Here is a 144,179-nt window from a genome sequence, read left to right as displayed (position 1 = left end):
GTCCTCCATGATCTCAGCCACAAACCAGAGTGCATCATGGACTCTACAAACTTATACCTGTGCTGCTGATTTGATGCAGCTGATCCAATTATGCATACGGCCCCTGCCGGCTAAGCATATGCTTAATCAGCTTCTTACCTTAAGGAATCAGCTGTATGCCGATTCCTAATCCCCGCCGCGGCCCCTGCCGCCCGGCTCAGACTTCAGATCACGCGGGACGCCAGCGCGTGACTACCTCCGGTTCAACCGGACGTGAACTCTCTCCAATGCACGCACATGCGCGCATAAAGTTGCTGCCTCCGATGGAGAAGCCTCCTCCACGCTGCAGGGCTCCGACTGTTCACTGAACAGTGCTGCTTGGAGCCCTGGAAACCGCTGCCCCTGCCGCCTGACATGGATGGCACTCCTGGAGACCTCTCTCATGCATCCCGTCCGGGACAGGAAAAGAAACTGAGGTACTGTGGCAGGTGTAGTATCTTATATGTGGCTGCCTATTGCTTATGCAAACTCTTCTTTTAACAGTTTCCTGTCCACAGTGGGGAGGGAGACAAGTCTCATCCAGGGGTGCTGTCCGAAATGACGTTCTGGGAAAAGAATGCTAGTTGTAACCAGTCTTATATGATCAGTTACAACCATTGTTTACTACTACCCACATGGGGAACCCAACACACCGCTTGGGCAGTGTATATACTTGCGTAGTAAGTCTAACTTTTCAGCATAAAAAATGTATTGAAAAGTTACCCCCTTATATGCGAGTCAGTGGAGCAAAACAGATGGTGGCGCATGCTTTGTTACTGGCAAAGGAGCATAAAGGATTGTGCACTAGTAATCCTGCCCTTACCAGCTTCCGCCATGCTGTGTCCGTGCCCCCCTCCTCCTGCAACATGGTGTGCAGTGTGTAGCTCAAGACTACCTGTGTCCCCTGGCTTGTGGAGCGCAGCGTGCAAACAACGTGTCAGCTATACAATTATAGGGGACTCTTCCTGTGTGGCAATCGCTGTGTCTCATACCCATAATGCCATGTGTTGGCATCTTGAGACACAGCTGTATGATCCAGGGGCACATCTGGGCATGGGGAGGGGGGTTGACTTGTACTGGGGGCACAACTGGCTACTGTGGAGGGGGCTATATTGGGGAGGGGGCTTATACGTAAGTCAATCACTTTTTCCTGGTTTCTGTGGGAAAAGTGAATACCTTGGTTTAAAAAAGTCATTTTTTTGACAAAATTCATGTCTTTTTTGATGAATATAATAAAAACTAAAACTCGCAGCAGCAATCAAATAGCACCAAAAGAAAGCTGTATTAGTGACAAGAAAAGGAGGTAAAATTCATTTAGGCTGTAGGTTGTATAACCGAGCAATAAACCGTGAAAGCTGCAGTGGTCTGAATGGAGAAAAAGGCTCAAAAGGCGAAAAGACTGTGGTCCTCAAGTGGTTACAGTGCAAATAGTAAATTATGGTAATAAAATATCAGTATATATTAATATTTTACTACAACTTAACCTAGCCCTACTCTCACGCAGAACCCTCCCCCCTCCGATGCCTAAGCCTGAAACCTCCCTTCCTGATGCCTGACCCTAAAACCCCTTTCCTGACGCATGAGCCTAAAATCCTCCTTCTTGACACCTAACCCCCTTCCTGACGCCTAAATCTAACCCTAAAACCCCTCTTCCTGACGCCGGACCATAAAACCCCCTTCCTGACGCCAATCCCTAAAGCCCCCCTTCCTGATGCCTGACCCTAAAACCCCCAATCCTGACGCCTAACCTTAAAACCCCCCTTCCTGACACCCCGACCCTAAAACCCCCCTTCCTGACACCTAACCCTAAAACTCCTTTCCTGACGCCAACCATAAAACCCCCCTTCCTAATCTTATAAATGTTCAAAATGGTACATTTTAAAACAATAAATTTTCAAAAATGAATAACTTGTAAATACAAAAAATTAAAAATGTCAAAAACTTTCTAATTCTCAAAACGATTAAAAAAAACAAAAAAAAAACTATAACGTTCTTATTTTCAAGATGATAATTATTGCACACCTAAATTCCTGCTTTGGGCGCCTTATAGGCAATATTTGCATTAGTGCCTATGGGGCGCCCAAATCGTCCATTAGCTGCAGGCGCACAAAATTTCCTCCTTACGACTAGAGTGACTGGAGGATAGCTAGATTCTATGGAGCCTGCACAGAGGCACAGATCATGGAGTCTGGGGAAACTCCATCTCAGAGTTACATATAAAGTTACAAAGTTTGGTTGAAAAAAAAAAAACATGTCCATCGGGTTCAACCAGAAAATATGGTACAACACTCGTAGTTTCGAAAAAGAAAAGGAGGCGTCCTTGTAGTATGTTCGGTTTAAACTTATGCAAGGAGACTTTGCTCAGTGTAGAATTAGATAATTTTATTAATAAAAGCACTTTGGACAACGCGTTTCACGGATCAACCCGCTTCCTCAGGTCAAGTAGAGGTGCTTGTGTTTCGGAACGAGTGCTGGGGCGCCAAACTCCCTCACATATCTCAGATCATGATCCAGAGGAAGGCAAAACCCCCTAAGGCTGGGTTCACACATAGCAAAAAACGCTAGCGTTGCGTAATACGCTGCGTTTTTGCCGCTAATGGAAGTCTATGGTCTGCAGGAAAAAAAAACCGTATATAAAAAACGCATTTGCATTTTCTAAGCGTTTTACAGTATGCGTTTCCCAAAACGCTGGTTCTGCTGCCTATTACGCAGGATGGCTACCAAAACGCGCATAATGAAAGTCAATGGGAACGCAATGGTATGCGTTTTTCATGCGTTTTCCAAGTTTTTTTTATGCCTTTCACGCTATGTCATATGTGAACCCAGCCTTACAAAGTTTGCACCAATTAACCTTAAACTGGAAAAAAAAAAAAATACATTCCCGGCTCCAGATGGCAGTCAGGTAAAAATCACATTTCTAATTGAGGTCTCCGAGTTCAGTTAATCCCATCACCCAAGACATGGTCAGAATCTCAACATTGTTGTGCAACAAATACCCAGTTTCCTTCACCAATGCCCTCCACCCGGCAGGGATTTACCTCACAGGAGCCTATAGGCACAGATGTCCTGGCACCTTAGACTCCGCCCTCCATGAACCTACAAACCCCTGCCGAACCACACCACAAGTGTTCTGGCTGGCCCATCTGTCACTTCTCCCTTACTTCCCATGCTCGTCATAGGTAGCTACTGGTGCCTCCAGTATTAGGTAGCTAGAAGAACATCAGTATTAAGTAGTTAGCGGTGCCCACAACTGAAGGGAGATCTCGTCAGTGGAATGCCAAGAGCTGGGTGAGTAACCTCTTATTTACACTCTGCTCAGGGAAGGAAGGAAGGAAGGAAGGAAGGAGGTAGGCATAAGGGGAGGGGAGTGAGCTGCCTTTCCATCATCAGGCACCTGTAGGCACGTGCCTACCGTGCCTTATGGTAAATCCGGCCCTGCCCTCCACCCTACTGTTGCTGGCTTGCTGGCCAAGGGATCCAGTAGGGATGCTCATTTGGCTTCCGCGGAAATGAAAATTTCTGCATTTCCGATCGGAAATCGCCATTTCCGATCAAAAATTGGATTTCTGCCAAAGTACCGCATTACTGCAACTCGGCAGTTTTAGCCCAATCACAGAACTCTGAAGCATTGGACCCATCAGAGGATGCAAAAAAATGACCAAAAAAAAGACTCATCAGAAATTGTAAGACGGAAATCCACGGAATCGGTTATTGGCATTTCTGACCATCCCTAGGATCCTGGACAATGTTTGGCCTTTGTAACCACCTCATGTATTTTTTAGAAATATTGCAGGTATTGTAGAGTCCAGGCCTGACCACAAGGGGGAGCTGTACTATATTATCAGCTGATAGTGTATTATAGATATATAGTCAGATGCCACAGGAAACCTTCACAGGTATTGTGGAGTCCAGGCCTGACCACAAGGGGGAGCTGCACTATATTATCGGCTGATAGTGTATTATATGTATTATAGATATATAGGCAGATACCACAGGACACCTTCACAGGTATTGTGGAGTCCAGGCCTGACCACCAAGGGGATCTGCACTATATTGTAGGCTGATAGTGTATTATATGTATTATAGATATATAATCAGATACCACAGGACCCCTTCACAGGTCTCCAGGAGTCCAGGCCTGACCACAAGGGGGAGCTGCATTATATTATCGGCTGATAGTGTATTATATGTATCATAGATATATAGGCAGATACCACAGGACACCTTCACAGGTCTCTAGGAGTCCAGGCCTGAACAGCAGGGGGATCTGCACTATATTGTAGGCTGATAGTTTATTATATTTATTATAGATATATAATCAGATACCACAGGACCCCTTCACAGGTCTCCAGGAGTCCAGGCCTGACCACAAGGGGGAGTTGTACTATATGATTTGCGGATAGTGTATTATATGTGTTATAGATATATAGTCAGCTCCCACAGGGCCCCTCCACGGATCTCCAGGAGTCTAAACTATGTTGGCTTCCGGCTGATTTGGCAACACAAGGAGTATTAGGCTGGTGGTGGATATTTTGGCTGATCGGGTCAGGGCAGGTTCTCTCATGAAGCAAAGTGAAACACTTGCATCAGGCGCAGAGATTACAGGGGCAGCATGTTTGTACTGTGTGTTTACACTTACAGAGTGCAGTCAGAGTAGGAGGAGAAGTGAGAGGAGAGAGAGGTGAAAAAGGAGGAGTCTGACAGTGAGTGAGGAGGGGGGATGCAGGAGAGCAGCAGTGCTTCATTTGACTTGCACAGCAGAAGGGAGGAGGTGGAACTGCTGTCCTAACCGAGGAGAAGTAGAGTGGCTGAGAGTGGGCAGTTTGTTTGTCACAGACCCACATCCAGCCAGTGTGCTATTGTGTTCAGGGCCGGATTTCAACTCTCTACCACCCTAGGCCACTGTCACCAGCCGCCCCTCTTCAGTAGGTAGCGAGATGACCCCTCCCCCTTCCCTCTAGTATAGGTAGCCTGATGACCCCCCCAGTATAGGTAGCCAGATGACTCCCCCCCCCCTTTCCCTCCAGTATAGGTAGCCAGATGACCCCTCCCCCTTCCCTCTAGTATATGTAGCCAGCCAGATGACCCCTCCCCCTTCCCTCTAGTATATGTAGCCAGCCAGGTGACTCCTCTCCCTTGCCCTCCAGTATAGGTAGCCAGATGACTCCCTTAATCCCTCTATTCCCTATCCCCCCCCCCCCCCACACACACCCTTTCAGTATAGGTAGCCAACTCATCTTCACACCACAGCAGCCATCAGTGTCACTGATTTCTCCGCTCGTCTCCAGTGCAGAAGCTTCCTCTTCCTTTTCGTCTCCAATGCTGCCCAAGTCCGTAGCCGCCGGCCACAATGCAAACGTGCACAGAGAGCAAGGTGGCTGCTGCACAGGCAGCTAGCAGCAGAGAATCAGGGTCAGGTGCTCGCCTGATCTCCCTGCATTGCAGAATTTGCAAGCTTGCAAATGCTGCACCAGTGTAGCCTGCTGCTTTAGCGCCCTCCCTCCTGTGGTGCCCTAGACCATGGCCTAGGTGGCCTAGGCCTAAATCTAGCCCTGATTGTGTTGAGCTGCAGCATGTCATATGGAAACATTAAAGTAATCAGAGTAAATTGTCTGCTGCTGGCTGTGGGTTCATTCCAAATGGGGGGGGGGGGGGGCATCCTCACAAATTTGCCTCAGGAAGCAAAAAAGTCTAGAACCAGCCCTAGTCGGCATATATAAGAAGCCAGCAATGTGCGCGTTAGCGTATTCGGCGTTCTTCAGAGCTCGGCAGCAAGGAACGGGTGGAAGGAGTGATGGGCTGGTAGTGGTGACAGCTGAAGTTACTATCAGGCTGCCAGGACTCCTGATTTACCGCTCTCACATCACTGAGTGTTGAATGCAACATAATGACACTTTAATAGAGCGAGCATGATCAAATACCGGCAGCGAGCATTGTGGGTAATGACCCAGACCAAACGAGCTTAGTAATGACTTTTCCTTATCTATTTACCTGTGCCCACACCAGCACAAACACAACAACGCACTGTGGGATGAGGTCGTTTGGGATCCGGCAGGATGCTTAAATCACCCGGACACCTTCATTACATGCGTGTCAGGTGGCAAAGGGGGCCGAAGAGTTATAGCGCCTCAGTATTATCTTAAATACGGAAAAAAACACCCACAACATCATTTCACTCACCAAACAAAATACGACCTCCGCCTGAGAACGTGAGGACAAAGCAGAGTACCCAAAAAAGCCGCATCAGATGACGAAGGCGTTATCGTCACCCCCAAAAAAATCATCGATTAGTTGTGCTGGCGAGTGGCGGAATACCAATAGCCGCGTGGTGGCCGGAGCGCCAAAGATTTACGCCCTGCGGAGGAAAATGTCTCTATTTATGCCGGGGACGCCCAGTCGCACAATCCCACTGTCATTTTTCTGCTTCTGATTTAACTGAACAGAATTATAGGCATGGTTTCTACACTACAAGTAAGACTTCCGCAACGCGTACGTTAAAAAGGGGCGATGGGAAAAAAGGGCGCGGGGTTTTAAACGATAAGCATGGATAACGTTTAAAAATGTATTGTACTGTATTTCGTTTAAAATTAATGTTTTATAAAGATATAAATCATTAAATAGTGTGCATTAAATCGGCAATTGTAAAAACGTTAATCTTCCGTTTAAATAGTAAAACGTATAATAACGTTTAAAAAAAGAAATTACTAAGTAACCCTCCCTGTACCTACCCCTAACCCCTAGACCCCCCTGTTGATGCCTAATCCTAAGACCCCCCCTGTTGGTGCCTAAGTAACCCTCCCTGTACCTACCCCTAACCCCTAGACCCCCCTGTTAGTGCCTAAACCTAAGACCCCCCTGTTGGTGCCTAAACCTAAGACCCCCCTGTTGGTGCCTAAACCTAAGACCCCCCTGTTGGTGCCTAAACCTAAGACCCCCCTGTTGGTGCCTAAACCTAAGACCACCCTGTTGGTGCCTAAACCTAAGACCACCCTGTTGGTGCCTAAACCTAAGACCCTCCTTAGTGCTCACTGTATTGTGTGTAGAATAATGTTTTAAAAACAGTAAGGGATAAAATATATTACAATTTACATTACGTACTGATCGCTTTGTTTTGTGAATAATAATGTTTTACAAACAGTAAGGGATAACATTTAAAATAATGTTTTATTGAAATAAGAAACGTAAATCATCACAAGCAGTTATAAAACATGAAAAATCTTCGGGCGCCGTTGGAAAACGTTATTATTCTCGGGCACCCTTTTTTCCTGTTCGGCGCCCATTAAACGATAATTATTATAGGAGTGAATGGCGGCGCCCGATTTGTCCACTAGCCTCCTGCGCCCTTTTTTACTGTTACCTTCCGCAACCGCAAGAGTAAGCCATTCGCAACAAACCAGTATAGGTAGCCAGGTATATGTGCCCCCAGTATAGGTAGCCAGGTTTAGGTGCGCCCAGTATAGGTAACCAGGTATAGGTTACCCCAGTATAGGCAGTCAGGTATAGGAGCTTCCAGTATAGGTAGCCAGGTATAGGTGCCCCCAGTATAGGTAGCCAGGTATAGGTTACCCCAGTATAGGTAGCCAGGTATAGGTTACCCCAGTATAGGTAGCCAGGTATAGGTTACCCCAGTATAGGTAGCCAGGTATAGGTGCCCCCAGTATAGGTAACCAGGTATAGGTTACCCCAGTATAGGTAGCCAGGTATAGGTTACCCCAGTATAGGTTACCCCAGTATAGGTAGCCAGGTATAGGTGCCCCCAGTATAGGTAGCCAGATATAGGTGCCCCCAGTATAGGTAGCCAGATATAGGTGCCCCCAGTATAGGTAGCCAGGTATAGGTGCCCCCAGTATAGGTAGCCAGGTATAGGTGTCCCCAGTATAGGTAGCCAGGTATAGGTGCCCCCAGTATAGGTAGCCAGGTATAGGTTACCCCAGTATAGGTAGCCAGGTATAGGTTACCCCAGTATAGGTAGCCAGGTATAAGTGCCCAGAGTGTAGGTAGCCAGGTATAGGTGCCCCCAGTATAGGTAGCCAGGTATAGGTTACCCCAGTATAGGTGGCAAGGTATAGTTGCCCCCAGTAGGTTAGCCAGGTATAGGTGCCCCCAGTATAGGTAGCCAGGTATAAGTGCCCCCAGTATAGGTAGCCAGGTATAGGTTACCCCAGTATAGGTAGCCAGGTATAGGTTACCCCAGTATAGGTAGCCAGGTATAGGTTACCCCAGTATAGGTAGCCAGGTATAGGTGCCCCCAGTATAGGTAGCCAGGTATAGGTGCCCAGGTATAGGTGTCCCCAGTATAGGTAGCCAGGTATAGGTGCCCCCAGTATAGGTAGCCAGGTATAGGTTACCCCAGTATAGGTAGCCAGGTATAGGTTACCCCAGTATAGGTAGCCAGGTATAAGTGCCCCCAGTGTAGGTAGCCAGGTATAGGTGCCCCCAGTATAGGTAGCCAGGTATAGGTTACCCCAGTATAGGTGGCAAGGTATAGTTGCCCCCAGTAGGTTAGCCAGGTATAGGTGCCCCCAGTATAGGTAGCCAGGTATAAGTGCCCCCAGTATAGGTAGCCAGGTATAGGTTACCCCAGTATAGGTAGCCAGGTATAGGTTAACCCAGTATAGGTAGCCAGGTATAAGTGCCCCGGAGTTCAGAAGAGGTCAGATATCAGTGTGACCTGCGCCTGCTGCTGCACTGAAGCTCTGCATTAGGAGGAGGAGCATAGAAGGGGGGCCCGAGGTGAGGGAGAAAGGAATCAGCACGTGTACCGACTAAATAACCTACCCGTCAAACCAGCCTACATTCACTATCAAACATATAGCAGGAGGGTTAGGGTTAGGGTACAGGATAGTAAAGTCTATGGGATGTAGGTTATTTCGACGGTGTAGGTTAAATTGTTGGAGCAACCCCCTCCCTGTGGCTCTGTAACAATGTGCCCGCTGCTTCCCCCTCTAGTACTCCGCCCCCTCCTGCACTGCGCCAGGGGTGGACACCCCCCTAGCTAGCCCCCAGAAACAGGGCTGTTGGTGATAGACACACAAAAACACCATACACGTGTACAATGAACGGGGGTTTAGGCCAGTTGACCTCTGGACAGTACCTGGTGACTTTACTTAGTCCCTCTAAAGAAAATATACGCAATATATACTGATGAGACAAAACACAAGGACTATTGAATAGAAATGTGTACAGCGCTCACATCCTCACTTAATAAACCAGACAGTTGCAACAAACAAATGCAGATTTTGATTGGGAACAGCAAGTCCACAATGGCCGACTTCAACAAGAGTCTCTATAACAGTCTATTAGAACCAATCCTCCCCACATATAGGTTATGGCTCCTAGATCATAATAGTAAATTATACTCTCACCAATGTTGAATGGCTGATTGTGTTAGGAATCAGCAGAAAGCGTTCAGCACCATATGATTTATCCCAAGGCTTGTGCTTCTTCCTATTTGCAGCTCAGACATAGGAAACAAGAGGATATACATAGCTTAATCTGGTATATATAACTCCAAGCGATCTCCTTCACCAACTGTATTTACCAGCGTGATCCACCTTAACACACAGTGTTAATACACCAACAATAGTGCGGATATAGATTACGCTCACCAAAAGACCAGGGTGACCCAGTACAGGCCAGCTAAAGCGTTTGTTGTAATCAAAATCTGCATTTGTTTGTTGCAACTGTCTGCTTTATTAAGTGAGGGTGTGAGCGCTGTACACATTTCTGTTCATCAGATACAGGGAGGTGATCCCCCCCCCCCCAAGGTGTAAAGCGATCCACTAGCCTTTTGAAATAGGGGATAAAATAATCTGTGGAGGAGCGCCCACGCCACTTTCTGTATTAAAAACTATATAGGACTTTGCAGCTCCCTCTGGTGGTCAGAACTGAACTCCTCAAGACCGGTGAAGGTGTTCTGTGGTATCTATCTACTGCAGGGGTCTCAAACTCATTTTACCTGGGGGGCCACAGGAGGCAAAGTCAGGATGAGGCTGGGCCGCATAAGGAATTTCACAATCGCGGCGCATCGCCGCCTCTGCCCGCCCCTCTCACTCTTCCTTCACAGAGAGGTGCGGGGAGAGGCGGCGATTGACGTCAGGAGGGGCAGAGCTGAAGCTGGAAGCTCTGCCCCTTCCAGGAAATGCCGGCGGATTGCCCCCCGGGCGATTTGGTGGCTCTGCAGCCCTCGTTTAGCGGCAGGGATGAAGTGCATTACTTGGGAGCACTGAAGCGAACTATAAGGAAGCTTTTGCAGGCGAGGGCCACAAAATATTGTATCGAGGGCCGCGAGTTTGAGACCCCTGATCTACTGTATAAAACATATAATACACTATCGGCCTGTACTATAGCGCAGCTCCCCCTGGTGGTCAGGCCTGGACCCCGCAAGACCTCGAGACAGTGTCCTGTGGTATCTATAATTAGTGATAGACCTCCTCCCCATCCAATGCATTCATAATGACGACTACCGACATTCGTGAACTATTTTTGGCGAACATTTGCCTTCCAACGTTCAACATGACCTTTTTAATTAAGCTTACTTAGGGAGGTAATAAGGATAGTATGTATGTCAAGATACCACAACAATATTTTGCAATTCAAAAAGCAGTTGAAATCTTTAATTGCACAGAAAATACAAAAAAAGCGTTTTTCTTTGAAGGGAAGGTGCGAGCATGAAAAAAAGTCATATCTGCTTACCTGGGGCTTCCTCCAGCCCCTGGCAGCCTATCTGTCCCCTGTCGCAGCTCCGGTGTCCCGGGATCCCCACCGTTGAATCTTCTGCGCCTGCGTGTGCCTACGCTGGTAACGGTCACACACACGTGGCTTGGAGCATTCTGCGCAGGCGCAGAAGTACATAGCAGTATATATCAGTAATATTTACCGTTATTTTACTATGGCTAAACCTAACCCTACCCTGGTGGTCCCTATCCCTAAGACTCCCCCTGGTGGTGCCTAAACCCAACACCCCTATCCCCCCCCCCCCCCCCGTGTCGCCTAACCTCAAATTCCACCGCTTAAAGCTAACCCCCACCCCCCCTTCTTTAAAGCCCGCGATACACAGCTATAAAGGTACATTTTGGCGCCCAGAGATGCCTGATTAGCAGCAAGAGGGGGTAATTTCTGCAGACAGGCTTGTGGAAAAAAAATTAAAAGTTATCCTCAAGCCAATTTCTTTTCTGCAAACCTGTCTGCAGAAATTGCACCCTCTTGCCGCTAATCGGGCATCTTAAATTTACCTTCATAGCCGCATATCGTGTCAAAGTAAGTAAAATTTGCCCGCTAGCGGTCGCCACAATGCGCCCAAATTTTCCGCTCATGCCGCAAAATGCGTCTTTTATTACAGGTGCCTATGCCTGCTCCGACAGGGAAATGCCAACAAAAATATAGAAGGATTGTGAGCGGCCCAAAGCAACTTTTTGCCTGTGTGTCCCTTTGCGTCCGATGCAAAACAGTGGCGACTTCAGCAAGCGTAAAGCCGGCCTGAGAGCGCGAGACGTGATCTGGATGTGTGTGGCGGACTCACGCAGGCCGGGAGATGCGTCTGCAGATAGACGAGTTATCAGAGGAGATCACAGACAAGTCTGCAGCTGTGTACGGAGCGAGTTGTGCTGTACTGCTGCAGATAAACAGATTGCACAGGAATTCACATCTCCGGCCTGCAAGTCAGGACAGTTCTATTGAACAGGGAACCAACATTTCCAAGTAATGAAGTATGGAAAATAACGATTTATCTTCCCTTCTGCCCCCACAAGCTCTAAACCTGTCCACATTATGAATCTGCGCACCTAGTCCTAATGACAACCTCCAGCAGCTTAAACCGTTCCAGACCTCGTCTGCACAGGAAGCCCCAGAGGAGGCAATATGTTGTGTTGGCTCGCAGTCACATTCTGGACTCTCCAGCAGACTTGTCCCACCAGCAAGATTAATAAACCGTCGAGGCATCCTGAGACTTGTAGTGCAGCGGCCTCACAAGATTACCCGTGCTTTAACGAAGCGATTTCTAACGGCCATCCCCGGACTTTGCTAAGTGAGCGTGTCTTCCAACCCCTGAACAGACTGCAGGCGAGATAATCGCAGAGTCTCCCTCCCACCGCTGCTAATGGATCCAGCTGTGCCGCTGCCTGGAGGGGGAACAATATGGCGGCTCCGAAACTCAGCTTTAAGTGATTACAGCTACTGAGCTGCGATATGCTGATAAATTCTAAAGGCACGTACGCACTACGCAATTTCTGCGACAATTTTTCCGTCAACCGGTGTTTTTTATTTTTTGAGCGACGAGCAATAGTTTCCATGATCTTGCGACATGGGTACAGGCATACAATTATGCAAATGAGGTCTAGCAACGTGCAACAATCATGATCGTCACGGTGGATCGGATCTTGAAGATAAACTCTGACCAAGAATTGAACTTCATCCCAATCAGTAGCTGATATCCCCTTTCCCATGAGAAATCTTTACCTTTTCACAAACAAATCATCAGGGGGCTCTGTATGGCTGATATTGTGGAGAAACCCCTCCCACAGTGTGATGTCAGGACAGGTTCCTGTCTGTAAACCTCATTGCATTGTGGGAAATAACAGCTGTTTACAGCTGGTTCCAACTGCCAAAAAACAAGCAGCATCTCCTTCCAGTGACATCACCTGCCAGCAGTAAAAATGTCACCATGTGGTAAATGTCAGAATGTAAATCAGGGAGAGGAAATATTTTACAATGTGAAAACACTGACTAAATCATTTATATATATAATTATTGTGAAAATGAAGCACTTTTTATTACATTATTTTCACTAGAGTTCTGGTTTAAAGATCCCCGACGACTCAGCACAAAGTACTCCGATCGCTTGACGTCCCCTTTGCGCCTGTTGTGTGCCGTCGCGTGTACACCCGCCGATTGATAAGGAAACGCTCGTCGTTGGGGTACATCGCTGGGATCCATCTGCCTGTGTTATCAGGTGAGTATTCAACCTGAGAAAACTTGAACTGAATATTAAAAGTCAAAATAAACACATAAACAGGTCATACTTACCTCCTGTGTAGTCTACTCCTCAATCCTTCTCCTCTCCTGCCTCTTGTTTGTCCACTGTGATCAATAGAATTCTCCGTCCTCCATTTTAAAAATATCCCTTATCCCATAACACCTTCCTGGTCAGCACACTGTTAAACTGTAATATCACCCACGTGAGCTGTAGGGAAACATGGACATTACCTTGCTCATCAGTTGTAACTGACAGCAGCCGATATATAACTGACAGCAACTGGTATATTTCAGTTCTGACAAAGTCTTGTTAGAACTGGAAGGGATCACTGTAAGAAGAAAGTAGTGAGCTTCTGAGAGGAACTGACGGTGAGGTAAGTATGTAATATTCATTTGTAGCTACATCGTGTTTATTTCAAAGTAATTTTACGCGGTTCAGGTTCCCTTTAAGGGCTGGTTCTTACTGGAGCGATATTCCCTGTTTCCTCGGCAATCAGCAAAACCCTGTAACAATGTATCGCTATGGGACCATCCTCACTGCAGCGTTGGAATTTGTATAAATCGCTAAAGGTGCAGCATAACGCATGCATTATGAGTGTGAACTGCTATAAAGGCTGGACATAGACTTTATTACAAAGCCTGCATGCAGCAAGTTAGAATAATGCGATCAGTTACAACGCAGTACTATGAACAGCCTCATAGCATTATATAAGCAGTGAGTTGACATGCAGAATTATTCTACAACACAAGTGAGCACTGTGAACTAGCCCTTAATATTTAAATCCATCCATGCATAGGGGCCTCCAGTATGGGTAACCTTTTATAGGTGCCCCCTGTATAGGTAGCCAGCAGTATAGGTGCCCCCAGTATAGGAAGCCAGGTATAGGTGCCACCAGCATAGGTAGCCTGGTATAGGTGCCCCCAGTATAGGTAGCCAAGTATTGGTGCCCCCAGTATAGGTAGCCAAGTATTGGTGCCCCCTGTATAGGTAGCCAGCTATAGGTGCCCCAGTATAGGTAGCCAGGTATAGGTGCCTCCAGTATAGGTAACCTGTTATAGGTGCCCCCTGTATAGGTAGCCAGCAGTATAGGTGCCACCAGTATAGGTAGCCAGGTATAACCAGGATCTCCTGTGACCCCTCCCACCCTGGCAGCCGCTTCTTTGAGCACCTCCCATCTGGCCGGCGCTTCCGAGCTATCCGATCCAAAACCACCAGGTGCAGGAATTCTTTCTTCACCCAGGCAATTTTATTGCTTAACAACCCCTGACTCCTGACTGTGGCGCTCACTGCCTTTTTGCTCTGCGCCTCACACACTACCGGATGCCATTGCACTGTTAATGTTGCTAGTATGTGTAACTATAGCTGTAAATGTACTTTAACCTCCCTGGCGGTAAGCCCGAGCTGAGCTCGGGCTATGCCGCGCAGGAGGATTTCTCAGGGTCTGCTGGGGCGATTCGCCCCATTCAAAGTGCTGTGCGCGCAGCCAGCACTTTGCTAGCCGCGCGCACAGCTCGATCGCCGCCGCTCTGCGGCGATCGCCCGCACGCAGCGGCGGAAGAGGGCCCCCCCCCCCCCCCCCCCCCCGCCAGAGCCCTGCGCTGCCCGGATCAATGAGTTCTGGGCAGCGCTATGGGCTGGATCGAGTGCGCATGACGTCCATGACCTCATGCCGATCATCGCCATGGCGACAGGAGAAGCCAAACAGGGGAACGCATTATATACGCGCTTCCCTGTTTGCTATTGATGCCGGCGACGATCGCACTAGAGGGCCACATGCGCCCTCTAGTGGTGTTTCATGTAGCTACCACTCTGGTAGCTTTACATGAAACAAAAAAAAAAAAATCAAAAACAAAAAAAAGGATTTTTGCCCATTTTTAAAAATAAATTAACCGCCAGGGAGGTTAAATGTATTGTATTGTTAATGTTGCCAGCATGTGTAATTTGTAGCTGTTTATGTAATACTGTTGTACTGTTGTTGTGTACTTTGCCTAAAGCCATGTGTACCACAAGGAATTCCGAGTAAGGCACCACCGTACTTGGCGAATAATTCCATCTTGAATCTTGAGCCAGGTAATGGTGCCTCCAGTATAGGTAGTCAGTTATAGGTGCTCCCAGTATCCTGGTATAAGTGCCCCCAGTATAGGTAGCCAGCTATAGGTGCCCCAGTATCCAGGTATAAGTGCCCCTAGTATAGGTATAGTATAGGTATCCAGCTATAGTTGCCCCAGTATCCAGGTATAGGGGCCTCCAGTATAGGTAGTCAGGTATAGGTGCCCCCCCCCAAAAAAAAGACTTTGGCAACTGGAATACAGTGCAGGAGGGGAAGCAGTGGGCACAGTGACATCCGTGAGGAGGGCGCCGCCCCCCCCCCCCCCTTCCCTCAAAATTGGATCTAACACTTTATCACTTTATTTTTTAGGCTAGGTTTACAGTGGTGCGTTGCGATGCAGCATAATAGCCCCTTTGCAACCTGGCTTGCCACACTGCACAACACCCCCTATAGTGTGTGCTTAACAGTGAAGCATAGTTTTCATTGACTGCATGCTTCACTGCATGTGACAACACGTGGATAATGTGCGGCCCCCCATTAAAAATATAATGCAAGTTGATGGGAGCGTGCTTTTAAAAATACAAACACAGTGCTGATGGATCCAAAAGCACTGCAGTGTGACTCAGCCCTAGTGAGATTGATAGGAAATGATATTCATCAAGCAGTGATCTCCATCCTACAGACAGAAGCAGCAGAGAGAGGAGGAACCGCCCGACACATCTACCTGCCAGTTACTGAATTACCGCGCTGTTCTCAGCCTGTTATCTTCCTGTTACCGCCAACTTATCTCCACAGGAAGTCATTCCAGAACACATCTGAGTTGCTTTCTATTCATCGCTGCAATTCTCTGTGCCGCTCATTGTGGGGTTATAAATAGTGTAATAAATACACGGAGCATTGCAGCCATATCCCTGAGAATTACAACTCTAAAGCCCCATCTACAGGATACAATTTTTTGTGCAATTCGATTGGATCAAATTGGATTGATCGATTAAATCCAACATTTTCCGATCGGGATTCGATTGGTAGTGTGATCGATTTGCCATTGTTTTGCAATGACATTCGTCCACACTATTGAATCGAACCCCGATCGGACATGTCGGATTTAATCGATCAATCGAATTTGATCAGATCGAATCGCACAAGAAATTGTATCGTGTAGATGGGGCTTAAAGCCTAGTACGCATGTTCAATTATGACTGGCCAATCACTGACCAATTTTACCACCTCAAAGTAGTATGACGGTCAACAGATATCAAATACTAGGAGCAGATTGTGTAGGTACTACACGGAGGTGGTAAAAATGGTCAGTGATTGGCTAATCAAAATTGAAAGTGTGTGCCAGGCTTTGGATTCCCCGGAATTCCCATATCTTTATCCTATAACAACCCCCATACTCACATGCAATTTTTATCAATATAGTTTATAGTTTAAGCGCACATCCTACAATATTCAATCACAATACAATACAATTTAGTATTCAATTGAATCTCGGCAAACGTATATACACAAAGGATATTATAAGGCAGTCTCTGCATATATAAAACAGTCCAGCCTGGTGCGAGGGGAATTGAAGTAAGACTATGGAGGCTGCCATATTTATTTCCTTTTAAACAATACCAGTTGCCTGGCAGACGGGCGTAGCAATAGGGGGTGCAGAGGTTGCGACCGCATCGGGGCCCTCCCTCAACTTCAATATTAGCTCTCTATTGGTCCTGCGCTCATAATAATCACTTCTATAGATACTTTGGATAGTGGTAATTATTAATAAAGTGCTCCACATCCCCTTCTTGCACCTCTGATACTGTAGTTGCAATTGGCCGGTTTCGGAGTGCAGTGTTAATGGTTATGTATAGAGTGCCTGGGGTCCCCACTGTAAAACTTGCATCGGGGCCCACAGCTCCTTAGCTACGCCACTGCTGGCAACCCTGCTGATCTATTTGGCTGCAGTAGTGACTGAATCACACCAGAAACAAGCATGCAGCTAATCATGTCAGAAACACCTGATCTGCTGCATGCTTGTTCAGGGGCTATGGCTAAATGTATTAGAGGCAGAGGATCAGCAGGACAGCCAAGCAATGTGCATTGTTAAAAAGGAAATAAATATGTCAGCCTCCATATCCCTCTTGGTTCAGTTGCCCTTTAATCATCAGTTCCATAAACACTTGGTTAGAATCTGGGGGTAGCGGTACCACCACTGTGGACACCAGTCAGGAAACACACCAGTCAGGAAACACACTCACCCAGCAATATTACTGACCACTGATGCCTGGTGCCTCAGCGACCTCAGTGTCTTTCCTTGTGATCATATGACTAGCGTGCACTGCAGCCGGAAGACAGGAGTCAGTACAGCACCCTCTGCTGGCTGGAGGAGATGCGACAGTTATAGCATTTTTATCCTGGTAAACAATTTCGCTTGGAATCTGTAGAGTTCAGCTGGTATGTCGCATCTCCTCCAGCCAGCAGGGGGTGCTGTGCTGACTCCTGTCTCCCGGCTGCACGCTAGTCATATGATCACAAGGAAAGACAGACACAGAGGTCGCTGAGGCACCAGGCATTCTTGTTTGGCCAGTCTGACAGTGGTGCTGGGTGAGTGTGTTTCCTGACTGGTGTCCATGGTGGTGGTTTTTCTCCCCACCAACCAAGTTTCGTGGAATTGATGATTAATGTCATCTAGCACCAGGCTGGACTGTTTTATGTATGCAGAGATTGCCTTATAATACCCTCTGTGTATATACACTAAATTGGATTGAATTGTCTATATTGAGATAGAATATTGCTGGATGTGTGTTTAACCACTTTGGTACCAGCAGCCTCTGCCCCCGTAAGGACCAGAGGCTGCTGGTACGCTAAAACGCCGCATACCGACGAATCGCCGCAATAATTCGTCACTCCCGCCGGTCACGCCGCTCTGTCCCCGCCGCAGGCTGCTCTCTCTGTGCGCCGGTCAGGAGCTGCTTTCATTGGCTCCTGACCCTGTCACTCAATGTAAGCCAATGGGAGGGCCAGGAGCCAATGAAAACGTCTCCTGCCCGGCTCACAGTGCTCTGCCGTCATAGAGGCGGCAGGGCAGCACATTGCGGCGGTGAATGGGACGTAGAGTTTACGTCCGGTCAGAACCGCAGCGGCACTCGCCCGCCGTAGATTTAAACTGCGTCGGTCCGCAGGTAGTTACAGTAAACCTAAGACGGGATATGAAAATTGTATACATACCTGGGGATTCATCCGGCCTTCACACTCCCTCACAGCTGTCCTTTGCTGCTTGCAGCCTTTGCCTCCAGTCTGGGGCACACTGCACATGTGCAGACATGTAGTGGGTGTGCCCCAGTCGCGCTCCCGTGTCTGGGAGTGTTCTGAGCACAGTAGTAGGCAATAGTACTGCGCAGGCACAGATCGCTCCAGGCAACGGGGGAGCACGCACAGCTGGACTCCGCTGACTGGATGGCGGGCCAGTTGCAGAGGCTGCAGGCAGTGGAGGACGGCGACGATGGTGCGATCAGGCTGGAGGGGGCTGAAGAAAGCCCAAGGTATATATACATTTTTTTTATATCCCCCATAAACAATTGTAACTATCCTCCTCCTAAAAATGACTTTTTTAAGATATTTCACGGTTTTATTTTATACTTAAATCTAGTTTTTACAGTTTCATTGTCTTTGCTCAATGACACCTTCATTGCTGTATGCCAGAGCTTAAATCTATGAACTATCAACCTTCTTTATCTCTTTCCTGCTCCCATTTACTGACAGGAAAGTGTTTTATGGCTGTAATTACTTATCAGTGAGGATTATGCTATAGTCTGACCCAGTCCTAACCCGGACAAGTCACTTGCATACTTGATGTTTAAGGGCTCATGTCCACTAGAGCGAATCTGCATGCGTTTCCTGCATGCAGATTCACATAGACAATACAAGTGAATTAGACTGTTTCCACTTGTCAGGATTTCTGAACGTTTTTCTGTGCAGAAAAAATCTGCATGGCAGAGCCATCAGAATGTGCATACCGCTATGCGATTCGCATACAATGTATTTAATAGGAAATTTGCATGCGGTTTTGATATGCGAATTTTCATACGATTTCGCACAGAAATAATGGAAAAGCACACAGGCACTCTCCATGGTTAAATTCGCATACATAGTCATCCATGCAAAATCGTATGCGAATTTGCATGAACATTTGCATACAACCGCATGCGAAATTCGCATCTGCATGCAAATTTTTTACGCGGCGATTCCCACCGCACAAGTGGAAACGGGCCCTCACTCTTTCAGGCAGAGAAAGAAAAAATGGGAACACAGCATAGTTATTTGTGTGCTTGTGACTGTACATACACATGTCTATCTCTTCATGTCACATGTCACCTCGGTTGTCCTTAAGGATTGCCAAATCGAGTGATAGCACACCCACTTCTTAGTTTGTTGTGAAGGAAAAAATACTGTAGCACTTTTTCCTAAAAAATATGCACATCCAATTTTGATTGGCCAATGTTACCACTTCCAGTTTGTAGGAAAGCCAACAGATTTTGAATACTATGAACAGACTGTCTAGGTAAGCTCTCATACAAGATGGAGGTGGTAACATTGGCCAATCATTGCCTGATCGAAATTGCATGCATGTATGCACCCTTTATTAGGGGCAGCAGATGTGTGCTTTCTTATTCGTGCAATCCTCTAGTCAACCAATCAGGTGGCAGCCATGCAATGCATGATGTGAGTGACATGTTCATATCTTAGCCAGGACCCTATATGCATGGAGTTTGTATGTTCTCCCTGTATATGTGTAGGTTTTTGACCACATCTCAAACACACAATTTTGGTTGGCTAATCTCTGGCTAATTTTCCGTAAACTCATTTTCCGTAAAAAAAAAAAAAAAAAAACCTGTCTGCTCTCTGTTCTGTTGTTCTAATGACTGTATGTGCACACCAAACAGATAAGGAATTATACAAAATTTGTACACTGTCCCTGCTCCGGTTCATTAAAAAAAAAAAATCTGTCTCAGTCTGCAGCAATGTTCTAATGACTTCATGTTCTAAGTTACAGGCAAATCAGTCATAGGTTGAAAAAAACTGTAGACTGCCCCTATTCAGCCAGCCCTCAGAAGACAATCCTTAAGCTACGTACACACATACGACAACGATCGTTCGTTGTGAACGACGAACAAACTTTTAATTGAGGAAAGAACAACCTAGGTAAAGTTAGCTTTTAAAGGTGTGTAACGATCTGATCGTTAGAACGAACGTTCCATCACGTAAAGCAACTATTGCGCTTGCGCATAAAAATGAAAAGTTCCATGGAGAAATAGCGAAATGCGCATGTCAAGCTTAGTACGAACGACCGTTTTCCAACAATGTACTTCTTTTGCAAACCATCGTCATTGGAAAAAATCCGCCAAGCTATATCGTTCGTTTTTAACGATCTAGCTCGTCCGTCGTTAGACTTAATGGTTGTTGGCTGCTTTTTTTTAAACGATAGTCGTTTGAAATGATCGGGGAACGATCGTTTAAAAGGACGATAGTCGAATGTGTGTACGCACCTTTAGATTCACACACAGGCCAGTGACCTTTTGGTGTCTGATTACGGACACAGTGGAGAGGGCAAGAGCTACCTGTATTACTTGTCTGAAGATCAGTGATCGGATCTGCCTAAAATCGACAGGAAATATTGACAAATGTATGGGCAGCGTCATAAATATAAACACCAGGAACTATCAGAAATTGTGTATTTGATTTATGGAAGTATACTAAAATAAAACCAAATCGTAAAGGGAACCTGAACTGTTTGAATTAAAATGAGATTCACTTACAGTGGGTTGCAAAAGTATTCGGCCCCCTTGAAGTTTTCCACATTTTGTCATATTACTGCCACAAACATGAATCAATTTTATTGGAATTCCACATGAAAGACCAACACAAGTGCTGTACACATGAGAAGTGGATGAAAATCATACATGATTCCAAACATTTTTTACAAATAAATAACTGCAAAGTGGTGTGTGCATAATTATTCGGCCCCCTTTTGATCTGAGTGCAGTCAGTTGCCTATAGACATTGCCTGATGAGTGCTAATGACTAAATAGAGTGCACCTGTGTGTAATCTAATGTCAGTACAAATACAGCTGCTCTGTGAGGGCCTCAGAGGTTGTCTAAGAGAATATTGGGAGCAACAACACCGTGAAGTCCAAAGAACACAGAAGACAGGTCAGGGATCAAGTTATTGAAAAATTTAAAGCAGGCTTAGGCTACAAAAAGATTTCCAAAGCCTTGAACATCCCACGGAGCACTGTTCAAGCGATCATTCAGAAATGTAAGGAGTATGGCACAACTGTACACCTACCAAGACAAGGCCATCCACCTAAACTCACAGGCCGAACAAGGAGAGCGCTGATCAGAAATGCAGTCAAGAGGCCCATGGTGACTCTGGACGAGCTGCAGAGATCTACAGCTCAGGTGGGAGACTTGGCCTTTATGGAAGAGTGGCAAAAAGAAAGGCATTGTTAACAGAAAGCATAAGAAGTCCCGTTTGCCGTTTGCCACAAGCCATGTGGGGGACACAGCAACCATGTGGAAGAAGGTGTTCTGGTCAGATGAGACCAAAATGGAACTTTTTGGCCAAAATGCTAAACGCTATGTGTGGCAGAAAACAAGCACTGCACATCACTCAGAACACACCATCCCCACTGTCAAATATGGTGGTGGCAGCATCATGCTCGGGGGGTGCTTCTCTTCAGCAGGGAGAGGGAAGCTGGTCAGAGATGATGGGAAGATGGATGGAGCCAAATACAGGGCAAACTTGGAAGAAAACCTCTTGGAGACTGCAAAAGACTTGAGACTGGGGCAGAGGTTCACCTTCCAGCAGGACAACGACCCTAAACATAAAGCCAGGGCAACAATGGAATGGTTTAAAACAAAACATATCTATGGCCTCGATTCATAAAAGTGCTGTCGGTAAGGTAAAGTCGAGCGGGGAAACACCGCTGTCGGTATTTCCGCCTTCAGGGTGGTAATTCATAAAAATTTTGCTACTTGTGACAGGCGTGCGGAGATATTCCGCTGTAGGCAGGCGTTAGGCTGTCGGGAGACATGCGGAAACAGGAGAAGCAGGCGGAATCCCTCCGTGCGGTGTTCTCTCTGCAGCTGCTTGGGAGGTCTGTCCCATTCACTGCACTGTATTCCGCATGCTTCTCGCCACATCAGAGGTAGCGGTAATACCCGTCCGCATACCGCTACCTCTAATCTTTATGAATTGACATTTGTTACTTTTGCTATGATAATCACCGCGCAAGGCGGTGATTGATCACTCTGCTCGCGAATGTCGGCTTTTCATGCGGAAAAAGCCTTTATGAATACATATTTTGCTGTGTGGTCGGTAAAGTGAGCGGTTTTCTGCATTTCCGAATGCGGGAATGCTTTATGAATCGAGGCCTATGTGTTAGAATGGCCCAGTCAAATTCCAGATCTAAATCCAATCGAGAATCTGTGGCAAGATCTGAAAACTGCTGTTCACACACGCTGTCCATCTAATCTGACTGAGCTGGAGCTGTTTTGCAAAGAAGAATGGGCAAGGATTTCAGTCTCTAGATGTGCAAAGCTGGTAGAGACATACCCTAAAAGACTGGCAGCTGTAATTGCAGCAAAAGGTGGTTCTACAAAGTATTGACTCAGGGGGCCGAATAATTACGCACACCCCACTTTGCAGTTATTTATTTGTAAAAAATGTTTGGAATGATGTATGATTTTCGATCCACTTCTCACATGTACACCACTTTGTATTGGTCTTTCACGTACAATTCCAATAAAATTGATTCATGTTTGTGGCAGTAATATGACAAAATGTGGAAAACGTCAAGGGGGCCGAACACTTTTGCAACCCACTGTACCTGTGGCTTCTCAAAACCCCCTGCAGCCGTCCTTTCCCGTGCCAGACCTTAACGATCTTCCGTTCCCCTCGGAAGTGTCAGCGGACCACTGCGCCTGCGCAGCCCTGGCCACGCATATTCTTCTTCGCGTTCCCCTCCGCAATAGAAGGGGAACACGAAGAAGGATACATGTAGCCAGCGCGGGACAGGACAGGTACAGCGGACTGGGAGAAGCCCCTGGTAAGTGAATCTCATTTTAATGGTTTAGGTACACTTTAAAAACAAGTACAGGGCAGGGGGATAGAGATCAGTGCTGATTAAGGGCTGATTCAGACGGACGTTCGGAGGAATCGCGTTCATTGATGTCGCGGCGGCGATGCGTTCGGGCTTTCAGCAGCGTTCGCGTTGTGTTCGGATGCGGTCGCGTTCTTTCTTCCCCTAGGGGGACATTACCCGTCGCGGTTACCTGCCCCTGGAAGCTACATGTAGCTTTCATGGGCTCCTTGAACGCCAGAGAAAATCGTGAAAGCTTGGTACAAACGCTCCCATTCACTTGAATGGGAGCGTTTTAACGCCAAGCCCCGAACGCTGGCGGTAAACGCTCCGCAAGCATCCATCTGAACCAGCCCTAATAGTCAGATACATGTAGAGGTATTGCATGCTCAGTCCGTTCTCAATCTAATTGAACTTCTTGCTTTCTCATACTAATTGATTTTGTTAGAAGCTTTGGTTACTAAACAGCTGTGTATGTGTAAACATCCTGGGATATCCTCTGGTTTTTAAACAGGGATCTGCATGAAGTTTGCATGGTGTTGAAACTGTCACTGTTTCTGACATTCGGTAACTTTGATTCACTCCTCCATCCCCCCCACACACTGAGCAGGAATGATAAAGAACAGGCACACTTTCCCACTGAACACCAATGATGGTCAGGTGCGTTGACTGCACTTTGCTTGGGGGGATGATATGCAGCACAAAGGGGTATTTTTGTATCTATAATGCCCAGTGACACCAGTGAAGATACATGGGTGAAATTGTTGCAATTCATATGTGGGTTGATTGCTGAGTGTCATATGTGGGGTAATTATAGCATTTCAAATGTGTGGGGGGAGGGCATCCTCGCAATGTTTGCTTCAGGCAGCAAAAAGTCTAGAACGGCCCTACTGGCACCCAATGCACATGATTCGCCCAATAGTGCTATGTCAGACTGAAGTCTTTCTATTAGACTGTAAGCTCTTCTGAGAGACATGAACACACACGGTGTAAACTAGCCCTTCCATCAAACACCTCCTTCCTAGGTTACCTTGTGGATGATTCCGCTTTGCGGTGACCCCTGCAGGGTGCAGGATGGACCATCCATGCTGTCTGTGTACAGCTAGAGGTGCTATCAGGGCCGGAATTACCAGAAGGCACTGTAGGCACATGCCTACAGGCGCCTGATGATGGAAAGGGGGCTCTCTCCCCTCATTAAGTGCCTCACTACCTCCTTACTGTCCCAAGTGGAGCATAAATGAGAGGTTAGCCTCAGCATTCCACTGACAAGATCTCCCTTCAGTTTGGGGGTACCTCAAGCGAACTAATACCTAGGGGCACTTCTAGATACTTAGTATTAGGTTGCCAGAGGTACACTCGGTATTGGGGACACCTGTGGCTACCTACCCCAGGCAGGGGAAGTAAGTGAGAGGGCCAGCCAGCACATTTTGTGCAGTTTGGTGGTTGTTTGTGGAGGGAAAAGTGTAGGGTGCCAGAACATCTGTGCCTATAGGCTCCTGTGATTTTAATCCGGGCCTAGGTGCTAGCAGTGACTAGGCACTGGGCAACTTGACAACTTGGATGGTGAGGACCTGTCTTCTTTCTCTCTCTCTCTCCCCACCCCCCCCCCACCCCCACCCCCACTATTGGGGACAATAGTGGCTGCTGGGACAGTCATGATGATGGAATGTCCTCCAATGACTCAGGACTTCCTCCATGTAATGCCCAGACTGTGTGGTGCAGCCGGCTATCCTGTGGGGCATCGTGTGGCCTCCACAGTAACACGTCCATGGCTGAAACTATCATGGCGCACATACCTATAAATAATGTCTCTGTGGACCCCTTTCTAGAAGTTTCTGGGAACTGGCCTCCACCCCCAACTTCACTATCTGTTGGGACAAACGATGGTCAATGAGATGCTCGTAATACCGGCCTGCACACAAATGTAATTGCAAATTATATGTAACTTGACCAATGAAATGCACCTCCTCCTGACTAGGGATAGTCAATGAGATGTAAATTACTTAGAGTTGATGCTGTATGCAAATGTATGCAGCTTGAAAATGGACCAATCAAATGTTACCTCGGCAGGATTTGGTTCATTTTCAAGCTGCATAATTTGCATACAAAAAATGTGCGTGATGCTGCATCAACTCAAAATTATTTGCATGTCATTGAGCATCCCTACTCCTGACAATTTTGAATGGCCAGATTCCAAACTGCATAGAATTGACACTAAATTAACATGCAAGGTGGACTCATTGGCATCTCATCTCCACTATTGAACCCTTTGCTTGTGTCTGAACTGTGCCAGATTTTCCGTCGGGTTTCTGCTTCGGCCCCGTGTTCTTGTTGGGTGAATAGCCTCTCGTTTGCCGGTGTTGTTGGCTGGGATGGAGGCCTGGATCCGTCTTCGTGGTGGAGTCTGGTATGGATTGCGTAACTCACATCTGGATTCCAGCTCTCGTTTTGCCCCAAGATGTTGCGCAGATTGCCATAAACTTCTTTATAGCAGCAATTAAGTTTGGCTTTCCTTGTAGCGAGTAATTAAAAGATGAAGCGGTACGTTTGTACCTCTGCCAGCTGATGAAATCGCTGAAATGTCCCGAAGGTAGAGCAAGCGGGTGTAAATTATTCCAGCCTACAGGTCCCTGTGTCATTTAATTAAGGGTGTAAATGAGCGGAGCCCCTCCTAACCAGCAGGAAATGACCAGAGGCCCCCTTGTCCAGCCTCGAAGCCGGACTTCCTGCCTGGTGCCTCAGCTCCTCCAGCTGCTCTGCCTCTGGACTTCCTGTGCAGGAGACACCACAAGACCCAGCATGCCCAGAAAGCCTGAGGCTCGTTCCGCACAGATATATGATGAATAGGTTCTCACTTCCTGTTTTCTCTTATTTCTGCATGTTTTCTAACACTGCGCGGTCCTGATCTTCAACGTGATAGAAGACTGGAAGTAAATACTGCTAACTCGTATTTATTCAGTTTATATAAGCCAAACAAAGTTATTTTATTAATCTGGATAATTGGCTACACCATAATTAGTAGTTATAATTGTACCTTGCAGTGTACAACATCGCATTCCAAATTATTATGCAAATTGTATTTACATGTCAAAGATTAAATACCGTATTTTCCGCTGAGGAAGACGCACTTTTTCTACCCCAAAAATGGGGAGAAGAGGTCCCTGTGTCTTATACCGCAGGGAGTCCTGACTTACGAACGCCAGCCGATACAAACCCGCCGACATGCCGCAATGTCGGGTCTCCCTGCATTCCCCCCCACGTGTGTCTCTATCTCCCCTGTGTCTCCAGCTCACCCCGTGTGTTATGGCTCCCCTCATGGGCGTAACAATAGGGGATGCAGCCCATGCACCCGTGGGGGGGGGCCCGCTCGTGGCTGTTTTTTGGGGGCTGGAGGGGTCGCACCATGAGGGGAAAGCTATGGCCACAGTCGGTGGGGAGGGGGGAAGGTCCCCCCCCCCCTCCCTCACCTCTGCCTTTCCCCTTTGTGCTCCCCTCCAGCTTCAATCGCTATACAAGTGCAGAGGACTGAGCGGAGCGGCGGGCAGCGGCAGGTAAACATACCTTCCGTGCGTTCCAGCACGGACACTTCTCGCTCTAGTGACTGACGCGACTTCCTGTATAAAACAGGAAGTCGCGTCAGTCACTAGAGCGAGAAGCGTCCGGACGCACGGAAGGTATGTTTGCCTGCCGCTGCCCGCCGCTCCGCTCAGTCCTCTGCACTTGTATAGCGATTGAAGCTGGAGGGGAGCACAGAGGGGAAAGCCCGAGGTGAGGGGGGACCTTCCCCCTCCCCGCCGACTGTGGCTATAGCTTTCCCCTCATGGTGCGACCCCTCCAGCCCCCAAAACAGCCACGAGTGGGCCCCGGGGGGAGGGGGGCCCGCTTACAATTTATGCAGGGGGGCCCGGGGGCTCTTAGTTACACCCCTGGCTCCCCTGTGTTTCCTGCTCCCCTGTGTATAATTAGCAGCGTATCTCACCTAATCCATGACCCTCTCGGGGATCGCAGACCTCTTCCCTTCCGCACTGCTCCTCTAGTGTTGGCCTTTGCTGATCGCATCATCATCAGAAGCCGACACTAGAGGGAGCCGTGCAGGACAGGAGAGGTCTGAAATACCAGCGGGAGCCATTATTTAAAGAGACACTGAAGCGGAAAAAAATGATGATATTATGATTTGTATGTGTAGTACAGCTAAGAAATAAAACATTAAGATCAGATACATCAGTCTAATTGTTTCCAGTACAGGAAGAGTTAAGAAACTCCAGTTGTTATCTCTATGCAAAAAAAGCAATTAAGCTCTGCGACTTTCAAAGTCATGGAGAGGGCTGTGATCTGACTTTTATTATCTCAAGTGTTATTGAAGTATTTACTTTTTCTCTGCCAGAGGAGAGGTCATTAGTTCACAGACTGCTCTGAAATAATCGTTTTGAATGCTGAGTGTTGTGTAATCTGCACATATTAGAGAATGATGCAATGTTAGAAAAAACACTATATACCTGAAAATAAAAATATGAGAATATTTTCTTTGCTGCTAAACTTCTAGTAATTATTCATAGTACACAACCAATTCATTATATCATTTTTTTTCCCGCTTCAGTGTCTCTTTAAGGCCCAGTGCACACCAAAACCGCTAGCAGATCCACAAAACGCTAGCGGTTTTTGGAGCTGATTTTCAGAGCGATTCTAGGTATGTTTAGAGACGTTTTCTAAACACACCTAGCGGTTTTGGGTATTGTTACAGTAAAAGCTGTTACTGAACAGCTTCTGTAACAAAAACGCCTGGAAAACCGCTCTGAAGTAGCGTTTTTCAGAGCGGTTTGCGTTTTTCCTATACTTTACATTGAGGACGAAACGCTTCCGAAAACCGCAAATGTGCAGCAGGAGGCGCATTTGCGGCTTGGCAAAAACCTCAAACCGCCGGTGTGCACTATCCCATTGCAATACATTAGCCAAGCGTTTTTACAGGCGGATGCGGCCGGCGGATCGCTCCAAAAACCGCTCGGTGTGCACTAGGCCTAAAGGGATCTCAGCAGCTACTAGTTTCAAGTAGCTGAAAGGGCTGCTATATTTGAGAAGTTAAAGTGAACTAAGCAGCTCCTGGCTTCAAATAGCTGCAAGGGCTGCCATTGTTCAGAAGCTCAACCCCTGGTGTTTTACAACTAGCATTGTCCAGGCTAGATGTGAAATTCTTCAACTGTAACTGATGTTTTCTGTTTGAAGTACAATGGGGGTTTGTTTGTGGTCAATTAAGTCTAATGAGGTGATTTCTTATCTGTGTGCCACAATCTCCTGCTCAGCGACCGCAGGTCCTTTGCAGGGACGGACAAAGTGGCTATTTTAACCACCCTGGCGTTCTATTAAGATCGCCAGGGTGGCTGCAGGAGGGTTTTTTTTAAATAAAAAAAAAACTATTTCATGCAGCCAACTGAAAGTTGGCTGCATGAAAGCCCACTAGAGGGCGCTCCGGAGGCGTTCTTCTGATCTCCTCCGGTGGCCAAAAGTGACACGGAAGGCCGCAATGAGCGGCCTTGCGTGTTTTGTTTACTTCGTCGCCATGGCGACGAGCGGAGTGACGTCATGGACGTCAGCCGACGTCCTGACGTCAGCCGCCTCCGATCCAGCCCTTAGCGCTGGCCAGAACTATTTGTTCCGGCTGCGCAGGGCTCAGGCGGCTGGGGGGACCCTCTTTCGCCGCTGCTCGCGGCGGATCGCCGCAGAGCGGCAGCGATCAGGCAGCACACGCGGCTGGCAAAGTGCCAGCTGCGTGTGCTGCTTTTTATTTGAGCCAAATCGGCCCAGCAGGGCCTGAGCGGCAGGCTCCGGCGGTACTGGACGAGCTGAGCTCGTCCATACCGCCCGGCTGGTTAACCCTTAGATGTAAAAAAATTGAAAGATTTTTTTAAATAATAAACCACATTTTTAGAATGCATTTTTAATTTGCTATAGAGCTGCCCTGGGTGTTAAAAATGATGCTCGGTTCACTTTAAACCCCTTTGCTCCCTTTTCACTGCCATTATCCAGGCTAGGTGTGAAAATCATCAGGTGTGACTAATGTTATCTGATTGAAGCATAGCAGGGAAGACTCCTCCTTCTCCCTAATGCTTAATGAGTTCTTATCTGCCTTCCATCTTCTGTTGCTTGCTACTGGTTGACCAGTGAACCATGAACAGCCAGAGGAAGGACAGGAAGTTGAATGATTCTGCCTGTAATTAACCCTTAAATGTAAAAAAAAAAGAGTCAAATGCTGTATATTGCGGCATATAAGACGACCCCCAACTTTTCCAGTTAAAATATAGAGTTTGGGATATACTCATCATATAAGACTACCTCTCTTCCAACGCCCCAAAAATAAAAAAAAATCATATACTGGTGTTATGTATGAACAGATACTGGTGCTGTACTGTCAGGGGCGTAGCGATAGGGGTTGCAGAGGTTGCAACCGCATTGGGGCCCTTGGGCCAGAGGGGCCCCGAAGGGCCCTCCCACAACTGCAGTATTAGCTCTCCATTGGTCCTGTGCTCATAATAATCACTTCTATAGATATTTTGATTAGTAGTAGTCATTAACAAACTGTTCCCCCTCCCCTTCTTACACCTCTGACACTGTAGTTGTTGTTGTTGGCAGGTTTTGGTACACCGTATCAATTGTTATGTATATGTGTATATGAGTGCTTGGGGGGGGGTCCAGTGTAAAACTTGCATAGGGGCCCACAGCTCCTTAGCTACGCCACTGTGTACTGTATGTGGTACCCCGTATATAACAGTACAGTGTTTTCCCCAGAATTTCTTTCCAGCTGGGTGGCATGAAATAGCAGCTGGGTGGGGCGAGATGAAAATGCAGGGCAACTCTGCTTACAGCATAGGAGGAGGTGAGAAGGTGAGCCGATGACAGCCCGGTGGTCACCAAATCTAGCCGGGTGGAGCACCCAGCTAAAAGAGCCTGGGGAGAACACTGACAGTATATAAGCGATTGACTGGTTGGATTGGTCAACTCTGCTTCTCCCTAAATGGACTGGTCAGTTCTCCCCGTCACCCTGTTTATCAGAGCGGTATGGAAGAATAAATTGTGCTGTGCCCATAAAACACGCCTCTTTCACCCTTCTGGCACACCCTTGTATCCTATTTAGCTACTCTTCCGTCTCTCAGATCTCGCACGTGTGCGCCTGCGCCTCTTCACTACAGTCCTCAGCAGCGAGATCTGAGAGTCGGTAACAGGATAGGGCGTATCACCCGGCATCAATGACACCCAGCGAATAAGACGACCCCTGAGTTTCCAGAAGATTTTCAAGGGTTAAAAAGTAGTCTTATACGCCAGAACGTACAGTAATTAATCACATTTTTAGCATGCATTTTTAATTATATATTGAGCTGCCCTGGGAGGTAAAAATGATGCTCGATTCCCTTTAAGTGTGGCACATTCCCTACACTGCTTATTATACACAGGGAATCCAATATTTGTTTTTCTATGACACTCATGGATGGTATTGTGTCTCAGGGCTTTTTTGATAACTGAAATCCATCTCGGATAACCGTGATAATCAGTTTGCCAGGTGAGCCCAACTAAAGGAAAACTACATTAGGAAGACCACTATTTTCAAGCAATATGGGGGAAACAAGGATCTCTCTGCTGCCAAAAAGCATGAAATAGTTGAATGCCTTGGACATGTTATAAAAATCTTAGGGATTTCCTGAAAACGTAAGCGTGATCATCATACTCTTAAATGATTTGGGGCTGACTCAGAGCACACAAGGGTTTGTGCTGATAAAGGCAAAATGAGGAAGGCTTCTGCTAGACAAATACATCCGATTAAGAGAGCAGCTGCTAAAATGCCATTACAAAGCAGCACACAGGTATTGGAAGCTGCTGGTGCCTCTGGAGTCCTGTGAACATCAAGGTTCAGGATGCTCCAGAGGATTTCAGTAATGCATGAACCTTCTATGCGGCCACCCCTAACCAATACTCACAAGCAAATATGGCTGCAGTGGGCCCAGAACTACAAGAAGAATAATTCTCAAACAGTCTTGTTTACTGATGAGTGCTGTGCAACCCTGGATGGTCCAGATGGATGAAGCGGTGGATGGTTGGTGGACGGTCACCATGTCACAGCAAGGCTGCAACGTCAGCAAGGAGGTGGCAGAGGCATATTGTGATCGTCCCCTTTAGGGTCCCTGACGGTCTGAAAAGTATGTAAACTTTCTGACTGACAACTTTCTTCCATGGGGCAAAAAGAAGAACCTTGCTTTCCAAGACAGAATCATCGTCATACATGACAATGCACCATCATATGCTGCAAGGAATACCTCTGCATCATTGTCTGCAATGGGCAAACAATCCTATTGAGAACCTCAAGCAAAATATCTGAGGGTGGGAGGCAGTTTACATCCAAACAGCAGCTCTGGGAGGCTATTCTGACATCCTGCAACCAGAGCCGGGTGTAGACTTTTTGCTGCCTGAAGCAAACTTGTGAGGATGTGCCCCCACCCCCCTCGATTAGGAATAATCGCACAGCACCCGACAATATGCACCCTGGGTTATAGCTACATTGCGACTAGAAAAAAAACCCTCAGAATAGGTGGCCCCAGTATAGGAAGTCAGGTATAGATGGCCCCAGTATTACTAGCCAGGTATATTTGGCCCCAGTATAGGAAACCAGGTATAGGTACTCCCAGTATAGCTAGCCAGGTACAGTTGCCCTCAGAATAGCTAGCCAGGCATAGGTTCCCCCAGTATAGGTAGCCAGGTATAGGTTCCCCCAGTATAGGAATCCAGGTATAGATGCTCCAGTATAGGTAGCCAGATAGGTGCCCCCAGTATAGGAAGCCAGGTGTAGGTGCCCCCAGTATAGGAAGCCAGGTATAGGTTCCCCCAGTATAGTTAGCCAGGTATAGATGCCCCAGTATAGGTAGCCAGATATAGGTGCTTCCAGTATAAGTAGACAAGTATAGGTGCCCCCAGTATAGGAAGCCAGATATGGATGCCTCCAGTATAGGTAGCCAGGTGTAGGTGCCCCCAGTATAGGTAGCCAGATATAGGTGCCCCCAGTATAGGAAGCCAGGTATAGGTTCCCCCAGTATAGTTAGCCAGGTATAGGTTCCCCAGTATAGGAAGCCAGGTATAGATGCCTCCAGTATAGGTAGCCAGGTGTAGGCGCCCCACCACACTGGATACACTCCTCTTGCTCCTCAGATGCTGCGCCTCCCTCAGTCCCACCAATGGTTGCTCTCCTCATCACTGGCTGCTCCTCTATCTCTCCACTCAGTGGCGTAGCTAAGGAGCTATGGGCCCCGGTGCAAGATTTGCGTTGGGGGCCCCCCCAAGCATGCTATACATGACAATTGATACGGTTCATCAAAACCAATAGAGGAGAACCACAGTGTCAGAGGTGCAAGAAGGGGATGGGAAACAGTTTGTTAATGATTACAACTATTCAAAGCATCTATAAAAGTGATTATTATCAGCACAAGACCAATAAAGAGCTAATACTGTGATTGAGGGTGGGCCCCGATGCGGTCGCTACCTCTGCACCCGCTATTGTTACGCCACTGTCTCCACTGGCTGCCCCTCTTCCTCCTCAGATGCTGCACTATCGTACTTCACCAAGAAAGACTGCCATGAGTTAGTGTAAAGAGTTTGGGCTTGATTCACAAGAGTGATAACTCAGTTATCATGCCTAAAAGCTTTTCATGTGCTAACTAGGGTGCTATGTAGTTAGCATGTGCAAACTACTTAGCACCGTAGTTAGCACGTGCAAACTACTTAGCACCGTAGTTAGCACGTGCAAACTACTTAGCACCGTAGTTGGCACGTGTAATCTACTTAGCACCGTAGTTGGCACGTGTAATCTACTTAGCACCGTAGTTGGCACGTGTAATCTACTTAGCACCGTAGTTGGCACGTGTAATCTACTTAGCACCGTAGTTGGCACGTGTAATCTACTTTGCACCGTAGTTAGCACGTGCAAAGCATGTTAGCATGTGCTAAGTGGCTTTTCACTTGCGTGCTAACACTTAGCACGCTTTTGTGAATAAAGCCCTATGTGAGCTCATTTTAAATGCTGGGTAAACGCTGCTCAAAAGATCTTGTTCAAACCCTCAAGCCCTACAAAAATAAACGCTTGTGTGCACACGGGAATATATGCGGATGGTAATGCTGCTCTGACAGTACACGCCGCATGCACATTGAGCGTATATAAATTGCATATACTGTATAAAAACACATGTATTTTCTGCTGAAGATGGATTATGTATTGGAATCTGGGAGACTATAGTCAGAGGTGGAGGAAATTCAGAAACATTTCTTAACGTAACGTTCCCCCGACAAGGAACGCGCTGAAGCGTGAAGTCAGAGGAGTTCCGGATAGCAGATGTCACATCGGATAGAAGATCTGGAATTCTCACATCTCATTAATGAGATTTCATTATCCTGTAATATGTACATAATGTAATCACTGTGTTATCGTGTTATTTGTATTCAGTGTCTGATCAGAATCCGTATATCGGATGTACGCTGTCACGTTTCATCTGAGAATATGACAGAATATGGCACCAGTCTCTGAAAGCTCGCCTTATGAAAATGTTTACTTTGCTATTTAAGAGTTTACCTTTTTTATTTGTTTGTTTTGTTATTTAACTACTTAAGTATCTCTGGCCCCTTAAAGTGTACCTGAGATAACCTGAAAGAAAGAATTCATACCTGGGGCTTTCTCCAGCTCCCTTCCGCCTGATCACTCCCTCAGTGCCGTCTTCCGCCTCCTGGGTCCTCCGTAAGGGCTCCTGGTAACTTTGGCCAGTCGGCGCATGCGCAGTGATGCTGTACACGCTCCCACGGTTGGGAGCAATCTGCGCAGGCTCAGAATGCTCCCAGTAAAGGGAGCGCGGCTGGGCCGTGCTTGTTCAGTAAGCCCCGACTCCCAAAGTTGCTGGGACCAGTAGCGGAGGATCCAGAAGGCGGGGAGGGACGGATCAGGCTGGATGGAACTGGTATGTATCATTGCTTGCTTTAAAGAGAGTCTGAAGCGAGAATAAATCTCGCTTCAGACCTCATAGATAGCAGGGGCATGTGTGCCCCTGCTAAACCGCCGCTATCCCGCGGCTTAACGGGGGTCCCTTCACCCTCGGTGCAGCGAGGGAGTGCTTCCTGGTTGGGGCAGGGCTAGCCGCCGCAGCCCTGCCCCACGCGCGTCTGTCAGCGCGTATCTCCGCCTCTCCCCCGCCCCTCTCAGTCTTCCTTCACTGAGAGGGGCGGGGGAGAGGCGTCGATGCGCCGCTGATAGACGCGACTGGAGGCAGGGCTGCAGCCGTTAGCCCTGCCTCCAGGAGCGACCAAGTCCACGACCCAAGTGTTGCGGGGGTGGGTTTGGGGGTGAAGGGACCACCGTTTAGCAGCGCAATAGCGGCGGTTTAGCAGGGGCACGCGTGCCCCTGCTAACTATGAGCTCTGAAGCGAGATTTATTCTCGCTTCAGAGTCTCTTTAAGTCATCTCATGTTCACTTTAAGGACTAGAGAATGCTGATACAAAAAACGGGACTCACTGACGTCACGGGACTCACTGACGACCCGTCACTCCCGCCGTTCATGCTCTCCCTTCACTGATGACCTCTAGCTCTGCCGTCGCTATGACAGCAGAGTTCCGTGAGTCGGTATGGAGCCAATTTCATTGGCTTGTGATTGGCTTACAGTGATCACAGGGTCCGGGTTCAAGGAGCTCTGCTGTCATACGGACAGCAGAGCGAGTGGGCTGCAGAGTCGGGAGAGCGGCGTGATCGGAGGGAGTGTGCGGCACAGCAATTGAAATCTATGCCCTGGCAGGGACGTCAGGTCCTAAACAGGGAGTAGATTTCAATTACGGTAGCTACTTGTGGGGAAAAGGTTAAAAGTGTAAGGACCTGTTTCCACTATATCCAAATACGCAGCATTTCCCCACATGCAACATGGATGGGTAAGCGTTACCTATTCATACACCAGCACGCCGTCCAAATCGCTTGCCGGTGCTATTCTGGGTGGCATACTGCAGTTTTCTGTAGCACACATCCAAATCTTTTTAGCTCTACACACCTCAAGAGCCGATAGGCACAAAACAGCTGACACTTTCAACCCCACCTTTTAGCAGCTCAGGGGACTGACCTCAAACCAATTTGGGACCAATTGAGCACAATGGCAAGGGCCCACAACAGGCATCTTTTCCTATTTTACTGTGATACCAAAGGCACTCTTCATGGTCTCCTGCTGCTAAAGCCCGTCCTTTGCAAAGTCTCTCTTGTTGTGCATTGGGATATGCTTTGTGATGCACCTGCATTGAATTCAGCTGTAATTTGTCGTGCTGTTGCCCTTCTGTTGCTGCAGACTATGCATGCTACCTGCCTTTTACCTCTCTCGTTCACCAGCCTTTTTACAACCAGAATAGTCCTAATTTCCTGAAGTTTTTATTCTCAACTTCAACTCTCTAAACATCTGAGATCCTGTTGGGTGAGAAAAATCTGAAAGAGAGTCATCATTTCAGAGATGCCAGCGCCAGCTCTTCTGGCACCAGCGATCATCCCTCATTCAAAGTAATTTAAATCTTTCGCCTTACCCATTTTAATATTAACTTCTGTGATAACTATGTCCTTCAAAGCTGTGTGTTCCTTATACGTATAGCATCTTTTGCTGCTGCTGGATGGATACTGTATATTTAGGAGAAAGCTGTCTGTAGCTCTCGTGCTGCTGGATGGACACTGTATATACAGGAGAAAGCTGTCTGTAGCTCTCTTGCTGCTGGATGGACACTGTATACAGGAGAAAGCTGTCTGTAGCTCTTTTGCTGCTGGATGGACACTGTGTATACAGGAGAAAGCTGTCTGTAGCTCTTTTGCTGCTGGATGGACACTGTGTATACAGGAGAAAGCTGTCTGTAGCTCTTTTGCTGCTGGATGGACACTGTGTATACAGGAGAAAGCTGTCTGTAGCTCTCTTGCTGCTGGATGGACACTGTGTATACAGGAGAAAGCTGTCTGTAGCTCTCTTGCTGCTGGATGGACACTGTGTATACAGGAGAAAGCTGTCTGTAGCTCTTTTGCTGCTGGATGGACACTGTATACAGGAGAAAGCTGTCTGTAGCTCTTTTGCTGCTGGATGGACACTGTATACAGGAGAAAGCTGTCTGTAGCTCTCTTGCTGCTGGATGGACACTGTGTATACAGGAGAAAGCTGTCTGTAGCTCTCTTGCTGCTGGATGGACACTGTGTATACAGGAGAAAGCTGTCTGTAGCTCTTTTGCTGCTAGATGCAGGATTGTGGATTTGGTACCAAAATCATCTCCAGCTCCTCAGTTTATGAAACCTCCGACTCCAGGTGCCCAAAATTGCTCTGACTCCTTAGTATAATATATGGATTAATACCGTGGCGCCCCAATTTATCGAAAGTAGGTTGCTGCTGTGTAGGGAGGAATCCTCACATCCATATAGTCAGTGTAATAGTAGTATTTCACTTCTTCATGGTGTATCTCTCCACTTCACCACTAGTGATGGGCGAACAGTGTTCGCCACTTTTCGGGTTCGCCCGGATTTTGGCCTGTTCGGGTTCGGTTCGGCACCCCCCGAACACCTCATGGTGTTCAGGAGGGTGCTCGGGCACGCTGCCCGAACCCGATCAGGCCTTCTGTGTTCGACCGAACACAGCCGTGTCCGGCCGAACAAAGCCCCCTATAGAGTCCCAGCATAAAGGGAGAGCATGCCCCGAGCGTGTGGGGGGGGGTCGGAAATGCCCCCCACCCCTCCCCGCTAAGCTCTCCCTTCTGCCGGACCCTATAAAATGAAATAGAAGTCCCCCAAAGTACCTGTAGCAGGCTGGCAGGAAGAGGACAGGAAGCGGGCAGCCGGCGATCACAGGCGCTAGTACTATCTGGTACTTCCGCCCTCTCTCTGACGCACTTCCTGTTTACACTTGTAAGTCGCGTCAAGAGAGAACAGAAGTACCGCGATGATGCGTACGAGGGTACGTGTCATCATGTAGATGACGCGTACCCTCGTACGCGTCATCACGGTACTTCTGCTCTCTCTTGACGCGACTTACAAATGTAAACAGGAAGTGCATCAGAGAGAGGGCGGAAGTACCAGATGGTACTAGCGCCTGTGATCGCCGGCTGCCCGCTTCCTGTCCTCTTCCTGCCAGCCTGCTACAGGTACTTTGGGGGACTTCTATTTAATTTTATAGGGTCCAGCAGAAGGGAGAGCTTAGCGGGGAGGGGTGGGGGAATTTCCGACACCCCCCCCCCCCCCGCGCGCGCTCGGGGCATGCTCTCCCTTTATGCTGGGACCCTATAGGGGCCCCAAAGGGACATGTTCGGGTTGGGTTCGGCCCGAACATACCGAATATCGGGGGCATGTTTGGCCGAACCCCCCCCCCCCCCCCCGAACATCTGGATGTTCGCCCATCACTATTCACCACCTGTGTGCACTCAAAGTGCAAACAAAGTAAACAGGGATGCTTTCAGTGGATTAAATGGATTTGTTTTTATTTCTGGATAAAAGGCAGTACAGGCTATACGAGGTGGTCATTTACTTCTAGAGGGTCCTAATCCACTTAGGACCCTTCCCTGGCTTGTTGCACTTCCCACTGTATGTGGTACTAAGACCTCACCACTCGATCCTGTCTCCGTGCTGCCCGCTCTTGTCCCGACTAGTTTCGGCGTTTGCCGTCATCAGGATTGTGGATTTGGTACATTAATCATCTCCATCCAGGTGCCCAAAATTGCTCTGACTCCTTAGTATAATACTTACTAGGGCAGTGGATTTTGTACAAAAATCATTCGACGACTCAGTTTATGAAACCATCGACTCCAACTCCAGGTACCCAAAATGACTCCTCGATTCCGACTCCACAGCCCTGGCTAGATGGACACTGTATATACAGGAGAAAGCTGTCTATACCTCTTTGCTGCTGGATGGATACTGTGTATACAGGGATACTGTTAGCTGATGAATTTAAGATTTGCCCAAAGTTTGGCTCTTGAGGAAAACCTGTCACCAAACCTCCTGTCCCCTGACTCCCCATGGAGATGGTTTTTATGCTGTTTTCTGCATCTTGATTGGCTGACACTTTGTCACATGACTGCTTCCATTGGCCTGTGACCTGCTAATGCCCTATTCTTTAGGTGACTGTAGATTTTGGCCGGTTTTGGCAGCCGGTGATCCTCAGTCTGGGCACACAGAAGTATCTGGATTTTGCCAGTATTCGCCTTACCATGATCTGATAAAGTACATGCCGATTGTTGTTCGCACGGATTATGCCCACGATAGACACCCCTATCTATGCGCAACTTGGCGATGCGTAAAACCTCTCACACAATGCTCTGCGGGCGGACCCTCGTTACTCCGCAGCCTTCCGAAGAATTGGTGCTTTTGTCTCCTTGTGTTGCTTTTGTCTCTTGGTGGTCTAATCCCCTCTTCCACTGGCCCGCTCATTACTACTTGAATGTTGTTAATTAGGTGAATCAAAACGATATGCAGCTAATCAATCCTGGGCCTCCTCTGATGAGGGAGGCGGGGGGATGCTTTTCAGAGCGGTGGTCTTATCGCTAGCTGGGGTGTCTTTTAAGAGTAATTTAGTCCTTTAATTGCCTTGCCACATGCAACGTGCTGAGCTATTGTTGCGCTAAATCTACAGACAGAGGGCCGCGAAGGCTTCGTCTTAGTATAGCGCAGGCCTCAGAGGGCCGAGACTGAATTTAATGAGCGTTTCTGGCTGGGCAGGCTTGTTAACATGTGACAGAGAAATGTCTCGGATTTGGGAAGCTCTGTTCGGCCTTTGAAGTTTCCAGTTAAACGACCATTGTGCGCCAGTATTATTGTGAGCCGCCAACATGTTGCAGAACAGCCAAACCAATCAGGGGAACCTCTGCTGAGGAATCACAGGAGGACATTTATCAAGGGTGTCTGAGACGAAATATTACCGGTAGTAGGTTTTTAGAAATCCGCGCAGAACATCCTAAGAAATCACTAAATAGTGCAGATTCCTTCTTACGGCTGGTTCACACTGGGGCGATTCTTCAGCGCTTTGCTGATCGCCGGCGATCAGCAAAGCGCTGCTACAATGTATCCCTATTGAAACATTCACACTGCATCTGTTGTGATTTCGATCAATCGCAAACGTGCTGCATGCAGTGTTTTGAGGGCGATTGCTCTGTGATTCCCGTTCTATTGAACGTGAATCACAAGAGCAAATCGCGCTGAATCGCGAGATTTTGCCCACAAATTGCTAAACCAAATGCGATCATGGGCAAAGCGCCGAGTGTAAACCGGCCCTTAAACTATTAGGAATAGGAGGAATTAGGAAGGTCTCTCAGGCAGTGCAGTGTGTGAGGGGAATTACTGTTGCTTAGGTAACCAATGCATCTGCTGTCAGCAGGCTCTGAGTGAGGGGGGAGGAGCCCTTCACAAATCACATCTAGCCTGCACTGCTACACTATCTGGAGAACTGCTATGAAGCACTTCTTAATCTGCAGTAGTTTAGGGATGGATTTGCACTTTTCTTAACTGTAGTGCAGCTCTAGAAATCCACACTACACTGCTGCTATTAAATAGGATTTGAGAAGTTTGTTACTATCATGCAGAACAGTTCATCTGCTGGTTAGAACACTTTTTTAGAAGAAAAAAACTGTTGGTAATGCTTTAATAAATCTGGCCCACAGAGCCTGGAGAAAGCCTTCAGCTGGGTCTATAGACAGAGGGGAACTTACCGCACACTTCATTTTACTTTGTACTTCAGGTAGAATCCCCGCCAGGTTTTTATGGCTGTCTGTTGTAAATGGTAAATGTAAAGGTGCCCATTAAAACAGACCTGAACTCAGAACTTCCTCTCTGCTCTGAAAAATAAGCAACAGCAAACAGCATAACATGATAACCTTCCTGCAATAAATCTGCAGTGTGTCTACTTCCTGCTTTCATGTAAGCAGACATAAGCTTAACATCCCGTGTTAACAAGAGACACCCTCTCGCAGACACACCTATTGTCTCCACCCCCACCCTTTAGATTGTAAGCCTCTGGCAGGGCCATCTCCCTTAGTGTTTCCAGCTTGATTATGCAATCTTACTGACAATCACCCCTCTTGTCAGAGCCGGGACAAGGTCCTCCAGCACCCAAGGCTGAGACACCAAAGTGCGCCCCTCCATCCCTGCCACCCCAGCTGTCACACACTGATTGCTATTAGACTAAGAGGGCCACAGGGCCCACAACCTCCCCAACACCTTAATATCTAGTTATCTGGCTTGCAGTCACTGCCATGTAGCCCCTTTTCTTATTTCTTTCTGCTTCATACACAATTAGGAATGACAGCTGAATGAATTGTGCGCCCCCTCCTACACTGCGCCCTGAGGCTGGAGCCTCTCCAGCCTATGCCTCGGCCCGGCCCTGCCTCTTGTGGACTAGAGCAGTCTCTATTTTGACCTTTGACACTATTATCAAATAATTTGCATGATCTTGTTTTGTTGTGAGTTTCCTGTATGTCCTACCTTGTATGTTAACCCTTTTATCTATTGTGCAGCGCTGCGTAATATGTTGGCGCTATATAAATACAATAAATAATAATAATAATAATAACAACAAATGAGATGCTCTACCGAGGTACTCAGCTGACATGGTTGAGAAATCAAATTACAGTTGTGATTAGTCACAGATGGCGGGGGGGGGGGGGGCTAGGCTAAACTCTCTAAAATACATACAGAGTGCATTTCTCTGTTTTCCTTCTGTCCTGTCCAAGAGTTCAGGTCCACTTTAACAATACATTGTTTTCATCAGATGTTTATGATGGAATTGTGCAGAAGAGCACTACAGCCTCATCTACACGGTAATATTCTCCGTCAGGTCAGATCCATTAGATGGATCTATTAGACAATTTTTTTCGCTCTTTTTTTTTTTTTAAGCCAGCGACAAAGGGGAAATATTATTTTTCGCTGTTCATTTTTCTTCATCTTTTGCATCTTTAGGAGGAGTCTTAGAGTTAGGCACCACCAGGGAGGATTAGGGTTAGGCACCGCCAAGGGAGGTTTAAGGGTTAGGCACCACCAGAGAGGGTCTTAGGGTCAGGCACCACCACGGGGGAACTTAGGGTTAGGCACCATCAGGTGGAGTCTTAGGTTTAGGCACCTCCAGGGGGTTTTGGGGTTAGGCACCACCAGGTGGGTCTACGGTTTAGGCACCTCCCGGAGCCAGGGGTTAGGATTACATAGTGGAGGGTTCTGTGTGAAAGTAGGGTTAGGTTTAGCTATAATAAAATATCAGTTACAGTCTTCCTGCATAGCCTCAGGCTGACATGGCAAGTTTTTACAGACCCTATCATGTTCAGCGCGGGGGGGGGGGGGGGGGTCACAGTGATTTCTAGTGGGGGCCAGAGCCCCAGTGTACAGCCGCCACTGTTCTTCATCCATCATTAAGTATCTCTGGTTGTCCAATGAAATGAATGATTGCACATGTACAGCAAGTGTAGGATGCCCACTCCATCCATGATTGGTAGTGCTTCCCTCCTGCTTGTCTGGGTGTTCCTGCCAGGGGTGGACTCCCTCCTACCGAGGGGCTCTGACCCCTGCTGGACAGTAAACTAGTGCTTTACATATTCTGTAGCAATAACCTCTGTCTGAGAGTTTTCCCAAAGAGGAACTGTCGCGAAAATCTTAACATTTAAAACACATACAAATAAGAAGTACATTTCTCCCAGAGTAAAATGAGCCATACATTACTTTTCTCCTATGTTGCTGTTACAGTAGGTAGTAAATATCTGACATTACTGACAGGTTCAGGGTTAGTCCATCCCTTCATAGGGGATTCTCAGCATGGCCTTTATTCTTTATAAAGACATTCCATGAAAAAGATTTAGACAATGATGCTGGCCAGCCGCCCTGCTTGCTGCACACTTTTTTGGCAGTTGGACGGAGCAGCTGCCATTCACTAAGTGCTTTTAAAAATAAAGAAAACCATAAGAACCCCCCCATGAGGAGATGGGCTAGTCCAACATCTGTCGGTTATATCAGATTTCTGCTTCTTACTGAAAGTGACAGCAACATAGGAGAAAAGTAATTTATATCTCATTTAACTCCGGAAGAAAAGTACTTCTTATTTATATATGTTAACATGTATTTTACATTTTAAGATTTTTACGACAGAGATGCTTTAAAGGCCACCTGAAGTGAGAGGCATATGGATGCTGCTAGTGCAGTTCAGTGTAAAAATTTGCCCACTCTCCATCCCAACCAGTTTTCAGCCTTTTGATGATGCACAGCCGAAACTGGTCGGTTGGCGAGAAAAGCTGTGTTCTGAATGCGTTTTATTCTGAAGATCCACCTGTGTGGTTCAGAATACCTGTATTATTTAGCTATAATAGTTTATATTTTCTGTTTTTTCTCAGACTTGTCTTACTTCCTTGGGGAATTAACATACAATTGGCCTGTTAATAATATCCCTATTTATTTACACGTCTGTTGGATTTCCATATTTGGGCTATCCTGTAGGAGAGGAGGAATATCCTTATGGAACTGCTTATGCTTTCACTATGTACCTCCTGAGAATGAGTATGCCAGCTCTCCCTGAAGAAGTGGAATTTGTCCCACGAGACATAAAAGTACTGTGCCGAATGTACAGTAGACTTGCCTCTCTCCTGGCTAATGTTGCTTTAGAGCAGGGGTAGGGAACCTATGGCTCGGGAGCCAGATGTGTCTCTTTTGATAGCTGCATCTGGCTCAGACAAATCAGCAGGGGTTGATTCACTAAGCTACACTACTCAAGCAGCGCAGCTTAGTGTGGCAGCGCAAGTAACATTTTCACAGTAGGCAAACTACTGCTGTAGCATGCACTACTAACTTACTCGCGCTTCCCCCAAATGAACAGTTGCTCCAATTGTCCCACTCTTGGCCCTGTCAGGTCCAGTGACTTTGTAGGACAAGATCCCCGCACTTTGATTGGCCCAACAGGCTGCCTGTCACTTGACAGGCAACCTATTGGGCCAAAGTGCGGAGATCTCGTCCTACAAGGGAAATCAACCCCCAAGTCAGCTAGCTGTTAGTCAGTACAAGCTGTTAGGCCCAGTGCACACTAAAACCGCTAGCAGATCCACAAAACGCTAGCGGTTTTGGGTGCGGAGTACGAGATAAAGGCGCAGTGCACACCGAGCGGATTTGGATGCGATCCACCGGCCGCATCCGCCTGTTAATCCGCGTGGCTATTGTATTTCAATGGCCTGGTGCACACCGGCGGTTTGAGGTTTTTTGCAAACCGCAAACGTGCAGCAGGAGGCACGTTTGCGTTTTGCTCAAAACCTCAAACCGCCGCTGTGCACCAGCCAATTCAATTACATTAGCCAAGCGTTTTTACAGGCGGATGCGGCCGGCGGATCGCACCAAAAACCGCTCGGTGTGCACTGCGCCTCAGTCAGTATTTCTCCTGTCTGGCTCTCGGGGAAATTGCTGATGATGCTGAAACCCAAGAGAAGCTGAAGACGTGTCCGACGCTGCCACTGCCTGGCGGATCAACTGCATACACATCACCATGGCAACAGGGACATGAGCCCTACTGTCCCAGTTTGAAACATATTGTATGGCTCTCACGGAATTACATTTTAAAATATGTGGCATTTATGGCTCTCAGCCAAAAAGGTTCCTGACCCCTTCATTAGATGGTCAATGAGATGCGGAGTATTCATATTTTATGCAGCATGAAATTGAGCCGATCAAAATCACACAGCAAGTTTATTTGATTGGTCCAATTTTAAAGCCGCCTACAGTGTGAAATTGAATGCAAGCCAAAATTATGAAAATCTTACAGACCATCTCTCATAATGATAGTTTTGTTTAACATTTTATTATTAAAGGGAGGGTCGCCCGTTATGTTATATAGCTGGCTGGTTAACATGTATTGCTTATTTAGGCCTGAACTTTATTCTATAGCACAGGTGTCAAACTCCAGGCCTGGAGGGCCAGATCCAGGCCAGTGTTTAGGATGGACTGAGAAAGAGAGGAATGTGTTCTGCCTGATGGACCACACCCTTCCTGATTCAGACCCATTGATTCATTTGAGCTGTGTCAAAAATGTCGCATTTTGTGGGACAACCACTGCCTCAGGCAATAGTTTTTACCATATTTTCTGAATTTGAATAATAAAGAGATGTTTTTTGAAGTTTGAAGGACACTCAAGGCGAAAATAAACGAATGAAATTAACAATTGTATCTATCTTTCTTCTCCAAACAATGACTTTTTAAGATATTCCACAGTTTCATTTTATGTTTAAATCTACTTTTTAAGTTTTATCTGTTTTATTGTTACTAGCCGACCCGCGGTGTAGCATACGCCGAGCTGAAGGGGGTAGCGGGCAGGAAGGGGGTATTGGGCACAGCGGCGGGGAGGGGGGTCGGACCCCCCCCTCACCTGGGTCCCCCATCTGCGCTCCCCCTCTAGCTTAAGTTCAGCAGCAGCCGCCGCTATTAGTAAGAGGCAGCGGACGGGGATGACTCACCTCTTCAGCGTTCCAGCGTGCGTTCCACTGTCGTCACTTCCTGCAATGCCGCCCACTGTACGCTGGAACCCGGAAGAGGTTAGTCATCCCCGCCCGCTGCCTCTTACTAATAGCGGCAAAGTTGGAATTTCTTATCAGTGAGGGTCACACTGTAGTCACTTCCTGTCTGAGTCAGCCACTTACATGCCTGATATTTAACTCTTTCAGGCAGAGAAAGAAAAAAAGGAACACAGCCTAGTTATTTGTGTGCTAGGCACTGTACATACCCATGTCTATCTCATCATGTCACATGTCACCTCGGGTATCCTTTAAGCGTCTAGTGTCCTACTACCTGGAGGTAAGTCCATGTCTACCTCCCTTTTAAAATGTTTTTAAAGATTTTTATCCTGCACTGGCGCCTCTGTTTTCTTTCTGGTACAGAGACAGGTTATTTTCCACATCTGTTTATCAGTGGTTGCCTTGGTGGTAACACATTTGTGCCTATTGCTCCTTATCTACACATTTGGTGGTTCCTCCCCCTTTCAAACTACACTATATTGGGCTCTTGGTTGTCTTCTTTGTATTTTCCCTTTCCTGCATGTTTGCAGGCTGCCCGTGACGCTCAGGGTTTGTGTACATGGGATGGTTACATGTGCACCACGTGATGGCATAGTTCTGTTAGGTGGTCCATATGCAATCCAGAACACTGAACCTTTCATGTGTCGGACACGTGTGCCGTCCACATGGAGAATAGTTCCTGTCCCTCCAGCAGCGCTGTATGTATGCGTGGCATATGCGTGGTTCCCTCATGTTCAGCTGACTTGTCCTGGGTTACCTGGGAGGTAATTGTGTGTCTAGGGGGGTCTCTGTGACTGTAAAGGCCGCACCCACCATGCAATTTTCCCACTGTTTATCCAACGAATGGCAATTTTTTTTGAGCGACCAGTGATTGTTTCTGCGATCTTGCAATGTGGGTACAGGCGCACGATCGTGCTAACGACCAGGGCTGTGGAGTCGGTACAAAAATCTTCCGACTCCAACTCCTCAGTTTCTGAAACTCCGACTCCGGGTACCCAAAATTGCTCAGACTCCCGACTCCTCGAATCCGACTCCTTTGTCTAATACTTAACAGGGCTGTGGATTTTGTACAAAAATCACCCGACTCCGACTCCTCAGTTTCTGAAACTCCGACTCCGGGTGCCCAAAATTGCCCCGACTCCTCGACTTCGACTCCACAGCCCTGCTAACGGCGTTTAGCAACGCATGCTGATAATGACTAGCATGACAGATCGGATTGTTAAGATTCCTGACGACTCCACGCAAAATACCGCGATCGCTTTAAGTCTTGTTCGCGCCCGTCTTGTAGCATCCATAACGTCGCGCATATCCACCGGTAGGAAGATGGTTCGGAGAGCGCTCGTTGTGGAGGGTTGGCGCTGGATCCATCTTCCTACATCGCTGCGGTGAGTATGTAGCTTAAAGGGAACGTAAAGTGAGGCTGCCGTATTTATTTCCTTTTAAGCAATACCAGTTGCCTGGCTATGGTGCTGATCTCTTTGGCTGCAGTAATGTCTGAATCACACACCTGAAACTAGCATGCAGCTAATCCAGTCAGACTTCAGTCAGAGCACCTGATCTGCATGCTTGTTCGGGGTCTATGGTTAAAAGTATTAAAGGCAGAGGATCAGCAGGCCTGCCAGGCAATATGCATAGTTCAAAAGGAAATTAATATGGCAGCCTCTATATCCTTCTTGCTTTAGGTTCCCTTTAATGCTAGGTACATACAATTTTCTGTTAGATTTTCTGTTATGCTGGGTACACACGTTACGTTTTTTTATGCGATTTTGCAAGCCGATCGTTTCCACACTCGATTCTGCTCTCAATTCTCTTATCTTCATTCTTTTTACTTACCTTTTTCCATTCACCGCTATGAGAAATCGAGCGCGGAAACAATCGGGAGCAATAACGGACATGACGGATTTTATCTATTGGATACATCTATCGCACGGAAAATCCTACTGTGTACCCAGCATTAAGCCCAATCTACACAATACGATTCTTTATACAATTCAATTACGATTCTATTTACGATCTGATTAAATCCGACATGTCCGATCAGGATTCGATTCAATTCAATTTGATTTGCCATTGTTTTGCAATGGCAAATCGAATTGAATCGAATCGTACCCCGATCAGATATGTCGGATTTTATCGGATCGTAAATAGAATCGTCATCGAATCGTATAAAGAATCGTATCGTATAGATTGGGCTTCAGATTTACCTGCCAGATAGATAACGTCCAACATGTTGGAAACTATCTATCTAACCATCTATCTGCCTAGCAATTAAGCATTGTTCTACTCAGCAGGAGATACCCAGAAGACAATGCACCAGAGATAATGACCAGTCTCTACAGAAAATAATCTAAAGCCCCATCTACATGATACGATTCTTTGTGCGATTCTATTACGATTCTATTTACGATCCATTCGGGATTCGATTCAATTCGATTTGCCATTGTTTTGCAATGGCAAATCAAATTGAATCCCGATCGGACATGTCAGATTTAGGCTCCCTGCACACTGCAAATCCGTTTTCCGATTCTGATTCCGTTTCCGATTTTCAGTTCTGATTTTCCCTGAATAGATTCAACAGAAAAACGGATCAAAAAATGCAGCATGCAGTAAAGATTAAAAATCTGAATCGGATGTAAAAAACGATTATAAAGCGGAATCGGAAATGCATACAGTGTCCAAGAGGCCTAAATTTGATCGGAAATAGATTTGCAATCGAATCGCACAAAGAATCGTATTGTGTAGATTGTGCTTAAAGGTGGCCATACACTGGTCGATTTGCCATCAGATTGACCAACAGATAGATCCCTCTCTGATCGAATCTGATCAGAGAGGGATCGTAGGGCTGCCTTTACTGCAAACAGATTGTGAATCGATTTCAGCATGAAACCGATTACAATCTGTGGAGCTGCCGCCCGCCCCCCTGCATATATTACCTGATTCGGCCGGCGCAAGTCCCCCAGTCTCTGTTGTCTTCTTCTCCGCGCTCGGCCCCAGCTTCACTTTACATCCTGCCGGGGGAGGTTTAAACAGTAGAGAGCGCTCTACTGTTTAAACGTCCTGTCCGGACAGGAAGAAGTGAAGCCTGCCCGGAGCCCAGCGCTGAGAAGGAGCAGCGGGGACACACGCCAGCGGAGCAGGTAATGTATTGTCGCTAGCATCGGTCGTCGGGCATTCGAACGCCGCTATCGATGCACTCCCGACCCGCCGGCGATCGAGGGAAATTTTCCGCACGGAAGGATCAACGGGAACTATCGATTTCGGATGGAAATCGACCATTCTGTCAGCGTTTGCGCAACAATTTCACAGCAGATTTCAGCAGAACTTTAACAGAAAATTGTATGGTGTGTACTAGGCATAAGGGGCCATTCACACTAGAAAGCGCTCAACGCAATTGCAGAAGCTGAGCGATTTTTCTGGCGTTTTTTGCTAGTGATTTTGCAGAGTTTTTACATTGTACAAGGAGCGTTTTGCATTTTCTAGCTATGGGCTGTCAATTAGGAGCTGTCAACATTGAAGCGCTAATCGCTCTGAATCGCTCAGAAAATGCTGCTTGTAACGAGTTTGCGTTTCAGCAAATCACTAATCGCTTAAGTGTGAACAAACCCATTGACTACACAGTGTTGTAGCGCTTTTTTGTGAAACGCTAGCACTTCCCAGAGATGCTGAAATCGCTAGTAAAACGCTCTAGTGTGAATGGGCCCAAAGACTTTGTGGAGATAGAAAGAGATATCCCTGAATCCAGATGAGAAATACTGGGGAATCTTGGTGGCAGATATACTTTTTTTTAATATATATTTTTTTAGGTGCTACTGCTGAGGGGATGTCAGGGTTTTGTGCTGGATGGAATCAGAGCAGGTCGAAGGATTAAGATGAAATGGGGCACAAGGCATAGTAGTAGCTTTGGCTTCCTATTGTAGTCTTTCTGGTAAGCTGAGGTAGGAGAGGTGCCAAAAAATGCAGCCGTGCCCCTTGACAACTACTAGGCCCCAGGCACCTGCCTAGATTGCCTTGTGAGTGATCCTGCTCAACTCAGGTGCTGGGGACAGTTACTGGGGGAAAGTTAAGGGATCGGTGCTGGGGGAAGAATTAGGTGCAGGTGGGGGCATCAGGATTAGATGCTGGAGGGGTAGTAGGGGATAGGTTGTGATGGGGGGGTGGAAGTCGCTGTTAGATTCTGGAGAAAGTCAGGGTTGATTGCTGGGGTGTGTGTGTGTGGGAAGGGGGGGGGGCAGGGTTATGGTGCCCACACATGGTACTATTTTTTCATTTTTATTTTACAATTAAATTATTTTGATTATTCCGTTAGATAAAATAAAAATCTCATAGCTGTTTTTGAAGTACCATACACGAACATTCAATTTGTCAAAAAAAAATTCTTAATCGAAAAAAAAGCTTCTTTTTGACTTTCATTCGATCGTTTTGGTGGAATAAATGGGAAAAATCAACCATTTTTATTGTACCTTATATGGGCACCATTAGATACCAGATGGAGGTCACCGTTAGGTTGGGACAGAGAGGGTTGGATGCAATGGGAGAGTGGAAATGTCCACAGGATTGGTGCTTAATGCTCCTGCAGTCATTTTATACTTTAATGGCTGGAACAGACCACGTTTGCAGCACCTTTTTAAAAGAATAGCAAGCAAAAATATCCAAAATTAGTTTTCCCAAATTGACTTAAAGGACACCTGAAGTGAGAGGAATATGGAAGCTGGCATATTTATTTCCTTTTAAACATTGGATATTGCCTGGCTATCCCGCTGAGCTCTTTGACTCCTCTACCTCAGGGCTTTTCAATCTTTTCACTAATTGTACCATTTTTATCACCTGAAAATTTACAAGTACCACCCGTGCGCCTGTGTAGTAGAGTGCACCTGATCAGGCTCAGCTGTTTCCACCAAAATCCAAGCGGAGAGCTGCTACTGCTTATGCGGGTATGCTGACAAGGAGATCTTCAGGGCATCCTATCGCTGGATCCCCTCTACTGTGCAGGAAGGGGGAAGCCTCTTTAGCCCCCGAGGTCCTCGCTGTGCTGCCCTACAGATTAGTTCAGACCTCAGATCAGCAGTAGCTCGACTGTCACTGTGCACCATTCACCTGGCTGTCTCTTCACCGCTTATCTGAGGTCTGAAGTACATGCCGAAGGGCAGCACAGCGAGGAGCAAGCGAGGGGGAACTGAACTTTATGAAACCAGGATGGGACCAGGACAAGTGGCAGACAAACCTGGTGTGTACCACCTGGCCAACAGCAAAGTACCACTGGTGGTACGCGTACCACAGGTTGAAAAGCCCTGCTCTACCTCGTTTAGCCATAGACCCTAAACCAGCATGACGCAGATCAGGCGTTTCTGACAGTACTGTCAAATATATATACATGCTTGTTTTCGGTGTTATTCAGGCACTACTGCAGCCAAATAGATCAGCAGGGCTGCCAGGCAACTGGTATTGTTTACAAGGCAATAAACATGGCAGCCTTCATACACTTCTTGCTTCAGGTGTACTTTAAGTTTTATTTTTTTCCCCTTTCCCTCCTCTCACTTTGCCACTCCCCCTTTCTCTCCTCTACCCCCAATTCCTCCCTCCCTCTTATCTCTCATCCATTCCCTCTTTTCTCATTACCCCTCCTCTCTCATTTCCATTTCTCCTCCTCCCTTTATCATTCCCCTTCTCTCTAATTTCCCTTTCCCCTCCACCCTTTATCATTTATCCTCATCTCTCATTTTCCCTTCCACTACCTCCCTCATTCCCCCTTTCCTTACCTCCTTCATTTCCCCTTCCTCTACCTCCCTAATTTCCCCTTCCCATACGTCCTTCATTTCCCCTTCCTCTACCTCCCTCATTTCCCCTTACCTTACCTCCCTCATTTCCCCTCCTCCCTCCTTTCCCCTTCCACTACTTCCCTTCTTCATCCCCCCCCCCCCCCCCCTCATTACCCCTTCCTTACCTCCCTCAATTCCCCTTCCCTTATCTCCTTCATTTCCCCTACTCTCTCATTTCCCCTTCCCTTACCTCCCTCAATTCTCATTCCCTTACCTCCTTCATTTCTCCTGCTCTCTCATTTCCCCTTCCACTACCTCCCTCATTTCCCCTTCCACTACCTCCCTCATTTCCCCTTCCACTACCTCCCTCAATTCCCCTTCCACTACCTCCCTCAATTCCCCTTCCACTACCTCCCTCAATTCCCCTTCCACTACCTCCCTCATTTCCCCTTCCACTACCTCCCTCAATTCCCCTTCCACTACCTCCCTCATTTCCCCTTCCACTACCTCCCTCATTTCCCCTTCCCTTATCTCCCTCATTTCCCCTTCCACTACCTCCCTCATTTCCCCTTCCACTACCTCCTTCATTTCCCCTTCCACTACCTCCCTCATTTCCCCTTCCACTACCTCCCTCAATTCCCCTTCCACTACCTCCCTCAATTCCCCTTCCACTACCTCCCTCATTTCCCCTTCCACTACCTCCCTCAATTCCCCTTCCACTACCTCCCTCATTTCCCCTTCCACTACCTCCTTCATTTCCCCTTCCACTACCTCCCTCATTTCCCCTTCCACTACCTCCCTCATTTCCCCTTCCACTACCTCCCTCATTTCCCCTTCCACTACCTCCCTCATTTCCCCTTCCACTACCTCCCTCATTTCCCCTTCCACTACCTCCCTCATTTCCCCTTCCCTTACCTCCCTCATTTCCCCTTCCACTACCTCCCTCATTTCCCCTTCCACTACCTCCCTCATTTCCTCTTCCACTACCTCCCTCATTTCCCCTTCCTTACCTCCCTCATTTCCCCTTCCACTATCTCCCTCATTTACCCTTCCACTACCTCCCTCATTTCCCCTTCCACTACCTCCCTCATTCCCACTTCCCCTGTCTTACTCCTTTCCTCTTTTCTTTTACACTAGGGGGTCTGCACCACATTTATTAGCTTTGCAGATTTCCCACTTTTTATATATTTGACAGATAAAAAAGCACAAACAATCAGATCTGATGGGTGTATTTTTTTTATTAAAATACAGGTAAAAACATTGGCTAACTGATATGTATTTAAGGCACCTTATTGTGGAGACTGTGGGTTTCTGTTCTGCGTATCAATTTAAGAGGAACACGAGCCAGGAAAATGGGAGTGTCCGGGGTGTGAGGGGGTCCGTGGCGGTTGGCTAAGGGTGGCAGCCATGTGACTCCATCCAGTCACCAACAGAGCGCTACTCTTTCATTGGTGCCTTTCATACCCACATCACTGCTACCCTGGCCACCCGACCGGTGGTTGAGGACCCCCGCCGCCCCGCACGGTCTTTGTCCAGTTTTCCGTCCCGCGTTCCCTTCTGTGTAATTCAACATGCGAGTTGGTGGCTGGCAAAGGAGGAGCCACACAGGACCCCCAATCCGAGTCCTGCTTGCCAGTGGCGTATTGTCGGTGCGTTTTTTTTTTTTTATATATAAAAGACCTCTAGTGGTATTGAGCTTAAATGAAGAGGATAAACTGGGAAAGACCTTCCTTATATCTAAAGCTAGTCTGAAAAATACTTATAAAAAATATATATATAAAAATACGCACAAGTCAAATAGATAACATGAAGACTGAAAATAGGTGGAAAAAAAACAAACAAAAAAGAAACTGACTCTAAAGAGGCGTGGGCCTCGCTCGGAAAGTGACGGACGCTGCTGCGCCCTCCTGCGAATTGTCGACAATGTAAAAAGACACTTTTGGTGATCACAGCGTAATAACAGGTTCAAGTCACATCGGGAAGTCGCACAAAGTAGCGAAATCCATCCGCGTAGCGATACTTGTAAAGTTCAATCCACCGCCAGTCACATGACCAGAACAAGGTGGAGTCGGTGGTTCTGCAGGGAGGGTACTCGGTGGATCCATGTGGTGGGGGACAGTTTGTTCCCCCTAAGCTGATAGATACGGAGAGCAGTTTCAGGCGCCATTGATGTGGTAGAGTCAGATACGGAAAGAGGCAAGCACTAGAAGATTTTCAGGTGAGGGTCTGGCAGGACAGATGACAGAGATCAGAGGGGGGTGGGGCAGGATGGAAGGGGGGGGTGTTATCAATAAAAATCTGACATGTTGCTGTGTTACAGTACGACAGAATATCAATACAGTACATGATATACGGCACAGGATGCCGAAACCGCAGCCGTGGAGATGAGTTATGGCTTCACCGTGCCGGACGGGACCTGCCCTCCGTCTGTGTCACCCATCTCCATGGCTGGGACTTGAACCCTGATCGTCCCAGCGACAGGATGTGTGCAACAGCGACAAAACCCTGAGGCCGGTTTCACACTTCTAACGGGCGTTGTGGGAGCCGTGCGACGATCGAAGCGCACGGCTAAAATTAGCCTTTGGAGTTTACCGTGGCAATGCAGGGTAAGCTCCCTTCTGGCTGCAGGCCAAGCAGGAAGTGAGGCAAGCAGTGCCATAAACGTACACGCCATCCGGTCGCTGCACTTCACCGCAGCAGTCTGTGCAGGGGCTGGCAGGCAGTCTAAGCGGGGCAGGCAGGACTTTGCATGGATTGGTGAGCAGTCTGTGCTGGGGTGGACTGTGCATGGATGGGCCAACAGTCTGTGCGGGGGTGGACCGTGCATGGATTGGCCAGCAGTATGTAATGGGGTGGACCGTGCATGGATTGGCCCTTAGTCTGCGGGGGTGGGCCATGCATGGATTGGTCAGCAGTCTAAGCGGGGCAGGCAGGACTTTGCATAGATTGGTCAGCAGTCTGTGCGGGGGTGGACCGTGCATGGATTGGCCAGCAGTCTGTGCTGGGGTGGATCGTGCATGGATTGGCCAGCAGTCTAAACTGGAGAAAAACCATGCATTGATTGGCCGGGAGTCTGTGCAGAAGGAGGGCCATGCATGAATTGTGCAGCAAAGGTTTGGTCGGCGGTCTGTACGGGGGAGGACTGTGCATAGACTGGCTGGCAGTCTGTGTGTGGAGGGAGGGAGGACTGTGCATGGATTGGCTGGTGGTCTGTGTGTGTGTGGGGGGGGGAGGACTGTGCATGGATTGGCCAGCAGTCTGTGCGGGGGAGCACTGTGCATGGATTGTCCAGCAGTCTGTGCAGGAGAAGGACTGTGCATGGATTGGCTGACAGTCTGTGTGGGGATGGACCGTGCATGGATTGGCCAGCAGTCTGTGCGGGGGTGGACCGTGCATGGATTGGCCAGCAGTCTGTGCTGGGGTGGACTGTGCATGGATTGGCCAGCAGTCTGTGCAGGAGAAGGACTGTGCATGGATTGGCTGGCAGTCTGTGTGGGAGAAGGACCGTGCGCAGTTTGGCCAGCAGTCTATGTGGGGGAGAACTGTGCATAGATTGGCTAGCAGTTTGTGCTGGGGAGGATGGATGGATTGGAAGGCGGTCTGTGCAAGGGGGGACTGTGCATAGATTTGCCGGCAGTCTGTGTGGGGGAACACTGCATGTATTGGCCAACAGTTTGTGCGGGGGAGGACTGTGCATGGATTGTCCAGCAGTTTGTCCAGGATGAGTACCTTGCATGGATTACCCTGCAGTCCGTGCAGGGGAGAAATATGCATGGATTGGCTAGCAGTCTTTCCAGGAGGAGGACTGTGCATGGATTGTTCAGCAGTTTGTCCAGGATAAGTACCTTGCATGGATTACGTGGCAGCCCATGCAGGGGAGAAATATGCATGGATTGGCTAGCAGTCTTTCCAGGAGGAGGACTGTGCATGGATTAGCCGGTTCAAGGATCTGCACACCCATATTGACAATTTAAAAGCAACTTTTTAAAGTGACTTTTTTCCAATATTATAAAGTTAGGAGTTTGGTGGCCTTAGGAGAGTCCGGTAATCTGATGGCCAAAGAAGCTTGTGAGGGGCAGTCACAGTTGGTACCCCCCACTCACACACACACTTCCGCTAGATTATTTCTGTAGACAATATATGATATCACAATTGTTCACATCTGCCAGGGTGGACAGATGGGAGGGGGGGAGGCAGGCCTCAGTGGCCAGACCTCTGTATCCCAGGTAGGCTTCAGTTTCATGATAGACTATGGTTCTAAAGGTTAGGATGAAATGTTAGGTGTACTTTTGTGTTTAAGTACGACTATCCTTCCAGCCCTTCTTTAGAACTTTCAGTCCTTTAGACCCATCAGTTCCTCAGATCTTACCAGCTTCACAGTCTTTCTTAAGCTGGCCACTAACTATCCAATCTTTTTCATCCAATCTTACCATTTCTATGTAATATAAGGTAACTGCCTAAATGATCCATTCAGTACATTCACTCAGTTTACCTTCCTACTACATAGATTGGGAAAGATTGGATGAAAAAGATTGGATCATTAGTAGCCACCCTAAAGCCTCATCTACACGAGGCGATCCGCCTCTTCCGCATCCACGCGTGTACACGCCGCGTCCCCGCTCGCGCGCCGGATACGATTCCCCGCCTGTGGCCCTTATCTTCCGCTCGATTCCCTGCCATTGTCCCCTTGCGGGAAACAAGCAGGGAATCGGCAGTGGCAAGATCCGACCTGTCGGATCTTATCAATCGAGCCGCATCAGCGGCTCTATTGATAAGTAACATCGGCACGTGTAGATGAGGCTTTAGAGATCGTACGGTGGGTTTGGAAGACTGCACTGCAAAGACATAAATCTGGGAAAAGGCTATAGACTGCCTTAGTGATGGAACATGGCTCATGCCTGAAATAAATTTCACAGTTTAGTAAAACCTAATCTACTGACTTATGTTGTAATTCTGAACAACGGCCGGTTTTGGGGGGGATCACAGCCTATTTCTGCAGATGCCAGATGTGTGTTGAAGGATCTGGCTTGGAATAGGCTTTCTGTGGACTGGAGAAGGGACAGAACATGATGGTCGGGGTTTGTGTTGTGTGTTAGGTGTGTGTTTGTCTCTACACACTTCTTGCAGCGTACAGTCTGTACCGGACCTAGCAGTGCGTACAGAGTGTCGGTGACGTCTGTGCTATAGCGTGCCATTCGGCCCTCCGGACCTGCTTCTAAAGGGAGTGTTGGTGTTTCTTGTCAGCGTCACCTGTCAAACTCTTGCCTAGAGCCTCTTTCTAATTGGCGCTGCGCTTGTCGCTGCACGGGACTAAGTAGCACTGGGGAGGCATATTTATGATTGCGTTTATGCTCCTCTGGGTTCGCACATGATGACAATTAAAAATAAAATTGTTAAGCCTGCATTCTCCGGCAAACACAGGGACCTGAACCTGCAGATTGCTTCCTGATGGGAGAATGGAGTATAGATGCTCTCCCACCGTGTCAGTTCTGGAACCAGAACAACGTCCGCCCTGCCGGCGGATGAGAATATAATAAATAACACGACCGGTGGAATAAATAGGAGGTGGGTGTTTGTGTGTGTGGCCTGCGTCTTCCTCTTCTTCGCTTGATGTCATCTCTGTATGAAATTTCCCAGGAACCAGAGAAGTTCACTCGGAATTTCCAGCAGCTGTCAGATGCTAACTCCGTCTCAGATGTTCTTGTTTGATTTCTTAAACTATTGTAACTTTCCCTTCTTGCCTTTTTTTTCCCCTGTTTTATTAGTGTTGTTTTGAGGTTCTTCAGCTTCTTACCACACCCTCATCTTCCGAAGTTCTGCCGAGATTCTGCTGCAGATTGAGTGAAAACACAGCGGCCTGAGGTCTGCCAGAGACAAGGGTCACAGTAAGGATAATTTCACACATCTGGGTTGTGGCTTCTTGCAGTAAACTTTTTGTGGTCATTTTCTTGCCTTTTGGTCCTTTTTTTTATAAATTTTTTTTTTTTACTTTTTTCTGAAAATCCATTAGTTTAGGTCCGTGTATAGTCCTGTAGACCTGCTATAGTTAGAATAGTCTGGGGTTCTTCTCTACTCGTTTTCTTGCGAGCTGTTCTCAAGTCCAGATCGAGAAGTTTCTTCACTTGCCTTGTTCTTCCCAAAGGTAAATTCCAGCCATTGCCTCACTTCTTGAAGGTTGTAGAAGAATGGCCCTTTACCTCCGAGGTATACAATTTTTTGACTCTGTATGATGCACACCCTTTCGAAGGAGACCCCATAGGCTACGTTGGTGTTATTGTCCATGCAGTCTGCCACCACCTGGCACTGCGGGGGGAGGGAAAATTGCTCAAGGAGCTTGTTGGCAGCAGCACAACGTTCTTCTTGGTTCTGGTGCTTTTTCACTTCGTAAGAAGAGGCGCCAGGAGCAGCCCAGCCATCTGACGGATGAGCCTCGTCGATGTACACCAACAGGAAGTCAGCGAAACCGGAGAACTCTTCCACCATCTTGCTGAAGGCAGGCAGCTGGCTTATGAAGGGGGGTCAGGTGGCAGACCCAAAGTTAACCACGAGAGGGCGTTCTGAACTGGCAAAGTCCAGGAGGTGACAGGGCGAGCCATGGCTCTCTGAAGTGATGGTGGCATTCTTGCTGGATACTTGCACAACGTTGGAGTTGGGAGCGTCGCCTCCCAGCTTCACCTGCAGAATAGCAAAAAAATTAACTTTAGTAATCTTTTAAGAAAAAGTGTTTTATAAAAAGTTCCACACTACAGTCAACAGCTAAATTCCATTAGATAACAAAGACAAATCTATATCTACTAGTCATTTAGCCATAACGGGCGGTAAAGAACAGTGGCGCCCCCTGCCATAATGGGTGACTGGCCCTTCATGATGGGTGACTGGCCCTTCATGATGGGTGACTGGCCCTTCATGATGGGTGACTGGCCCTTCATGATGGGTGACTGGCCCTTCATGATGGGTGACCGGTCTGCCATGATGGATAATTGGCACTCCATAATGGGTGATTGGCCTGCCATGATGGATGACCAGCCTGCCATGATGGAGGACTGGCTTGGTTTGATAGGTGAGTGGCCTTCCATGATGTAACAATGTGCCCTCCAATACCAGAGCTGGGTTGCTATGTGCCCACAGGTATCCGAATTAGGTAGCCTTGAGCCCCCAGATATTAGAATTAGGTAACCATGTGCCCTCAGATAACCGAATTGGGGGGCTGTATGCATGCAGATATTAGAATTAGGTAGCTGTGTGCCGCCAGACATCAGCATTGGGTAGCCATGTGCCTACAGATATTAGAATTAAGCTGCCATGCACCAGTGCCTGCTACCTCCTAGACCAGCCTTTCTCAACCTTTTTACCCTGGAGGAACCCTGCAAAAAAACTTTTGGATCGCAAGGAACCCCTGCAAACAATTTTTTGATCTTGAGGAACCCCTGCATTTATTTAGCAGGAGGCATGATCTTTAAAAGTATGTGTAGCTGTTTATTTCACTACTCCCTATTACACTGCCACTCATTATACTGTCTCCTGAGCCCCCAATTTAGTGCTTCTTGTTACAGTACCACCTATTATAGTGTGCTCTATTATACTTCCCCCACGATGGGGAAAAATGCCAAGGAACCCCTGCAGAGTACTCAAGGAACCCTGGGGTTCCTGGGAACCCTGGTTGAGAAAGCCTGTCCTAGACAGTCTGATTTCACAGCAACTTTCACAGCAAAGTGCCGTTCTAATGCTGGGAATACAACATAAGTTTTTTCAGCAGATAGATGGATAGATAATTTCCGACATGCCCGATCTTATTTTTGATCGTTTTTTCTGATCGATTTCTGTGAAAATAAGATCGGACAGTAAATTGATTGAAAAATCTCATTGTGTATTCCCAGCATAAGGAATAATGCTCATGTGAGTGCCGCTCTGAGGTCAGGTTCTGGGATAATCTGATTTCACTGCAACTTTCACAGCAAAGTGCAGCTCTAAGGAACAAAGCTGCTGAGAAATCTGTGGTGCATTTTCCAACATTACCCATCCTGTCAAGACAAGACAAATAACATTTATATTATGCTTTTCTCCTGGTGGACTCAAAGCGCCAGAGCTGCAGCCACTAGGACACATTCTATAAGCACTAGCAGTGTTAGGTCTTGCCCATGGTCTCCTTACTGAATAAGTGCTGGCTTACTGAACAGGAAGAGCCAAGATTTTAACCCGGGTCACCTGTATCAGAGGCGGAGCCCTTAAACCGTACACTATCCAAGGCAGGTCCACGTTACCCAGAAGCCTGAGGAGACTGTCATGACAAACCAGTTAAATTGGAAGGATTGGAATAATGCAGAATGTGGCGAAGAAATGGTAAAAGCACATCAACTGTCTGATAGGGATTTATTTATATTCCTGTTTATATGTGGAATTAGCTTTATGTGCTTTTTTTTTTAAATCCTTAAACCTTTTATAGCAAGAAGCTAGCGTATAGATTTATTGTGCAAAGTATATTAAAATGATTTGTTTTCTTTCTATCGATTCGCTGCTTCTTGTGGAACATCTGCAAAAGTTACTGAGCAAAAAATTGTTTTTCTTAATTTTCTAAAACCTTTATGCGCTATCTGAGGACACGGGAGATATTTATGAAAGTGCGCTGAGCCAGCCGCACAGCACGTCCAGAAATGATGGCCCCAGGGTCGTCGTACATCTAGCAGACAAACAATCTCCGCCTCTGTCACATGACATGGGACAGTAGCTACATGGTGATTGGCTGACTGCACGGCACTTGTAGATGGACCTGTATCGCCGCCGGGAACAAGTAGTGTATACCGCTCCGTTGCCGCTCTACATTATGTACAGCCCTCTTAGCTCCTGGCCTGCTGACGTGTGTGTGTGTGTGTGTGTGTGTGTGTGTGTGTGTGTGTGTGTGTGTGTGTGTGTGTGTGTGTGTGTGTGTGTGTGTGTGTGTGTGTGCGCGCGCGGTATGTGTGTGTGCGTGCGTGCGTGGTGTGTGTGGTTGGTGTGTGTGTGTGTGCGTGCGTGCGTGTACGTGTGTGTGTGTCTGTGTGTGTGTGTGGTTTGGGGTGGCCCAATGTAGTTACGCCCCTGTTATAGTAGCACATAGGGAGACACTGCAGGATGCAAACACTCTAGCACTTGCACTCTGTCTTCTCTGGGTGTGGTATAAGAAATCCCTCCCCCAGCATTCAGTGCTTCTGCCTGTGCAGGGATTCCTAGAAAGAGTGTGAGGAGCTGACCCCATCTCAGATTTGTTTGTAAGTGGCTGTGTAAATACAATCAGATAAGACAAAGTTAAAGAGGACTCCCACACTAATTTCCAAAAACCTGCAGTCTTGCTGTAAAAAAAAAAGTTTACCTGCGGTGTGATGACCCATGCATCCGTCCCGAAGACCCCGCATCACTCCACTTCTGGCTCCTGCCCCCCCCCCCCCCCTCCCGCAAAAAAACCCCACCATTTTTCTATGTGGAGAAAGGAGAGGCGGGGGCCGGTGCCAGAAGTGGAGTCATGTGGAGTATTCGGAATGGCTTCACAGGACATCACACCACAGGTAAGTATAACTTTTCTTTTTTACAGCAAGACTGCAGGTTTTTGGAAATGAGTCTGGAGGTCTGCTTTAAAGGGAACCTAAACTGAGAATGATATGGATTGTTCATTTTAAAATAAAACCAGTTGCCTGACACTCCTGCTGATCCTGTGTCTCTAATGCCTTCACCCATAGCCCCTCAACAAGCATGCAGATCAGGTGCTCTGACTGAAGTCAGACTGGATTAGCTGCATACTTATCTCAGGTCTGTGATTCCGCCACTACTGCAGCCAAAGAAATCAGCAGGACTGCCAGGCAACTGGTATTGCTTAAAAGGAAACATCCATATCCCTCTCAGTTAAGGTTCCCTTTAAGGTACCTATACATCTAGCAATGATGGACAGATCCTCGCCTCCTCTGCTGTTCTTTGTCGTTTTTTATTTGTTCTGGCGTCAGTACATGCGCGTGGTAGTGGAGTAGTGACAATTGAAAAAGACGCTGGACACCGGAGGAGGTGAGGATTCGTGCTGGCATGACATGTCAGCCTTCCACACTCGCCACGGGCAGGAGGGGACACATACACTTGGGGTCTATTGGTCGTCGGGGAAGTGGACACCATTCCCGCTGCGTACCCGATCAAGCCCTTGTCCAGGGTCATTTTTCTGGAAAGGCCACCATGGCTTGGGCCTTGGGCGGCAGTTGGCCAAGGGGCGGCTGGACATGGAAGAATGATCGCTGCATATGGAATACAGAGGTTGCAAATAAGGAGCAACATGTGGAAATAGGGAGCTGCTGGCCAAGGGACCTATATAGAACTGAAGGAGGCTGCTGTACATGAATGTGAGACATGGAAGAGGGGGTTGCACAAGGAATAGGAGGGGGTGGCTGTACATGAATAATATATATGGAAGAAGGGGCTACACAAAGAATACAAGGGGGCTGCTGTACAAGAATGTGAGATATGGAAGAGGGGGCTGCACAAGGAATAGGAGGGGGCTGCTGTACATGAACAATAGACCTGGAAGAAGGGGCTGCAGAAAGAATGGGGTGGGGGTTGCTGCACATGGAAGGGGAGCTGCAAGAAAGTTGGCCTAGGGGCGGAAAAAGTATAAATCTGGCCTTGCTTGTGACTGAGATCTTCCAGCATGCCCACTTTTCGGGCAGCCCTGGTGCGACGTTAATTGATCTGATCTAAACATTTTCTCTTTTTCTCCTGTCGGACTCAAAGCGCTCAAGAGCTGCAGCCACTGAGACGTGCTTAAGAGACCACCCTGCAGTGTTAGGGAGTCTGGCCTTGTACTCCTTACTGAATAGGTACTGACCCTAGCCAGGATTCAAGCCTGGACTCCCATGTCAAAGGTGGTGCCCTTAACCAGTCCTCTATCCAGCCAGCCTCCAAGTAATGTTCCATTTCTGTGAATGACCATTGCTACTGTCACAGGGGTGTGAAGTGTCTCGTGATTGGCTAAAGAGAGTTAAAATGTTCCCTCTCCATTTAGTGAAGGTTCTCCTCACTAAACAATTTGGCCATCCCTGGAGAGTTCCTCTGTAGAGGATCATCATCACAGCATCTAATAAATCCTCCTAACGCGACAAGCACTACTGCGAGTGGCGGTGACTTCCTTCCTCCGGACCGGCGGCAGGAGCGCAGAGTCCCCCGGCTGGGGCGGAAGGGCCTCAGCCTGCTGGGGGAAGTTCCTTACACAAAAGGTTAATATTTATTACTGAAATCAAGCCAGAAATATCAGCTAGTAAATTCACATCATTAGTGGCAATGACAGGCCCACTAAATCTGCCGGCGCACCTGGCTTCTCGCAAGCGCTCTAGCCCAAGGTCAAATACAAGTGGATGGAGAAAGCGCAGAGCCAGCTCCCTCCCGTACCTGAAGACGCAGATCCGACGATCGGAGACGGACGGCGGTGGTTCTCACAACCGCTATTTATACAGTCATTAAAACTACTCGCACAGGTGAAAAAAATTACTGCAATCCCACAGAAGGCTTGCTGATGGCGGAACAGAAGGCGCGGGATCTACATTACACTTGCCATTCCACGGCGAGGCGTCACATGGGGCAAACCTATGACGTCATTATGCCATCGTGGGCATGCGCAGAGTGCTCCTGGCCATGCGCGTGCCTGCGCACTACCACCCAACTCAGGTGACCTTGACTCAGCTGCTACGGAGGTATTACGGAATAAAGGAGGAGGGCGGAGGAGAACGGGGGGAGGGGGGGAGCAGTGGGCATGTGAACTGCACCGCATACATGCCTGTTGCCCCATTTTTAGCATATTGTTCAGCTCTGGTATCCTTTAACCACTTCACATCCAGACTTTGTTTACCCCTTATGGACCAGAGCAGTTCTGACATTTTAGCTGTATCCTTATTTAATCAGCAATAATGTTATCCCTACTTATGACACCTAAATGAAATATATATCATTTTTTTCAAGACTAACCAGGCTTTCATTATATGGCATTTTTCCCTCAAACAATTTTGTTTTCTAAGCATTTTAATAGGAAATTTTTTTTTATAGTAACAGTCAATCTTTTTGGCTTAGGGAACATATATTCCATTTCACCAATTAGTGCTGGAGGTTTTGTACAGGAGCAAGCCCAATTGTGCACAGTTGTGATACAACTACAAGATGTATAACTACGTCCTCGTGGCTTTGATTAAGTCACAGAGGACTTAGATATACTGTAGTGGTGGAAAAAAGTGGTTAAATAAAAACATTTATTTACAGCTGATACAAATCCTGCACTAAATCTGCAGTGTGTTTACTCCCTACTTTCAAGGAAGCAGACACATTGTTACATCCTGTATCTACAAATTAGCTGCTCTGCTGAGTCAGACAGCTGACGCAAATTACAGTTGTGATTAGTCACAGATGAGGGGGAATAGACAGGCTAAACTCTCTAAATACATACAGTGTGTATTTCTTTGTTTTCCTTCCGTCCTGTGCAAGAGTTCAGGTCCACTTTTAAAGAGGTTTATTTTATACAGAAAAAGCTGTTTTTGTATTACCTTCTGCAGGATTTTGCATGAGGGGGGAATGCGCAGAGATAAAACACCTGCATCCTGATTGCACTCAGGCTGATATGCGCATTGTTATCTCCAGTTATAGTTTTGTGACGCGACATCAAAAATGTAAACATTTCTATATAAACGTGCGTTGCCTGGAGGGAGCGATGAATTTCAGAGGACGGATTCCTCCATTCTAGCAGTGATTGTCCCAGCGGTATAATACCTGGGCGCTGCATAAACACAGCAAGTCAAGAACGTGGTGGCGCACATGGGCAGACTCTGACATCACAGCCCGAAATATCAGCAGAAAAGCCCTTAAAGAGACTCTGTATCCCCAAAAAATTCCCCTGGGGGGGTACTCGCCTTGGTAGGGGGAAGCCTCAGGGTCCCAATGAGGCTTCCCCCATCCCTGTAGCTGCAGGCAGTCCAGCGCTGGCTCCCCCGAAGTGTCCCGCAATCCTCCCTCGACAAGCGCTGATTTATTTAACTTTCCTGGCTCCAGCGGGGGCGCTGTTGCGGCAAACCGTACGGAAATACCCGATCTCTGTCGGGTTAGCTCTACTATGCAGGTGCAGGAGACTTGCGCCTGCGCAGCAGAGCGGGCCGACAGCGATCGGGTATTTCCGCCTATCTCTGAGCGGAGAGACAATACTGCGCCTGCACAGGAGACGGGAAGGTAAATATTTACATGCCCGCCGTTCGGAGGGGCACGGCGAGACCGGCGTGGGACACAGAAGGCGGGGGAAGCCTCGATAGGATCCGGTGGCGTCCCCCTCCCAAGGTGAGTACCCCCCAGGGGAACTTTTTGTAGTTACAGGTTTTCTTTAAGATTACAGACTACAGGCTGTTTTCTTGACTTCAGCAATTCTCTTAGAATTGGATAATAGTTTGAAATGTTCTATTGCGCTTAAACCAAAAAGGATGATATGATGAATTGTATGTGTAGTACGGATAATAAATTAAAACATTAGTAGCAAAGAAAAGAGGCTCATATTTTATTTTTTTAACTACAGATGTTAACTTAAAGCTGAATTATCGCAAATACCTTCTGGTTTAAGAAGGCAAATCGCACTAGAGCAAGCCATACACTCGTTAGATTCGCAGCAGATAGATTTCTGATCTATCTGATGTGTTTAGGAACATTTTTTACTAGGAACAGATTTCCAATAGATTTCAGTATGAAATCTATTGAAAATCGATCTGATGGCATTTTTTTGCCATCAGATTTCCATTCGGTCCAATGCAAAATAAGCCTAGATTTTCCAGCATGTCAGATCGATTGAAATCGATCAAAATTGGTCGCAAATCGATTTGGTCAATCGATTTGCGATCGATCGGCCGCTAATTGGCTCAGTGTATGGGCACCTTAAGCGTCGTTTTTTTAGTAGGAGGGCATTTTGGTCTCTTTTAGTCCCCTGTACAGGTAGTCCCCGACTTACGATACGAGCGGCCTGGATTCTGTGATTCTGTGGGAACAAGTAAAAAAAAAAAAAATTTCAAATTGGAATTTTACAAGAAAACGAGCAACATATAAACATGTAAATATTACATAGAAATACACAAAACAGGGTCCCAGGTATGCATAGTAACTCTCGCAGGAGGTGAGAAAATCAATAAAAAAAAAATCTAAGTAAAAATTGCTTTTAAACTTACATAAGCAGGTACAGGGGACAGAGGTGACACAGAGGGGGACAGTGGGGTACAGAGGAGGTACAGGGGACAGAGGTGACACAGAGGGGGGCAGTGGGGTACAGAGGAGGTACAGGGGACAGAGGTGACACAGAGGGGGACACGGGAAGCACAGTGGGGTACAGAGGAGGTACAGGGGACAGAGGGGGACACTGGAGGCACAGAGGAGGTACAGGGGACAGAGGTGACAGAGGGGGACACTGGAGGTACAGGGGACAGAGGTGACACTGGAAGCACAGTGGGGTACAGAGGAGGTACAGGGGGCAGAGGTGACACAGAGGGGGACAGTGGAAGCACAGTGGGGTACAGAGGAGGTACAGGGGACAGAGGTGACACAGAGGGGGACACTGGAAGCACAGTGGGGTACAGAGGAGGTACAGGGGGCAGAGGTGACACAGAGGGGGACAGTGGAAGCACAGTGGGGTACAGAGGAAGTACAGGGGACAGAGGTGACACAGAGGGGGACACTGGAAGCACAGTGGGGTACAGAGGAGGTACAGGAGGCAGAGGTGACACAGAGGGGGACAGTGGAAGCACAGTGGGGGACAGCGGAGGTACAGGGGGCAGAGGAGGCACAGAGGGGGACACTGGAAGCACAGTGGGGGACAGAGGAGGTACAGGGGGCAGAGGTGACACAGAGGAGGACACTGGAAGCACAGTGGGGTACAGAGGAGGTACAGGGGCAGAGGCGACACAGAGGGGGACAGTGGAAGCACAGTGGGGGACAGTGGAAGCATAGTGGGGGACAGAGGAGGTACTGGGGACAGAGATGGCACAGCGTTTTGATTTAAGAACAGATTCAGGTTAAGAACGAACCTACAGTGCCTGTCTCAGGACCGCCTAATGCCGAAAGGCATCAAGTCCTGGGGTGGGGTTTTACAGGGGGTCCCTGCTTGAGTGACGGAAATCCGCGCCGCCATCAGTCTACCAGCGGCGATCGCCGATAGGAGACTGTTAGATGGCGAAACTCAGAATCAAAATCAGAATTTATTTCGCCAAGCACGGTTGGACCGTGCCCGGAATTGGGTTTGGCACGGTCCAACCGTGCTTGGCGAAATAAATTCTGATTCTGATTGTCCCCTAGTGCCGTCTCTTTACATTGTACAGCGCTGCGATCTACTGGGATCCTGTGGTCCTGAAGTGGTTAAAGGTTCCCTGGGGGGTACTTACCTCGTGAGGGGGAAGCCTCTGAATCCCATTGAGGCTTCCTCCATCTTTCTCCGTCTGATGTTGGTCTCGTTGGGCCCCTCTGAAGCTGCAGCCGACAATTTGTCAGGCTGGGGTGAAAGCGCAGTAGCACCTGCAATATTTACCTGCTCCAGTGCAGTAGCGGCTCTTGGCTCTGGATCAGGCAGAAATAGCCGATCCCAGTTGGGTCTGTTCTACTGCGCAGGAACAGCAGACTTGCGCCTGCGCAGTAGAGTAGACCCGACTGGGATCGGCTATTTCCGCCTGAGCCGAGAGCCGCTATTGCGCCTGCGCTGGAGCCGGGAAGGTAAATATTTACATTCTTGCTGTTCAGAGGGGCACAGTGAGACCACCGTGGAACGGAGGAGGACGGGGGAAGCCTCGATGGGATCCGGAGGCTTCCCCCTCCCGAGGTAAGTACCCCCCAGGGGCATATTTTTTTGTTACAAGTGATTCAGAAAACAGGACTGTATTCAGCCCAGTGGGTGGAAAAGCTCAGAGAAGCGATTTCGAATATAGAACTGAAGGTTTTTTTTTTTTAACTCTTCCTGTACTGGAAAACACTACGAAACTCTTCTTTGCTCCTAATGTTGTATTTCTTAGCTGTACTACACATACAATTCATTATCTCGTACGTATATTTTCGCTTCAGGTTTGCTTTAGATCCCGTTTCCAGTATCTTTTCCGCAGCTAGAAGACCTCTTGATGACGGTCCACGCCGCTGTATGGCTCCCTGCACACTGCAAATCTGTTTTGCGATTCCGATTCCAATTTGCAATTCTGATTTTCCCTGAATACAATCAACAGAAAAACGGAGGAAAAAACGCAGCATGCAGTAACGATTAAAAATCGGAATCGGATGTAAAAAACGATAAAAAATCGGAATCTCATGCAGTGTGCAGGGAGCCTTACACTGATCTAAAATGGACACCACAAAAATATTAGTGCACCAGGGCCCTCGAGTTCACTGATCTGGCTACTGAGGAATGCCCCAAGGAATGATTCTCATTGGTCCAGATTAACTGACCAATGGGGTGACCGTGCAGGAGATGGAAAGTTGCTTCAATCAGTCAAGCAGCATTTAGGCCTTGTTCACATCTAAAATCGCTGACGCCATCGTTTTTTTTCTTTTGTGCAGTTTTTTTAGCGCCTCCCAGCGCTTACCTGCGCGCTGTTTTTTTTTCTCGTTTTTTTTTTAATAAAGCGCTTTTATTACGTTAGTCAGGAATTGAACTCTTTGACCCGGAAATGAATAAATACAAAGTATTTATTCATGAAAGCGCTCGGGACATTGCTATATAAAGCGCTTTTTCAAGCGTTTTGCGATTTCCCTATACCTTCCATTGAGACAAATCACCCCAAAAATGGTACAGGCAGCACTTTGGTGAGCGGATCATAATTGAACCACTGAGATGTGAACGCTCTCATAGGGAATCATTGCACAAGCGTCAGGGAGTGAATTACAAAACCGCCCTGAAAAAGCACCTAGAAAAGAGCTTTTTACAAAAATGCAGCGCGCAGTGGAGCGCCGGTAGAAGAAAAAAAAACAGTGCATGAAAACGCAAAACGTTTGCGTTTTTAGGTGTGGATGAGGCTTCAATGAAAAGTATGTTTCACTTCTACTGTTAACACACGTTTACCGGGAACGCACTGCATGCAATGCATTACCATACCGCCACCCGCAACAAATTATACTGCACCCTCTGCACTGTGAACATCGCTAAAAGTGGTGCATCGCATACGGCAAGCCTCAATACACCACTGTGAACAAGGCCCTTCACTTCAGTGAGAGGGATATGGAGGCTGCCATATTTATTTCCTTAGGCCTGTTTCCACTAGTTCTGCATCAGTTTTTCTGGATCCAGGTTTCTGGATGTGGCTATTAGGCATTCATGAGTCAGTTTTTCTGCATTCAGAATCCGCGTGTAGTGGAAACAGGCCATTAAACAATACCAGTTGCCTGGCTAGCTTGCTGATCCTCTGCCTCTAATACTTTTAGCCATAGCCCCTGAACAAGCATGAAGCAGATCAGGTATTTCTGACATTATTGTCAGATGTGACAAGATTAGCTGCATGCTTGTTTCTGGTGTGATTCAGACACTACTGTAGCCAAATAGATCAGCAGGGCTGCCAGGCAACTAGTATGTTTTAAAAGGAATTACATATGGCAGCCTCTATATTCTTCTCAATTCAGGTGTCCTTTAAGCCAATCAGTAAAGCTATTCAGAGACTGAGGGGTTGATTCACTAAAGGTGGCCACACACAATACAATAAAATGATCCACTTTTACAGCATATCGATAAAAACGATCAGATCTCTCGAAAAAAAAAATCGAGTTTTTTTTTTTATTCGACTGAAAAATCCGATCGTATTTCCCGTTTTCTTTGATTTTTATAGATCCGGAATACCAGATATTTTTCTTCAATCTTACTAAAGATTGTATGGTGTGTGTTAGATTGTCAATTTATTAATATACACACCCTAGCAATTTTGTCAGTTTCCAATCATTTTTATCATAATTGGGGAAAGATTAAACATACGTGTGTGGTACATTGGTCATATTTTTGAAATGTTACAATCAGTCAGAAAAATGGATTGCAATTCTTAAATTGAACAGATATTTAAAAAATTGTATGGTGTGTGACCACCTTAAGACAAATAGCATGCCTTATCAGAGTTAACATGGCTTATCAGAGGAAACATGCCTTATCAGAGTTAATACGCCTTGTCAGAGTTGACATGCCTTGTCAGAGTTAGCACATCTTATCAGAGTTAACACGCCTTATCAGAGTAGCATAGAGAGCTACAAACTTATGCCTGCTAATTGGCAATAACGAGAGCTCCACTCGTCCTGCCCTGAACCCCTGCGGGTCCAATCACTTTATAGGACATTATCCTTACACTTTGATTGGCCCAATAGGCTGCCTGTCAAGTTTTCTGTCAAGTGACAGGCAGCCTGTTGGACCAATCAAAGTGAGGGGATAATGTCCTTTAAAGTGATTGGACCCGCGGGGGGTCAGGGCAGGACGAGTGGAGCTCTCATCACTGCCAATTAGCAGGCATACGTTCGTAGTGCTCGCTATGCTACTCTGATGAGGCATGTTGATTCTAAATGGCATGCTGTTTGTCTTAGTGCAGTGATCTGCAAACTTGGCTCTCCAGCTGTTCAGGAACTACAAGCTCCACAATGCATTTGCCTTTATGAATCATGACTGTGGCTGTCAGACTCCCGCAATGCATTGTGGGACTTGTAGTGCCTTAACAGCTGGAGAGCCAAGTTTGCAGATCACTGTCTTAGCAAATCAAGACCTATATATGGAGTAAAATTGAGAAGATGAGCAGACACTTAGAGTCCCGCCTTTATCCACCCCGGAACCCGTCCTCCGTTTGTGTTATTGTCATCTCACATTCCTTCTGGACTCCCTTTAAACATCTGTTCCTAATAATCAGACCTTCTGTCCCTGTGATGATGATGGTTATTGGTCAATGTTGTTCTGCCCTCTGATTATATTACTTTGCAGAGGTCACTTTATATTGTCTGTTATGCTTTTTTTTTTATTACAATCTGTGTTCCGCAGACAGTAGTTTCCATACGCCAAAGGCCAGGTGAATCATATAACGAGCAGATTCTGCCGACGCAGCACAAAACGTGAGTTTACGTTACGGTGTGTTTTGCAAATAGTACAAACCACAAAAGAAGAAGTTGTGCCTGAAATGTGCAAGCATTAGTTATTTTGATTTTTGGCAGATTGGCCGTTGCTGACGCTCGGGGGGCCAGCACTGTGACTGATGAAGGGTTCCCTGAACGCTGGGTCCGGGGCGAGCGGATGAGCGGCGCTGTCCAGCGTGAGTCAGTCGTCAGCTGCTCGGATCGTGACCCCGGAGCGTGGCCAAACCGCTCTCCGCTGACTCCCCCTCTTTGGCTTGCGAGCGACACAGCGTTCTCACGCTCCACACGGGCTTTGGAAAACTTTTGTGAGAAAAGCACTTAAAAGTTTACGGCGTCGTGAACACCGAGGCTGCTGGCGGCCCCATTCCTGCTTCATACTTTCCCCCTTACACAATGTTTTCTTGGGTCATTGTAGTGCTGGGCTTAACCCCGCCGATGCCAAACGTACGGGACCACGATCCGCAGCTTGACGTAACTAGTGTTGGGCAGAAATTATGCCTATGCGTAATTGCGCATCGTAATTTGCAGTTACACATTGTAATCATAATACGAAAGTTTCGGATTTTGCTTAAAGCGGAACCGAGATGAAAACTAACTATAACAAGTAACTTGTCTATATATCTTATCTAAAGTTTAGATAATTTACACAGCAAATCTAGCTGCAAACAGCTTCAACAGTTTATGATTATTTATTCCTGTGATACGAGGGCAGCTATATTCTGTTTGAACCATTACACAAAGGCAAGCTGATAGTATCTCCAGCCCCCAGCCTGTGAAAACTTCACTCCCCTCTCCTCCTCCCCTCTGCCTCTGAAATCTCTGGCTAGTAACACCTCCTCCTGCCCAGACTGAGCTCCCATAAGCCCTTAGTACATGAGTCTGAGAGCACCAACGCACTCTGAAGCTGTGAGTGAGGCTTGTTTAGTTTATAGGGAATTAGAGTATTAAAACAAACCAAAAAAAGTATTTGGCTTGAGGAATGCCCTATAAACTATATGAAAGGAACACAATTATGTAATGAGTAAAAGTTTATCTCGGATCCTTAAAGGACACATCCGGGCACTAATAAAATACAAAAATGCACTTACCTGGGGCTTCCTCCACCCCCTGCCAGCGGTCCTGTGCCCTCACCGCAGCACCGCTCCACGCTGGTGGTACGTGGTCCCCTCACTGTGCATGCGCAAGCGGCTCTCTTGTGAATGGATTTGCATGAGGATTTGCATGAGTGTGCGGAAGCTTATTTTGACTTTGCTGTTTTGCTTGCCACACCCGTTCCAGCACCTCCCTATTACTTCTGCAAGTGTTTAAATGTCCTAACTCGAGGTGAGGAACCTGGATTTTGTGGTTTTTTTTTTTGTTTTTTTTTAGCTTACCTACACAATCTGTTTACAGTATTCTACATCACTTGGCCCTGCAGCTACATTGAGGTCGTACAATTGGCCAATCAAAATTGAAGGTGTGTACTAAGCTTTACTCTGCTCATGTAGTGAACACCAGGCTTCTATAACGGATGCAATTTCTAATAAATGCAAAATGGCGATATTTCAACCCCTTCACTAGCACTGTAAAATTCAAAAAGTCCCACCATGGAGCTCAGTATTAGGGTTACTCTGTGTCCCCCATACCACCCCCCGATTGTGGACTTGAGAGCGCTGGTGGATGGGTGGCATATAAAATCATGTTAGTTAGGGATTAGGAGGGGGGGAAAGTGTAATCTGACTTTAAGAAAAAATCAGAGCAAAAAGCCCCGCCTCCTCAGCACGCCATGGCTGAAGTAGCCACGCCCCCTTAGCATACCATGGCTGATGTTGCCCTGCCTCCTCAGCACGCCATGGCTGAAATAGCCACGCCTCCTCGGCATGCCAGGCCAAAACAGCAATACAGTCTATTTCCTGCTTCTGTGTAATTCCATGAGCCAAAGGAGCTATCTACCTGGCTAGGTGCAGACTTAGCAGAAACGCTAGCGTTGGGGAAAATGCTGCGTTTTTGCCACTAATGGAAGTCTATGGGCTGCAGAAAAAAACGCATATCAAAAATGCATTTGCGTTTTTTTAATGCATACATTTTCAAAAATGCTGGTTTTGTTGCATAATATGCAAAAACGCATGAAAAATGCACATGATGAAAGTCAATGGAAACGCAATGGTATGCGTTGTTCATGCGTTTTTTGAAAAAAACAAAATGTCTTGTCATTTATTTCCGCTTCCTGTTTTGTATATGCGAACCGCAAACGCAATAAAATGTGTAAAAAAACGCATCTGCGGTGAAAAACACTAACGCAAACGCACCAAAAACGCAGCAAAAATGCACAAAAAACGCACACAACATAAAACGCAGCCTTTCATGTTATGTTATGTGTGCACCTACCCTCTATCTATCTATCTATCTATCTATATATCAATCTATCTCCCTATCTTAAGCCTCATTTACCGGTACAATTCCCCATCAGATCGGATCTATTAGATAATTTCCAATCAGATTGCGTTAGATTTTGCAATAGATTTTGGGTACTTATCAAAGCAAAATCTATTGCAAAATTGATATGAAACAATTTGGACGTCTACACACGATGCAATTTCTTATTAGATCTAAAAGGTATTATTTTTTACAAAACGTTGTTTTTTTCTACCTATATTATTAGATCTATCTAGATCCGTTTATCTGATGGAAAATTGTACCGTGTAAATGAGGCTTTAAGGTGATCACTTATGGTACACTATACAATTTGGCAAATGATTGTTTACAAACGATACTACATATGAACGATCGAAAAATGATTGTTTGGGACCACTAATGGATAAGAATTTCCTAACCAATCCATTCAGATTGACGGGACCAATCCAAAAATCAGATTGGTTTTACTAATCTGTTTGTATTGGTTAGAAGATTTTTGTCCATTAGAGGTCCCAAATGATCATTTCCAACAATTCATATAAAGAATCATTTGTAAACGATTGTTAGGCAAATTGTACCGTTAGTGGACACCTTGATCCTATCTATCTATCTATCTATCTATCTGTCTGTCTGTCTGTCTGTCTGTCTGTCTGTCTGTCTGTCTGTCTGTCTGTCTGTCTGTCTGTCTATCTATCCTATCCTCCTCTCTGTCTATCTATCTAGGCTATCCTCTTCTGCCTGTCTATCTATCCTATCCTCTGTCTGTCTGTCTGTCTGTCTGTCTGTCTATCTATCCATTATATCCTCATCTATCTGTCTCTCTATCTATTCTATCCTCCTCTGTCTGTCTGACTATCTATCTATCTATCTATCTATCTTACACGCCTCTGTCTATCTATCTGGAGTTTAGTTGAGATCACTTGCTCTTGCTTTTAATAGAAAGTTACTGGCTCTGACATCCCGGCGAGGAATTTTTGCACGCTCCGTTCTATGAGTGGTTTGGCTGCACGTTTTTTTTTCCATGATGTTGGCGGCGGTTGTGCCCAAAACCAAAACTGACGTCTTTTGACTTAGAAAGACAATGGAAAGGAACTGTGCTGGGAGCAGATCACGCAGCCAGATTCTCGCTCTCTCCGTCGCCGCCGTCCAAGTTTCACAGCTCCGTACAGTAACCGCTCCGACGCTGCCAGCGACTCCGACATTCTTCCCATCAGCAGTTTTTTTTTTTTTAATATCGCCATCCTACCAGCTCCTGCGGGGCGGCACGCAACGGCCCATCGCCAGGCTTTTCCGTAGGCGGCGGTCTCTGGAAGAGCTCTGTGACCTCGACATCAGGTGACCTGCCACAATAGTTGGGGCACCTTATACCCTGTGCAACAGATATATATATATATATATATATATATATATATATATATATATATTATACAAAAAAACACAAATACAAAGAAACGCTAACTGCCAGCAATCTAGAATTACCTCATAAGCATAAAAGAAAATCATAATAGGGGATACTAGATGCAACACTTGTTCCACGGGACTAAGCACTATATGTACATACAAACTGTCTATTATACAGACACAGTATCTCTTTATATAATCTCAGTGTCCCTGCATCCCATGTCCCTGTGTCAGTGCTTTTGCGCTACTGCACATGTCCTGCACTGACAGCCGTTGGGACAGGACGCAGGGCGGATCACGGGGCGGGCCGCGGGCATGTGCGACGGTCGGGAGCGCAATGCTACGGCGGTGACTGACCTAGAGCCCGTTTTTAAACGGACTTAGGTCACCTGGTATCAATATAATTTATTAAATATAATAAGAGAGCCCAGATCAGTTGTCTTCAACTGAGCTCTCTTGCACATCTTAACCACTTGAGGACCACAGTCTTTTCGCCCCTTAAGGACCAGAGCCTTTTTCTCCATTCAGACCACTGCAGCTTTCACGGTTTATTGCTCGGTCATACAACCTACCACCTAAAGGAATTTTACCTCCTTTTCTTGTCACTAATACAGCTTTCTTTTGGTGCTATTTGATTGCTGCTGCGAGTTTTACTTTTTATTATATTCATCAAAAAAGACATGAATTTTGTCAAAAAAATGACTTTTTTAACTTTCTGTGCTGACATTTTTCAAATAAAGTAAAATTTCCTATACATTTGAGCGTGAAAGTTATTCTGCTACATGTCTTTGATAAAAAAAAACATTTAGTGTATATTTATTGGATTGGGTAAAAGTTATAGCGTTTACAAACTATGGTGCAAAAAGTGAATTTTCCCATTTTCAAGCATCTCTGACTTTTCTGCGCACCTGTCATGTTTCATGAGGGGCTAGAATTCCAGGATAGTACACATACCCCCCAAATGACCCCATTTTGGAAAGAAGACATCCCAAAGTATTCAGTGAGAGGCATGGTGAGTTCATAGAAGATTTTATTTTTTGTCACAAGTTAGCGGAAAATGACACTTTGTAACAAAAAAAAAAAAAAAGTTTCCATTTCTTCTAACTTGCGACAAAAAAAAATGAAATCTGCCACGGACTCACTATGCTCCTCTCTGAATACCTTGAAGTGTCTACTTTCCAAAATGGGGTCATTTGTGGGGTGTTCACTGTCCTGGCATTTTGGGGGGTGCCTAATTGTAAGCACCCCTGTAAAGCCTAAAGATGCTCATTGGACTTTGGGCCCCTTAGCGCAGTTAGGCTGCAAAAAAGTGCCACACGTGGTATTGCCGTACTCAGGAGAAGTAGTATAATGTGTTTTGGGGTGTATTTTTACACATACCCATGCTGGGTGGGAGAAATATCTCCGTAAATGACAATTTGTTTATTTTTTTACACACAATTGTCTATTTATAGAGATATTTCTCCCACTCAGCATGGGTATGTGGAAAAATACACCCCAAAACACATTATACTACTTCTCCTGAGTACGGCGATACCACGTGTGGCACTTTTTGCACCCTAACTGCGCTAAGGGGCCCAAAGTCCAATGAGTACCTTTAGGATTTCACAGGTCATTTTGAGAAATTTCATTTCAAGACTACTCCTCACGGTTTAGGGCCCCTAAAATGCCAGGACAGTATAGGAACCCCACAAATTACCCCATTTTAGAAAGAAGACACCCCAAGGTATTCCGTTAGGAGTATGGTAAGTTCATAGAAGATTTTTTTTTTTTTTTTTTGTCACAAGTTAGCAGAAATTGATTTTAATTGTTTTTTTTCACAAAGTGTCATTTTCCGCTAACTTGCGACAAAAAATAAAATCTTCTATGAACTCACCATACTCCTAACGGAATACCTTGGGGTGTCTTCTTTCTAAAATGGGGTCATTTGTGGGGTTCCTATACTGCCCTGGCATTTTAGGGGCCCTAAACCGTGAGGAGTAGTCTTGAAACCAAATGTCGCAAAATGACCTGTGAAATCCTAAAGGTACTCATTGGACTTTGGGCCCCTTAGCGCACTTAGGGTGCAAAAAAGTGCCACACATGTGGTACCGCCGTACTCAGGAGAAGTAGTATAATGTGTTTTGGGGTGTATTTTTACACATACAGATGCTGGGTGGGAGAAATATCTCTGTAAATGACAATTATTTGATTTTTTTTACACACAATTGTCCATTTACAGAGAGATTTCTCCCACCCAGCATGGGTATGTATAAAAATACACCGCAAAACACATTATACTACTTCTTCTGAGTACGGCGATACCACATGTGTGACACTTTTTTGCAGCCTAGGTGCGCTAAGGGGCCCAACGTCCTATTCACGGGTCATTTTGAGGCATTTGTTTTCTAGACTACGCCTCATGGTTTAGGGCCCCTAAAATGTCAGGGCAGTATAGGAACCCCACAAGTGACCCCATTTTAGAAAGAAGACACCCCAAGGTATTCCGTTAGGGGTATGGTGAGTTCATAGAAGATTTTATTTTTTGTCACAAGTTAGTGAAAAATGACACTTTGTGAAAAAAACAATAAAAATCCAATTTCCGCTAACTTTTGACAAAAAATAAAATCTTCTATGAACTCATCATACACCTAACAGAATACCTTGGGGTGTCTTCTTTCTAAAATGGGGTCACTTGTGGGGTTCCTATACTTCCCTGGCATTTTACGGGCCCAAAACTGTGAGTAGTCTGGAAACCAAATTTTTCAAAATGACTGTTCAGGGGTATAAGCATCTGCAAATTTTGATGACAGGTGGTCTATAAGAGGGCAAATTTTGTGGAACCGGTCATAAGCAGGGTGGCCTCTTAGATGACAGGATGTATTGGGCCTGATCTGATGGATAGGAGTGCTAGGGGGGTGACAGGAGGTGATTGATGGGTGTCTCAGGGGGCGGTTAGAGGGGAAAATAGATGCAATCAATGCACTGGGGAGGTGATCGGAAGGGGGTCTGAGGGGGATCTGAGGGTTTGGCCGAGTGATCAGGAGCCCACACGGGGCAAATTAGGGCCTGATCTGATGGGTAGGTGTGCTAGGGGGTGACAGGAGGTGATTGATGGGTGTCTCAAGGTGTGATTAGAGGGGGGAAATAGATGCAAGCAATGCACTAGCGAGGTGATCAGGGCTGGGGTCTGAGGGCGTTCTGAGGTGTGGGCGGGTGATTGGGTGCCCGCAAGGGGCAGATTAGGGTCTAATCTGATGGGTAACAGTGACAGGTGGTGATAGGGGGTGATTGATGGGTAATTAGTGGGTGTTTAGAGGAGAGAAGAGATGTAAACACTGCACTTGGGAGGTGATCTGATGTCGGATCTGCGGGCGATCTATTGGTGTGGGTGGGTGATCAGATTGCCCGCAAGGGGCAGGTTAGGGGCTGATTGATGGGTGGCAGTGACATGGGGTGATTGACGGGTGATTGACAGGTGATCAGGGGGGATAGATGCATACAGTACACGGGGGGAGGGGGGTCTGGGGAGAATCTGAGGGGTGGGGGGGGTGATCAGGAGGGAGTAGGGGGCAGATTAGGGACTAAAAAAAATAAATAGCGTTGACAGATGACAGGGAGTGATTGATGGGTGATTAGGGGGGTGACTGGGTGCAAACAGTGGTCTGGGGGGTGGGCAGTGGGGGGGTCTGAGGGGTGCTGTGGGCGATCAGGGGGGGGGAAATCAGTGTGCTTGGGTGCAGACTAGGGTGGCTGCAGCCTGCCCTGGTGGTCCCTCGGACACTGGGACCACCAGGGCAGGAGGCAGCCAGTATAATAGGCTTTGTATACATTACAAAGCCTACTATACAAAGTACATGCTGCGATCCGGGTGCTAGTAACCCGCCGGCGCTTCCGAACGGCCGGCGGGTTACAGTGAACGGGGGGCGGAGCCAGTCCCCGGCGGCTGATCGCGTCACGAATGACGCGATCGCCGCATAGCAACGCCCGCAGCCGCCCCCGCCGATGGGCGTATTGCGGTCGTTTGGGCCCGGACTTTGCCGCCGCCCATCGGCTGGAGGCGGTCCTTAAGTGGTTAAAGAGACACTGAAGCGAAAAAAATATATGATATAATGAATTGGTTGTGTACTATGAATAATTACTAGAAGATTAGCAGCAAAGAAAATATTCTCATACTTATATTTTCTGGTATATAGTGTTTTTTCTAACATTGCATTATTCTATAATATGTGCAGATTACACCACACTCAGCATTCAAAATGAGTCTTTCAGAGCAGTCTGTGAAGTAATGACCTCTCCTCTAGCAGAGGAAAAGTAAACAGTTCAATTACAGTTGAGATAATAAAAGTCAGATAACAGCCCTCTCCACGACTAAGTTAGTCAGAGAGCTTAATACCTTTTTTGCATAGAGATAACTGGAGTTTCTCAACTCTTCCTGTACTGGAAACAATTAGACTGATGTATCTGATCTTAATGTTTTATTTCTTAGCTGTACTACACATACAAATCATAATATCATCATTTTTTTTTCGCTTCAGTGTCTCTTTAAAAGCGGGTCTTTGCTTGTCAGGGCCGGATTTAGGCCAAGGCCAAATAGGCCATGGCCTAGGGTACCACAGGATCAAGGGTGGGTGGGCAGCAGGCTATACTGGGGAGGGGGGGAAGGGACACCTGGCTACCTATACTGGAGGGAGGGGGGTCATCGGGCTATCTATACAAAAGGGGGAAGGTGGGTGGGTCATCTGGCTTCTAATAATGGGGGGGGGGGGGTCATCAGACGACTCATACCGGAGGGAAGGCAGGTTATTAGGCTATCTGAACTGGAGTTGGGGGGCTTTATCTAGCTGCCTGTACTAGAGGTGGGGGGGGGGGGGGGAGGGTCATCTGGCTGCCTATGTTAGAGGGAAGGGGTCATCTGACTACCATTACTGAAGGGGGGGGTGGCTGCTGACATTGGCCATCGGTGGTAGAGTGTACAAATCCGGCCCGGCTTGTCCCCCTAAACCTACTCATGTGTATTTGCTGATCTCTATGAGTATGTGTGCTCACACAGACATGTATGCTGAGTTTATAAACACGTCTTGCTGCAAACAAACGTGCGGGTCACCCCTTAATGTTTAGCTCAGATGCCTGCTCTTGCAGTAAACTGGAGGAGTCAATGGGGAGCCGGGTGAAGGGTAACAAATCTGCATGGCGTCTGTACCAATGCAGAATATCACCCAGTCCCTCTCTCCTCCATTTACGAAACAAACTCCTGCACATGTAGTGGGCTTGATTTACTAAGACAAATAGCATGCCTTATCAGAGTTAACATGCTTTATCAGAGATAACACATCTTATCAGAGTTAACATGCCTTATCAGAGTAGCATAGTGAGTGCTACAAACATTAAGGACATTATCCCTGCACTTTGACAGGCAGCCTACTGGGCCAATCAAAAATGCAGAGATAATTTCCTCTAAAGTGATTGGACCCGCAGGGGCTCAGGGCAGGACGAGTGGAGCTCTCGTCATTGCCAATTAGCAGGCATAAGTTCATAGCGCTCGCTATGCTACTCTGATAAGGCATGTTAACTCTGACAAGACGTGTTAACTCTGATAAGGCATGTTAATTCTGATAAGACATGCTATTTGTCTTAGTGAATCGAGCCCAATGTGCAGGGGGTGCACTATATACAATGTATTAAAACGCTACATGTTTCACCCAATTTGGGCTTTGTCAGGAGTACAACAGAGAACAGTGTAAACGAATGGGGGAAAAAACAAACCACCAGGTCAACTTGGGTTGCATTGCTGTTGTATGTGTGTTTGACCTGGTGGGTTTTTTTTTTCCTTCATACGTTTACACTGTTATCTGTTATATTCCTGACTAAGCCCAAATTGGGTGAAACGTGTAGAGTTTTGATACACTGTATATAGTGCACCCCGTTTCATACATTGTCTCACTAGTACATGTGCAGCAGTTTGTTCAAGGGCAATCTAAAATTCAGCGCAGTCCATACCGACAGCTAAGAAATGTCCAAATTCACAAACCCCTTCTTCGCAAATCCCTTCTCCCGCGAAGATTAGGGCTGGGAGCTACCGATGTACGCTTGTCGAGCACATAATGAGCTGGAAATATTTCCCTGCCGCGGACGGACACCTGCGCAAGGTCTCCGGGAGTTATGCGTTGGGAATACGCCAGAAAAGCGTTGTACTGTTTGTCTTGGTGGAATATCACATTGCGGCGAGTACTACCTGCGTGTGTAATGAAAGCCAGGCACACTACAGCTTTGTGCTAACAGAGTGTACTGTGCCCTGTCCCAGCCCTACGCGTCCCCTCTGCCGGCCCGACCTAGGACCGCTGCGAAACCAAACCCACTCCAAGCTTGTTAGGAAAGGATTCTTTACTGCTCAGTCACCTCCAATCTGACACAGTCGTTTTTGGTAGCTGCAGAAGACATAAACCAAAATCACTCTTTTTATATTATTAGTATATTTGGATAGTGTTACATTTTCCGTAGAGCTTTACAGAGTACATTGTACAATTCATTTCAATGACTGTACAGATTTGGATATTGTCACATCTCTGGTGTTCTTTATTCTACTTTTACTGCCCAGTTTTTATTGGACGCTGGTCAGAGTTCCCGGTCGGTGCAGGTTTATATGATTTTTATATGTTTGTGTGTGTGCGGGATGGGGGGTGGGGGGAATGGGGGGGGACTTAGGCATGTATTCAAAAAGGGAGCCCAGACTAAGCAGGTAGCTTTTCAGTTTAGATTTGAGGGATAGAGATATCCTGATGGTGTGGTGTGGCAGGGAGTTCCAAAGTGTAGGGACAGCATGACTCGAGGCTCTGTCTCCACAGGTTTTTTAGGTGGACTCTAGGGGTGACCAAGTTATTAGATCCTTTTGTTTTAAGATTGTGGGGGGTGTGAACCTAACCCTATTCTACCACATCCGATGTCTAAACCTAATTGACCCCCCCACCACCACCTGACCCTTATATTAACCCACCACCACCCCTTGTAAACCTGCAAAAACAAAATAATATTGACAGACGTTTGGGCTCCGCCTTAGGCGCCCGTGGAAATATCGACCGTGTGAAATAACGTGTCCCAGGGCCGCTGGCTATGCAACCTGCTTATGCCCAATATTTGTGGCTGCAGATTGCATAGTGGGTGACCCTGGCATAGCAGCTGATATTACTATGGGTGCCTCTAGTCATAGGCAGACGCAGTGGGGGATTACAGCTGCCCAGAATCCCCCCTCAGATCAGGGTCGGTGCAGTGTCTGGGGACAAGTTGAGACACCAGAATATCTGCAGGCATCCTGTAGCTCACAGCACCGTCCCCTTTCTTTCCCTGCTACGTTTGAGTTTGGATGGAGCAGCAGCAGCATGTGTACAGAGTATGGAGCAGCAGCATGTGTACAGAGCATGGAGCGGCAGCGTGTGTACAGAACATGGAGCAGCAGCGTGTGTGTAGAGCATGGAGCAGCAGCGTGTGTACAGAGCATGGAGCAGCAGTGTGTGTACAGAGCATGGAGCAGCAGCGTGTGTACAGAGCATGGAGCAGCAGCGTGTGTACAGAGCATGGAGCAGCAGCGTGTGTACAGAGCATGGAGCAGCAGTGTGTGTACAGAGTATGGAGCAGCAGCGTGTGTACAGAGCATGGAGCAGCAGCGTGTGTACAGAGCATGGAGCAGCAGTGTGTGTACAGAGCATGGAGCAGCAGAGTGTGTACAGAGCATGGAGCAGCAGCGTGTGTACAGAGCATGGAGCGGCAGCGTGTGTACAGAACATGGAGCAGCAGCGTGTGTGCAGAGCATGGAACAGCAGCGTGTGTGCAGAGCATGGAGCAGCAGGGTGTGTGCAGAGCATGGAGCAGCAGCGTGTGTACAGAGCATGGAGCAGCAGGGTGTGTGCAGAGCATGGAGCAGCAGCGTGTGTGCAGAGCATGGAGCAGCAGCGTGTGTGCAGAGCATGGAGCAGCAGCGTGTGTGCAGAGCATGGAGCAGCAGCGTGTGTACATAGCATGGAGCAGCAGGGTGTGTGCAGAGCATGGAACAGCAGCGTGTGTGCAGAGCATGGAGCAGCAGGGTGTGTGCAGAGCATGGAGCAGCAGGGTGTGTGCAGAGCATGGAGCAGCAGCGTGTGTACAGAGTATGGAGCAGCAGCGTGTGTACTTAGCATGGAGCAGCAGCGTGTGTGCAGAGCATGGAGCAGCGCTGGGGAACTTAACAGTCAGGTATGAGCACAGCCCTGTGTCCTGCTGTGTGAATGCTTCACTTTCCCCTTCATTACCAATGTCAGCTGTCATTATCTGTATCCAAACTCCTCCTGATCTATTCCTTTGTCGATCGGGAGCAGATCGGACATTTAGGAAATAATTGTCAGACCCTGTTAGTTGGACTGGAAATTGCATGGTGTGTACCCAGCATGATGTCCTAACATATTATTATACTGTATTGTGTGTGGCTGAGGAAGACCTTTCAGGAATAGCCCCCCCCCCCCCATGAAAATCCTGGGTTTGCCCCTGTATAGTGGTCCCCAAATTTCCTGCTTCAGGAATTTAGGGTTGATTGGTGAGTTTGGATTATGGTTTACCCCAATTGTGCTGAGTTTGTATAACGTATCTTATTATTTTTCATCAATGAATTGTATATCTTTTTTGTAGAGCCCATTCATTTCCATTTTTTATGGTTTTTAAGCTGAATGGTGAGAACACCCCTGTATGGTTAAAGTGGACCTGAACTCTTGCACAGGACAGAAGGAAAACCAAGAGAAATGCACCCTGTATGTATTTAGTGAGTTTAGGCTGTCTAATGACCCCTCATCTGGGACTAATCACCACTGTAATTTGATCTCTCAGCTGTGTCAGCTGGCTGTCTTGGCAGAGCAGCTAATTTGTAAACACAGGATGCTAACCCTGTGGCCTCAATTCACGGAGCATTATCAAACGTTTATCAAACACTTTATCAAACGTTTGATCATTTACCTCATGGGTAAAATCTCATTTTAAATTCACTAAGGTGTTATATATCTGTCGAATGGTTTACCGATAAAACGTTCAACAAATATATAACGCCTTAGTGAATTCAAAATGAGATTTTACCCATGAGGTGAATTATCAAACATTTGATAAAGCGTTTGATAAACGTTTGATAATGCTCAGTGAATTGAGGCCTGTGTCTGCTTCCTTGAAAGCAGGAAGTAGACACAGTGCAGATTTACTGCAGGATTTGTATCAGCTGTAACAAATAATTTTTTTATTATGCTGTTGCGTATCTTTTAGAGCAGAGAGGAAGTTTTGAGTTCAGGTTCTCTTTACCTATGTAGTAATGGTCCAAAAATGGCCTCACCGCATTGCTGTGTGTGTGGTCTCTGACCGATCCCAGACGTGATCCCATCATTTGGCACGATTAGGAATGCGTCCCGGTCAGAGTATGACTCCTTCGTGGAGTAGCGAGAGATCGGAGACCTCGGCCAGTGACTCAGCCTGCCAGACTCTGCTTCTAATTGAATTGAAATTGATAAATGAAATCTGGGTAAACATGCCCGGTTCCTCACATGGGTATTAGGCCAGGAAGAGTGAACGCATCAGATCGAAGCTGACAGCAGCTGATAAATATTTCCGTTCCCCATGGCCACAGCCGATGGAGAGAGAGGACAGGATATCAGAATTGATGGAGCAGAGAGTTCTGTACATGCAGATAGGCACCCAGTATAACAAGTTAGAACTCTTTACTGAAGAAAACGGGCAGAGTACGCCACCACCAGGAAATGCAGCTTAGGCTAGGTCTCCACTTGTGCGTTTTGTGTCAGATTTTCCTCAGAAAATTCGCATTGATTTGGCAACTAATGGTAGTGAATGGGGCTGTTTCCATGCAATGCGGATTTTCATACGCGTTCAAAAATCTGAGGTCCTGCATCATTTTTTCAGCAATCGCGTAAGATTCGCGTACAATGCGTTGTATAGGCAACACATAGCGTTATTTGCGTGAAAATTCACATTAGGTCCATGGTTACAGGAAGTTGTCAGCAGTCATGACTAAGCTGTTACTAGGCAGACTGTTATATTTAACTAATGCGCATTTTCGCGCACCAAGCAGAAAAATCTAATACGATTTTTTGCAGGCAAAAATTTCACGCTACATTAGAAACGTAGCCTTACTTAGAACAGAGAGCAACATAGAGAATATAGGAAATAACAATCCCATAAAGATAATCATCACATTTTACACACAGTGACATCCTGTGGTTGTTTCACTATACTACAAGTTAACCTCTTGAGGACTGCAGTGCTAAACCCCCCTAGTGACCAGGCCATTTTAAGCAAAATGTGCCACTGCAGCTTTAAGGCTAAGCTGCAGATCTGCACAACACAGCACACACGTGATTTCCCCCCCCTTTTCTCCCCACCAACAGAGCTCTCTGTTGGTGGGGTCTGATCGCCCCCAGATTGTTTTTTTTTTTTGTTTACAAATATTTTTGTTTCTTTTTTTATTAAAAAAAGCGTGTTCTTTTAAATCTATTCCCTCCCTCCCTCCCTCCTTCCCCACAGCCAGCCAATTGTGGCGATCGGCTGTCATAGGCTTCTGCCTATGAGAGCCGATCGCTCTCCAGTGTCCCAGGGGGACAGCCGTGTCACATGGCTGTCCCCAGTACAGCGCTGCTGCCGATCGCAGCGCTGTACGGGTAAATAGACGGCGATCACGCCGTCTATCAGTCTCCCGAGCGGCAATAGCCGCTCGGAGACTGAAGAGGGGGCGGAGCTCCGCCCTCCGAGAATGAGATGCGCGCGCAGCGTGCGCGCGATCTCATTCAAAACAGAGCCCCAGGACTTTACGCCAATTGGCGTTAGGCGGTCCTGGGGCTGCCGCCGCGGCCACGCCTACCGGCGTGACGCGGTCGGCAAGAGGTTAAGGTAATAATGTTGTTAAAGGACAACTGTAACGAGAGGGATATGGAGGCTGCCATATTTTTTTCCTTTATTATGCTGGGGATACACGGTACATTTTGATTGCGGCGCGACCCCGCTCGTCCCTGCGCGCAGCCGGATCGATTGCCGCTTGTACCCGCGGGTGGCTTCTTATCTTTCGCTCGTTTCTTCCTATTGTCCTGCCCGTCTGTATCGAGCACGGAATGGATCCGGCGGGGTATCGGACACGTCGAAAATTATCAATCGAGCCATCAGCGGCTCGATTGATAAAAAAAAAGCACCGTGTATGCCCAGCATAATACCTGCTGGTCTATGTGGCTGCAGTAGTGTCTGAATCACACCAGAAACAAGCATGCATGCTAATCCATTCAGATCTGACAATAATGTCAGCAACGTCTGATATGCAGCATGCAGGTGGGGGGGGGGGGGGGTAGATATTTTGATTTTCCTGTTTATTCGACCAAAACGATTGAATAGAGAGGAAATTGAAAAGGATCGGTTTTTCGATCAATAAAAAAAAATTGGTTCCATTTTGTTTTTCAACAAAAATCCTGATCGAATGTGTTGGAATAATCAGGTTGATTGCTTTGAAAATTGAATGGTGTATGGTAGGTTTGATAAAATGATCTAATAGATCAAAATCTTATAGGCAAAAAAATTGAATAATTGAATTGTGTATGGCCATCTTTAGGTGGTGGTGTGGGGTGGGGGGATAGAGTTAAGGCCCATACACACGTCGGATTTTTCTGAACGACCCGTCGTTTGAACGTTCCGTCGTTCAGTCGTTCGCACGTCAAATCCGACGTGTGTACAGACTATCGTTCGGGTGATAAGACTGGTTTCCAGCGATCCAGTCTTATCACGCGAACGATAGTCCGTACACACGTCTGATTCCGCGTGCGAACGACTGAACGACGGGACGTTCAAACGACGGGTCGTTCAGAAAAATCGTGTGTATGGGCCTTAAGGCTCGGGGAAGGGGGGGGGGGGGGTAGAGTTAGGCTTAGGTGGGGGGGGGGGGGGGGGGCTAGAGTTAGGCTTAGGTGGGGGGTAGAGTTAGGCTTAGGTGGGGAGGTTAGAGTTAGGCTTGGGGGGGTAGAGTTAGGCTTAGGTGGGGGAGGTTAGAGTTAGGCTTGGCGGGGGGGGGGGGGGGGGTAGAGTTAGGCTTAGGTGGGGGAAGTTAGAGTTAGGCTTAGGTGGGGGGGGGTAGACTTAGGCTTAGGTGAGGGAGGATAGCGTTAGGCTTAGGTGGGGGAGGTTAGAGTTAGGCTTAGGTGGGGGAGGTTAGTCAGGCTTAGGTGGGGGAGGTTAGAGTTAGGCTTAGGTGGGGGAGGTTAGAGTTAGGCTTAGGTGGGGGAGGTTAGTCGGGCTTAGGTGGGGGAGGTTAGAGTTAGGCTTAGGTGGGGGAGGTTAGAGTTAGGCTTAGGTGGGGGAGGTTAGTCAGGCTTAGGTGGGGGAGGTTAGAGTTAGGCTTAGGTGGGGGAGGTTAGAGTTAGGCTTAGGTGGGGGAGGTTAGAGTTAGGCTTAGGTGGGGGGGGGGGGGGGGTAGAGTTAGGCTTAGGTGAGGGAGGATAGCGTTAGGCTTAGGTGGGGGAGGTTAGAGTTAGGCTTAGGTGGGGGGGGGGTAGCGTTATGCTTAGGTGCGGGAGGTTAGAGTTAGGCTTAGGTGAGGTAGGTTAGAGTTAGGCTTAGGTGGGGGAGGTTAGAGTTAGGCTTAGCTGGGGGAGGTTAGAGTTAGGCTTAGCTGGGGGAGGTTAGAGTTAGGCTTAGCTGGGGGAGGTTAGAGTTAGGCTTAGCTGGGGGTTAGGATTATATGGTGGTCATTAGAGTTAGGCTTAGGTGGGTCTCAGGTGGTGGTGGTTGTGTGTGTGTGTGTGTGTGTGTGTGTGTGTGTGTGTGTGTATACAGCTTTGGAATAACCTCTTTTATACACTCACAATAATGCTGACTCTGGCCCCACTGATCCCTGTAAAGTCTAAGTTTGGTGACGGGTTCTCTTTAGGGGAGCAGAGCAGGCCAACTCCCGTAGAGTTTTGCCCGTGCTGCGTCACTATCGGCCGCAGCTGTTCCGGCCGTGACACAGACAGATCCGGCCGGAGGGAATCTCACGCACAGCTGGCACACACTGCAGATTACACGTTCCCCGGCGACACCTTGGATCTCACCCACTAACCAATGCCAAGATATTACTTGAGAACAGAAGCTGCTGGCAGTCCCACCCATGCTGCGGCAATCTACCAGCGGATTATTTTTTAACCTTAATCAGCAAATTCTGTGTTTATAAATAACTTCCAGCCATCACAAAGTCCCCCCAACAGAGGTGCCACCTTGCCAGCCTGATTAGCCTTATCTGGGGCAGCACGGCGGCGTAGTGGTTATCGCTCTGGCCTTGCAGTGCTGGGTCCCCGGTTCGAATCACAGCCAGGGCGCTATCTGCATGGAGTTTGTATATTCTACCCGTGTCTGTGTGGGTTTCCTTCGGGCTAGGGGCGGAACAATAGCCCCTGCAAGGGATGCAGCCACAGGGGGGCCCTTAGAGGGAGATCGCGGGGGGGGGAGGAGGGGCAGGAGGAGGGAGCAGCAGGCAAAAACAGCAGCGAGGATGGGGGCCTGACTCCCCCCCCCCCTCACCTCAGGCTACCATCAGCTCTCCCGACTCCAGCAACTACAGCTGGGGGGGCCCATCCAAAGTTTTGCAGGAGGGCCCAGTGATTTCTAGTTGCGCTCAGATAAGTTAATTGGCTTCCCTCTAAAATCGCCCTAGACTACGGTACATACACTACATGATACATGCATAGACATATGACTAATGCAGGGATTAGATTGTGAGCTCCTCTGAGGGACAGTGAAGTGACAAGACAATATACTGTGTACAGCGCTGCGGAAGATGTCGGTGCTATATAAATAATAAGTAATTATAATCTCTGTCACCTTGTCATACCACCAATATCCCACTAGTCCATCCTGCAGCCCCCCACACACTGTTACACATGGCGATCCTGAGACTACAAAGACTGGCGCCCCCCTGCGGGTTAGGCTGGTGGCAGCGACTGCCAGCCAGGACCGCTTTCAGCTTTAATCCTCCTCCCGCCATTGTGTTGGGGAGGGCCGTGCTCACGCGGGCAGGCGATGAATGAACTGTATGCGTGCCAGTTAGTCAGTCAGAGGTAGGGCGCCTGGTGACACCGGCTTGGCAGAGGCTGTGACGTTCAGCTGTGCGGTAGAACACTCGCAGCCAATGTTCCGTAACGCTGACAAGCACACGGGGAACATTGCTAGAGTGAAAGGTGCTTAAAGGACAACTGAAGTGAGAAGTCTATGGAGGCTGCCATATTTATTTCCTGTTAAACAATACCAGTTGCCTGGCAGCCCTGCTGATTTATTTGGATGCAGAATTGTCTGAACAACACTAGAAACAAGCATGCAGCTAATCTTGTCAGATCTGACAATAATGTCATAAACACCCGATCTGCTGCATGCTTGTTCAGGGTTTATGGCTGAAAGTATTAGAGGCAGAGGATCAGCAGGGCAGCCAGGCAACTGGTATTGCTTAAAAGGAAATCAATATGGCATCCTCCGTATTCCTCTCGCTTCAGTTGTCCTTTAAATGTAACAAGTCCGCATGGCATGCTCGTTCACCGCCCTGAATCCTGGGCCTTTTGTGCAGCGCTGCACCAGTCACTGGCCAAACCCTTGTTATCAATGGTCCCTTTTACTGGCAACTTTATTATTTTCAACACCACCCAGATCCCTTCCTCAAGCATAAAAAGTTGTCTGTGTGAAAGGTGGATTGTATAGATTAAGGATCAGCAAGCTGCAAAAGATGTAGAGAATGGCTGAAACAGTTTAGGTGGGAAAAGTCGACCTGATATCAATACCGAAATTTGAGTATTGTATGGGCAACCGTAGGTACTTTTCGGCATGGATATCTGGCCGCTTCTATCATAATCAAGTCTGGCAGAGATGGATGCAGAAACATGGCCATCCGATTGATTGATTCCAACCGAATCGATCAAAACCATCAATTGGGCATGCTGGAAAATCTCAGTTGAAAGGGCTTGATCGGATGTGTTCAATTTCCAGATGATGGACGGACCCTCGGCCGGTACACCCCCCGAGTTTTATTTTCATCCACTGGGCAAAGGTGAGTGTTGTTTGCTCACATGTCACGCCAGAAACTCCTCCCCTCTTCTTGTGCCAATGTCTTTCTCTACTGGGGCAGTGATATAGTCATGCTGTAGGCACTCTGGCAGTTGTGGCAGTGATATGGTCCACACTGCGGAGGCAGTCATCTGGTCGGCACTTTAAGTGCTCTGGCAGTTATGGCAGTGATATGGTCAGCACTCTGACAGTTGTGATAGTGATATGGTTGACATTGCCGGTGCCCTGGGGGTTGTGTCAGCCTAGTCGGCTCTCTGGCAGTAATATGGTTGGCACTGTCGATGTTCAGGGCTCTGCAGTGAAGTACAGGTGAAGTTGCCGCCGGGAGACTTGGGCGCAGGATACAGACGATATATGGCTTACCCTGCTCCTGCACAAGTCCCGGCTGCGTTAATTACTGCTCCCCCTCCAGGTCCACAGGGTTGGAAGGGAATGATATTTCTGGCGGCTGAATTACAGTGTTTTAAAAGTAACTTCAGCTCCGTCTTCTGATGGCGCTGAAGTTACACTCTGTGCGTCACTATAGCCGTAATTCCTACTATGGTCTATGGTGGTGCCGGCTGCGCCCAAATCTTCTGCGCTGGATAGAACGTGTTTGCTGCAGTGCAGGGTGAAGCCAGGACAGTACACATAGGGCTCCGCGTACAATATCGGGATTGTATTTCTGCGCTGAAGGGAATGCGCTTGCTGATTACACACATACCCTGCAGCACACCATTAACAAATCCTCTGCAGAATGTCTTTACATTGTGCAGCAGATGAAATATTACCGACTAATCTGATTACCTTCCTACAATCACACGGCCGCTTGTGAGTGACATTTCCCAATCTGATGATGGCTGCCAGCAGAGGGCGATATTGAGGCACACTGCCCTCTCTGCCAAGCTACAGGTGAGTCAGGCATGTGGCCCACAGATATTTGACACAAAGTTACAAATCTGACATTAACTCTGTAGTGGCTCAATTAAAGGGCCAGAGCTTCAAATAGGGGAAAAAACAGCAATATTATGGCTTCGGTTCTGTTGTTTGAAGAAGCCTTCAGACTGCTGTCTATTCATAGCTGGGTAGGCGCAAGACATCGAGCGATTGTCAGATCTCCTGAAATCGCCCAGCATCCCTGGTTAAAGAGGAACTCCAGTGAAAATATTGTAATAAAAAAAGTGCTTCATTTTTACAATAATTATGTATAAATGATTTAGTCAGTGTTTGCCCATTGTAAAATCTTTTAAATCCCTGATTTACATTCTGACATTTATTACATGGTGCCATTTTTACTGTTGGCAGGTGATGTAGCTGCTGCATGGTTTTTTGGCAGTTGGAAACAGCTGTAAACAGCTATTTCCCACAATGCAGCAAGGTTCACAGACAGGAAACTGCCAGGAGTACGTACTTTTCTTGTGGGAGGGGTTTCACCCCAATATCAGCCATACAGCGCCCCCTGATGGTCTGTTCGTGAAAATGAATAGATTTCTCCTGTAAAAGGGGGTATCAGCTACTGATTGGGATAAAGTTCAATTCTTGGTCGGAGTTTCTCTTTAAAGGGAAATGCTGCACAAACCTTTAGTTCACTGTTAAGTGAGAAACAGAAACCTCTGTCAAGTTTCCCTGCTATCTATTTATCTATCTCTCTATGTGATGGTGACACAAACAGTACTAAAAACCTTTTTTATTTAAATAAGTTTCAGCACTCATTACAAAACCTAAAGCTGGGAACACAAATGCGATAACCGTCGTCTGAAAGGGCCGAAAACAACCGTTTCAGCTGATAATCGATGTGTGTACAGCGGCCGCCAATCGATATTGCTAGGGCATCGTTGAAGATCGGTCCTGTCGGATTTTTAACGTCACCCAATGCTGGTGCATGACCATTCGCAATGCTTTTTACTAGCCCCGCTGACAGTGCTCGTGGGTACTTAGCTTCAAACAGAATGATTTTCCTTGGAAGGCCACATGATCACCAAGGGGAATGATATCTGACTGTAAACTGACTCATTCACTAAGAGAATAGCGCAAGTAAACTCCTGTTACTCACGCTATTTAACCTTGCACACCTTAATGCACGCCACGTGCAGTACTGGCAGCATAGCGTGCATTTTTACCTTTAGTCAGAGGTGCGCTCGCTATGCACAGCATAGCGAGCGCTTAGCCAATACCGGTCGCTCCATTCATCCCGCCCTGGACCCCTTCAGGTCCAGTAACTTTAAGGGACGTCTGTGCTGCGTCCGCGTTTATAAGCGTTCAACCGCTGAACGCCGAACAACATAAATCGTCATGTTTAAACAGCGGCTGACAAAACTGTTTGCCTGCGGTTGTCAGCGTTCGAGGGAGCGTTCGCGTTCAAAAGCGTTTGATAGCTTCCCTATGAATTCTGGTCCATTTCCTGTCAACCGCATACCTCCAGGATGCTGTTCGCGTGCTTACGACGGCGATTGTACGCGTTTACCGCTGACGTTTGTCAAACGCAGCCGTAAACAGAAGTCGCATGAGGCGTCCAAAAGAACGCCATCCATCTCGACGCTGAAACAAACTTGCACAACCGCTGACAGACGATACTATCATAAACGCTCTCATAGAAACCTATTACGAGCAGTTAAAACGTGACGTTTAAATGACCAAAAATACCGACGGCAGATGTCCGTGTGAACCGGCCCTAAAGGAAGTGATCCCCGCTCTTTGATTGGCCCAATAGGCTGCCTGTCATGTCATAAGCGCTCGCTATGCTGTGCATAATGCTGCCAATAGTCCGTGTAGCGTGCATTAAAGTGCGCAAGGTTAAATAGCGCGAGTAACGAGAGTTTACTTCCGTTATTTTTCTTAGTGAATCAACCCCTGGTTGTGTTGTGTGTGTGTGTGTGTATGGTAATGTATTTACACTGTGAGCAACACACACACACCCGCTACTCGGGGTCAATCTGTTGAATTCTCACCCACTGTTCCGTACCCCCTCCCAACCCCCCAATAAATCCCTGTTCCCCCACCACAGCTGCTCTGTGCAGCCAATAATCCACTCGGAGAGACAGAGGGGGTCTCTGTGAGCAGCCTAGGGAAGGCATCAGGGCACACACCTATGAGGCACTCGCTCCCTCCAGCGACATTGAAGAGCTGATACTGTGTACAGATGCGACACTAGCCTACAGGCTAGAGACATGTACTCTGCGGGGGGCGGACCAGCGCAGCAGTGACATTGCATAATGGTCGGGTTAAGCGGGGAGTACAATGTTCTCAGCCGTAGCGATCGTCTAAGCTTAGGAGGGATCGGGGGCCGCTGTAAAACACAAGATTTGTCATCAGCCGCCTCGGCCGAGGTTCATCTAGTCTAGTGTGTGTACAGAGCTAAGTATGGTCGGTACTCAGCAGGAGTAGCAGAGGAGCTCCGCACACACCTCCGCGCCCGAGCAAAAAGAACACAGCACAAAGCCTCACACTGATCTGTTTACACTAAATACTGCTTACATAAACTGCACATTCTTCCAGGCAATGATCTGCTTAATAGCCCGAGGAATGTGCAATCTCCCCGCTGCTCTGACAACCAACCCTGATTACTATTCCAGTGCCAGGAGCTTTAAGTGCCGCTGTGACTTTAACTGAGCGGTCACCCCTCCCCCACCCATTACCCCCCCCCCCCCCCCCCCCTGCATGCCGCAAGCTTATGTGCAAGTATCTCTGATGCCCTCCCACTGTCATAGCATTTATCGCAGAAATGTGGGGGCTGTTATGTATTGGTGATTATAGTACAATATGGAGACTGGAGTAGAACTAATAGTGATTGGCAAACACAAGGGGTAGAGGTTAGTGTTGGGCATACAGTCGGGGTAAAGGTTAGTGTTGGGCATACAGTAGGGGTAAAGGTTAGGGTTGGGCATACAGTAGGGGTAAAGGTTAGTGTTGGGCATACAGTAGGGGTAAAGGTTAGTGTTAGGCATACAGTAGGAGTAAAGGTTAGTGTTGGCAAACAGCAGGGGTAAGGGTTAGTGTGGGGCATACTGCAGGGGTAAAGGTTAGTGTTAGGCATACAGTAGGAGTAAAGGTTAGTGTTGGGCAGACAGTAGGGGTAAAGGTTAGTGTTGGGCAGACAGTAGGAGTAAAGGTTAGTGTTGGGCATACAGTAGCAGTAAAGGTTAGTGTTGGCATACAGTAGGGGTAAAGGTTAGTGTTGGCATACAGTAGGGGTAAAGGTTATTGTTGGGCATACAGTAGGGGTAAAGGTTATTGTTGGGCATACAGTAGGAGTAAAGGTTAATGTTGGCATACAGTAGGGGTAAAGGTTAGTGTTGGCATACAGTATGGGTAAAGTTTATTGTTGGGCATACAGTAGGGGTAAAGGTTAGTGTTGGCATACAGTAGGGGTAAAGGTTAGTGTTGGGCAGACAGCAGGGGTAAAGGTTAGTGTTGGGCATACAGTAGGGGTAAAGGTTATTGTTGGGCATACAGTAGGAGTAAAGGTTAATGTTGGCATACAGTAGGGGTAAAGGTTAGTGTTGGCATACAGTAGGGGTAAAGGTTAGTGTTGGCATACAGTAGGGGTAAAGTTTATTGTTGGGCATACAGTAGGAGTAAAGGTTAGTGTTGGCATACAGTAGGGGTAAAGGTTAGTGTAGGGCATACAGTAGGGGTAAACGTTAGTGTTGGGCATACAGTAGGGGTAAAGGTTAGGGTTGGGCATACGGTGGGGGTAAAGGTTAGTGTTGGGCATACAGTAGGGGTAAAGGTTAGTGTTGGGCATACAGTAAGGGTAAAGGTTAGTGTTGGCATACAGTAGGGGTAAAGGCTAGTGTTGGCATACAGTAGGGGTAAAGGCTACTGTTGGGCATACAGTAGGGGTAAAGGTTAGTGTTGGGCATACAGTAAGGGTAAAGGTTAGGGTTGGCATACAGTAGGGGTAAAGGTTAGTGTTGGCATACAGCAGGAGAAAGGTTAGTGTTGGGTATACAGTAGGGGTAAAGGTTAGTGTTGGGCATACAGTAGGAGTAAAGGTTAGTGTTGGCATACAGTAGGGGTAAAGGTTAGTGTTGGCATACAGTAGGGGTAAAGGTTAGTGTTGGGCATACAGTCGGGGTAAAGGTTAGGGTTGGGCATACAGTAGGGGTAAAGGTTAGTGTTGGGCATACAGTAGGGGTAAAGGTTAGGGTTGGCATACAGTAGGGGTAAAGGTTAGTGTTGGGCATACAGTAGGGGTAAAGGTTAGTGTTGGCATACAGTAGGGGTAAAGGCTACTGTTGGGCATACAGTAGGGGTAAAGGTTAGTGTTGGCATACAGTAGGGGTAAAGGTTAGTGTTGGCATACAGTAGGGGTAAAGGTTAGTGTTGGGCATACAGTAGGGGTAAAGGTTAGGGTTGGCATACAGTAGGAGTAAAGGTTAGTGTTGGCATACAGTAGGGGTAAAGGTTAGTGTTGGGCATACAGTAGGGGTAAAGGCTACTGTTGGGCATACAGTAGGGGTAAAGGTTAGTGTTGGCATACAGTAGGGGTAAAGGTTAGTGTTGGCATACAGTAGGGGTAAAGGTTAGTGTTAGGCATACAGCAGGAGTAAAGGTTAGTGTTGGGCATACAGCAGGGGTAAAGGTTAGTGTTGGGCATACAGTAGGGGTAAAGGTTAGTGTTGGCATACAGTAGGGGTAAAGGTTAGTGTTGGGCATACAGCAGGGGTAAAGGTTAGTGTTGGGCATACAGCAGGGGTAAAGGTTAGTGTTGGGCATACAGCAGGGGTAAAGGTTAGTGTTGGGCATACAGCAGGGGTAAAGGTTAGTGTTGGGCATACAGCAGGGGTAAAGGTTAGTGTTGGGCATACAGCAGGGGTAAAGGTTAGTGTTGGGCATACAGCAGGGGTAAAGGCTAGTGTTGGGCATACAGTAGGGGTAAAGGCTAGTGTTGGCATACAGTAGGAGTAAAGGTTAGTGTTGGCATACAGTAGGAGTAAAGGTTAGTGTTGGCATACAGCAGGGGTAAAGGTTAGTGTTGGGCATACAGCAGGGGTAAAGGTTAGTGTAGGGCATTCAGTAGGGGTAAAGGTTAGTGTTGGCATACAGTAGGAGTAAAGGTTAGTGTTGGCATACAGTAGGGGTAAAGGTTAGTGTTGGGCATACAGTAGGGGTAAAGGTTAGTGTTGGGCATACAGTAGGGGGGAAAGGTTAGTGTTGGGCATACAGTAGGGGGAAAGGTTAGTGTTGGGCATACAGTAGGGGGAAAGGTTAGTGTTGGGAATACAGTAGGGGTAAAGGTTATTGTTGGGCATACAGTAGGGGTAAAGGTTATTGTTGGGCATACAGTAGGGGTAAGGGTTAGTGTTGGGCATACAGTAGAAGTAAAGGTTAGTGTTGGCCACACAGAAGGGGTAAAGGTTAGTGTTGGGCATACAGCAGGGGTAAGGGTTAGTGTGGGGCATACTGCAGGGGTAAAGGTTAGTGTTGGGCATACAGTAGGGGTAAAGGTTAATGTTGGGCATACAGTAGGGGTAAAGGTTAGTGTTGGGCATACAGCAGGGGTAAAGGTTAGTGTTGGGCATACAGCAGGGGTAAAGGTTAGTGTTGGACATACAGCAGGGGTAAAGGCTAGTGTTGGCATACAGTAGGAGTAAAGGTTAGTGTTGGCATACAGTAGGAGTAAAGGTTAGTGTTGGCATACAGTAGGGGTAAAGGTTAGTGTTGGGCATACAGCAGGGGTAAAGGTTAGTGTAGGGCATTCAGTAGGGGTAAAGGTTAGTGTTGGCATACAGTAGGAGTAAAGGTTAGTGTTGGCATACAGTAGGGGTAAAGGTTAGTGTTGGGCATACAGTAAGGGTAAAGGTTAGTGTTGGGCATACAGTAGGGGTAAAGGTTAGTGTTGGGCATACAGTAGGGGGAAAGGTTAGTGTTGGGCATACAGTAGGGGGAAAGGTTAGTGTTGGGCATACAGTAAGGGGAAAGGTTAGTGTTGGGAATACAGTAGGGGTAAAGGTTATTGTTGGGCATACAGTAGGGGTAAAGGTTATTGTTGGGCATACAGTAAGGGTAAGGGTTAGTGTTGGCCATACCGTAGGGGTAAAGGTTAGTGTTGGGCATACAGTAGAAGTAAAGGTTAGTGTTGGCCACACAGAAGGGGTAAAGGTTAGTGTTGGGCATACAGCAGGGATAAGGGTTAGTGTGGGGCATACAGCAGGGGTAAAGGTTAGTGTTGGGCATACAGTAGGGGTAAAGGTTAGTGTTGGGCATACAGTAGGGTTAAAGGTTAGTGTTGGGCATACAGTAGGAGTAAAGGTTAGTGTTGGCATACAGTAGGAGTAAAGGTTAGTGTTGGGCATACAGTAGGGGTAAAGGTTAGTGTTGGGCATACAGTAGGGGTAAGGGTTAGTGTTGGGCATACAGTAGGGGAAAGGTTAGTGTTCGGCATACAGTAGGGGTAAAGGTTAGCGTTGGGCATACAGTAGGGGTAAAGGTTAGCGTTGGGCATACAGTAGAGGGGTAAAGGTTAGTGTTGGCATACAGTAGGGGTAAAGGTCAGTGTTGGGCATACAGTAGGGGTAAAGGTCAGTGTTGGGCATACAGTGGGGGTAAAGGTCAGTGTTGGGCATACAGTGGGGGTAAAGGTTAGTGTTGGCATACAGTAGGGGTAAAGGTTAGTGTTGGGCATACAGTAAGGGTAAAGGTTAGTGTTGGGCATACAGTAGGGGTAAAGGTTAGCGTTGGGCATACAGTAGGGGTAAAGGTTAGCGTTGGGCATACAGTAGGGGTAAAGGTTAGCGTTGGGCATACAGTAGAGGGGTAAAGGTTAGCATTGGGCATACAGTAGAGGGGTAAAGGTTAGTGTTGGCATACAGTAGGGGTAAAGGTCAGTGTTGGGCATACAGTAGGGGTAAAGGTCAGTGTTGGGCATACAGTAGGGGTAAAGGTCAGTGTTGGGCATACAGTGGGGGTAAAGGTTAGTGTTGGCATACAGTAGGGGTAAAGGTTAGCGTTGGGCATACAGTAGAGGGGTAAAGGTTAGTGTTGGGCATACAGTAGCGGTAAAGGTTAGTGTTGGGCATACAGTAGCGGTAAAGGTTAGTGTTGGGCATACAGTAGAGGTAAAGGTTAGGGTTGGGCATAAAGTAAGGATTAGCATTAGGCATAAAGGTTAATGTTGGGCATACAGTGGGGGTAAAGGTTAAAAAGATTACAGTTGGGCTAAAGGTTAGTGTTGGGGTAAAGGTCAGTGTTAGGGTAAAGGTCAGTGTTAGGGTACAGGTCAGAGTTGAGATAAAGTTCAGTGTTGGGGTAAAAGTTGGAATTGAGGTCAGTGTTGGGTTCAAGGTTAAAATATTTTCAATGTTAAGAAATAAACCTTAGTAACTGTAAATAAATCTTCTAATTTTAGCCCTACAGAGAGACTGCTACAAAGCACTACTACCACTGTATGATTTCCCAGAGGGTATAGAGGACTACTGCGCCTGTAAGATCTTCTACCTAGAGCATCCCACCAAGGATTACAACCCCTGTATGATTTCCTAGAGGACCCTAGCGTGCAAATAAGGTGATTTTGGCACTGCTGGCGTAGCGCCTGAGTTGGGCACAGCAGTTATGCTATAGTCCACAGACCGCGCACAAGTAATTCGGACCCCAAATCACTTTTCCCTCCAAGTTGCTACCACTCGGAGGGGGAATATTATTTAACGTCAGCGGGAATTTGAGCAGCAGCAGGGTGATCCTCCATTCGGCTCATCCTGTCCCCAACTCAACGGTGGCGTTTATACATATGCCCTACCGAGGACTACTATCCCTGCTTGATCTCCTGGAGCACCCCACCAAGGACTACTACCCCTGTATAATTTCCTAGAGGGTCCTAGATGACTACTACCCCTGTACAGTCTCCAAGAAGGTCCTAGAGGACTAATACCTGGTTGATCTCCTAGAGGGTCCTAGTGAGGACTACTAAGCCCTGTATGATCTCCTAGAGCAGCGATGGCGAACCTATGGCACGCGTGCCAAACCCGGCATGCGTAGCCGAATCTGCTGGCACGCCATCGCTGCTGCGCTATGTCCTGCTTGAACTGGCCGCGGCGTCTACTAGATGCCGTGCCAGTTCATAGCCCGAAGCCCCGCTCCAGCCTCCCCCCTCCATTGGCACTCAGTGATAAATTTGTCGATGTTGGGTTGCAGTTTGGGCACTCGGCCTCTGAAAGGTTCGCCATCACTGTCCTAGAGGGTTCTTCAGAAGATTACTACTCCTGTACATAGAGCATCTCACCAAGGACTCCTACCCCAGTATGATCTCCTAGGGGATACTACTGAGGACTCCTACCTCTGTATGATCTCCCAGAGGGTCCAGTGCCAGGTATACAAGAAGCAATTTCCTGTAAGATCGATGGGTAATCTAACAGGAAGTTGCATGGTGTGTATATGTCCAAACTGCTCCCGATCGATAACTGGATTGATTTTCAAATCCTTACTTTACAAAATCAGCATGACCAGTTGATCTGACGGGAAGTTTCACACAGTGTACTTAGCATTAGAGGACTACTACCTATGTGCCCTGCCCCCACTTATCATCAGCTATAATACTCATTCTATTATTCGACAGTTCTTGTATTATAATACAGTGGTTACTGTAATATAGAATAGTTATTTCATTACTTTTGTGATACAGCAGTCCTAGTGTTATAGAGTGACTATTATATTACACAGAGTGATCAATGCAGTGTGACACAGTCTACAAGGCTGCACATCCTGCTATGCGCCTCATTACACTGAGCACTGCTGCCGCTGTCATTAAACCTGAGCGCCTGGCCAGCCCCGGGCGTACCTGTTTATAGGCGTCCAGCAGGAAGCTCCTCCAGACACAGCGCAGCCCCTCTGGGGTCAGCATGCGGCGCCAGGACCTCTGGCCGGACTTGGAGCGGTTCAGCTGGAGCAGCACGTGTTTCACCAGAACCACCGAGTCGTAGAGAGCCAGGAAGAGGCAGTTGGAGAAGAACCCGGGCAGGATCTGCAGAGTTATCAGGAGGTCCACGCTGAGCAGCCCCATGGCCCACCTCCTCCAGGTACGGCTGAGTGCTCTGGGCAGCTACCCCCTCTTCATCCTCCCGGGCCCCGCAAGGTGCTCAGGCAGGTGCCGCCTATAGGCAAGAGTGGGGGAAGATGCTGCCTATAGGCAAGAGTTCCGCAGCAGTGCAGGCAGGTGCCGCCTATAGGCAGAAGTTCCGCAGGAGTGCAGGCAGGTGCCGCCTATAGGCAGAAGTTCCGCAAGAGTGCAGGCAGGTGCCGCCTATAGGCAGAAGTTCCGCAGGAGTGCAGGCAGGTGCCGCCTATAGGCAGAAGTTCCGCAGGAGTTCAGGCAGGTGCCGCCTATAGGCAGAAGTTCTTCAGAAGTTCAGGAAAGTTTTGGGGCAGAAGTTTAGCGGAGACTCCAGGTTGGTGATTGGAGGAGGAATGTGACCTGTCTGTGGCCGGGAGAGGCTCGGCTATCTGCTTTTGTCTCCCCTCTGCCCCCACCCCTCTCCGGAGTTCTTTTATGTAATTGCTGCACTGAGAGAAAGCCCTGCTGTGCCCGGGAGCTGCTCCTTGACGTCAGGCAGCACAGGGCATTTACTGGGGCTGGAGATGCTCTGAATAGGGAAAAAAGCCGCTCAAAGAAAAAAAAACAGAAACTTGCAAAGGCGGGACTTTGTTATTAAAGGAGAGGATAAGAGCAACTCCTCCTCCCTCCATACATCTCTCCGAACCAGCTGCTGGAGGCTGCACGGCTGTACCTGAGCGAGCCAGGGGCACCTTCCTCTGTGTGCTACTGACAGAGGGGACTACTACTCCCACTGGGAGTCTCCCAGCAGCTCCTCAGAGCTCCTAACTTCCTAACTGTGTGCTACTGACAGAGGGGACTTCTACCCCTAACTGCTCCTCAGGGCACCTGTGTGCTACTTACAGAGGGAACTACTACCCCCAACAGCTCCCCAGAGCACCTGTGTCTACTAACAGAGAGGACTACTACCCACACCACCTGTGTACTACTGACAGGGGACTACTACCCCAAACTGATCCCTTGACCTCTGCGTCAGGGCTGTGCCGAGGCATAGGCTGGAGAGGCTCCAGCCTCAGGGCGTAGTGTAGGAGGGGGCGCACAATTCATTCAGCTGTCATTCCTAATTGTGTATGAAGCAGAAAGAAATAAGAAAAGGGGATACATAGCAGTGACTGCAAGCCAGATAACTAGATATTAAGGTGTTGGGGAGGTTGTGGGCCCTGTGGCCCTCTTAGTCTAATAGCAATCAGTGTGTAATGGCTGTTGTGGGAGGGATGGAGGGGCGCACTTTGGTGTCTCAGCCTTGGGTGCTGGAGGACCTTGTCCCTGCTCTGCGTGCTACTGACAGAGGGGACTACTACTCCAAACTGCTCCCCAGAGCACTTGTGTGCTACTGACAGAGGTGACTACTATCCCTAACTTCTCCCCAGACCACCTAACTGTGTGCTACAGACAGAGGGGACTACTACCCTCAATAGCTCCCCAGACACCTGTGTGCTACTGGCAGAGGGGACTATTACCCACAACAGCTCCTCAGACACCTGAGTGCTACTGATAGAAGGGACTACTACCCCCACCTGCTTCCCAGAGCACCTAACTGCTACAGACAGAAGGGACTACTACCCCAAACTGATCCGTGGACAGCTGCCTCTGTGCTACTGACAGGGGACTACTACTCCCAACAGCTCCCCAGAGCACTTTTGTGCTACTGACATGGCCCAGGGGACTACTACACCCAACAGCTCCCAAGAATGCCTGTGTGTTATTGACAAGGGACTACTTCCCCAACTGCTCCCCAGAGCCCAGACGACCTGTTTGCTACTGACAGGGGACTACTACCCCCAGCAGGTTCCCGGGCACCTAACTGTGTGCTACTGACAGGAGGGGACTACTATCCCAACTGCTCCCCAGAGCACCTGCCTGTGTGCCACTGACATAGGGGACTACTATCCCCAACAGCTCCCCAGAGCACCTAACTGCGTGCTGATGACAGAGGGTAGGGACTAGTACCCTCAACAGCTCCCAGGGCACTTACTGTGTACTACTGACAGAGGGGATTACTACCTCAACTGCTCCCCAGATCACCTTTGTGCTACTGACAGAGGGGACTACTACCCCCAACTGCTCCCTGGCACCTACCTCTGTGAGCTACACCCAGCGAAGACTGACAGAGGGGACTATTAACCCTAACTGCTCCCCAGGCACCTATCTCTGTGTGCTGCACCCAGCGGGGACTGACAGAGGTAACTACTACCCCTTACTGCTCACTGGGGTACCTACTTCTGTGTGCTGCACCCAGCGGGGACTGACAGAGGTAACTACTACCCCTTACTGCTCACTGGGGTACCTACTTCTGTGTGTTGCACCCAGCGGGGGCTTACAGAGGTAACTACTACCCCTTACTGCTCCCCGGGGCACCTACCTCTGTGTGCTGCACCCAGCAGGGACTTACAGAGGGGATTACAGCCCCTAACTGATCCCCAGGCACCTACCTCTGTGTGCTGCATCCAGTGAGGACTAACGGGACTACTATCTCCAACTGCTCCCTGGGGCACCTACCTCTGTGTGCTGCACCCAGCTGGGACTGACAGAGGTAACTACTACTCCTCACTGCTCCGAGAGAGACCTACCTCTGTGTGTTTTACCCAGTGCAGATTGACAGTAGGGATGGTCAGTGAGGTGCAATAATTCCTGAGTGAGTGCTTGAAAAGACCCAAAAATGGAGGGGAAAGAAAACAAGAGCCCACTCTAGTATAGTACAGTACTGTATGTAAATGATCCAAGATTTTTTTAGACATACAGAAGGTAGAGTGATACTCACAAGTGTGGGTCACCTAATAGGCAACCACTGTATAAGCAGATGGGTAGAACAAACTGTGATACCCCTCCACCAAGGGCGGACCATAACACTGGAACAATCGATAATACAGAGGCGGCAAACAGTATAAAATGCATTAAAACTTTTTTTTTTTTTTAAAAAGCAGGAGCAGTGGACTTACCTCCCAAAAAAGGACATAAACAGCCTAATTCAAACAAAAACAGCTTTACTTTTATACAACTACACTTCGCAATGCCTTTCGCAGGTTTTCTGGTTAGAGGTCCCATCATTTTTGTCCATGACTCTCATTTGTGTAACCATGTGAAATAGTCTGTCGAATCAAAACTCTAAACCAAAAGTCTGACTTATCCACAACCCAGGCAACCGGAATTTTCAACTAACTGGCATGACTGAGGGACAACAGGAAATGCTTTTTTTTTAGAGGGGGGGGGGAATGTGTAATTGAGGAAGAACTCCCTAATTCTCCTGCAGAGTACCTGCACATCACTCTTACATGTACCCACCACATTCACATTGCCTTGGGCCTGATAGATGTTCTTTGTTCCGGTCTGTACCTTCTACAAGTACTCTTACCAAGGACTAGTTTTAAGCTGGGTCTACACCGAGCGATGTGTCTTATCAATCGAGCCGCTGATGCCGCTCGATTGATAAAATCCGACAGGTCCGATCTCGCCGCGGCCGATTCCCTGCTCATTCCCCATGAGCGGACAATGGCAGGGAATCGAGCGGAAGATAAGCGGCGCCGGCGGGGACGAGGGGGGAACGAATCCGACGAGCGGGTACGCGCGGGCATGCGGCAGAGTCGATTCAGCAGCTAATCAAGCCGCCGGATCGCTCCGTGTAGATTAGGCTTAAGGCCTCATTCACATCTATGCAACACAGATGGCCATGCGATCGGAACGCAACGAGTACGATCGCATGCCATCTGCGCTGCTACCCGCTGCATTGCTGATCCCATCCATTGAAAGTGAATGGGTCAGCTCTGCGCTTGCGGGCAGAATGCATGCAGAAGTACGCAAGCGCATCATAGCACATCATACTGCTGCGCAGTGCATTTGATGTGAATGGCAGAAGGGCTGTCTATACCCTTCTGCCATTCTTGCGTGTTACCACGTCATACGTATGATGTGAACGAGGCCTAAGTCTATGACTAAAAGTATTATGTGGGCATACACACTTCGTTTATGCGCCGGTATCGAGCCAGCAGCTCGATGCTGACGCGTCTCCGCTCGTCCGCGTGTGCGCCTGGATTGATTCCCACTCGTCCCCGCGGGTGCTTCTTATCAGCGCTTCGTAATTTTCTATTGTCCGCCCGCGGGGATCGAGCGCGGTATTGGACAGGTTGGATCTTATCAATTGAGCCATCAGCGGCTTAATTGATAAGAACTATCTAACCGTGTATGCTCAGCATTAGAGGCAGAAGATCCACTGGATATCCAGGTAACTTGTATTGTTTACAAGGGAATAAATATGGCAGCCTCCATATCCCTCTCAGTTCAGTTGTCTTTTAAAATTCCTAAGTGTTGGCAGTTAACAGATGCATTTTATGTTACATACTTTCTATCAACAAGATTGTAATATGCAAATTAGAGGAGTCGGAGTCGGTGGAATCCTAACCTGAGGAGTCTGAGTCGAAGGATTTTTGTACCGACTTAAAAGGAAATCAATATGGCAGACTCCATCAGTGGTGCTCAGCAAGATTTCGGATATCCGAACTACCCAGATAATCCGAACTTTTTCCACTATCCGAACTTTGAATAGCAATTCGGATATTTTTTAAAATTCGAATAGACTATCCGAGCAAACTCGGATTTCCCATCCGAAATCCGAAATCCGGGCAGATAGTTAGTTCAGATATCCGAGCAGAAGCCAAAATCGCCTTCAATGGCCAAAATCCCTTTCGAAGGGAGGGAGGAAGTGAGGGAGAGAGAGAGAGAGAGAGAGAGAGACGCCTCCGAAAGGGTTTTTTGCCACTTTAAGCCATTTTCAGGTCACTTCCGGTATTCTATCCGGATATCTGAATCCGGCCGCATAGTGAGGTCGGATATTCGAATCGGATCCGGATTGGAACATTTTCAACTTGGATGTCCAACCCGGATCGGATATCTGGGTATCCGGTTCCGAATTAGATCCAGATAGTGAAAAGTGGTATCTGAGCAGCACTGGCCTCCGTATCCCTTTCTTTACGTGTCCTTTAAACTAATTTGGAGCAACTTATTTTTTGCTTGCTCTTGGCGCAAAAGGAATTCAAAGCCTTTAAGGGCTAGTTTCCACTATTGCGAATTCGCATGCGTTTTCCGCATGCAAATTCGCATAGCCAATACAAGTGGATGGGACTGTTTCCACTTGTCAGGATTCCTTTGCGGTTTTCTGTGCAGAAAAAATCTGCTCGGCAGAGCCATCAGAATTCGCATACCGCTATGCGATTCGCATACAATGTATTGAAAGGAATACTATATAATATATGAGTGTCACACTGATATAATATATCAGTAATATATATCAGTGAAGTACTTATACTGAAGTGTAGTTAGGGCCCGTTTCCACTTGTGCGGTGGGAATTCGCCGCGGTAAAAATTCGCATGCGGATGCGAATTTCGCATGCGGTTATATGCGAATTTTCATGCAAATTCGCATATGATTTTGCATGGATGACGATGTATGCGAATTTAACCATGTGTGCTTTTCCATTGATTCCATGCGAAATCGTATGCGAATTCGCATGAAAATTTGCATACCAATACCACATGCAAATTTCCTATTAAAGGAATACTTGAAAATTCGCATATAACCGCATGCGAAATTCGCATCCGCATGCGAATTTTTACCGCGGCGAATTCCCACCGCACAAGTGGAAACGGGCCCTAACTACACTTCAGTATAAGTACTTCACTGAAGGCGCAATAAGGGCCGCAGTTCAAGGTTTTGCCATGATTATTTGTCACATAAGACCACCGCCATGATATTGACCAGTACTTTACTCTCTGTCCATCCCTGGTACGTGGCTGGTTGGAAACTGCTGATCCCATAATTCACTTTTAGAAGGCAGCAATATTGGTCATGTGACCATCCTAGGGGCTGTGAGATGCAGGTGGGTGGTGCCCAGTAAGTGCCCTGGCCTCATAGATGAACAGTAACTCTATTAAACCAGCTGAGTTCTACTAGGATTACAGAATAAATTGTGTGACTCTATATGAAGTCATCCAGATGTACAGAAAGGATTGTAGCAGAGACAATGTATCCACCTAGTAATTATATGAATTCTGATCTCTCCTGATAGGCGATGCCTCCGCCTAATAATTACGGTACATGAGTTCTGATTACTCCTGATAACTCTCACCACTTCTGGATTGTACAATCAATAGAGATGCTGTCTGTGGCACCATTGTATGAGACACAAAACAGATTTAACCATTTCCCCACTGCAGGTTATTTTCCATTAAAAACTTTATTGCATTTATTCACCAATAATGTTATCGCCACTTATCACACCTAAGCGATCTATATATTTTTTTTGCAGGACAAACTAGGCTTTCTTTGGGTGGTACTTCTTGCTAAGAATTATTTTATTTCGGATGCATTTTAATGGGAATAATGAGAAAAAAAGTATACTGTAAGTCATTATTTATCAGTTTTCAGCCATTATAGTTTGATAATAAAAATTGCTACTGTAGATAAATACCCACACATTTTATTTGACCATTTATCCTGGTTATTGCAACGTGTAAATTAGGTCCCAGTACAATATATGGTGGCAGTATTTTATATGGAAATAAAGGTATATTTTTCCCAGTTTTGTGTTTGTTTATATCAATAATTACAAGCCCGCATTTGCAAAAATAACAGTAATATGCCCACATGACATACATATTAAAAAAAAAGCTGAGTCTCTAAGGCAGAGGTCCCCAAACTTTTTCGGTCAAGGGCCGGGTCAACATACGTCAGACTGCTGGGGGGCCGGAACATACATAAAATGATGGTGAAAAACATTACATTGAATCTAGGTATTGATTCCTTCCAGTCATGCCCAGAGGAGAACTCCCAGCAGCCAGCCAGGGGGATCGCATTCCACCTGCGGACCTTAGTTTGAGGACCACTGCTTTAAGGTATCTACTTATATGTTTTTTAAAATGCTGTCACTTTGTTTTGGTTTTTTTAAAGTGTTTTATTTTGGTAACTGGGAAGAAAGTAGAAGGGATTAATAATTATAGGGGATGTATTTCTGTAATGCATTTTTATTTTAATTTTACTTTTTTACATTATATGTCCCCACACTTTATCCTATGCACTTACAACAGTACACAGAAAAAAAGTTTGTTTCTTTTCATTTCAATGAATAATCACTGCTACTTGCTGGAGCAGTGATCATTCATTCATCAGGCACTTTGATTGGCTTTAGGAACACATGTTCCCATTCACTACCCTCCCTATGCCACCTGTTGTGTCACACGTGAACAAGGTTTTCTCTGGTTTTCCCAAATGACATCTTTATATTATGTGAATAATTGTAAGTGAATGAGATAAAGGTAGAGGGGGGGGGGGGGGGGGTTAATAACAATGATGTCATGATATATCAAGTTACAACTCAGCTTCCTTCCTAAATGGAAATGCTTCCAATCAAAATTCTCCATATTCTTAATTACATCCCAGCCCCCCACAAATGGCCCCTTGTAATTCTGGATGTGGAGCAGAAGACAGAGAGGAGTTCTTTTAAGGTGGCCATACACTGGTCGATTTGCCATGAGATCCGACCAACAGATAGATCCCTCTCTGATCGAATCTGATCAGAGAGGGATCGTATGGCTGCCTTTACTGCTAACAGATTGTGAACCGATTTCAGCATGAAACCGATCACAGTCTGTGAAGCTGCCCCCTTCCCCAGCATACATTACCTGCTCCGGCCGGCGCGTGTCCCCTGGTCTCCGCTGTCCCTTCTATGTGCTCGGCTCCTCCAGCTTCACTGAACTTCCTGCCGGGGAAGTTTAAACAGTAGAGGGCGCGCTACTGTTTAAACTTTCTGCCGGGAAAGGAAGTTCAGTGAAGCTGGAGGAGCCGAGCACATAGAAGGGACAGCGGAGACCAGGGGACACGCGCCGGCCGGAGCAGGTAATGTACTGCCGCTAGTGTTAGTCGTCGGGCATTCAAACGCCGCTATTGATACACTCCCGACCCGCCGGCGATCGAGCAAAATCTTCCGCACGGACGAATTGACAGAAATGATTGATTTCGGACGGAAATCGATCATTCTGTCAGTGTTTGCGCAAGGATTTCACAGCAGATTCGATCACAGTGATCGAATCTGCTGTATATCGGCGTGAAAATCGTTAGTTGTATGGGCCCCTTTACTTTTAGAAGTCAGGCTCAGTGACATCACTATTGCTGTGTCATGTAGGAAAAGCACAATAAACCTTTCTGAACTCTACCCCCATCACTGCACAACCAGTGTTATCAGGCTATCAGGTGTTCCCATCCTGTTTATGGCCCCAATTACTGCTATCTTCTGTGCTGGGATGTCTGCAGACATCTGACTGACTGTCTCCCCAGATTAGTGTCTGCAAAAAGAGGTTGTTATTAATGCGGACCTGAACTCAGAACTTCCTCTCTGCTATAAAAGATAAGCAACAGCATAATAACCTTAACAGAAAAAAAAACATTTCTTTGTTACAACTCATACAAATCCCGCAATAAATCTGCAGTGTCTACTTCCTGCTTTCATGGAAGCAGACATAGGGTTAACATCCTTTGTTTACAAATTAGCTACACTGCCGAGGCAGCCAGCTGACACAGCTGAGAGATCAAATTACAATTGTGATTAGTCACAGATTAGGGAGGATTAAACAGGCTAAACTGTCTAAATATTTCCAGGGTACATTTCTCACATTTTTTTTTCTGGCCTGTGCAAGAGTTCAGGTCCACTTAAAAAAAACAACTTTAAAATAAAAACTAAATAGAAACATTCAGGGTTTTTATTGCTGTCCATGTCCCCAGTCTTCAGGGACGTAACTATAAATTATGGGGACTCCCAGGAGCTGAGTAAGCTTTAAAGAGACTCTGAAGCGAGAATAAATCTCGCTTCAGAGCTCATAGTTAGCAGGGGCATGTGTGCCCCTGCTAAACCGCCGCTATCCCGCGGCTAAACGGGGGTCCCTTCACCCCCAAACCCTCCACTGCAACACTTGGTCGCAGACTTGGTCGCTCCTGGAGGCAGGGCTAATGGCTGCAGCCCTGCCTTCAGTCGCGTCTATCAGCGGCGCATCGCCCCCTCTCCCCCGCCCCTCTCAGTGGAGGAAGACTCCCGCTGCACGGAGGGGGATTTGGAGGTGAAGGGACCCTCGTGAAGCCGCGGGATAGCGGTGGTTTAGCAGGGGCACACATGCCCCTGCTAACTATGAGGTCTGAAGCGAGATTTATTCTCGCTTCAGACTCTCTTTAACTCACAAAACTCAATCTACCTAAGCTAGCAAGTAATAATTTGTTGGAGTGTGTGTAATTTTCCTTCTTAAAACAGAAGGTATTTGCGATAATGAAGCTTTAAGTGAGCAATTGTGGTTTTCCACGATGCATCGTGGGAAACCACAGTTGCTCACTTAAAGAGAAACCGTAACCAAGAATTGAACTTCATCCCAATCAGTAGCTGATGCCCCCTTTTCCATGAAAAATCTTTTCCTTTCACAAACGGATTATCAGGGGGCTCTTTATGGCTGATATTGTGGTGAAACCCCTCCCACAGTGTGATGTCAGGACCAAGGTTCTGACATCACACTGTGGAAGCCTTGTTGCATTGTGGGAAATAACAGCTGTTTTCAACTGCAAGCAGCATCTCCTTCCAGTGACTTCGCCTGCCAGCAGTAAAAATGTCACCATGTGATAAATGTCTGAATGTAAATCAGGGAAAGGAAAGGATTTTCCAATGAGCAAACACTGACTAAATAATTTATACTTAATTATTGTAAAAATTAAGCATTTTCTATTACGTTATTTTCTCTGGCGTTCCTCTTTAAAGCTGAATTATCGCAAATACCTGCTGTTTTAAGAAGGCAAATTGCACTGAGCGTTGCTTTTTAATAGGAGGACTTTTTTGGTCTCTTTTATGCTGGGAACACACAATGCAATTTCCCACCCGATCCACGGGAAGCTAGCGATTTTTTCCGAGTAAGCGATCAATTTTGAGAAGTTATCATTGGAAAATTGATTGCTTTATCGATCGGTAGCAGTTTGGACATGTACTCACGATACAACTTCCTGTCCGATTACCCGTCAATCGGACAGGAAATTGCATCGTGTGTTCCCAGCATTAGACCGCTATGCTTTTTTTTAGTAGTTCTGGGTAAACCCGAGCAGGGCCGGTTCTAGACTTTTTGCTGCCTGAGGCAAACTTGTGAGGATGTCTCTCCCCATTTCCTCCCCCCCCCCTTCCGAGCTGGAATGATCACACAGTACCCAACAATTTGTACCATATGTTATAACTGCGGTGAGCCTCAGTATAGGTAGGTAGCCAGGTATAGGTGCCCCCAGTATTGGTAGCTAGGTACAGTTGCCCCCAATATAGGTTAGCCAGGTATAGGTGCCCCCAGTATAGGTAGCTAGGTACAGTTGCCCCCAGTATAGGTTAGCCAGGCACAGTTGCCCCAGTATAGGTTAGCTAGGCACAGTTGCCCCAGTATAGGTTAGCTAGGCACAGTTGCCCCCAGTATAGGTTAGCCAGGCACAGTTGCCCCCAGTATAGGTTAGCCAGGTACAGTTGCCCCCAGTATAGGTTAGCCAGGTACTGTTGCCCCCAGTATAGGTTAGCCAGGTACAGTTGCCCCCAGTATAGGTTGGCCAAGCACTCTCTTCACTTCCTGTTTCTGCCTGGTGCTGTCCCCAGACTTCTGCTGCCTGAGGAAGTTGTCTCCCTTGGCATCATGGGCGGACCGGTCCTGACCCCGAGCTGCTTGGGTATTCTGATGTCAGAGTGGTTAATACACAGCAATATCTCTGCACACTCTGTTCTGCCTCCACTTTATGAGCATATAGTCATATTACACTGGTCCATCTTATGATCACCCCACAACACCAGACCATCTGTCTCGGCTCCGGAGGTCTTTGTTTGATTTGCTAATTGGTCAGTGAGACACAAATCACCATTTTTCATTGACTCACAGATATTCTCATGGTCTAATCACATCCCAGATGAAGCTGGTCATCGACCACGAAATGCATCATTGACGTGACTGATGTGTTTTCTGCTTACTCTTCATCTATCTCTTCCTTGTGTTGTTGGATGATATTTGAAAGATTTCTTGGGATGAGTTTCTCCAAGAGTTTGTCTACGCAGAAGGATTAAGTTTGGAGTTTGGATAACTTTGCAGCTTTAGCTTAGAGATGACTAAAATGGCAATACATGTCTCAATACATGCTTTAATAATATCTAGGCTTGAATACTGTAACACTCTCTGTGGAATACCAACTAACACACTGGCACCCTCCAGTCTATACTGACCTCAGCTCCTCGACTCCTCCACCTCTTTTCCCGCTCCTCCTCTGCTGCTTCTTTCTGTCAAGCTCTGCATTGGCTGCCAGTTAACCAGAGAATCCACTTCAAACTCCTAACTTCAACCTACAAAGCTCTCCACAATCTCTATCTTCTGTACATCTCCTCACTAGTTTCCAGATACCAACTGTAATCTCTTGTATGGACACAACCATCTTCTGTCTTCCTTTAGCATCACCTCCTTGCATTCACATATACAAGATTTCTCAAGAGCCTCACCCCTCCTCTGGAATTCCTTTTCAACACACATCTGTCACTCTCCAGTCTTGGAAATATTTAAGTGCTCCTGGAAATTCCATCTTTTCAGACAAGCATATTATGTAAAGTATGCCCGTCCGCCTCTCAACAATACAAGCTTCTTACAGCATATGACTTGCTTTACACTACATGACCGCTTGTGTATGGCCCACCTCTTGTTTCCCCTCTGTTCCTTTAGAGCAGGGGTGTCAAACTCAAATACAAAGTGGGCCGAAATTGAACACTGGTATTAAGTTGTGGGCCAACCTCAATGTCTGCTGGCCACCTTCCTCCCTTATTAAGTTCCCTGGTGTCTGATGGCCCCCCTTCAACCCCTATACAGTTCCCAGGGGTCTAGTGGTCCACCTCCCCCTTCCCTACACAGTTCCCTGGTGTCTAGCTGTCCTCCCTTTCCAATACAGTTCCATGGTGTCTATTGGCCCCCACCCTCCCCTATACAATTCCCACTAGACAGTTGTCCCCACCCTCCCCTATACAGTTCCCTGGTGGTTAGTGCTTCTCCCGCCCTCCCCCATATGACTTCCCTGGTGATCTAGGGCTTCATCTCCAATATAGCTTCCCTGGTGGACTGGAGTGAGCCAAACTTAATGCAAAGTGGGGAAACCACTTGGGGGCCAAATTTCATTGCCCTGAGGGCCAGATTTGGCCCGCGGGACGGGGTTTGACATGTACGCTTTAGAGTGTAAGCTAACAGGGCTCTCTTTTTGTGTCCTTTAAGTGTACAGAGCCACAGAAGTTGATGGTGCTACAGATCAATAATAATAAAAAAGTAAGGTTTTATTTTGGGTAGAAGTTTAGGGTTAGTGTATAGTAGTGATGAGCCTAAATTTCACATTTGTGTAATTTCACATGGTAACTTGCTATTACAATGTGAATTTATAATTCATCATTTTCAGCAAACTCGTTATTCATTTTGTCGTAAGTCGTAATGTTGAATCTTGATTTCGTGTTGTCTCATAATTTGGGGTTTAATTTCGTGTTATCTCCCTTAATTTATCCTAATTACGGTACTTCATTTCGCTTAATTTATCCTAGTTATGCAAAAAATCATCCTTATCAATTGTAATTAAGTAAAAATTGGTCATAATTAGGCAAAATTGTGCATAATTACAAATTAGCTATAATTAAAATAATTGTGATTACAAAAATTAAACATATACTCGTGATTATGCAAAATTGAACACAATTTTTTTTGCAATTTCGATTTTGCTGATGATTGTAATTGCCATTATGAAGATTACGCAAGATTACGAAAATGCTTAATTTACTATTACAATCATGACTAGTGTTAGAGGGAAGGGTGTGAGTTGTAGTTGGGCCCCTGTTCTGACTCATAAGTAGTGATGTGGACGGGTGACGGTCTCTGCCCTCCACTAGAAGAGATCACTGAGTGCGGACAGAGACAGCAGACAGGAGCGTGTAGCCTTTTCTACTGAAGGGCTGGTGGGTTAGCAGGACCACCAACGTAGCTACTTTTCAGGGGATTCAGTGTGACCTTTTCAGGAAGAGGTAGAAATATGAGAAATATTTCAATAATCTTCAGTGAGAGAGAGAAGAGCAGCGTATTCCCAGCGTAGCGCGCTGTGTGTATGGCCTGTACAGCGTATCACATCACCGGGGTATACAGGCCATACCACTAATCCGCTCATTACCTGACTCAGCTCCTCTCCCATAGTGTCAGCCTGCTGTGCTCCCAGTATTCCCTGCTGAACTCTGTGCAGAAGCCTCAGACAGTCTGATCAGACCTCCCCCCCCCCTCTCATCGATTCTGGCTATAATACCATACATGCCCCCCCCCCCCCCTAAGTGTTGTGTTACCAGCTATCACTCTCTCTTTTTAGTGTGCTCTCTTGTTGTGTTGTGCACTCTTTTTATTGTGTTCTTTTTTTGTGTTGTACCTTCTCTTTGTATTGTGTGCTCTCATTGTGTTGTGCGTATTTGTTTTTATTGTGTGCTCTCATTGTGTTGTTCACTCTTGTTGCATTTTGTGCTCTTATTGTATTTTGCATTCTCATTGTATTGTGCACTCTCATTGTATTGCACGCTTTTGTTGTGTGCTCTTTTTGTATTGTGTGCTCTTGTTGTATAGTGCGCTCTGGTTATATTGTGCACTCTCGTTGTATTGCGCACTCTTGTTGTGTGCTCTCATTGTATTGCGCACTCTTGTTGTGTGCTCTCATTGTATTGCGCACTCTTGTTGTGTGCTCTCATTGTATTGCGCACTCTTGTTGTGTGCTCTCATTGTATTGCACACTCTTGTTGTGTGCTCTCATTGTATTGCGCACTCTTGTTGTGTGCTTTCATTGTATTGTGTGCTCTTGTTGTATTGTGCGCTCTTATTGTATTGCACACTCTTGTTGTGTGCTCTTGTTGCATAGTGCGCTCTGGTTATATTGTGCACTCTCGTTGTATTGCGCACTCTTGTTGTGTGCTCTCATTGTATTGCATGCCCTTGTTGTATTATCCGCTCTCATATTGTGCACTCTTGTTGTATTGTGAGCTCTCATTGTATTGCATGCTCTGGTTGTATTGCATGCTCTTGTTGTATTGCGTGCTCTTGTTGTATTGCGTGCTCACATTGTATTGTGCCCTCTCGTTGTATTGCGCTCTTTTGTTATATTACGCGCTGTCATATTGTGCGCTCATGTTGTGTTGTGCACTCTTGTTGTGTGCTCCCGTTGTGTTGTGCACGTGACTATAATCCCATAACACGTACAACTGCTACATTTCATTGGTCCAGTTCCGAGCGGCATAACTTTGCATGTAATTTGCATCAGCTTGTATTTATTAGCCAGCCCTCATACCATGCTGCTGGACAATGGTCTGGCCATGCGGTAGGTAGGCCATGTGGTCTCAGGTCTTTGTCTGGATTTCCACTCGAGATACAATGATACCATGTATGACATCATGAGCGTCTGTGCTTTAATGGAGTGCATTACTATCCATTATTTTATAATCAATAAGCCGCAGAGGGTGAAGGAATACGGACAGGGTGACGCCATGTCTCTGAAAGTATGATAAATACCCCTCTCCTCCGTGCTCCCCTCCCCCCCATGGATTACAATCCCTTTCATCATACCATGTCCGGGCTGTGCATCCATTCTTCTGAATAATATATCCTGTATGGCTGGGTATTATTATTGTACTACGTTACTATGCACAGAACTGGACAGTAGAAGTGATTTCCATTACATCTCATAGTGCTCTGAACATGTATGGTCCAAATACGCATTGCAGTAGACTTCCCCTGCTGAATAGCAAGACGTTTTGAGTCAGGACGGTACCATTTATTGGTGAAAGCTGGCCATACACTTATAGATTTCAACCCTATGTTCCAATTCACAAACTAATCGACTCAGAAGGAATTGATTCCTACCACACACTGCACATTGAGTTCCAATAGATTCCATCAGGGAATCTATTGAACATTGATTGAACTGCTGAGTTGCACTGTTCGATGCTGTACACAGCTACAGGCCATCGATCTGCCAATGCTTTTGCCCCACCCTCAATTGTTTGAAAATATCGGTCGGACAGGATGGAAAATTTAAATCGATTTGTGGTGAAAATTGATCAAAAATCAATCGATCTGACATTTTGGGGAATCGATTACCAGCCGATGAATCAAATCTGCAAGAAATCAAATTAGGAAATCGCTGAGTTTATGGCCACCTTAAGTTAGAGGTAAATAAAGGTGGCGCTACACTCATCAATTTTCTAATTTGATTCCTTGCAGATTCAATTCATCTGTTGGGAATCAATTCCCCAAAATGTCAGATCAATTGATTTTTGATCAATTATGACTACAAATCAATTGAAAATATAGATCAGAGAGGATGGAAAATGTAAAACAATCGGGGGTGGGGCCAGAGCCGGAACAAGGTCCTCCAGCACCCAAGGCTGAGACACCAAAGTGCGCCCCTCTATCCCTGCCCCCCCAGCCGTCACACACTGATTGGTGTTAGACTAAGAGGCTCTCCAACCCCCCCAACACCTTAATCTCTAGTTATCTGGCTTGCAGTCACTGCCATGTATCCCCTTTCCTTATTTCTCTCTGCTTCAAACACAATAGGGGAATGATAGTTGAGTGAGTTGTGCGCCCCCTCCTACACTGCGCCCTGAGGCTGGGGCCTCTCTCGCCTCGGTCCGACCCTGGGTGAGGCAAGAGCATCAGCAGATCGATGGCCTATAGCGTTGCACTGCATCCAGCAGTACAGCTTTGCAGTTCGATTGATTTTCAATGAATTCCCTGCTGGAATCTATTGAAAATTTATGTGCAGTGTTTGGTAGGAATTTATTTCTTCTGAATCAATTATTTTCTGAAGGGAATCGACTGTTTTGGAACATTGGAGGGAAATCTATAAGTGTATGGCCAGCTTAAGCTTTCGGCTAATAAGCCTTCTTCAGACTTAGTTCCTGTATAGGGATCCATACACTTAACGATTTTCCCGCCGATATATACAGCAGATTTGATCACTGTGATCGAATCTGCTGTGAAATCGTGGCGCAAACGCTGACCGAATGATCGATTTCCGATTCCCATCAATCCGTCTGTGCGGAAGATTTTGCTCGATCGCCGGCGGGTCGGGAGTGCGTCGATAGCGGCGTTTGAATGCACGACGACCGACGCTAGAGGCAATACATTACCTGCTCCTCCGGCGCGTGTCCCCGCTGTCACCGCTGCTCCTTCTCCGCTGGGCTCCGGCAGGCCTCACTTCTTCCTGTCCCGACAGGAAGTTTAAACAGTAGAGCGCCCTCTACTGTTTAAACTTCGCCCCGGCAGGAAGTAAAGTGAAGCTGGGGCCGAGCGCGGAGAAGAAGACAGCGGAGACCGGGAAACTCGCGCCGGCCGGATCAGGTAATGTATGCGGGGGAGAGGTAGGGGCTTGGGGGAGCCGCCAGCGGCAGCTCCACAGATTGTGAATCGGTTTCATAGTGAAAGCGATTCACAATCTGTTTGCAGTAAAAGCAGCCATACGATCCCTCTCTGATCAGGTTCGATCAGAGAGGGATCTATCTGTTGGTCGATCTGATGGCAAATCGACCAGTGTATGGCCACCTTAACCCCCTTGGCGGTATGAAAAATACCGCCAGGGGGAAGCGCAACAGTTATTTTTAATTTTTTTTTTTTTTTTATCATGTAGCGAGCCGAGGGCTCGCTACATGATAGCCGCTGCTCAGCGGCATCCCCCCAGCCCCGCCGATCGCCTCCGGCGATAGGCGATCAGGAAATCCCGTTCAAAGAACGGGATTTCCTGGAGGGCTTCCCCCGTCGCCATGGCGACGGGGCGGGATGACGTCACCGACGTCGGGACGTCATTGGGAGACCCGATCCACCCCTCGGCGCTGCCTGGCACTGATTGGCCAGGCAGCGCTCGGGGTCTGGGGGGGGGGGGCCGCGCGCCGCACCGGATAGCGGCGATCGGGCGCGCGGCGGCGGCGATCGGGGTGCTGGCACAGCTAGCAAAGTGCTAGCTGCGTCCAGCAAAAAAAAAATTAAGTAAATCGGCCCAGCAGGGCCTGAGCGGCACCCTCCGGCGGCTTACCCCGTGTCACACACGGGGTTACCGCTAAGGAGGTTAAGATGCACACAGCTTATATACAGTGGTGTGAAAAACTATTTACCCCTTCCTGATTTCTTATTCTTTTGCATGTTTGTCACACTTAAATGTTTCTGCTCATCAAAAACCGTTAACTATTAGTCAAAGATAACCTAATTGAACACAAAATGCAGTTTTAAATGATGGTTTTTATTATTTAGTGAGAAAAAAGAACTACAAATCTACATGGCCCTGTGTGAAAAAGTGATTGCCCCCCTTGTTAAAAAATAACTTAACTGTGGTTTATCACACCTGAGTTCAATTTCTGTAGTCACCCCCAGGCCTGATTACTGCCACACCTGTTTCAATCAAGAAATCACTTAAATAGGAGCTATCTGACACAGAGAAGTAGACCAAGAGCACCTCAAAAGCTAGACATCATGCCAAGATCCAAAGAAATTCAGGAACAAATGAGAACAAAGTACTGTAATTGAGATCTATCAGTCTGGTAAAGGTTATAAAGCCATTTCTAAAGCTTTGGGACTCCAGCGAACCACAGTGAGAGCCATTATCCACAAATGGCAAAAACATGGAACAGTGATGAACCTTCCCAGGAGTGGCTGGCCGACCAAAATTACCCCAAGAGCGCAGAGAGAACTCATCCGAGAGGCCACAAAAGACCCCAGGACAACATCTAAAGAACTGCAGGCCTCACTTGCCTCAATTAAGGTCAGTGTTCACGACTCCACCATAAGAAAGAGACTGGGCAAAAACGGTCTGCATGTCAGAGATCCAAGGCGCAAACCACTTTTAAGCAAAAAGAACATTAAGGCTCATCTCAATTTTGCTAAAAAACCATCTCAATGATTGGCAAGACTTTTGGGAAAATACCTTGTGGACCGACGAGACTAAAGTTGAACTTTTTGGAAGGTGCGTGTCCCGTTACATCTGGCATAGAAGTAACACAGCATTTCAGCAAAAGAACATCATAGCAACAGTAAAATATGGTGGTGGTAGTGTGATGGTCTGGGGTTGTTTTGCTGCTTCAGGACCTGGAAGGATTGCTGTGATAGATGGAACCATGAATTCTACTGTCTACCAAAAAATCCTGAAGGAGAATGTCCGGCCATCTGTTCGTCAACTCAAGCTGAAGTGATCTTGGGTGCTGCAGCAGGACAATGACCCAAAACACACCAGCAAATCCACCTCTGAATGGCTGAAGAAAAACAAAATGAAGACTTTAGAGTGGCCTAGTCAAAGTCCTGACCTGAATCCTATTGAGATGTTGTGGCATGACCTTAAAAAGGCGGTTCATGCTAGAAAACCCTCAAATAAAGCTGAATTACAACAATTCTGCAAAGATGAGTGGGCCAAAATTCCTCCAGAGCGCTGTAAAAGACTCGTTGCAAGTTATCGCAAACGCTTGATTGCAGTTATTGCTGCTAAGGGTGGCCAACCAGTTATTAGGTTCAGGGGGCAATTTCTTTTTCACACAGGGCCATGTAGGTTTTGAGTTATTTTTCTCACTAAATAATAAAAACCATCATTTAAAACTGCATTTTGTGTTCAATTATGTTATCTTTGACTAATAGTTAACGGTTTTTGATGAGCAGAAACATTTAAGTGTGACAAACATGCAAAAGAATAAGAAATCAGGAAGGGGGCAAATAGTTTTTCACACCACTGTATACTGGACATTCGGAGGAGAAACATTCTTTTGCAGACATAAATAAATGTCATTAGCTGCCTTAAAGAGACTCCGTAACAAAAATTGCATCCTGTTTTTTATCATCCTACAAGTTCCAAAAGCTATTCTAATGTGTTCTGGCTTACTGCAGGACTTTGTACTATCACAGTCTCTGTAATAAATAAACTTATCTCTCTCTTGTCAGACTTGTCAGCCTGTGTCTGGAAGGCTGCCAAGTTCTTCAGTGTTGTGGTTCTGCTATGAACTCCCCCTTCCAGGCCACTCTATGCACACTGCCTGTGTGTTATTTAGATTAGAGCAGCTTCTCTCATCTCTCTTATCTTTTACAAGCTGGATAAATCGTCCTCTGAGCTGGCTGGACTTTCACATAGTGAGGAATTACAGACAAGGGCAAAGCTGTTTGCAGGAAGAAACAAGCAGCCTGAAACTTCAGTGCATGAGAGATGCAGGGGAAAAGAAACACACAAATGATCTCTTGAGATTCAAAAGGAAGGCTGTATACAGCCTGCTTGTGTATGGATGTATTTTCTATGTGTGGACATACTGTACATCAACCTACTTCCTGTTTTGGTGGCCATTTTGTTTCTTTATAAACACACTTTTTAAAACTGTTTTTAACCACTTTTAATGCGGCGGGGAGCGGCGAAATTGTGACAGAGGGTAATAGGAGATGTCCCCTAACGCACTGGTATTTTACTTTTGTGCGATTTTAACAATACAGATTCTCTTTAATTACAACTTCAGGAGGGTCTCACAGGGATGCTAGCTAGTTCATGACAAATAGATAAGGAACTAAGTCTGAAGACGGCATGTTAGCTGAAAGCTTACTTTTTATTTATCTCTTAGTTAGCCAATAAATGTTATCATCGTGATTAGGCGATGCTTTACCAGGCTAGAATACCATCGGGAGGTTTCTCTTGTCAGCAAGCCCATAAAAAAGTCCTAAAATACATTTCATGAAAGAGACCTCTAAAGGGAGCAAGAGGTATATATGGAGGCTGCCATATTTATTTGCTTTTCAACATTACCAGTTGCCTGGCTGTCCTGCTGATCTTACTGGCTGCAGTAGTGTCTGAATCACACACCTGAAACAAGCATGCAGCTCCAGTAACACTTCAGTTAGAAACATCTGATCTGAATACCTGTTAAAGAGACACTGAAGTGAAAAAAAATAATGATATAATGATTTGTATGTGTAATACAGCTAAGAAATAAAACATTAGGGGCAGAGATAATAATATTATCTAATATTGTAAATATCTAATATCATCTAATATTGTTTCCAGTACGGGAAGTGTTAAGAAACTCCAGTTGTTATCTATGCAAAAGAGCCATTGAGCTCCATGACTTTCGAAGTCGCAGAGAGCTCTGTCTTCTGAAACTTATTATCTCAAGTGTCTGGCACTGTATTGTTTCTCTTCCTGCAGAGAAGGGTTCAAAAGTTCAGTAGCCTGCTCTGTAAAAACATTTAGAATGCTGAGTAGTGTGGAAACTGCAAATATTAGAGAGTGATGCAATGTTATAAAAAAAAAACAAACAAAAAAAAAAAAACGATCTAACTGAAAATAAAAATATGAGAATATTTTCTTTGCTATAAATGTTCTAGTAATTATCCGTACTACACAACCAATTCACTATATCATAATTTTCTTTTTCGCTTCAGTGTCTCTTTAAGTGTCTATGGCTAAAAGTATTATGCTGGGAATACACAATGGGCTTGATTTACTAAGCAGTGCTAACCTACTTAGCACGTCTAAAGTCTATAGGCTTGCTAACCAGGGTGCTAAGTAGGTTAGCAAAGTTTTGTTTTCTCAATCAGATCGCGCGCTAAGTCCCATAGTCTTTAGTGGGCACTGCGCGCGGTACTTTGCGCACGATCACTACTTCTCACATTTCAACTGAGTTTAGACGTGCTAAGGGCCAGTGCTAAAGTTAGCACCGTTTGTAAATCGAGCCCAATGAGTTTTTTCAGCAGATGTACTGGCCATGGCCAATCGATTTCCTAATTGTTTTTCTGATCGATTTCCATTCACTTCTATGACAAAATAATCAGAAAAACTATCAAAATCAGATCGGATCTGTCGGAGATTATCTATCGAGCCATCTATCTGCCAAAAAAAACCTCATGGAGTATTCCCAGCATTAGAGGCAGAGGATCAGCAGGACAGCCAGGCAATGAGTATTGTGTAACATTCCATAAATATGTCAGCCTCTGTATCCCTCTAACTTTACGTTCCCTCTATAGTTCTAAGGGCTCGTTTCCACTACTGCGAATCCACATGCGTCCAACGCATGCGGATTCGCACATGTAATGCAAGTGGATGGGCCTGTTTCCACTGTAGCGTTGTTGAGGTGCGTTTTTTTCAGCGGTGAAAAAACGCACAAAAGAGCCGCAGAATTCGCCTGCGAGTGGAATGCATGCGAATCGCATGCAATGTATTTAATAGGGAAATCGCATGCGGTTTCCCCATGCGGTTTTTGCCACATGCGAATTCGCATAGGTACCAATGTAAATTCACACAGGCAGTGACATGGTTAAAATCGCATATACCCTCACCTATGCGAATTTGCGGCAAAAAACGCATGGGGAATCGCATCCGCATGCGATTTCATCAGCGGTGGAATCCAGGCGATTCTGTACCGCAATAGTGGAAACGAGCCCTAATACATATCAGAATGATAAGTGAGTATAATTGACAGAATACCTGCTGCATCATGGGCTAAATGTGCTTTCACTGCAATACAGCTCGCTTCCTGTTTTCTCTAGATTCACCTGATGGGCAGGGCAATCAGGTGTAGCCATGTGATATCCAATGTAGGAACAATTGCTAATTTCCTGTTAAAAAAAAATGCTTCTGGAGTTTTTGCGTATAGCATAATTTGCAGACAAGCAATTGATCAGATGATTTGTAAGGCTCTGATTTGCTGACGTGATCAGATGTCACTGCTGTCTTACAGCTGCACAGTCAATCAGAGCCTGATCTTATCACCTGATCAGAATTAATCACATGATTCTCCATGAGTTCTGCAGCACACAAGTGCCTGACCGTTATCCTGATCCTCAAATTGTAATAATGGCCTAGAAGCAGTATGCAGATCAGGTGGTTTGTCTCCACTGGCTGCTCCCGTGTTCCAGGGGTGACGCTGATGCCGCTGAAGCCAAAGCATAGGCAGGAGAACCAGGGACCTGGCATTTTGGTAAAGGCAATAAAGTTTGCAGACCCAATATTACTATTAATTTACGCTAGGGGCTTATCATTGCGGAAAACATTTTGCACATTAAAATTTGCATACAGAAGGTGAAATTTTAGCATGCGCTTTTCAGAACAGCTAATGAAAGTCAATGGGAATTTGCATGCAATGTGCTAATTTATGCTGAAAGAAGTACCGGTATCAGGGCCGGATTTACCATAAAGCACTATAGGCACGTGCCTACAGGCGCCTGATGATGGAAAGGCGGCTCACTGCCCTCCCAGAGTGCCTCCCTCCCTCCTTCCCTATGCAGAGTCCTGATGAGAGTGTAAATGAGAGGTTATTCAACCTCGCTCTTGGCATTCCACTGTAGAGATCTGCCTTCAGTCAGAAACACCTATACCTACTTAATACTGAGGTTCCTCTAGATACCTAATACTTTGGGGCTAATTTAGCTACTTAATATTGAGAGTACTTCCTGCTACCTAATACTAAGGGGCACCTGTAGCTACCTATAATGAGCAAGGGAAGTAAGAGAGAAGTGACAGCTAGTACAGCCAGCACACTTGTGGTGCGGTTCGATGGGGGGTTGTAGGTTCATGGAGGGCAAAGTCTAAGTTTCCAGGACATCTGTGTCTATAGGCTCCTGTAAGTAGCTCCTGACCAGTACGTTTTATTTTTACGCATTTGAAAATGCGAAATTTAGAAGTAATGCAGTTCTTTGTTCACTTTCTCTAGATGTGTGGCGACCGCATAGACTTACATTCGCAAAACGCACCCAAATTTTAATAAGTGTGACCCTTGCCTAAGTTTGCTTTAAAACTTAGATTTGGTGACTTAAAGCACCCCAGCAGGAGGAGTGAACAGGAGGTACTATAGGCTTGGCTTCACCTGCTCTAAGTCTTCACGCTGATCACGCTGGAAGGAGGTGGGGCTCAGACCAAACTATCTGCAAGGATGACAGCTCAGAATCTGTAGGTCTGTGGTGCAGGAAGTAGCTGGTATTCATTTCCACAAACTTTCAAAGGCTGTTAATGATAGGAACATATTCTGCAACATATTTGTAGGATGGATGTTAAAGTTTATGGTATACAGAGAGTTAACAATGGTGTAGGTGTGGACAGTGCACAAAACAAAACAGTGTCCCGGATGAGCCCCCATATCAGCGAAACGCGTCATGTGGAGCGAATGATGCTGAGGAAGTGTGAAGTGGAAGACAGAAGAATCTGTGCACTGCAAGAGCCTGGATGGATGGACTTAATGTTCTTCAATGCTAAACTGCTTAACGCACATCTCTGTATCTAAATGCAATGTGTATTAAATCAATTGTTCAGTTTTACGCTTTGGAGGCACTTTTATTGCTTTGAGGGCCATCAAACACCAAAGCACTACTGGAGTGGAATGGCATCACACCAACAAGTTATCTGGATCCCGTACTAGCTAAGGCTGGGTCCACACTAGACACAGTTGCAGGACGAACACTGCAGTCCGGATCAGGGAAAGATTAGGTGAAGTACCCACCGTACTGCAAACTGATGAAAGTGCATCAGTTTTGCATCAGTTTCCGTTCAGTTTTTCCCTGACAGAAAACGTCTCTATCATTAGGAAGGAGTGGGAGGATTTTTTTGGGCCAATCATAAAGCTCAGGCTATCCGTTTTCACATCCGTTTTTTGCCTGTGGAGCTGGAGATGCGTTTTCTCATTGCTTTTCACTACCCCTGCGTGTATCCGTGGTCCTGATCCGTTGCGTGAAAATGCAGCAGGTCCGGACCTTCCGTTCAGGTTTTGAAAACGGGTCCCCGCAAACGCAGACGGATCCGTTTTTTACTTGGGTGAGGCTGGCTGCTATTTTAAACATTAGTATCCGGGACTCCGTTTTTCATCAGGTTTCTAAAAGTACTTGTTTTTAAGGGTAACTTCAAAAATGATCAATCAAGAAAAGTTTCTGAGTACAAATTTATGAAAATGTTCAAGACATTAACAGAAGGTTTAAATTGTGGAACAGGATTCATGACACCTTATGTAACATGATTGATTTGGCTTCATGATCTTCAGAAACCTGCTGGATTTCATGTATGGTTGCACTAACTCACTGGCTCCAGACTGCTGATCACCTGACACCTAACGGATAAACAGTAACCAACACAACTTTCATCTTCGTGTTTACCATTTATCTGCATCAGTGTTTTACTTCAGCTTACATCTGGAAATATGCCTGAAGAAGGGGACTAGATCCCAGAAAGCTTGCATCATTTAACTCTATTAGTTAGCCATTAAAAGGTATTATTTATTACAAAACGTTGTTGTTTTTCTACCTATATCATCAGGTTTGAAAAACGCAGCCACGGATACGTTTCCAGACCTAGTGTGGACCCAGCCTAAGTCCTAAACATCTAGATGGCCTCTACAACCTGAGCTCACATTTGGTGTGGTAAGTGTGTTGGTGCGGTAGAGGATCTCTGGTCTGGTGGCAGCTGATGTAGGACTTTTTCTCATGTCAACTACAAGCAGGCTTGGAACTTGCTTTTCTGTAAAGTTGGCACACGTGGGTTATACTTCTCGAGCTGGAAAATTTCGTACACAGCAGTGAGAATCTTCCCTTTCCCATGGTCTTATTTCCCCTCTCATGGCTGTAGTTGCAGATGATGCTCAAATGAGCTAATGACTAACCGTTTTTTGTTATTGGATTCACTTTCAAAACCTCAGCAGATGAAGCAGAAGCCATTAGCCCTGGAGTTATTGTTGTTCTGCTGCTTTTGGTTGGCTTGTCGGTTTGGAGGTCAGGTATCTGCACACCTGTGTTCATGTGATGTGAAACCCCCAGAGCTCCTAACCTCTGCTCACCACTTCTAAATCCTGCACCACCTCGCTTTTTGGGATAAATAAATTATTTTATTCTGCTGGCGAGCCCCACATCCTGTATGATTTAGTGTGGCAGATGTTCTGCCTTTTAACTTGCCTGAGATGCACGGACGTCTGTTTTTGTTCTCAAACAGGATCTTTGGCAGCCTCTTTAAGATTAGGTTATAAAACGAGTAAAGGCAGCCTGCGGTTAAAAGGACAAGGGTGGAAAAAAAAAATAAAACGGTTTGACTGCTCTAAGGTATGGGTTACGAAGCTGGCCCTCTGACACTAATGATAATCTGGGTGTACTTTGTCTGAAGTTGTGGCTTTTTGCATCGTACTGTGTGATCTTGGACAAATCTCACCATCTCCATCCCTCAGCGACCATCTTGTAATTGGGTGATAATGATATCTTTGTTCGTCTCTCTCTCCCTCCTGGAGACGGCCGAGCAGAATCTCAGCAAAATCTTCTGTCCAAAACCAGAGAGTTCAGGAGGCCACGTTTTCTTCCCAGCTCTGCACATGGAAATTTCCAGCGTTTTGTACACGTCTTATGCGAGACTCCTCAGCTATCACCACTTCTAGTTGGAAACCTTCCTTTTGAGGTTGAGCAGCAGTCTCTTCCATCACAGAGGTGTCAGTTGTGGTGGCCTGTAAACCTCATATCTGGGTTGGTTCCCTGAGGACAATACTAGGCAGTTTGGTCGAGGAGGAGGGTTCCTAGGTCAGACTGGTGGGATTAGATTATCGTAATATTGAGTGTATTGCAGAGTCCTCGAAGAAGAGCTGCAGTGGGAAGCTGGACAAATGTCTGGTGTGGCCTCATTCTCCTGCAACCCATACAAGATCCACATAGCTCAAGACTCATAAGTGATGCTTGTGTCTTTGAGAGCTTATGGAAACGCCTGTGATCAGTGATCATGTGTTAAAGCAGGAAGTGATTGCATAAAATCATAGCCTAGTAAATCTATCACTTGATCAATTTAATACAATAATGCAATAACATTTGTAAAGCACTTTGCTCCCATAGGACTCAAAGCGCATAGATATGTCTCTGATTAATACAGGGTTGCAGGGAGCAAAGTGCTGTGCTGTGTTACAGAGGAAATAGTCAGGTGTTCATAAATGCCAGACTAAACAGGTGTTTTTTTTTTTTAGTTTGTACTTAAAAGCCGCCAGGGATGGATAAGTCCTGATTGGGTGTGGCAGGGAGTTCCAAAGTGTAAGGACAGCATGACAGAAGGCTCTGTCTCCAAAGGTTTTGAGGTGGACTCTGGGGGAAGTTATTAGATCCTTTTGATCTAAGATTATGGGGGGGGGGGGGGGGGAGAGAGGGGTGTGTGTGAGTGATGCAGTTGGAACAAATCCTTCAGGTATCCATTGCTCAGATTGTGCAAGGATTTGAATGTCAATCAGCCAGTCTTAAACAGAATTCTCCATTTTATCCGTAGTCAGTGGAGTGAGCGAAGGGTTGGTATTATGTGGCAAAGGCGAGGTTGGCTTATTAACATCCTTACCAGTAGCATTCTGTTCTAATTGCAGGCAGTGCAGGTCTTTGGAAGACCTGTATAGAGAACAGTAGTCCAGCCGTGATTTGATGAAGGCATGAAGTAGGGTTGGAAGATCCGCTGCAGGTATGAGGTGTGTAATCCTTGCAATATTCCTTAGGTGAAAGAAGGAATGTTTCACAACAGTTGAGATTTGGTTCCTGAAGCTTAATTCCTGATCAATCAGCACGCCCAGGCTGCACACAAAGTCTGAGTTGTTCAGGTCTAAGCTTCCTATACTTAGCGGTGCTGGCCAAGACTGGAGCTGTTTTGCTGTCAAGCACTGACCTCCGATAACAAGAACCTCAGCTTTATTAGCATTTAGTTTTAGCCAGTTATCATTCATCCACTCCTGAAGCTCAGCTAAACACGCGTTTATTTGTGGAGAGGGGTCTGTGATGCCAGGTTTAAATGATCAACATAGCTGGGTGTCATCAGCATCAAGATGATCATTTGCTTCTCCATGAGTTATCTTAGACAACAAACATCCAGCTCTTGGTGACTTAGCACTGTAGAGACGCATGGACCTTAGTGATGCGGTAAAGCTTGTTGAGATAAAGGGGAACAGTAAATTCGGGCGCCTGAGGCTAGTGGACAAATCGGGCGCCGCCATTCACTCCTATAATAAATATCGTTTAATGGGCGCCCGATAGGAAAAAAGGGCGCCGAAGAAAAATAACGTTTTAAAAGCGGCGCCCGGAGACTTAATGTTTTATTACTGCTTCTCATGATTACACATTATTTAATGATTTATACATTTTTAAATATTATTTTTAAACGAAAAACAGTACAATATTTTTTTTCAAACATTATTTTTAAACGAAAAACAGTACATTTTTTTTTTTTTTTTTACATTATTTTTAAACGAAAAAACCAACAGGGGGGTCTTAGGTTTAGGCACCAACAGGGGGGTCTTAGGTTTAGGCACCAACAGGGGGGTCTTAGGTTTAGGCACCAACAGGGGGTCTTAGGTTTAGGCACCAAAAGGGGGGTCTTAGGTTTAGGCACCAACAGGGGGGTCTTAGGTTTAGGCACCAACAGGGGGTCTTAGGTTTAGGCACCAACAGGGGGGTCTTAGGTTTAGGCACCAACAGGGGGGTCTTAGGTTTAGGCACCAACAGGGGGGTCTTAGGTTTAGGCACTAACAGGGGGGTCTAGGGGTTAGGGGTAGGTACAGGGAGGGTTACTTAGGCACCAACAGGGGGGGTCTTAGGTTTAGGCATCAACAGGGGGGTCTACGGGTTAGGGGTAGGTACAGGGAGGGTTACTTAGTAATTTTTTTTTTAAAAACGTTATTATACGTTTTACTATTTAAACGAAAGATTAACGTTTTTACAATTGCCGATTTAATGCACATTATTTAATGATTTATAACTTTATAAAACATTAATTTTAAACGAAATACAGTACAATACATTTTTAAACGTTATCCATGCTTATCGTTAAAAACCCGGCGCCCTTTTTTCCCAGCGCCCCTTTTTAACGTACGCGAGATAAAGTCCTCCTCTGTTAGGCCAGCTTTATACATGAATGCCAGGCTAATGTTACCAGGCTTGGTAGTACTGCATACCTCCCAACTTTTTGAGATGAGAAAAAGGGACACTAAAGCCACGCCCATGTCATGTCCCTGGTCACGCCCCTAGTCACGCATACCATAAAGATTTCATAAGAAAAATATGATGTTTTATAATTTAAACCACACTGGTCCTTTCTATCCTAGTTAATTTTCCTTCATAGTAACATTTTAAAATGAGTAATATATCAATTTAAAGGATAGGATTACAGTTTAGAGTCAATCAAACACATTTTTAGTATAGAAATATACATATTTATATAGAAAGAGGGACAAAGTCCTGAAAGAGGGACAAGTGAGGGGGAAAGAGAGACAGAGGGACAGGGCTCCCAAAGAGGGACTGTCCCTCCGAAAGAGGAACAGTTGGGAGCTATGATACTGGGTTTGGACCAGAGTACTGTTCAGAGAAGCATTTTTGGGGTAAGGTGGCGCTGGTTAGCGTTAGACTCCTCCTGAGCTTAGATGGTCAGTCAAATTTTAAAAAAGATGCTTGGCTCCAGGGGCAAAGCTAGAAACCATAGGACCCCATGGCAAATCTAGCCAGAAGTGCTCCCCACTAAAGGTAGCCAGAGGTACACCCAGTATTAGGTTGACCCCCTAGTATGGGTAGTCAGAGGGGTCAAAGTATTAGGCAGCACCAAGTATGGTTAGTCAGAGGGACTTCCAGTATCAGATAGCCTCCCCAGTATAGGGGGAGGGACCCCCAGATAGCCCCAAATATAGATAACTTCTCTCCTTTACTCTGCTTGCATTACTCTGCACCTCAGGGGTGCCACTGAGGACCCCATTATTGCTGCCAGCCATTGCCTCTGGGCCCCCTTTGGCTATGGGCCCCATCACAGCCTCCATGACTGCTATGGTGAACCCTACGCCACAGCTTGGTTCGATTCCCAGCTGCATATCATTTGCATGCAAACTGGAATTATTAGCATCTCATTAAAGTGTACCTGAGATGGTACACTGGCCCTTATTTATACTTGCCTGGGGCTTCCTCCAGCCCCATGAGCAAAGTGGCCTCTCTCGCCGTCCTCTTTAGCCCCTCCGTTGCGGCGCTACGACTCCTGGTAATCCAGTCATTCGCCGTCAGTCACGGGCTTCTGCACATGCACGGCTGGGCCACGCCCCCTCCACACTACCATGCCCCAGGAGCGTTCTGCACCTGTGCAGTACTACTGTGCAGGCGCAAAACACTCCATGCCACGGGAGCACGATAAGGGGTAACCGTGCAGCTGAGCCATGCATGTGCAGAAGCCCGCGACTGCCCAGACTACCGGGAGTCATATCGGCTTAACGGAGGGGCAGAGGAGGACGGCAAGGGAGGCCATGGTGCTCATGTGGCTGAAGGAAGCCCCAGGTAAGTATAAATAGGAGCTAGTGAACCATCTCAGGTTCACTTTAACTCTGCAATCCCAAGAATGGAGATTAGGATGAGTCCTCTGCATCGAGGTCGGGATGAATATATCTGTGCCTGTCTTTGCGCTACTTAGTGTCAAAACCGCCACGTGGCATAAATGGCCGTAAAAATTTAAATACCATGAAGCGAGTTGTGTTCTCTTCCCGTGCCCAGAGCTGGTGTTTATGTAAAGCATACGAGCGCGGAGTTATTTAAATGCATCATAGCCGGAGTATTATCAGCGGGGCTCCTGCTTATCACAGCGTGTTGCGTGTTTTGTTTTGCGTTCAGTTGAATGGCGGGGCAGACATCTTTGTATGACTTATTGCTGCCGCTTTGAAGCTCAGCCGTCCCTCTCGGGATATGAAATACTATTAGGTGAAAGGCTTTTTGTACTGGTGTTTCTTTTCACAACATCGGTTGTTGGCACGGATCCCGCACATAAAATAAACAGGGCCATCTGTAAATCAGGCCAATGTTGTGACTTTCTGTTCTTTGTCCGGGTTAGTAGAGCGGCGGCGCCTCTGATGGAAGGAGCTGCGTCCTTGTTATTAATTTTCCCTCCCCGCATGTTTCAGCCCCTGACCAGGAATAGCAGCTTATGGCTCACGTCTTGGCCCGCTCTTACGAGCGTCACGTGGAGCCGAGTATTGGACGGTTTCTGGTACTTTTTATAGCTGTTTAGTAATTTGTGCTGTGTGTTTACTTTGGAAGTGACTCATGTGCTTTGTAGAGGGAGCTGAGAGTATTGTCCTGACAGGGCAAGAACAATGAGGACCTGTCTCCAAACATCACATATCAGCTGTGTCCTGTGCTCTGCTCTTGCCCCAGAAGCACTAATATATTTGGTACACCAAGTGCCCCAGCCCTACATGGAACTTTTTATTTATCCTGTCGGGAGTCCCAAATCCAATGTTTCGGGTCCTCAATGGGGCCCTTTATCAAGTACATCAAACAACATTTGTCAAGCTAATATGAACGTAAGAGAACAGAGGAGATAGCAGGATAAAAGGTAATACAAGTTTTAAAATGTGCTGGGAGGCAGTGGTGGACTTACATCCGGAAAGCAGACTCAAAATACTGTCTGAATTAAACAAATACATTTATTATTGGTACCCCAAAAGATGCAACGCGTTTCGCAGGCACAGCCCGCTTCATCAGGCGATAAGATAGGGGACAAACAGTAGCTCGTCAGTAGCATGAATAACGCCTCTGTGAACATTTGTCCAGCGCATTCTTCACTTAGGACTCAAAGTGCATAAGCATGGTTTATACCAGTATTTGGTTGATTGGTACATTTTGGTACAGAGGAAGACTTCTACAAGTCTGCAAATGCCAAGCTAAATAGGAGGCTTTTCTGTCTGATTTTGAATAACTCGAGGGATGTGGCTGTCTTTACTGAGTGTGGTAGGGAATTCCAAAGGGTAGGGGTAGCATGACAGAATGCTCTGGCTCCAAAGATTTTGAGGTGCACTCTGAGAAAAACCAAGTTTATGGATCCTGCGGATCTGAGGTTGTGAGGTATAGTGCAGTTTCATCAAGTCCTTCAGGTATCCAGGGCCCAAATTGTGTAGGGATTTGAATGTCAACATTCCAATCTTGAAGAGTATGCTCCATTTTACAAGTAGCCACAAAGAAAACTTCATAGCTAAAGCCCAGGGAATTCCACACGCCAAGGAGTCAACCAAAACCAGTCAACAACCAGGAGGTGGAGCAAACGTCCAAACACAAGAAACGACTGCGTCTTGGTCAACCTGGGTTTTAGCCTATTCAGGTTGGTTTATTCAATGAGCAATGAGCTCCACGGTATAGAAGCACAACGTTAGTCTATCCAGCCTTCCTCAAGTACCTCAAGCTTTATCAAGTAGATCAAGAGAAGCAACCAATGTCTTTCCAGTTGTAAAAGGGTGCTGGGGCTCCTGAATAATGAATGGATTCAAATGGCCACTAACGATACAATTTTCTGAGCGATCATTTACAAACTATTCTTTATATGGATTATAAAGGAAATTATCTTTTGGAATCACTAATGGACAAAAATATCCTAACCAATCCATTCAGATTAATGAAACTGATCCTTTTTTTCTTGGTGGGGGGGCATCTGTGTGGCTGAAAATGTGGTGAAACCCCTCCCACAGTGTGATGTCATGACCAGGGTCCTGACAGTTTGCTGTTCGTGAATCTCAGTGCATTGTGGGAAATAACAGCTTTTTACAACTGCCAAGAAAGCAATATCTTTCTGTGCATAGAACTCTCAGTAACGAACATTCCATACAGATCACCTGGCAGAACGAAATATGTCACCACCAGTGATGTCACAATGTAAATAAGGGAGAGGAAAGATTTTACAATGGGCAAACATATAGACAGGTTTTAAAAGGTTCACACACTATTAAGCAGCACTGTAGAGATCCCCCCTGAGCATTAGGGCAGAAGTGGCAATTCTGTGGGGCACATCTCGGCACTCGAGGGATAGAATAAGCCAGTAAGGTTTGTCTCGTTGGGAGTTTTTCGGCCTTGTGCTTGAATGGCTCTGCGAGTTCCGCTCTGAAAGTTAGGTGTCGGCTTTCTGTGGCCTTCTTAGCACGTGGGTGACCCGCATCCTCCATAATGTACACGCCGCGTATGTTTATGTTAATTACATCTGATCCTAAAGCTTTGCCGACGCATAAAGCGTTCCGCTCTGCTGATAAACACAGATGAATCATTCAGGTACACAACAGACCTTTGTTGAATTAAACATCTTATTTCGGGTCAGGTAAGATGTGATCTGTCAGGCAGGAAGGAGGGCAAGCGCAGAACAAGCGAGGAGCTCACCCGGAGGTCTGTTTAATTAATGAGACGAGTGTTTGCCGGAGATGCGGACTTAACCAGCAGAAGACAAAATGGCTGCCGTTGTGCTTCATATCCTACAGAACAGTTTATTGGTTGGGGTTGCCCCCTAGCGCATTATTCTCCCTACTCACCTCGCCCTCAGGAAGCCACTCCCACCATGCACTGCTGGTTGTCTCTCCGCACCCCCCTGCATAGCAACGGACGTAACACTACTCGCTAGCCTCCAGGCTAGTGATGCGTCTGCATAGCATCAGACCCTGAACCTGCCAGGCAACAGTAGTCTATCGTGTCTACACAGCCTTAGAGCAAACCTGAACTGAGGAAACTCACTTCAGGTTAGTTCATACATGTCAAACCCAGGCCTGTGGGCCAAATCAAGCCATCAAATTTGGCCCTGCTGTGCTTTACCCACTTTACATTATGTTTGGCTAAGGGCCTATTTCCACTACACGCAGATTGGATGCAGAATGGATGCAGAAAAACTGACTCCAATGAATGCCTATGGGAAAATCTGCATCAGAAAAATCACATTTAGTGAGGCCCATAAGCTTTCATTGGAGTCAGTTTTTCTGCATCCATTCTGCATCCAATCTGCGTGTAGTGGAAACAGGCCCTAACTATAGTCCACCAGAAAAACTATATAGGAGGTGAAGCCCTAGATCACCAGGAAAGCCATATGGGGAAGGGAGGGGAAAGCACTAGACACATGAGAAGGAGGAGTGTCATGAGCTGTATAGTGGAAGGAGGGGGCCCACTAGACACCAGGGAACTGTATAGAGGAGGGAGGACCAATAAACACCAGGTAACTATATAAGGGAGAGGTCACTAGACACCAAGAGAACTGTAGAGGGGTGGGATGGGGGGGGGGGGGGGGGCACTAGACACCAGGGAACTGTATAGGGGGGAAAGGGGTTGTTAGAGACCAGGGAACTCTATAGGGGATGAAAGGGAGTTATTAGACACCAGGGAAGTTTATAAGGTGCCTGGTGTCTACGAGCCAATAGACATAGAGATTTGCCCACAATTTGAACCCAGTGTTCAATGTCAGCCCACTTTGTATTTGAGTTTGACACCCCTGGGTGTCTCACTTATGGAGAAGGAAGGCTCTGGACACCACATAGAGTCTTCCTGGTCCTCCCTCCATGCATGTACCACTGCTGTTCCCCATTGAAGTTCCGTAACCGGCTGTGTCTTTGGTTCTCCTCAGGCTGGCTTCAGAAGCACTTGCAACACTGAATGCTTCAGAAGACGAGAGGATCTGTACTGCGCATGTACCTCGTCACAACGTCTGGCCCCAAAGGATCCCAACTGCGTCACTTTGTCCAGCCCCAGAGGATCCCACCTGCATCACAACGCCCGGCCCCAGAGGATCCCTGACAACGCCCAGCCCCAGAGGATCCCTACTGCATCATAACTCCTGGCCCCAGAGGATTCCAACTGCATCACAAAGGTCTAGCCCCAGAGGATCCCAACTGCATCACAACGCTCAGCCCCAGATGATCCCTCACAACGCACGGTCCCAGAGTATTCATACTGCATAACAACGTCCGGCCCCAGAGAATTCCATCTGCACCATAAAGCCTGGCCACAGAGGATCCCAGCTGTCTCGCAACATCCAGCCCCAGAGAATTCCATCTGCATCATAAAGCCTGGCCCTAGAGGATCCCAGCCCGTCACAACATAATACATTCGGGTTGTGTGTCTGTCTGAAATGATTGTTGGATCTGAAAAGATGTAAGCAGGCTCTGACACAAGGCTGCACTGTACAGAATAGTACAGCAGCTGTGATGGAACAGATGATATTCAGTAGATGGATTAAGAACTCACAAAATATAAAATTTAACCTATGGAATGAGGGGATGGATGAAGGGAGCTGTTTCGTGGCTTGGACCATTGGATAGCACAGTCTGTGTCCAGCTGTATCTCCCCACCTGCATTGGGAGTAGAGAATGCAGAAGCAGATCGCTGTAGGAAACACATTGAGGCTGCATCGTACCTCATCTTTCATGCAAGCCTCATTTTTCCAAGTACCTCTTCAGACGTCAGTCCTGATGGAAGATAAGGGAATATCTGATGGCTCTGGGACCCGGGATTAGATTCGGAGGCATCACTTAGGGTCACGAGCGTCACGTTACGCATTGCGGCATAAAACCGTGCTATAATCGCTAAATCCAACATCTGGCGGATTACCTGTGAGCTGCGCTGGGTAATTAATACATTAATGGCTATTTATTTTACATGATTACATTTGGATTTTAATGTGATTTTTATAGCGATGAGTGTTCTCAACAGAACGTCAAGAAAATAAAATAAACATGAGAGACGAGCTAAATCTCTCCGTTTCCATTAAATCCAGACGATTCTGGAAACTGGCATGGGGAGAGACTGCTTTAGCCTCTTCCTGTATTTACCAGTTAATGTCATAGGTTCTAACAGTTTGGATGATTCTGCTTGTTTGCCCTCTGACCAAGAGATGGCCGTTTTAGTGATCATTGCAACTCCTCGAGGTGAGATCTTGCTGACCCCAGATCGAAGGAAATTGACAGTTATTTTGTGCTTCTTACATTTGTGAATTATTACAGTAACTCTTGCCACCTTCTCACCATGGTACTTGCTGATAGTCTTGTAGCTCAGCCCAGCCGTGTGCAGGTCTACACTTTTGTTCCTGACATCTTTGGACAGCTCTATGGTCTTGGCCATGGTGGGAGTTTGGAATCTGATTGATTGCTTCTGTGGGCAGGTGTCTATTATATAGTTCCTGTAAGAAGCTAGGATTAGGAGCACTCCCAAAAGGCCCGTACTGAAGCCTGACTTAAAGCGGGATTGTCACCATAAAAATCAAATTTCAACAGCAACTGGTCTGAGTATATTAAGTGATAAATATGCTGATTCTGCATTCAAAAGTTTCAAAACTTTTTCTGCTGTAATGGTTTGGAGTTATCACATACATTAGGAGCACTGGCCCTTTAATAGCCATTGCCATTCAGTTGCATGCTGGGCGATCTTTTCATCTATAATATATTCCTCCTTCCCTTTATTTCCCTTCCTAGCTGAAGCACGATCCTCTGCTCGCTTGTGTTTACAAGCAAGGCTGAGGTGTCTCAGCAATTGGAGGCGAAAAGAAAAAAAAGTTAAGGGAAGAAATTATATCAGTATTTAGCCTCAAATTGTGGGCAAAAGACACGGTTCCCACCAGGAACAGAATTCTCTTCATTTACTATATAAAATTCACTGAAATCAAAACGTGGACAGTACAATACATATGTTATGTAAGTAGATCAAGTATTTATCTACTCATGTTTTTTTTGTTTCCCTGGCACAGTATGGCTAATCCTCCTGCTTTAAAGTGTACCTGAGATTAATAAAAAAAAAAAATAATTCATACCTGGGGCTTCCTCCAGCCCCCTTCGGCCTTTTAACCCCCCCTTCTGCCTCCTGGATCTTCAGTTATAGCTCCCGGTAACTTCACACATGCGCAGTGCTGCCACGCGCTCCCCCTTCATGCTCCCGCAGCCTGGACCATTGTGCGCCTGCGCGGTAGTACTGTGCAGACGCAGAATGCTCCCAGCAATGGGAGTGCACCGGGCCGCACATGCGCAGTTAGCCCCAGGAGCATAACAAGACATCACTGGGCCCCCCACCTCCCTCGCTTTCTGCACAGGAAAACTGAGGACCAATGTGTTTTCCCCATGCAGATAAAAACACTTAGACTTAAAGGAAACGTCAGGCAATCTATGCTACCCCCAGATCAACTTACCCGGGGCTTCCTCCAGCCCCTTGCAGCTGACAAGTCCCTCGTTGCAGCTCTGCTCCCAGTACATACATACACACACAGCTGTATTATTTTACTACATGAGAGCACATGCTATATGGAGGAACAACAATGACATGCTGAACATAAAATTTAGTATTTACTGTAACTTGGGAAAAACATTCAGAATGTCACTGATTGATACTGTTATTACAGGATCTAAGGCCCAGTGCACACTGAGCGGATCCGCCGGCCGCATCCGCCTGAAAATCCGCTTGGCTAATGTAATTGAATGGGATGGTGCACACCGGCGGTTTGAGGTTTTTAGCAAACCGCAAACGTGCCTCCTGCTGTACGTTTGCGGTTTGCAAAAAATGCAAACCGCCGGTGTGCACCAGACCATCCAAATACAATAGCCAAGCGAATTAACAGGCGGATGCGGCCGGCGGATCGCATCCAAATCCGCTCGGTGTGCACTGCGCCAAACTCGTACTCCGCACCCAAAACTGCTAGCGTTTTGTGGATCTGCTAGCGGTTTTGGTGTGCACTGGGTCTAAGACTCAGTATGAGACACAAGCTCTTAATGAGGCAGCAACAGTCAGACATCAATCTTTCCCATTCCACTGTGTCCAGTAATCAGACACCATAAGGTCACTAGGGTGTGTGTGATAAGAATCTAGGAATCTCTTCTGAGGGAAGGTCTACAACTTTCAACTGTGACTGCTTTGTTTGTAATGTTGTACATTAAGGCCTCAATTCACGGAGCATTATCAAACATTTATCAAACACTTTATCAAACGTTTGATAATTTACCTCATGGGTAAAATCTCATTTTAAATTCACTAAGGTGTTATATATTTATCGAATGTTTTACCGATAAAACGTTCAACAAATATAGAACACCTTAGTGAATTCAAAATGAGATTTTACCCATGAGGTAAATTATCAAACGTTTGATAAAGTGTTTGATAAACGTTTGATAATGCTCCGTGAATTGAGGCCTTAAGTCATCAGAATTCTGCTGCAGTGTGAGACAGATGTTTTTTTACGAACCCTAGGAAGCAGGGACAGTGTACAAATTCCAAAGTGTGTATGATTCCTTATCTGTGTGGTAGACAATAGAGATGTGGCGAACGGTTTCCGAACCATTCGCCGGCGAACATCTCCAAATCCCTGGGGCTGTTACTACTTCCGGGTCGCACTGACCCGGAGTAGTACGCCTGCGCTGCCCGGCGGAGCGCGTCCTCGATCGCGCTCCTGTTGCCAAGCACTTTCTGCGCGTGTGCGTGACGTCATGGACGACGTCACTCTCATGCGCAGAGAGTGCCCGGCTACAGGGGCGTGATCGAGGACGCGCTCCACCGGGCAGCGCAGGCGTACTACTCCGGGTCAGTGCGACCCGGAAGTAGTAAGAGCTCCAGAGACGTTCGCCGGGCGAACAGTTCGCCGCATCTCTAGTAGACACATGCAGTCAACATAACAATGGTACTAGAGTAGAATACGTTTTCTCTCCATGCCCTTAATTGTCAGTCTCTCAAACTTTTTCCCCCACGGGGCCCCCTGTGGCTTCTGGCCCCCTCCTGCGGAGGCATCCCTTGCAGGGTCTATTGTTACGCCCCTTAGCCCCAACTGAGCCCCAACTGGCCGAAGCTACCGAGAGCTTTAATGGATTATTCAGGAGGCAGAAGAGGACCGCGAGGGAGCCATCAGGCTCGGAGGGGGCTGGAGGAAGTGCCAGGTATGTATGATTTTTTTTTTTCTTTAGTCATCTCAGATTCTTTTTAAGTCGACTAAAGTGGCCGATTAACCAACACTAAAGATGTAGCGAACGGTTCGCCGGCAAACGGTTCCAGGCGAACTTTGGGGGTTCGCGTTCGCCTGGACCAAGCGAACTTTTGCGGAAGTTCGATTTGCCCCATAATGCACTATGAGGGTCAACTTTGACCCTCTGCATCACAGTCAGCAGGCACATTGTAGCCATTTAGGCTACACTAAGCCCTGGAGCCCCCCCCCCCCCCCCCTTATAGGCAGGTTTGCCGGCCATTACACCCACTCGTGTGCCTGCTATGCCGGCCATTACACCCACTCGTGTGCCTGCTAGAGACAGACTAGGGACAGCTGCTGCAGATTTGTTCTCCTAGGGAAAGATAAGTTAGGCTCTTGGCTTGCTCCTGGCTGATTGTTATTGCGAAAATAGCACCCCTCAACAGCTCTTTTGAGAGCTGTAATGTTTTCCTGATGTTTTTTTTTTTTGTGTGTGTTGCTCACTGACATTATACAGCCCTATCTGTTGCAGCTGGACCTTGGTAATTGTTACTACTGTGCCAGCCAGGCCCTTCCTAACTATCTATACTGGGACACCTACCTATGCCTACCTAACTACTGGGGCACCTACTTACCTATACGGGGATACCTACCTACCTATACTAGGGGACCTACCTGTGCCTACCTACCTATACTGGGTCTCCTACCTATGCCTAGCTAACTACTGGGTCTCTTACCTATGTCTAGCTAACTACTGAGGCACCTCCCTATGCCTACCCACCTATACTGGGACTTCTACCTATGCCTACCTACCTATACTGGGACTCCTACCTATTCCTAGCTAACTACTAGGACACCTACCTATGCCTAGCTAACTACTGGGACACCTACCTATGCCTACCTACCTATACTGGGTCTCCTACCTATGCCTAACTACTGGGACACCTACCTATGCCTACCTACCTATACTAGGGGACCTACCTGTGCCTACCTACCTATACTGGGTCTCCTACCTATGCCTAGCTAACTACTGGGTCTCCTACCTATGTCTAGCTAACTACTGAGGCACCTACCTATGCCTACCTACCTATACAGGGACTTCTACCTATGCCTACCTACCTATACTGGGTCTCCTACCTATGCCTAGCTAACTACTGGGGCACCTACCTATGCCTACCTACCTATACTGGGTCTCCTACCTATGCCTAGCTAACTACTGGGACACCTACCTATGCCTACCTACCTATACTGGGTCTCCTACCTATGCCTAGCTAACTACTAGGACACCTACCTATGCCTACCTACCTATACTGGGTCTCCTACCTATGCCTAGCTCAGTGGCGGACATACGGCCGTGCAGGCCGTGCCGCCGCACGAGGGCCCCTGAAGTTCTGCTGCTTCAGGGGCCCATTAAGTATTGCAGGTTTTTTTTTTTTTTTTTTTTTTTTTTTTTTTTAACCTGGGGGGCCCAACTCCTGTCCTCCCCCCTCACCTCGCCCCCCCCCCCCCCCTCATGCGGCGGGAGAGCGGAAAATACAAGAAGTCTCCGGCCGGGGCGGCAGCTGCCGCTTGGTCTCCAGCTTTGGAGACATATCGGAAACTAAGCAGCAGCTGCCTCTAGCGTCTGCTGCAGCCCCGGCCGGAGACTTCCTGTATTTTCTGCTCTCCCGCCGGCTGCAGCGCATACCGGGAGGGGGGCCCCGAGGTGAGTGAGGGAGGATAGGAGTCGGGCCCCCCACCCGGATAGCTACCCACCCGGCTACCTTACCCACCCACCCGGCTACCTACCCCGCTACCTAACCATCCACCCGGCTACCTACCCGGCTACCTAACCAGGCTACCTACCCACCCACCCGGCTACCTAGCTACCCACCCGGCTACCTAACCACCCTGCCGGCTATCTACCTGGCTACCTACCCACCCGGCTACCTAACCACCCTGCCGGCTATCTACCTGGCTACCTACCCACCCGGCTACCTACCCACCCGGCTACCTAGCTACCCACCCGGCTACCTAACCACCCTGCCGGCTACCTACCTGGCTACCTACCCACCCGGCTACCTAGCTACCCACCCGGCTACCTGACCACCCTGCCGGCTATCTACCTGGCTACCTACCCACCCGGCTACCTAGCTACCCACCCGGCTACCTAACCACCCTGCCGGCTATCTACCTGGCTACCTACCCACCCGGCTACCTACCCACCCGGCTACCTAGCTACCCACCCGGCTACCTAACCACCCTGCCGGCTACCTACCCACCCGGCTACCTAGCTACCCACCCGGCTACCTAACCACCCTGCCGGCTATCTACCTGGCTACCTACCCACCCGGCTACCTAGCTACCCACCCGGCTACCTAACCACCCTGCCGGCTATCTACCTGGCTACCTACCCACCCGGCTACCTACCCACCCTGCTGGCTACCTACCCACCCACCCGGCTACCTACCCACCCGGATACCTACCTACCCACCCGGCTACCTACCCACCCACCCGGCTACCTACCCACCCGGCTACCTAACCACCCTGCCGGCTATCTACCTGGCTACCTACCCACCCGGCTACCTACCCACCCGGCTACCTAGCTACCCACCCGGCTACCTAACCACCCTGCCGGCTATCTACCTGGCTACCTACCCACCCGGCTACCTAACCACCCTGCCGGCTATCTACCTGGCTACCCACCCACCCGGCTACCTACCCACCCACCCGGCTACCTACCCACCCGGATACCTACCTACCCACCCGGCTACCTACCCACCCACCCGGCTACCTACCCACCCGGCTACCTAACCACCCACCCGGCTACCTACACACCCACCCGGCTACCTACCTACCCACCAGGCTACCTACCTACCTACCCACCCGGCTACCTACCAACCCACCAGGCTACCTACCCACCCACCCAGCTACCTAACCACCCACCTACCCACCCACCAGGCTACCTACCCACCCGCCTACCCAGCCACCCACCAGGCTACCCACCCGGCTACCCAGCCACCCACCAGGCTACTTACCCACCCGGCTAAGGGCTACCTACCTACCCACCCGGCTGCCTACCTACCCACCAGGCTACCTATCCACCCAACCACCCATGGGAGCTGCGCGCCGGATGGAGGCTGGGACAGGAGGTCTGCTGCTGCAGGTGAGTAAATGTTTTTTTTTTTATTATTTATTTTAGCAGGTGTATGTTCTGGGCAGGTCTGCCACATGATTGCGTGTATGTTCTGGGCAGGTCTGCCACATGATTGCGTGTATGTTCTGGGCAGGTCTGCCACATGATTGCATGTATGTTCTGGGCAAATTTGCTACATGATTGCATGTGTTTTCTGGGCAAATCTGCCGACATGATTGCAGGTATTTTCTGGGCATATCTGCCGACATGATTGCAGGTATTTTCTGGGCATATCTGCCGACATGATTGCAGGTATTTTCTGGGCATATCTGCCGACATGATTGCAGGTATTTTCTGGGCATATCTGCCGACATGATTGCACGTATTTTCTGGGCATATCTGCCGACATGATTGCACGTATTTTCTGGGCATATCTGCCGACATGATTGCACGTATTTTCTGGGCATATCTGCCGACATGATTGCACGTATTTTCTGGGCATATCTGCCGACATGATTGCACGTATTTTCTGGGCATATCTGCCGACATGATTGCACGTATTTTCTGGGCATATCTGCCGACATGATTGCACGTATTTTCTGGGCATATCTGCCGACATGATTGCACGTATTTTCTGGGCATATCTGCCGACATGATTGCACGTATTTTCTGGGCATATCTGCCGACATGATTGCACGTATTTTCTGGGCATATCTGCCGACATGATTGCACGTATTTTCTGGGCATATCTGCCGACATCATTGCACGTATTTTCTGGGCAAATCTGCCGACATCATTGCACGTATTTTCTGGGCAAATCTGCCGACATGATTGAATGTATTTTCTGGGCAAATCTGCTCACATTATGTGTATTTTCTTGAGAAAACCTGCACAATTATGTGAATTTTCTGGGGAAAGGGTCACCAAAACTTGGGCCCACTGTCTTTGCGTTGCACTTTTCAAGGGAACCTGAGGTGAGAATAATATTGAGGCTGCCATATTTCTCTCCTTTTAAGCAATACCAGTTGCCTGGTTGCCGTTCTGGTCCTCTGCCTCTTATTCTTTCAACCATAGACCCTGAACAAGCATGCAGCAGGTCAGGGGTTTCTGACAATATTGTCAGAACTGAGAAGATTAAGCTGCATGCTTGTTGCTGGTGTAATTCAGTTTATTACTGCAGCCAAATAGATCAGCAGGGCCGCCAGGCAACTAGTATTGTTTAAAAGGAAATAAATATGGCAGCCTCCATATCACTCTCACCCCGGGATCACTTTAAATTACAGTTAGCTCCGCCCTTATCCGGTCATTGCCACGCCCATTTTTTGCCGCGGCGCTACGCGCCGCAGGTTCTATCCACGCCCATTTTTTGCCGCGGCGCGCATCGCGCGCCGCAGGTTATAGCTGCACCCATTTTTGGGCGCGGCGCGCTTCGCGCGCCGCAGGTCAGGGGGGCCCACAATTGATATTTTGCACAGGGGCCCACTGCTGCCTGTGTCCGCCACTGGCCTAGCTAACTACTGGGACACCTACCTATGCCTACCTACCTATACTGGGACTCCTACCTATGCCTAGCTAACTACTGGGACACCTACCTATGCCTACCTACATACAACAAGATAATAAGGTCGTTGCTTCATTGTGGACAGACCAAATTTGATCAGCTGGACAGTCACTCTTGTTCTATCATTGAGCTACCACAGCCCGGCGACCATATGGGCTTGAAAACTGCCACGGCCTGCACTCTGGCCATGTTGCGCATCAGTCCAGCACGGCCGTCACTACGCAAACAGCTGTTTGCGGTGCGTTACACAGTGAGTTTGGTGCGTCAGTGTGAAGCAGAACTCTTATTACACTCCCTGATTGATGTATACACATGCAAGATGTTTTTAAGCACTTTAGGCCTGCAATTTAGCATTCAATGTCATTTCTGCCCTTAAAACGATGCTTTGTGTCACATCCAGATTTTTCCCCGGGACTTTGGGCATGTATCCCACTCCGCCATGCCCCCCTCCAGGTGTTAGACCCCTTGAAACATCTTTTCCATCACTTTTGTGGCCAGCATAATTTTTTCTATTTTTCAAAGTTCGCATCCCCATTGAAGTCTATTGCGGTTCGCGAACTTTCCGGCGAACCGAACCTTCCGCGAAGGTTCGCGAACGGGGTTCACGATCCGAAAATCGGAGGTTCGCGACATCTCTAAAATCAGGCGCATGTATGGCAGCCTCCGCCCTCCAACCTGTGAGCGATCTGTTTGGATATTCACACCTCCAGCGATGCTGATCCAATTGTTTGTGCTGCTACCCCGCCACATGTCACGCACGTGCTGCTTGTTGTCCCTCCGCCCCCCACATAGCAACACAGCACATCGTCACCTACACAGCTTTGTAGCTCCGCCCAGCAATGTCAGGTCCCAATCCTAGACGAGCAACATCTGTCAAAGCTGTGTACGCACCTGTACAGAGAGGCTCCTTATCTCAGCTCGTTACCTGCACACAGTGAAGACACTTGGGAGCCTGAAATCTTGCTGCTTGGCAGGGGATCAAATACTTCTTTCACTCGTGACACATCAAGCTCTGACTTTGGGGTACTGTGGTTTTGAGGGTTCTTATATTGTTATTCTGTCTCTCACAGCTACAATAAACCGGTTGTTCTACCCTCTCCTTGACAAAGTGTATTCCTACACTATGCACTTTTCTACGGGCTGCTTAACTAACTAGCTCCTTATGTATTGCTATTTCATACAAATTAACCACTTAAGCCCAACTGGACGAACATTCTCGTCCAGATGGGCTGCGCGCACTCCCGCCGCCGGCCATTAGCCGAGCGATCAATGAAAGGGATTATATACATATTCATTGATCGAAACCCCCCCGCAGAAAAGCCGACAGCGTCTCATCAGACGTTTGTGGTTTTTCTGAGTTACAAAAAGTCCCCTGTCTTCATTCTTCTTCCTGGAAGCGTACGATCACGCTTCCAGGACTTGTTCACTGTGGCCATCTTGTGGCCAAATACCGTATATACTCGCAAGCAAGCCGACCTGCATATAAGCCGACCCCCCCAACTTTTACCTGAAAAACCAGGAAAAAATGATTGACCCCCATATAAGCTGGGGGTAGGAAATGCTGGCCGCGTGATCCCCCTAGTGTGTCCCAGTATAGCTAGTATAGTGCCCAGTATAGCTAGTAAAGTGCCCAGTATAGCTAGTATAGTGTCCCAGTATAGCTAGTATAGCGCCCAGTATGGGTAGGTAGCGACCCAGTATAGCTAGTAATGTGCCCAGTATAGCTATTAAAGTGCCCAGTATGGGTAGGTAGTCCCCCAGTATAGCTAGTAAATTGCCCAGTATAGCTAGTATAGTGTCCCAGTATAGCTAGTATAGTGCCCAGTATGGGTAGGTAGCGCCCCAGTATAGCTAGTATAGTGCCCAGTATGGCTAGTATAGTGCCCAGTATAGCTAGTATAGTGCCCAGTATGGGTAGGTAGCGCCCCATTATAGCTAGTATAGTGCCCCAGTATAGCTAACATAGTGCCAGTATGGGTGGGTGGGTAGGTAGTGCCCCTCCCCGCTCCCCCCGTGGCCGCCGCTGCTATTACCTTAGCCGGCGCCGCTTCCTCTATCCCCGTCCTGCTCGTACGGTAACTAATTCACAGCAGCGCGCCCCACGGCGGCCGCTGTGATGAGGGAGGAAGCCTAGAGAGAGCGGCTTCCTGTAGCGGCGATATGTATCGCCGTTACTATGGGAACCGCTCTCTATGGTTTCCTCCCTCATCACAGCAGCCGCCGTGGGGCGCGCTGCTGTGAATTAGGTACCGTACGAGCAGGACGGGGATAGAGGAAGCGGCGCCGGCTAAGGTAATAGCAGCAGGGGCCATGGGGGGAGCGGGGAGGGGCACTACCTACCAAATTTGGCTTGCTTGCGAGTATATACAGTAGTAAAACTACACACACATCCATTTTTTAATAAATAAATACCTTTTTTTTTACATTTAAAATTAGCTGTTTACCTCCCACACCAATTATTACCCACATACAATTTTTAATACAAAAAAAATACAAAAATTACAATAAAAAAAAAAACATAAATAGTTACCCGGTCTGAACTTTTTAAATATGCATGTCAAAGGAGTATATTAATATAATTTTTAAATGATGGGCTTGTAAATAGTGATGGACGCAAATTGAAAAAATGCACCTTTATTTCCTAAATAAAATATCGGCGCCATAAATTGTGATAGGGACATAATTTAAATCGTGTAATAAGCGGAACAAATGGGCAAGTAAAATACATGGGTTTTAATTACGGTAGCATGTATTAATTTCAAACTATAATGGCCAAAAAATGAAAAATATTTTTTTTCCATTTCTTTCTTAATATTCCTGTTAAAATGGATTTAGAATAAAATAATTCTTAGCAAAATGTATCACCCAAAGAAAGCCTAATTGGTGGTGGAAAAAACAAGATATAGACCAATTCAGTGTGATAAGTAGTGATAAAGTTATTGGAAAATTAATGGGAGGTAAAAGTTGCTCAGTTGCAAAAAATAAACAATCCTTCGGGCTTAAGTGGTTAAAGAGGAACTGCAGTGAAAATAACATAATGATAAAAAAAGGGCTGAATTTTTACAATGATTATTTATGTATGATTTATACAGTGTTTGCCCATAGTAAAATCTTTCCTCTCCCTGATTTACATTCTGATAGTTATCACATGGTGACTTTTTTTTACTTCTGGCAGGTGATGTCTGTGGAAGGAGAAGCTGTTTTTTTGTCAGTTGGAAACAGCTGTTATTTCCCACAAAGCAATAAGGCTCCCACAGTGGGATGTCAGTACCTAGATGCTGACATCACAATGTGGGAGCGGTTTCACCGCAATATCAGCCATACAGAGCGACCGCATCTGGGCCCTTGGGTCAGAGGGGCCCA

At 47.0% G+C, this 144,179-nt stretch overlaps 2 protein-coding genes across 2 annotated transcripts; one reads left to right on the top strand and one right to left on the bottom strand.

Moving 5' to 3' along the window:
• Positions 1–51,675: 51,675 nt before the first annotated feature.
• On the bottom strand, positions 51,676–98,943 carry DIO2 (iodothyronine deiodinase 2). The gene is made up of 2 exons (XM_068254447.1): positions 98,151–98,943; positions 51,676–57,130 (listed from the first exon to the last, which is right to left on the bottom strand). The coding sequence occupies exons 1-2, from the start codon at positions 98,370–98,372 to the stop codon at positions 56,525–56,527; spliced, it is 828 nt and encodes a 275-aa protein (XP_068110548.1). The 5' UTR covers positions 98,373–98,943; the 3' UTR covers positions 51,676–56,524.
• On the top strand, positions 57,302–132,858 carry LOC137533616 (uncharacterized). The gene is made up of 5 exons (XM_068254960.1): positions 57,302–57,515; positions 96,726–96,845; positions 98,161–98,388; positions 105,224–105,308; positions 131,833–132,858. Exons 1-5 carry the CDS (start codon positions 57,302–57,304, stop codon positions 132,164–132,166), a joined length of 981 nt encoding a protein of 326 aa, XP_068111061.1. The 3' UTR covers positions 132,167–132,858.
• The last annotated feature ends 11,321 nt before the right edge of the window (positions 132,859–144,179 follow it).

Source organism: Hyperolius riggenbachi, chromosome 9 (genome assembly GCF_040937935.1).
Source record: "Hyperolius riggenbachi isolate aHypRig1 chromosome 9, aHypRig1.pri, whole genome shotgun sequence".
Taxonomy (NCBI): Eukaryota; Metazoa; Chordata; class Amphibia; order Anura; family Hyperoliidae; genus Hyperolius; species Hyperolius riggenbachi.
The sequence above is the reverse complement of the archived record's forward strand: the minus strand, read 5'-3'. Positions and strand labels throughout refer to the sequence as shown.

What these genes read in the sequence shown, in the direction of transcription:
- LOC137533616 (XM_068254960.1), top strand. Translation starts at nt 57,302, where the DNA reads ATGGGTGACTGGCCCTTCATGATGGGTGACTGGCCCTTCATGATGGGT. An exon ending in GGACTGGCTTGGTTTGATAG is followed by an intron (nt 57,516 to 96,725) that starts GTGAGTGGCCTT and finishes TTCTAATTTTAG; the next exon opens with CCCTACAGAGAGACTGCTAC. An exon ending in CCATGGCCCACCTCCTCCAG is followed by an intron (nt 98,389 to 105,223) that starts GTACGGCTGAGT and finishes GATTCCTTCCAG; the next exon opens with TCATGCCCAGAGGAGAACTC.